This window comes from Acipenser ruthenus, chromosome 2 (assembly GCF_902713425.1).
Source record: "Acipenser ruthenus chromosome 2, fAciRut3.2 maternal haplotype, whole genome shotgun sequence".
In the NCBI taxonomy this organism is placed as follows: Eukaryota; Metazoa; Chordata; class Actinopteri; order Acipenseriformes; family Acipenseridae; genus Acipenser; species Acipenser ruthenus.
Genome location: NC_081190.1, coordinates 85,955,426 through 86,099,604, shown reverse-complemented (window position 1 = coordinate 86,099,604; position 144,179 = coordinate 85,955,426). Strand labels below are relative to the sequence as shown.

General features: G+C 39.7%; 5 protein-coding genes and 2 long non-coding RNA genes across 13 annotated transcripts; 3 read left to right on the top strand and 4 right to left on the bottom strand.

Annotated features, from left to right (window-relative positions):
- The first annotated feature begins 26,998 nt into the window (after positions 1-26,998).
- LOC117408641 (RE1-silencing transcription factor B-like) lies at positions 26,999-39,232 on the top strand. Of its 3 annotated transcripts, none has more exons than XM_059003102.1 (4): positions 26,999-27,184; positions 29,150-30,029; positions 32,615-32,698; positions 36,109-39,232. In XM_059003102.1, exons 2-4 carry the CDS (start codon positions 29,159-29,161, stop codon positions 38,061-38,063), a joined length of 2,910 nt encoding a protein of 969 aa, XP_058859085.1. In that variant the 5' UTR covers positions 26,999-27,184; positions 29,150-29,158; the 3' UTR covers positions 38,064-39,232. The 3 variants fall into 3 exon arrangements, with proteins under 3 accessions (XP_058859085.1, XP_033869713.1, XP_058859088.1); XM_034013822.3 differs by lacking the exon at positions 26,999-27,184 and adding an exon at positions 27,673-27,842; XM_059003105.1 differs by lacking the exon at positions 26,999-27,184 and adding an exon at positions 27,927-28,041.
- Positions 39,233-41,266: 2,034 nt separating this feature from the next.
- On the bottom strand, positions 41,267-51,706 carry noa1 (nitric oxide associated 1). Of its 2 annotated transcripts, none has more exons than XM_034013825.3 (7): positions 51,618-51,706; positions 48,475-48,639; positions 47,459-47,667; positions 46,301-46,432; positions 46,023-46,139; positions 44,082-44,199; positions 41,267-43,053 (listed from the first exon to the last, which is right to left on the bottom strand). In XM_034013825.3, exons 2-7 carry the CDS (start codon positions 48,584-48,586, stop codon positions 42,815-42,817), a joined length of 927 nt encoding a protein of 308 aa, XP_033869716.3. In that variant the 5' UTR covers positions 48,587-48,639; positions 51,618-51,706; the 3' UTR covers positions 41,267-42,814. The 2 variants fall into 2 exon arrangements, with proteins under 2 accessions (XP_033869716.3, XP_033869715.3); XM_034013824.3 differs by lacking the exon at positions 51,618-51,706 and adding an exon at positions 49,691-51,429.
- Positions 51,694-76,842, top strand: polr2b (RNA polymerase II subunit B). The gene is made up of 25 exons (XM_034013821.3): positions 51,694-52,093; positions 52,927-52,999; positions 53,225-53,375; positions 53,612-53,724; positions 55,237-55,456; positions 55,774-55,932; positions 56,400-56,564; positions 56,994-57,190; positions 57,554-57,673; positions 58,061-58,247; positions 58,799-58,942; positions 59,344-59,483; positions 60,769-60,880; positions 61,600-61,754; positions 62,688-62,886; positions 63,307-63,475; positions 64,997-65,093; positions 65,705-65,799; positions 70,038-70,288; positions 70,577-70,666; positions 71,494-71,601; positions 74,052-74,165; positions 75,026-75,186; positions 75,773-75,968; positions 76,461-76,842. Exons 1-25 carry the CDS (start codon positions 52,075-52,077, stop codon positions 76,548-76,550), a joined length of 3,525 nt encoding a protein of 1,174 aa, XP_033869712.1. The 5' UTR covers positions 51,694-52,074; the 3' UTR covers positions 76,551-76,842.
- A 409-nt stretch (positions 76,843-77,251) lies between these two features.
- On the bottom strand, positions 77,252-87,241 carry igfbp7 (insulin-like growth factor binding protein 7). Its single transcript, XM_034013827.3, has 5 exons — positions 86,736-87,241; positions 81,970-82,079; positions 79,323-79,439; positions 77,967-78,093; positions 77,252-77,729 (listed from the first exon to the last, which is right to left on the bottom strand). The coding sequence occupies exons 1-5, from the start codon at positions 87,148-87,150 to the stop codon at positions 77,710-77,712; spliced, it is 789 nt and encodes a 262-aa protein (XP_033869718.3). The 5' UTR covers positions 87,151-87,241; the 3' UTR covers positions 77,252-77,709.
- Positions 87,242-94,515: 7,274 nt separating this feature from the next.
- LOC131701973 (uncharacterized) lies at positions 94,516-97,119 on the top strand. Its single transcript, XR_009309208.1, has 4 exons — positions 94,516-94,649; positions 95,980-96,023; positions 96,561-96,800; positions 97,015-97,119. It is a non-coding gene; the product is annotated as an uncharacterized LOC131701973 (long non-coding RNA).
- Positions 97,120-97,456: 337 nt separating this feature from the next.
- LOC131701968 (TBC1 domain family member 2A-like) lies at positions 97,457-101,317 on the bottom strand. 4 transcript variants are annotated; one of them, XM_059003155.1, is made up of 3 exons: positions 101,058-101,317; positions 100,178-100,443; positions 97,457-97,660 (listed from the first exon to the last, which is right to left on the bottom strand). In XM_059003155.1, exons 1-3 carry the CDS (start codon positions 101,266-101,268, stop codon positions 97,457-97,459), a joined length of 681 nt encoding a protein of 226 aa, XP_058859138.1. In that variant the 5' UTR covers positions 101,269-101,317. The 4 variants fall into 4 exon arrangements, with proteins under 4 accessions (XP_058859138.1, XP_058859149.1, XP_058859135.1 ...); XM_059003166.1 differs by having other exon boundaries at positions 100,932-101,311; XM_059003152.1 differs by having other exon boundaries at positions 100,178-100,452; positions 101,058-101,310.
- Positions 101,318-122,106: 20,789 nt separating this feature from the next.
- Positions 122,107-123,924, bottom strand: LOC131701972 (uncharacterized). Its single transcript, XR_009309206.1, has 3 exons — positions 123,518-123,924; positions 123,320-123,416; positions 122,107-122,879 (listed from the first exon to the last, which is right to left on the bottom strand). It is a non-coding gene; the product is annotated as an uncharacterized LOC131701972 (long non-coding RNA).
- Between the last annotated feature and the right edge of the window lie 20,255 nt (positions 123,925-144,179).

Here is a 144,179-nt window from a genome sequence, read left to right as displayed (position 1 = left end):
TCCCCAGAAACAAATACAGGCACAATTCATATAGTTTAATGACACACATTTTGACTAGAAATCTATTTATTTTAGTATTTCTAAATGTAGCACTATTGAGTGTTTAATAGTTATGGCTAATCATTGAGATGGGTAAATTATGACTGGGAAAATTATTGTAAGTTTTTTTTACAGATGGGTCAAAAAATACAGCTTATTATATGTTGGAATTTGGGATTTCCATTACACGAGAGTAGATGTTAAAACTTCATGCTGAGTTGAACTCGGCTCTCGCCAAGATAAACACCAACTAAGACGTAGCTTTACAGTAAACTAATGTGATCCATATGTGTCTCCATCCATTTACGTTTCCTTCCATATGATGATGCAGATATCCTTCTGTCTGGTGTTAATGGCTGAAGTGTAATGCTGGCTCCAGGGATCAGCTTATTTTGCCTCCCTGGAGCATCAGCACACACAACGGCTGCGATGCTGGCTCCGGGGATCAACCAAAGTGCGGCCTCCCCAGCGCATCAGCATGACAACCGTCTGGATTGAGCTAAGTAGGGTACATCTGTGGGGTTTTCAAGTGGGCACCTTCCATCCTCAGTGTTTCGTCGACTAGCCCACGACACCTCAAGAGGGCTCGACAGTGATTCTGGCGTCCCAGCATCACCCCCCTCCGTCCCCCATTCAACTCAGCCCAGCTTACTTACCTGTACATCAGCGTTTCTTTCTTTCTATTGTGCTTGAGATCCCCAGCCAGAATCTTTCCGTCTCAACCACAGCCAGTTGCTGCTCCTCTCTGCTGCTTCAGATAAGTTCTTCACTGTGCGACGCAACTCTTGGCCACTGAATCCGACGTCTCTGAGAAACCGGGTTGTAGAGTGTGCCACAAATCCTCGACAACCCACTTCCACTGGGTAAACCCGAACTCTCCATCCTCGCTGTTCCGCTTCAGTGGCTAGTTGAGCATACCGCAGTTTCTTCCTCTCATACGCCTCATCTACAGCATCCTCCCATGGCACTGTTAACTCTACCAGGTGAACAAGGCGTGCTGATCCAGACCACAAGACAATATCTGGTCGAAGGTTAGTGGTGGCAATCTCAGGTGGAAAAATAAGCCGTTGACCAACATCTGGAAAGCATTTTTGTATTACAGATGATGTATCAATTATGACAGCAGAATTGATAGGGATTAATTATATAGGCATTGCAATGGATTATAGCTGTTAATGTGAACAGAGCAGTCATTTTTTTTAGATTCCTTATCAGGTTTACAGGCAATTAAAACTGGAGGGGGGGGGGAGTGATAGAAGAGATTTAGTGCAGGAAATAATGTATTTATTTTCGGGAATGCTGTTTTTTAGGTTTGTATGTAATTTTAGTATGGATTCTGGGTCATATAGGAATAGATGGGAATGAGAGGGTGGATATGTTGGCTAAAATATCACTGAAGAAAGAAGCAGTGGATATGGATGTGCAATATGGTTTAAATTAATATTAGAATATTATTAATAAATGGCAGAATATATGGGATAAAGAAAAAAAGGTATGAAGTTTTATAAGGCCTAAAGTAAGGTTAAAATTAAGGAATGGTGGTATGTGTGGAATAGGAGGCAGCATTACTAGAGCATTCAGCATTGAAATAACTCCTATATAGGATTGGAGCGCATGAGAGTGGGTTATATATGGAATGTAGTGTAAAGGAAACAGTGGAGCATCTGATGGTTGAATGTGTAGATATAGGGAGGTGAGAGAAGATATGTGGAAAGAAATTATAGATTTTCTTAAATGGTATAGGTGATGGAAGTAAAATTAGAACAAAAGTATTATTGGATGTATTGGAAAATATATTAGAAAAATCGGAAGATTCAAGAATATTTAACATATAGAGATTTAAAAGTTTTAATAGCCAAATCTGAACCCAGTAGGTGGTGACAATAAGTTTCGACATAACTAAATAGAAGGAAGGGAGAGGAGAGGTTGTGCGGTTGTGTGGGGGAATATGATAAACTGTTAGGTAGCAGCAGTGTGGAGTAGTGGTTAGGGCTCTAGGCTCTTGACCGGAGGGTCGTGGGTTCAATCCCAGGTGGGGGACACTGCTGCTGTACCCTTGAGCAAGGTACTTTACCTAGATTACTCCAGTAAAAACCCAACTGTATAAATGGATAATTGTAAGTAAAAATAATGTGATATCTTGTAACGATTGTAAGTCGCCCTGGATAAGGGTGTCTGTTAAGAAATAATAATAATAATAATAGGTAGTGCTCCGGGAGCTAGGATTTTGTTTGTTGTTGTTTTTCCTTTTTTTTGTTTCATTGTAAATAATAAAAGTGCGCAAACTGCGCTAAAATATATATACTGACTCTGAGACTTTTCTTGGCGCACCCATACAATAGAGGTGATAGAGCCCTGAGCCATCCTGACCAGAAATCTTAAAACAGAGGCAACATTTATAGCACTGCAACAAAGGGTACATTTTGTCCTTCAAAAGTTCAGAACCTACCATTTTCACATAGAAATGCAGCTACTGTGCCCTCTCAAACGTTTTAACGAGTGTGTAAAATACCCTTTCACACAGCATGAAATTGGGCAATCTATGCCGGTGTAATACCGTCATAACCCTTTCACACAGCCAATGAGATCGCGCGAGTACAACTTTCAAACCTGTCAATCAACAAATTGTTCTCATGGCAATGTCAGATTTGCATGTACTATTTTTATTTATATATATATACTCTAAGCACACTCTTAAACTCAGGGGAGACGTTCAGGAGGACATAAAGATGTTTCGGACTCCTGGATCGTTCATGCACTGGGCTTGCAATGTATCCAAATTGCTTTTAATAATCAAGAAGCTCACATAGGCTCATTCGATTTGAACTTTTAACGAATCAGTAGTATTAGTACCCCTTCGGTTTATTAAATGCTTAAAAATGGATTGAGTAGTTACAGACTACATCGAATCCCAGCTGACAGGCAATCTGGGAAGTTCAGTGCCTTAACAGGTATAATAGCATTAATACTTCTAATGGATCGATGCAGGCTAAATCCTAGAACATCCAATATATATATATCACTCTCTTAGACTAAAACATAAGTCACATACCTTATAGCAATGCATCAATATAAAGGAGATATAGATTCAAAATAGTTCTTACCTTCCAAAATATATATGGAAGTGTAGAATATAATGTAAGAACAGAAACTGTCTTCAAAGGCAAAGACTTCTAAATATGACACCTACAGCAATCAGCTCGATCAGAGATCTTCAGAGCATGACACTGAATGACTTGAATGACATTTGAATGACACTTGACTAAGATTTTACCTTGGTTTTTACAGAGTTTTTGCTTCGCTTTTTACGGCAGAAGTCATAATTAAATCTTAAACATTAATCAGCCTTAACCGCTCCTGTCCTTCAAGTTAATAACATTTTCAAATCCCCTGGTAACTCCTGCTATAAGATTAATTAGCTATCATTTATAGAAGAGTCTTCTGTAAGCATTTTCTCAGACGTATGGCATAACATGGTCCTATGCTATGGCTCTCCCTCACTTGTTTTTACCAGGTTTTCATTAATTTCTATGATTTAATTAAGCCATATATAGTTCACCACTGCCTCCCATTTCCTGTACCAGGAGGTATTTCTTATATGTAAAAGATCACTCATTATAGAAACCTTGGATTTCAAACCCCCCAAACATTAAAACTCGCATTAGTTGCCAAAAAGTTATTTCCTTCAATTACCCCCTGTCTGGTACTGCAAGCAAGCAAAGGTTAACAAGATTAATTACCTTCTCTTTGGCAAGCCTGCTATGCCTGACACAGACTGGTACTATTCTGCTTTGACTGAAGTTTTTACTTTAAGTTCATTTCTGCACTATATACTCTTAGTTTCAAACTTAACAGTTCTTCTATTAAAATAAAATATTTACACTTATATTATGTTTGAATTATTCTAGAATACCTGTGTTTAGCTTAAAGGCTACTTTCAGATGAAGACTTCAAATAAATTAAACTGTTTCTATCAAAGAGACATCTCTCTCTGCCGTATACACCTTTCACTCAAAAAAGGTGATCGCACCTTGAACAAGGGAAGACAGGTTTTAGATTCATTCGTGACAGCAACAACAGACTGTTCTCGTGCAATCTGATGCACACAGTGCTTAATTTGTAAAGAGGTGCCGGGGCGCAAGCAATGACAATAATACCGACCCTAAGAAGCACATATTCAAAATTATAGCATGTTTATTTGAAAGAGTATTGTATGTACTTCTGTTAGATGTTTACAATCACGTATTCTACATCATATACAAAGTAGTAGTGCGTGCAGAGAAATTAATTAAAGGTACCCCATGACAAATAATTAAAAATAAAAAAGCCTGTATACATGTTTTGTTATGGTTTTGCATTTAAATGGTTTAAAAAACAAACAAATTAAAAGGCATTCAGAGGTCTCCGGAAGGACGACATTGGTGAAAAAACGCACCCCGACAAGAACATTGGTTTGACCCACGGTTTGCACTATTATCAGCAATGTGTATGCAACAGAAGCCGCTGGTAGATTACAAAAACAATTAATTAAACTTAGTCTAGGTAGTTGTTAAGTTAGTATGTTTTTATTCATATTAATTAAATTATATTAATTGAAAAAGGTAAGAGAACCAGATCGTTATTTTTTATATTGTTTTGGTTTAATATAATACAGCAGGCTAATGTTCCTATTGAAGTAGGCTACAATATATATATTTTTCATTAAAAAGTTGCGGTTGTTCTTTGTTGAAATGAATGTTGAGCATTCATATTTTGTTGTATAATACTCATTTAATCAAAAAAAAAACACTTTATTTATGTACACGTAATTGATGCTGCTTGCAATATACTATACATAAGCTTGTATTAGAACAGCACCAACTGCAGCGGACTTAGGCCAAACAAAGCTTTATTCAGCTGTTACCTTTCCAAGCAGGTTATTAGTCACAGTGACATTTTACTAGTACTAATAATAATAATAATAATAATAATAATAATAATAATAATAATAATAATAATAATAATAATAATAATAGGAACTTACGCTTGTCAAGTGACCCAGGAGACTGGTTGTGCCTCCATGATGCATCAACAGTCGCTTTCACTATTTGCATTCAACTTTGTTTTTGGTTGTCTGATCATTTAACAAAAAAATCCCAAACAGCAGAGTGGTTTTGAGACATTTCTTTCAATGCAGCCTAAGCTATACAATGCTTTGCTGTTGAGATGGCGAATGAAGAAATTAAAGGTTTGCTACTGGATAGCACGAGCTGGCGGGAGGAGGGGCGAACGTTGCTCAGTCTTTGAAATTAAAATTATTAGTGTAAGCGTAAATTTTGTATGTTTCAAACATATTCTACCATAGCACTTCTCTTACCTTAGAGATCCAAAGTTTCTAAACCAGGCACTGAGAAGATCTCACTACATAATGCCAACAACTGAGGACGTCTTGTACAAGTTACCTAAAGCACAGGTGTATACTCTTGTTGATGCACATGATGCATTTCTGCAATGTAAGTTAGATGAAGACAGCAGCTACATGACAACCTTCTGGACCCCTTGGGGCAGGAAGAGATGGCTCAAACTACCGTTTGGTGTCTCCATAGCACCAGAGGTGTATCAGCGTAAGCAGCATGAGCTATTAGCTGGGCTCAGTGGCATTGAGCCAGTAGCAGATGACATCCTTATTGTTGGCTGTGGTAATAAAGCAGAGCGTGATCATGACAACAAGCTGCTGGCACTAATGGATCGATGCAGGCAAGTGAAGCTAAGGCTTAGTATGAAGAAGCTACAATTCCAGATGAAAGTCTTTTTCCATGGACACATCCTCAAAAGGCTTAAAAGTTGACCCAGATAAGATCCGAGCCATACTGGAGATGTCACAGCCTACCAATGTGAAATCAGTACAGTGCTTCATTGGGTTTGTGACCTACCCGGCTAAATTTATGCCATACTGTGGCAAAGTGCCCCCCTGTGTATGTTATATGTTACGTGTTGTGTGTAAATGTTGGTATATAGGCATTGGTACACGGGATATAAGCGGGTCTGTGTTTCACGTGTGTGTAAATTGTGTATTTGTATTTAGGCACGGGGATGGCACATCACATCACGTGCAAGTAAAAAGTAATAATATGTGAGCACGGGGAATTGCACTTTAATTAATTCACGTGCAGTTGTACCGAGATTCCAATTGAATGATTGACTAGCAATCGAGTCTCGGTACAACTGCATAAAAGCTGCATGTTTCACTCACTGGGGGTTGGGTGTTCGGTGAGTGGAGAACGAGTGTGGAGAAGGAGATGAAAAGAATAATAAGAAGAATAATAAGAAGTGTCTCACTCACCGTGTTTCGTTTGTCTGTCCGTCTGTTTACTGTTTAGTACGTTTTGTTTGTCTATTTTATTTTGGCGTAGAGTGCCGTGTCCTGTTTTTGTGTTTTTGTTACAACCGTTTATTTTCTGTCTGTTTATTCATTAAATGCTGAGCGAAAGCATTCGCTCAGCTCCACCAAACTCCACCTCTCTCTGTCATTTGTGTTCCTGTTTCTGCCGTGACGTCACCGCCCAGTCAACCTGTCACACGTGGTGTCCAGAAGAGGGATCAACAGCGCCTCCAGGACTCAGGCGAGAGCAGGAACCGCAATTTGTTGTTTAAATAAATAAATAAATAAATAAATAAATATATTAAAAAAAAAACAAATAAATAAAATAGAAGGCTGGAACTGGAGAGACGGCTGCAGTGAGCTGGAGGATCTCCTCGGGGGCCTGGAGGACCAAGGCTGGTGCCTTGCTTGTGGATTATACGGGCACATAGTGGTTGTCTGCCCTTTCCAAGAGGAGGAGAAACCAGCTCAAGGGAGGAAGGTAGGGAGAAGGAAGAGAACGGGGAAAGGAAAACTGCAACAGCAACCACAACACCAGCCGGAGGAACAGCAGCCCGGGTGTTACTGCTGCGCTGAGCCTGGGCATTCCAGCACCAACTGCCCCTGATACCCCCGCGGACAGCTACCCCAACTCTGCGGAGGTGAGCACTACGTGGCCCGCTGCCCTGTCCATCCGGAGAGGGAGGAGCAGGGGTCGCCTCAGTCTCCACCACCAGCAGGGGGAGGTAGACTGCTGCTCCCACCGCCCCAACCACAACTGCAACAGCGGCCAGAGGAGCCAGAGAACCTGTTCCCCTGGTGCACCTGGTGTGGAAAGGTGGATCACCGCTGGAGGGACTGCTCCGAGGTGCCACCGAGCTGGTGCGGGCGGTGTGAGGAAGGGGGACACGACTGGTCGGGATGCCCCTATGCCAGCTCGCCAGTACCTGAGCGGGAGGAGCCTGAGCGTCCACAGCCCAAGCGGGAGGAGCCTGAGCGTCCACAGCCCAAGCGGGAGGAGCCTGAGCGTCCACAGCCCAAGCGGGAGGAACCTGAGCGTCCACAGCCCAAGCGGGAGGAGCCTAAGCGTCCACAGCCCAAGCGGGAGGAGCCTGAGCGTCCACAGCCCAAGCGGGAGAAAGCTGAGTGTCCCCAGCCCAAGCGGGAGGAGCCTGAGTGTCCACAGTCCACTGCGGGAGGAGCCCGAACGTCCTACGCCTGAGTGGGAGGAGCCCGAACGTCCTACGCCTGAGTGGGAGGAGCCCGAACGTCCTACGCCTGAGTGGGAGGAGCCCGAACGTCCTACGCCTGAATGGGAGGAGTCGGTGCGTCCACAGCCCAAGAGGGAGGAGTCGGTGCGTCCACGGCCCAAAAGGGAGGAGTCGGTGCGTCCACATCCCAAGAGGGAGGAGTCGGTGCGTCCACGGCCCAAGAAGAGGAAGGTAGAGCGTCCACAGTCTCCACCAGCAGAGGGTGAATGCCTGCTGGGTCCCTGTCCACCAGCAGAGGGTGAATGCCTGCTGGGTCCCTGTCCACCAGCAGAGGGTGAATGCCTGCTGGGTCCCTGTCCACCAGCAGAGGGTGAATGCCTGCTGGGTCCCTGTCCACCAGCAGAGGGTGAAGGCCTGCTGGGTCCCCCACCAGCAGAGGATGAATGCCTGCTGGTCTCCCCTTCCGAGGCAGAGCCGCACCAGTCCCCTGCAAGAGAGGGAGGGCCGCACCAGTCCCCTGAAACAAGGGTAGACTACACGCCGCTCCCACCTCCGCCGCCAGGAGACTACACGCCGCTCCCACCTCCACTGGCAGGAGCAGAGCAGCAGGAGCTGCCTCTGCCTCCGCCAACCCCACCAGCAGAGGAGGAATGCCTGCTGGTATCACTTCCCCCACCAGCAGAGGATGAATGCCTGCTGGTAACACTTCCCCAACCAGCAGAGGATGAATGCCTGCTGGTATCACTTCCCCCACCGTCACGAGGAGAGGAGCAGGAGCTGCCTCTCCCTTCACCAGAAAAACCAGGACTAGATGCTGGAGGTCCTCAGCAGCCCTTGCATAGGCTGCTGAGGAAAGCATGGGGAAGAACCGCCCGGCCGCAGTGGCCGAGAAGAGGGCCAAAACCCGCACCCCAGCGTGTCCTGACTCCCTGCCTCGCTTCGCCCGAGGATGCCTGCCTCGCTTCGCCCAAGGATGCCTGCCTCGCTTCGCCCGGGGTTGCCAGTTGCTCCGCGTCGCCGGAGGTTGCCAGCCGCTCCTCATCGCCTGGGGTTGCCAGCCGCTCCGCATCGCCTGGGGTTGCCAGCCGCTCCGCATCGCCTGGGGTTGCCAGCCGCTCCGCATCGCCTGGGGCTGCCTTTTGCTCCACACAGGGTGCAGGGTGCGAGGGAGAAGTGGAGCTCCCACTGCCGCCTCTATGGCCAGGGGCTCCCCTCCCAAGTTCGCCTCCCGAGGGTCCGCTGCTGCTGCCGTCGCCTCCCGAGGGTCCGCTGCTGTCGCCTCCCGAGGGTCCGCTGCTGCTGCCGTCGCCTCCCGAGGGTCCGCTGCTGCTGCCGTCGCCTCCCAAGGGTCCGCTGCTGCTGCCGTCGCCTCCCGAGGGTCCGCTGCCGTCGCCAGGGGTCGCCAGGGATCCTGCTTCGCCTGGGGTCGTCGAGGGTCCTGCGTCGCCTGGGGTCGCCGGGGCCTCTGCTTTGCCTCGGGTCGCTACACTGTGGCCGGAGCTCCATGAAGGGGAGCTGCCGGCCATGAAGAAAGGGGGGGAGGTCAGGAGACCAGCTCTCCCAGCCGCATTTCCGTGGCAGGAAACACGGTGGCCGGAGCTCCACGGAGGGGAGCTGGCGGCCACAAAGAAGGGGGGGGAGGTCAGGAGACCAGCTCCCCCCGCAGCAGTTTCGCTGCCGGAAATTGGGTGGCCGGAGCCCCACGGAGGGGAACTGCTGGCCATGAAGAAGGGGGGGAGGTCAGGAGACCAACTCTCCCAGCTGCACTTTCGCGGCAGGAGATAGTGTGGCTGAAGCCCCGGAAGAGGGAGCTGCCAGCCACAAAGAATTGGGGGGTGCCAGACATTCCACCATGGCCACCCCCAGAAACAACTTGCTTCCCCCTCTTCCGGGACTTTGGGACTGAGGGGGGAGGTGGCCATTGAGGCCATGTGTGCGTTGCACAAGGGGGGGTATATGTGGCAAAGTGCCCCCCTGTGTATGTTATATGTTACGTGTTGTGTGTAAATGTTGGTGTATAGGCATTGGTACACGGGATATAAGCGGGTCTGTGTTTCACGTGTGTGTAAATTGTGTATTTGTATTTAGGCACGGGGATGGCACATCACATCACGTGCAAGTAAAAAGTAATAATATGTGAGCACGGGGAATTGCACTTTAATTAATTCACGTGCAGTTGTACCGAGATTCCAATTGAATGATTGACTAGCAATCGAGTCTCGGTACAACTGCATAAAAGCTGCATGTTTTCACTCACTGGGGGTTGGGTGTTCGGTGAGTGGAGAACGAGTGTGGAAAAGGAGGTAAAAAGAATAATAAGAAGAATAATAAGAAGTGTCTCACTCACCGTGTTTCGTTTGTCTGTCCGTCTGTTTACTGTTTAGTACGTTTTGTTTGTCTATTTTATTTTGGCGTAGAGTGCCGTGTCCTGTTTTTGTGTTTTTGTTACAACCGTTTATTTTCTGTCCGTTTATTCATTAAATGCTGAGCGAAAGCATTTGCTCAGCTCCACCAAACTCCACCTCTCTCTGTCGTTTGTGTTCCTGTTTCTGCCGTGACGTCACCGCCCAGTCAACCTGTCACACATACCTATCAGAGGTGTGTGAGCCCTTGAGAAGGCTTCTGGACAAGAATGCAGTTTGCCACTGGCTTCCTAAGCATGACAAGGCAGTGCAGGAAATAAAGTGTTTGGTCACAGCTACTCCTGTGTTGAAGTACTATGATGTTAAGCAGCCTGTTACTGTTCAGAGTGATTCAAGCAAAAATGGGCTTGGATGCTGCCTAATGCAAGAAGGTCAGCCAGTTCTTTTGCTTCTAGAGCACTGACCTGAACTGAGCAGAACTATGCACAGATCATAACAACATAAGAACATAAGAAAGTTTACAAACAAGAATAGGCCATTTGGCCCATCTTGCTCATTTGGTTATTAGTAGCTTATTGATCCCAGAATCTCATCAAGCAGCTTCTTGAAGGATCCCAGAGTGTCAGCTTCAACAACATTACTGGGGAGTTGGTTCCAGGCTCCCACAATTCTCTGTGTAAAAAAGTGCCTCTTTATCTAATCTCCATTTGTGACCCCTGGTTTCTTTTTTCAGGTCGAAAAAGTCCCCTGGGTCGACACTGTCAATACCTTTTAGAATTTGGAATGCTTCAATCAGATCACCGCGTAGTCTTCTTTGTTCAAGACTGAATAGATTCAATTCTTTTAGCCTGTCTGCATACGACATGCCTTTTAAACCTGGAATAATTCTGGTCACTCTTCTTTGCACTCTTTTCTAGAGCAGCAATATCCTTTTTGTAGCAAGGTGACCAGAACTGAACACAATATTCTAGATGAGGTCTTACTAATACATTGTAAAGTTTTAACATTACTTCCCTTGATTTAAATTCAACACTTTTCACTATATATCCAAGCATCTTGTTGACCTTTTTTATAGCTTCCTGTGACAGCCTAGCTGGCCAGAAAGAATCACACAAGCAGGCAGTACTCTGGTTGAAACTGAGACGCTGCGGCGCTCAGTATGTTTAATGAAACAAATAAAAGATTTAAACAAAAAACAGCACACAGCACGACGCCAAAATAAACAGACAGATAACCAAAACAAACAGACACTAACACACAGGGACGAACACTAAACAAACAAGTACCGTGCTGGTCCTCCAGCACAACGTAGCAATTGCTGCTTCTTCTTCTTATACTATTTTTATCTCCGCACTCTCTCCCGTTCCTTCGCCCTGAACACACAATCCCGAGTGAGTAAAACGTGCATCTCTACATACTGTTGTGCCGGGATTCAATTACTAATTAATTATTCACTTGAATCCCAGCACGTGAACCAATTTGTGCAACCCCGTGCTCACATACTATTAAATACTTTAAATGCACGTGAAGTGAAGTGCAATTCCCGTGCCTAAAGACAATTATACATTTTAAACACTTGTGCTCATTACCCGCATTATATCCCGTTTACCAACTACAATACACCAACATTAACACACCACACACAACATATAACACACAAATGCACACAGGGGCAGGGCACATTGCCACACTTCCCCACATTGTCTTCAATTTCAGTATCTCCCATATGGTATTTATAATGCATATTTGTATTGCCTGCGTGCAGTACCTTACAATTTTCTCTATTAAATGTAATTTGCTATGTGTCTGCCCAGTTCTGAATGCTGTCTAGATCATTTTGAATGACCATTGCTGCTGCAACGGTGTTTGCCACTCCTCCTATTTTTGTGTCGTCTGCAAATTTAACAAGTTTGCTTACTATACCAGAATCTAAATCATCAATGTAGATTAGGAATAGCAGAGGACCTAATACTGATCCCTGTGGTACTCCACTGGTTACCTCGCTCCATTTTGAGGTTTCTCCTCTAATCAGTTCTTTCTGTTTTCTACATGTTAACAACTCCCTAATCCATGTGCATGCATTTCCTTGAATCCCTAGTGCGTTCAGTTTGAAAATTAATCTTTTATGCAGGACTTTGTCAAAAGCTTTCTAAATAAAGGAATGCTTGAGCATAGTGTTCGCTTGCCGGCGTTTTCATCACTATCTCTACAGCAAAGAAAAGATCACAGCAGAAACTGATCATAAGCCACAGATAGCCATCTTCAAGAAGCCCCTCCTGAGCGCAGCCAAGCGACTCCAGAGCATGCTGCTTACATTACAGCATTACAGCCTCAATGTTGTCTACAAGCCAGGCCCTGAGATGTATATCAGCAACAGCAGCAGACAGGATGTCCAGTGCAGAGCATGAGCATCACACAGTTTGCAGTGTGCAGCAGGAGCAAAATGATATAGCGCAGATCAATCAAGCAGATTATTTCAATGTCACAGATCAGTGATTGCATCAGATTGTACAGCACACTGAGAGAGATTAATGTTTGTAAGCACTGAAGTCAGTAGTTCTGACTGGATGGCCAGATTTGAAGGAGGAAACGTCAATCATTGTGAGAAAATACTGGTCATTTAGAGATGAAATCAGCATACAGAATGGTATTCTGTACAAAGGGCTAAGGGTCATCATACCCAAATCATTGCGACCAGAGATGCTAGCACGCATCCATTCAAGCCACATTGGTGGAGGAGCATGCTACAGGCAGGCATGCGACACCCTGTACTGGCCTAACATGCAAGGGGAGATCAAAGACTTTGTCAGCAGTTGTTCTATCTGCAATGAATATGTACATGAGCAGCAGAAGGAAACCATGATGTCACATGAGATACCATCACAGCCTTGGCAGATTATCAGCATGGACTTATTCAACTATGCAGTGCAAGAATTCCGCCTGATAGTCGATCACTACTCAGACTTCTGGGAAATCGAGCTGTTCCCAGACTTGTCTGCTGAGACTACATCAAGCGTTGCAAAGCACAGTTTGTGCTTCATGGTCAACCAGATCGAGTGACCTCAGATAATGGACTCAATTTGCATGCGAGCAATTCAGACGATTTGCCACTGAATGGGAGTTTGAGCATGTCACCTCATCACCGCGTCACCCGCAAGCTAATGGCAAAGCTGAACCCAACAGAGGTGCCAAGCAGCCCAATTAGTGCAAGGACAAGCAGGGAGAGTGCAGTAACGATGAGAGCTGGGAGCAAGCAAGCACACCAGTCAGCACTTCAGTGCCAAGTACGCCAGCTTGGAGAGCTCATAGCAGCTCATCAACACCAGTGAGAGCTAAGCAGCTTCCTGCAGTAAAGAGCCCTGTTTACTCCCACAGTGGGAGACAGTGAAAGCCACCGGAAAGATTTTATCTGTAGGAACTGATCATACAGACGATGTGAAGAAAGACATTTGATTGAACTATTTCAAAATTTACAACTTATACGTAATTCAAGTTGCAGGTTTTTGTTTATTTAAAAAAAAGGATATGTTATGGATGTTAGACTGCAGGTCTGCGCCATCTTGTGGTTCATTGTGATACCACACTGTTACTTCCTGTACCTTTGACCCCCGTTGTTTTGGATGTGTTCAACATGGCTTTGATTCACTAACAGCTTGTAATTGTCTTTATTTCGACATCAGAAACAATATGCATTATCACGGTTTCTGTGAACAGAGAGAGAAAAAAAATTACAGTGCGTGGAGGACGGCTGATGAACCTTTGAAGGTTTAGGACTACCTTCAAATTCCTGGCAAGCAAACAAACCTTTGAACCTTCGAACACAGCCCTACATTTACAAAACATTAACACAAAACTGAGCAAAAACAAACACATCAGTATCTAGTAGCTTGGCCTGTTGCATCATGCAGGGCCTGAATCCATGCAGGCATGGAATCAATGAGATTCTGTATTACACTCTGGTCCAGATTTGGCCATAGTTCGATGAGTTTTTTTTTTTTTTTTTTTTTTAAATTTAGTCGTTGCCAATCAGTTTTTATTATTTTCTCCCCAATTTGAAATGCCCAATTATTTTTTAGGCTCAGCTCACCGCTACCACCCCTGCGCTGACTCGGGAGGGGCGAAGATGAACACACGCTGTCCTCCGAAGCGTGTGCCGTCAGCCGCCTGCTTCTTTACACTCTGCAGACTCACCGTGCAGCTGCCTCAGAGCTACAGCGTCGGAGGACAACGCAGCTCTGGGCAGCTTACAGGCAAGCCCGCAGGCGCCCGGCCAGACTACAGGGGTTGCTGGTGCGCGGTGAGCCGAGGACACCCTGGCCGACCTAACCCTCGCTCCCCCCGGACAACACTCGGCCAATAAAGCGCCGCCCCCTCGGAGCTCCCGTCCACGGTCGGCTGTGGAAATAGTTTGATGAGTTTTGACCGCAGTTCATTCACATTGGCAGGTAGTGGCTTAATTTTCCGCAGTTGTTTATCAAATTGTTCCCAGACATGTTCGATAGGGTTCATTTCGGGACATTGAGTAGTCCACGGACGAAGCTGCAGCACCTTTTGTCACTTCCAGGTAGTGGGGATTTGGATGTATGGTATGTAGCACCATCTTCCTGCAGATGGTGTGATGTAAACTTCAAAACCCCTTGGCGGAAGAATGGTATGAGATGGTTCTGAAGGATAGCAATGTAATGTAATGCCAAAGAGAGATCCCTCAAAACCAAATTTTCACAGAACCAAATCGCACCCCACACCATGACACTGCAGCCACCATGTTTTACCTTTAAGCAATCGGTCCACAATTCATCTCTGGTCCTCCTCTATACCCAAATGCGCCTATTCAAATTGAATTATTGGAAGTGGACCACTCTGAGATCAGAACGGTCCTCCAAAACTGTAGAAGTCTATCTAGCATCTGCTGGACCCAGTTCTTTCTGCACTGTACATTTGCATTGGTGAGCACAGGTTTCCGTCGAGACACTCACCCATTGTAGGCCTATGCAGAACCTGTTGTGCTGTATGTTCATGTTCATGTTTACGGCGCTGGCGATGTCCGCAAGCTTTGTTGTGGGTTAGAATGGAGTTGGTGAGCAAGTGCCTGTTGTGCACAGGTTGTGACTGTTGATGGACAGCCACACCGAGGTTGTGCAGCGGTCAAACTCTCCTGACAATACGTCACAATAATGCTATGCACACACCCATTCATCCAAGATCCAAGATTATTTTTGCCTCACACTTCGCCAACAGTCAGAACGCCTGATTACGCGTTAAAGGTCAAATATCACACGCACCTTACACTCCAAGGCATATCGTATACACCTGTGTTTCACAATGCAGACAGATTATATTTAGACCATGGATGTGGAGGTAGTGTGGGTATTTTGGATGATACCACTATTTTTGGGGTTGCTCATTTTAATATGGCAGAGCACTGTATACACTGTGTGTGTATATATATATATATATATATATATATATATATATATATATATATATATATATATATATATTATTAGCAGACGCCCCCTAATCCAGGGCGACTTACAAGTGTTACAAAACATAACAGTACAAAGTATTGCATTATAATTATTATTATTATTTATTTCTTAGCAGACGCCCTTATCCAGGGCGACTTACAGTCATAGACAAATAAAATATCACATTACAGAATATCATAATACAGGTAAGAGCAGTTATGAAAGTACAATAAGATCAAATTCAAGTAAGACCAAAATAAAGAATAAAGTAAGAGCAAGTTTGACTAAGAGCAGTTAAAACTTATAGTAAATATTTGCTTATATGAGTAAAGTCCAGTAAGATCACGTAGTAAGTATGATAAATGGATGAGAATGATTTCAAATAAGAGCAATTACAAAAAACCTGACTACGATTATATATAGTAAAATCAAATACAAGATACAGTAAGTAGTTATAGTTAGGAGCAGTAGTTGAGTGCGGCAAGGTATGGAGCAGTTCGGTGCAAGTACAAGCTGATGCAATTACTGGTACAATTGGGTGCCATATAGTCCAGTATGGTCGAGAGTTGTGATGTTTACAGATGCTGTCTGAACAGGTGTCTTGAGGAGGTGCCGGAAGGTGGTCAGAGACTGAGCAGTCCTGATATCTGTGGGTAAGTCGTACCACTGAGGGGCAAGGGTAGAGAAGGTGCGGGCTCTGGAGGCGGGGGAGGGGAGAGGGGGTTCAGCTAGTCTGCCGGAGGTGGAGGAGTGGAGGGAGCGAGAGGGGGTGTAGGGTGAAATGATAATTTGGAGATAGGAGGGAGCAGAAAGGTCAAGGCAGCGATAGGCAAGTACAAGAGTTTTGAATTGGATGTGAGCATCGATAGGGAGCCAGTGCAGAGAGCGGAGCAGCAGTGTAGTGTGGGAGAAACAAGGAAGGGATAAGACAAGGTGAGTTGGAGCGGACAGATGGCAGAGGCAGGAAGGCCGGCCAGGAAGGAGTTGCAGTAGTCAAGGCGGGACAGTACCAGGGCCTGAACTAGGAGCTGCGTGGAGTAGTTGGTGAGGAAGAGTTAGGGTTAGGGTTAGGGTTAGGGTTGTGAGGAAAAAGCGACAGGAGCATGCCAGATTAGAGATGTGCTGAGAGTAGGAGAGGGAGGGGTCAAAGGTGACACCAAGGTTCTTGGTGGATGTGGAAGGAGAGTGGTGGATTTAAGTGGAATAGAGATAGAGAGATCAGCGGTGGGGGCGGAAGAGGGGGAAGAAAAGGAGGCCTAATTTGGAGAGGTTGAGTTTGAGATGTTGAGAGTGCATCCAGGAGGAGATGGCTGAGAGACAGGCAGAGATACGGGACGAAATGTCAGGTCAGAGGTGGGAATATATATACTGTAGATGCAACCCAAATGTTATATGAAATACAGTAGATGCCACTTATTAGCAACCCCTTGGTTCCCAGTAAAAAGTTGTTATTAGCTGAACGTTGTTATTAAGCGAAAAGCCACATTTTCGAGTGTATATATATGGAAAAACAATGTATACTATAGTTGTAGAAACAGCACACTGAAATACACATCTTAGTTCATTACAGTGTTCAAAAATAAACACGAAAAACACCAAATATCAGAACAAACAACTGTTTACTAATACTAAACGGATGTGTAAAACAAAAAAGTACACACAGTACTGTATTGTACACATAGTACTACAACAACGTACTATCAATATCCTTAAAAACAGTAAACAAAGTTGGTATGCAGGACTTACATTTAATACAGAAGCATCATTTTAAAAGAAGTAGTTGTCGAATGTTATTTGTTTTTTTATGATTCGCCGCCAGCTGTAAATCACTCTCAATTTTGCGTGCAGCTTCGTAGGCAATTTCAAAATGCGGGATTCAACAGATTTTGAGACGCCAAACTTTTCTGCTACCCATACTTGTTTAGCATCGGGTTCACGTAGTGCCTCCAGAATCCGAACTTTATCGGCTATAGAAAGGTCTACACGTTTTGAAGCCATGATGACAGACGACAATCAGATCAATAAATGTACAGCTGCATTATTAAATATATACCACTATGGTATAAGTGCTAATATACATGATAATACACTGGGTGTTTTTGATAGCTTACCATGTTTGGCAGTGAATGGTCATCGTAAACAAAGGGCATGTTTTGTTTTTGTTTTTTTTCGTTCATAAAAACAGTATACAAAACAGAGCGTTTTGGACTTTCCGCACAGCAAGCATCTGAAGGTGCAAAAAGGTGAAGGTAAACGGGGCTATATGGACTTTTTAGTCCTAGTTCAGTTCTAGTTTCCTGTCTTATTTGAATAATTGTAATACGAACCACTCGCATGATTGCAAACATCATAAAACGATAAAGGAACAGTGACAATGACATTTGAAGCTACCACTTTTTTAACTTAATTTTTAATCCTGTTGGTGTTTCAATCTAGGGGTCATTTATTAACCCCCTCATTAAAGGAGTGTCAACCAGTACTTTAAAATCTTACCTCTTACTTGCACTTGCAACATTATCACCACCCTTTTCTACTATTTAAAAATGTTTGGTTCTTTCCCTATTATTATTTAAATGTCAGCTAGCTCAAGAACAGTAAAACATCTGATATTATAATTGAGTCGGGGGGTGTTTGGATAATTATAGCTGTGAAACTGTTTTCATCATTTTGCTAATCAAGACCTAAAAAGATTTAATTATTATTATTTTCTTAGCAGACGCCCTTATCCAGGGGGACTTACAATTCTTACAAGATATCACATTATTTTTACATACAATTACCCATTTATACAGATGGGTTTTTACTGGAGCAATCTAGGTATAGTACCTTGCTCAAGGGTACAGCAGCAGTGTCCCCTACCAGGGATTGAACCCACGACCCTCCGGTCAAGAGTCCCGAGCCCTAACCACTACTCCACACTGCTGGAGTAGAGGTCAGCCATTCTGTTATAGCTCAACAACTGAAAAGGTTACATTAATTAACGACACCCAACACTGATGAAAGCAACTCAGGAGTCTTTCAGTGGACTACAAAGATTATTTCAGACATACAGGCAAATAAACAAATAACTTTAAAAGGTTGTAGTATAAAAGTGATAATGGAATTGCTGTGGTGTGTTCCTTGATAATAATGAAACAGCAATGCCAATATCCCTTAAATATATAACATATCGTACTGAACTGTTCTGTATATACCAGACATTGAGTGCATTTTCTATGACAACAGAGCACAACAAAAGAGGTTATCGGGGGGCTGTTCAGATAACAACAGAGTTTGGATATTCAAGGTTTTACTGTACAGCTGTAGCTGAAAAGTTGCTGCTGGTCCCTGGTTCCTAATTGCTTCCTGTGCTGTTGTTTAAGATGCAGTGATCTACTGAACAGCTACCAAGATGCAGCAGTTTACTTAAGCTTTGTATTTGAAATATTTTCATATCCTGAATTAATGTTTAAAAAAAAAAAAAAAAAAAATCCCAGTTATTTCTGCAGCAATCATTGGGCTTACAAGTGTGGGGAAGCATTTCGTGTTATAGCCCATAAGTAAAGCATTGTGCACTGAAGCCTTTTTTTGATTTTAAGCATTTGTTATCATGTGGGTTGGAGAAGTGGAATCCTGTAAATTGGTGTTGCATTACATTGTTACCCTTAGAGGACACAAACACACAGAAATCACAAACAGCTGTGAAGTAAACAGAAGAAACAAAACATAATGACGTGTCTCCATGTAGAGGAGATAAAGCACAAAGCCCCTGCTGACCATTCACCCTTGAGCCTATCCACAAAGGGGTTGTGTGACACTTTTCACAAATCAGGGCCAGCTGGTACAGTATTTCGAACAATGCGCATGTGTTGCTCACTTTCTGTCAGCTACACATGAGATCTATGCATTCTAAGATTCACTTGTACTGTATTCCTACTACGCAATGGTGCATGTGACCTATATAGAGCAAGTGTCATTTTGAGTATAAAGAGCCTGGTAATGGGGGAGTATGGATCTGTATTCAAGGGGAGTTCAGATTTACAGGTTTCAACTAAAGTACCCTGTACAATTTTCGCTCACTGAATGGTACCACAGTTGCAATAAAAGGCAAAATAATATGGTTAACACATTTCTTTTCCCCCCTTTATTTAATATATAATTTTACACAAGTCTGGGACTGACAAATTGCTGAGACAGAAACCCAAATAGTAGGCTTCATTCTTAAAACTTAATTACATTTCTTTGGATGCAAAAAATTAAAAGGCAGTATTTAGGAATCTTTGTAAACACTCATATTCACTTTCTATTGGGCAAAGTCATTACAAATAATACAAAATAGTCTGCACTGTAAATGTTTATTACGTTAATACTGACTACCCACCTCAGCATAATTATGTGTGCCGTTTAAAATGTTTATTATTATTTAGCAGACGCCTTTATCCAAGGCGACTTATAGAGTAAAGGGTGTGTGAACTATGCATCAGCTGCAGAGCCACTAACAACTACGTCTTACCCGAAAGATGGAGCACAAGTGACTTGCTCAGGGTCACACAATAAATCAGTTGCTGAGCCGGGATTTGAACCGGGGACCTCTAACTTACAAGCCCATTTCTTTAACCACTGGACCACACAGCCTCCGATCGAAAACATTAACCTCAAGATAAAACTATAATTAATTAATTACAATAGTACACTATTATTATTATTATTATTATTATTATTATTATTATTATTATTATTATTATTATTATTATTATTATTATTAAAGCCAGCATAAAATGATCCAGAGAGACTCTGTATAACTTTATGTCGCTTTGCACTTTCAGACTCTTGTGTTTTCCTTCGGTTTTCTACTGCTTGTAAGAAATGTGCTTTGTTTCTTTTACTTTAGGTTCCTAGAGGGAACGATGGCTTGCACAACAGAAAAGCAGTTCACAAATGCATTGCTTTATTACATCTTTAGTTACGCACACGTGCATCACTTAGTAAGTTAATCAATAAACATATGTATTCTCAACTAAAAGAATATTTCTGTAAATGGATTTAAATCATACACATTGCTTACTTTACGGTATTGCTTGTAAGATCATGTAAGCATAAGTTGTCTGGTGCTGACTGACTGTACTGCCCTCTACTGGGGAAGCACCACAGGAAAGAGAATGTGGTTGATCTTGTACAACATATTTCTTTTCTACAGTATATTTGGGGTTTCTGTTTTTCAGGTTTTATTAATTGTATTTTTCTGTGCTTATTTTTAGTTATTTTCGAGTTTTATGTAAATCTTTTTTGGGGGGGCTTTCGTTTTTGATCTACTGTATGAAATGAATGTTTTCGGTTACTTTCCAAAATGCTTGAGCGTTTTTTTTTTCTGTCAAAATATGTAGTAACTCGACAGTACTTGCACACTTAAGTTGTACCTTCTTTCCATTGCTGTCTTCCAAAACGAAATCCCTATGGTCACGGGCACATTCTTCTGGGGCTTTGTGTGTACGCATTTATCTCGCAAGCAGAGTCTTCAATAGAAATGTAGGAATGTGCTGTCATTCAGTAGTTGGGTTGTTTTATTGGGTTTTATCGGATAAAACCGAAAATCAGAAGCCCTAAGTATATTTTTAAATCCCCTGAGGAAACATTACCGTAGTTTACCTTACTACATCCAGCCCTTGCCTTAAATTAAATGGGCTGAGATGCCAAGCCATTACACAAGTCAAAAATTACCATTTTGATACTTGTTCATACAGTTTAAAATCGTTTATGAAAGATGTCATGCATAAATGATATCTGAAAGAAATAGCACACATGTTATTGTACCGAGTACTGTTTCTCTCTTTTCTGTGATGGAGAATAAAGTAAAATAAATAGCAAATGGTAATATGGTACGAATTGTCCATACTAATTTGAAATTAAACTACAGTAGTTGGTTGTATTGTTAATTATCCACAAGTCAAAGCCAATAGGTTGTACTTTGATTTGGGATCCCAAAACTCAGGCGCATCACACAGGGTGAGGCAATCCACACACAGACGGAGGGTGGGCGCGAACCCGAGACCTCTCGCACTAAAACAGGTGTTCTCAATCTTGGTCCTGGGGACCCCCTGCCCTGCTGGTTTTTGTTCCAACAGCTCTCAGTTACTTAATTGAACCCTTAACTGAACTAACAATTTGCCTAATTAGAGCTTTTTAATTATTTTAAAGAGTTGGAGATTTCAAGTTATGTGTTACATTGTACAAGGAGCTTGAAATCTCCAACTTTTTATAAGTTAAACCATTTAAAAAGTCTAATTAAGCAAATTGTTAGTTCAGTTGAGTGTTCAATTAAGTAATTGAGAGCTCAATTGGAACAAAAACCAGCAGGGCAGTGGATTGAGAACCACTGCACTAAAACACAGCGCCAATACCGCTTTACAAAAGAACTGGCTCCTTTGCAAGGAGCGTATATTGGGCTTATGTCTTCCTGTGTGATTAGTGATTATGTCACCTACCAGCCATGCTGCCGCCTTCCGCCGTGCGCGCTACAATTATTTATATATATATATATATATAATTATATATATGAGATAACTAGGGACACAGAATCCACTCTGTTTGGTCAAAGGCTCTCAGCAAAGTCACTTTTGTGTCATGAAGATTCTGAAACCTGTGTGGAGGCTATGTGGATGGTTTGGCTGTAAACATACCTCCCCAGTTTGCATGCATAATGTTTTGCCTAGACATTTACTTCCATTTGGCTATTAATTTTGGAAAACAGTTTATACTCTTTGTAAGATAAGCCCTGACACAACGAAGAGTGTGTGAGAAATACACTCTCAACTTGATTAGAGGGAGCCACAAAACATTTAGAAACATGCATGTCAGTGATTTTTTTTCGTGAGAAAAAATGTTTAAGACTGATTGATGATAACTGGTATAAACTGCCGTGAGGAGTTAAAGTCAAGTTGTTTTGGCTAATGTTTCATAACAAAAACTGGCAAGTACCACCCCATTGCTCTTCCTATTCTAGCTGGGAACACATATCTCCTGATTTGAGTTATTTACTGGTTATCCAGCTGACCTCCCTTATGAAGGTTTACTGTAGTAAAACCATAGCATAGTATAATAAAGTATAATACAAGTATGGTAAAGTATATATAAGAACTGTTAAGCCCATATAGCTATGGTAAAACATAATAAAAAAATAGAAAACTAAATGCACAGTATAGCCAAGGTAGAAGCATGGGAAAACTGCAAGATTACTGTGCACATTTAACAGTATATAACAAAACAGCACACCAATCATTGAATGCACAAATAAATTCAATGAATAGTTTTACTGTTAATGGACATCACATTTCCTTTCTTTTTTTTTTTTTGTTCACCTAACATACCAGATCTCAAACCACATTAAAGTGTTCTGAAAAACAGCACAGCCAGCTCTGGCCTACTTAAAGAGCAGCCAGTCACAGTTATCTTAGTTAATGTATTGCTATTGTTGTTCAGAATTGCTTTGTATATCATTTTCTTTTTCAGTGACCTCCTGACTACCCATGTGGTCTCTACAGAGCTCTCAAACATGTCGTTTCTCTAAGTACAGTCTGTACACAAGAATGTATTCATTAAGCCCCTGTAACACTCTCATGTGATTTTTCTTACATCCACTGGATGCACAGGGGGATAGGTTAACTGTGATATGGCATTCCCATACCAGGTTCCATAAAACCAGTGCTGATTAACAGCCTTCTATCAAGGTAGTTACAAGAACAATGTCTTTAGTGTTCTCCTATTTAGTTTGTTTAATCAAGTGTGGAGGTTAGAATAGCAGGAGTCTAGACAATAAAAGTACACACATTGTATGTTGTTTGAACATCTTCATAGGGTGTAGCTCTTGGGGGTCTATTTTAATGATCCAGACAGAAGTGGATCTAAAAGCCTCAGTCCTTAACTGTTAACTTCTTAAAACAGGATGCAGTGCCTTTAGACTACATTCAAAATCATTCAAAATATACAAGGTATTGGGACTAATGAATACATGAAAAAGAGGTGGGCTTTTGTTGCCTGTTTTACCCTTCTCAGACACCTATTACTATCTAGGTATCCCTGAATAGTCAAATAGACGTTTTTTAATGAGAATAATACTTATGCAGAGAGTCTGGGTCATGCATTAGTTCTTCTGATGCCCCCAAACATGGGTTTCTGGGACAAGGGATCTCTGTTTTGAGGATGCAACATCGACAATGGATAATTGCAAAGCATACGACATGGTTTATTTAGATTTCCAGAAAGCTTTAGACAAAGTCCCGCATAAAAGACTGAACGCAGTAGGGATTCAAGGAAATGCATGCACATAGATTAGGGAGTGGTTAACATGTAGAAAACAGAAAGTACTGATTAGAGGAGAAACCTCAAAATGGAGCGCGGTAACCAGTGGAGTACCACGGGGATCAGTATTAGGTCCTCTGCTGTTCCTAATCTACATTAATGACTTAGATTAAGGTATAGTAAGCAAACTTGTTAAATTTGCAGACGACACATAAATACACCGTTGCAGTAGCAAAGGTCAATCAAAATGACGTAGACAGCATTCAGAACTGGGCCGACACATGGCAAATGACATTTAATAGAGAAAAGTGTAAGGTACTGCACACAGGCAATAAAAATGTGCATTATAAATATCATATGGGAGATACTTAAATTGAAGAAGGAATCTATGACAAAGACCTAGGAGTTTATGTTGACTCAGAAATGTCTTCATCTAGACAATGTGGGGAAGCTATAAAAAAGGCCAACAAGATGCTTAGATATATTGTGAAAAGTGTTTAATTTAAATCAAGGGAAGTAATGTTAAAACTTTACAATGTATTAGTAAGACCTCATCTAGAATATTGCGTTCAGTTTTGGTCTGGTTACAAAAAGGATATTGCTGCTCTAGAAAGAGTGCAAAGAAGAGCGACCAGAATTATCCCGGGTTTAAAAGGCATGTCGTATGCAGACAGGCTAAAAGAATTGAATCTATTCAGTCTTGAACAAAGAAGACTACGCGGCGATCTGATTCAAGCATTCAAAATTCTAAAAGGTTTTGACAATGTCGACCCAGGGGACTTTTTCGAGCTGAAAAAAGAAACAAGGACCAGGGGTCACAAATGGAGATTAGATAAAGGGGCATTCAGAACAGAAAATAGGAGGCACTTTTTTACACAGAGAATTGTGAGGGTCTGGAACCAACTCCCCAGTAATGTTGAAGCTGACACCCTGGGATCCTTCAAGAAGCTGTTTGATGAGATTCTGGGATCAATAAGCTACTAACAACCAAACGAGCAAGATGGGCCGAATGGCCTCCTCTCGTTTGTAAATGTTCTTATGTTCTTATGTATCTTTATCTCTATTCCACTTGAATCCACCACCCTCTCTCCCTCCTCATCCACCAAGAACCTTGGTATTACCCTTGACCCCTCCCTCTCAGCACATCTCGACTCTGTCACACTCCTATCGCTTCTTCCTCAGCAACATACGCAGAATTCACCCCTTCATCACAGAGTACTCCACGCAGCTCCTAATTCAGGCCCTGGTACTGTTCCGCCTTGACTACTGCAACTCCCTCCTGCCGGCCTTCCTGCCTCTGCTACCCGTCCGCTCCAGCTAATCCAAAACTCTGCTGCTCGCCTTGTCTTTTCCCTTCCTTGTTTCTCCCAAGCTACACCGCTGCTCCGGTCTCTGCACTGGCTCCCTATCACTGCTTGCATCCAATTCAATACTCGTCTATCGCTGCCTTGACCTTTCTGCTCCCTTCTATCTCCAGACTATCATTTCTCCCTACACCCCCTCTCGCCCCCTCTGCTCCTCCACCTCCGGCAGACTGGCGACTGGCTGTACCCCCCCTCCACTCCCCCGCCTCCAGAGCCCGCTCCTTCTCCACCCTTGCCCCTCAGTGGTGGAATGACCTACCTACTGATATCAGGACTGCTCTGTCCCTGATTACCTTCCGGCGCCTCCTCAAGACACACCTGTTCAGACAGCATCTGTAAACCTCAACTCTCAGCTATACTGGACTATATGGAACCCAACTGTACCAGTACTTGCACTGAACTGCTCCATACCTTGCCGCATTCAACTAGTGCTCATAACTATAACTGTATCTTGAATTTAATTTTACTCTTATAGGTAACCGTACTCATGTTTTTTTGTATTTGCTCTTATTTAGTACATGTTCTTACTGGACTTTACTCATATAAGCAAATATTTACTATAACTTATAAGTGCTCTTCGTCAAACTTGCTCTTATACCTTACTGTATTATTTATTTTGCTCTTACTTAAATTTGATCTTATTGTACTTTCATAACTGCTCTTATTTGTATTATGATTATGATGTTCTGTACTGTGATATTTTATAATGTGATAACTTGTAATGTGTTACTTTGTACTGTGATATTTTGTAACACTTGTAAGTCGCCGTGGATAAGGGCGTCTGCTAATAAATAATAATATAATAATATATGATTGTCTGTATGTCACACTTACACTACATCCAGAGAAGAACTTATTAAATTGTGACGGAATTTGGACGATTATTATATTAGATTTGCTGGTATTGCCTGTATTAAAAAACAAAGAAACAGCAACACGACCAAATACACCTCACTGAATTGCATTTCAGTGTGTTTCTAGCAATGACAAAGTGTGATAAACCTAATTTCACATGCCCTGATGAAGAGATAGCAGCAATTGTGTTGTCCAATTAGGAACAGCTGCATGGTGGTGCTTTCCTGTTCTTCTTCCAAAATGCACACAGACACAAATACCCTGCGAGAATACAAAATGCACACAGACACAAATACCCTGCGAGAATACAAAATGCACACAGACACAAATACCCTGCGAGAATACAAAATGCACACAGACACAAATACCCTGCAAGAATACAAAATGCACACAGATGCAGATACCCTGCGAGAATACAAAATGCACACAGACACAAATACCCTGCGAGAATACAAAATGCACACAGACACAAATACCCTGCGAGAATACAAAATGCACACAGACACAAATACCCTGCGAGAATACAAAATGCACACAGACACAAATACCCTGCGAGAATACAAAATGCACACAGACACAAATACCCTGCGAGAATACAAAATGCACACAGACACAAATACCCTGCAAGAATACAAAATGCACACAGATGCAGATACCCTGTGAGAATACAAAATGCACACAGACGCAAATACCCTGCAAGAATACAAAATGCACACAGACACAAATACCCTGCGAGAATACAGCCTGTTGCAGTGGTTTGGTGATGGTTTGGGAAGCACTGTAGATGCTGGGTTCACATAAGTCTAAGTCTGTGCATCTTGTTGCTTTTCCCTAAGTCCATTTTTAACTGCTCAGCACCGATACTATGGACAAAAAACTGGGAAATAAAGTTGCAGTATTTGATCCCTGTGGCAACTGTGTGTATAATAAAAGAGTCAATTTTGACAAGACACTGTTTTGGCTAAAACTCCCCCTCCCCACCAATAAACACTTTCCACCCCTGCCACCCCTGCACATTCATAAGCCTACACTTGGTTGGGCCCTAATTGCAACTTGATTAATAGTTGTTGGAGGCTGGGAGGGGGAGGGGGAACTTGTTACAGATCATTAAAAGTGCTACAGGGTTCAGACCTCACTTAGTAACAAGAGTACAGATGGCATGTAATGAAAAATATTCACAGCAAAATAACTTTTTAACCTTGTGAGAAAACGGCACACCAACTTCGAACTATTATCTATATATCATCAAACATCGTTTAAACTTTAAAATGTAAGTTCTGTGGTTGTCCCAGACTGTACTATTTCCTTTTATCATTTACAGTTTTTTCTGAGATTAATGGTCAAATGTAATTAAAACAGTTCCTTGTTTTTTAAAAACATTACTAACAAAACTGTAACTGTTTAGAGGTCATCCGAGAACGTTCAGTAAGGTTGCATAGCTTTTTGAAACACAAAAATACACTCAAATCCCCGGAAGCAACATTATTTATCAAGACGTGCTTTAAATTGCAGACCCTAATATAGTGTCAGATGTAAATAAATAAAAATAAAAGTTTAAAGTGTTTGTTATATAGTTATTTAACACAAAATATATGTAAATGTTAATGACAACATAGAACCGCAAGCATTCTCTTAAATCGCACTCATTCTCAATTTTATTTTGAAATAAGCGGTGGTTGAAGTTTTGCTACTTGATCATATTTTCAACATACATAACTTTGGCTTAATCAATGACCAACCATGCTTACTAAACCCAACTGTGTGGCGTGTCAATTGAGTAGGAGGCGAGCACGCACTGACGTCAGCGATCCCTATGAAGAGCCTTATGTGTTGGAATGTGGGGACTTGCAGCTAATGGAACTAACTTGCTTTGAAAAAGTAAAATAAATCTAGGTTAAAAGTCTCAGAAAAGAGAACCTAGGCCAACGGTAAGTACCAAACTTACCGTAAACGACGAAGGGGGGCTGGAACAGTCCGACGATTTCCAAGAGAAAACTTCTAAAAAGTGTTTAAAAATGGAGGGGTTGTTTGTGGAAAAGGGAGAGGCGCTGTCCAGGGCTGATTTAATTTTAAGCACACGAGATCGGGTTTCTCAGATCAGGACCACAGCTAACACAAAAAGCCGAGGTACAAATGTAAAAAATACGTTTTAAACTAGAACTTAACTTTATAAAACTTGATTTAAACACATTTTGCCTGAGCTGTTACTGAATTTAATTTGTTAGTGTCTGTCCAGTTTCCGGAAAGGGGATGTTTACTTTGACGAGTTTGGAGCAGTCAAGGAAAGGGCCCTGGCTGGAATGAAGTTGGACAGCGATTTTTTTCTGAACTCGAGAATGTATTTTTTCGATTGAATAACTATCTCTGGTGTGTTTCTGGAGGGGAGTGAGTCTTGCTAAATTTACATCTACATAATTGACCTTGTGTTGTGGTTGGAGGAATGAATGCCTCCAAACGAAAAAGGTTTTCAAACGAAAGGAATAAAGCCGTAGTTTATATAGGAACTTATGTGATCCGGCGTGGTTAACTTAGAAACCGAGTTGTATTTTTGTCTCAACATACCACGCAAAAATTGTAATAAAGTACTTATTTTTTAACGTAAAATAGAAAGCGACCAAAATATATGATCTTAATAAACAGTTATTACTAATTTGAATTTATTATTTTAATACCTTAACGCAATGTTTTGCCTGCTTGTTCTAAGTGTTTCATGTGCAGTGTCTGTACGGTCGTGTTCGTGCCGTTTGGAATGCTGTATAAAATGGCCGAAAGCACATTTCTGACATGCAAACGCAAAGGCCTAATTCCTGATAGTCCGAAAGTTTTTATTTGTGCTGTGTTTCACTTATGTGAGCACAAACTAACTCTGGTGTTTGCAGTTTAGCACAAGGGGGATTTAATACACGTTTGAAGTTAACGAATGCAGTTCTAAGAAAATACAAATACATAACAAAACAATGTCGGTGGTTAAAACTAGATAAAAACCCACAATGTTAAAGTGCTGCAGTGTGTAGTAAAGATTCTCTTCTCTTCCCCGAGAAAAAAAAAGCAGTATGCCAAATTATGTTTAGTAAGACTTAAACCACATAAGCAATTCGTTTGTTACTTAAAGATTCACATTTTAGTATTAGTTGGTGTTGCATCACAATTGTCAGCTATGTGCATCCTCTAAAAAGTGTTGTATATGTAAGTGTTCTTTGTTTTTTTTATTTTGTTTTTTTTATTGTATTTTCAGGACATTGGCATGGCTGCTCATATTGGACATTCCATTGGGGCCAGCATGTTTTCCTCAACAATTGGAATGCCATTAAGTGAAGACCTATATGGCTTGAACGACCTCCCCAAGACTGACCTTCCAGCGCCTCAGCTGGTTATGCTAGCAAATGTTGCTCTCACTGCTGAAGTTGGTGGCAGTGAATATCAGAATGAGGATAAGCAGATGGCAGAGCTGAAAACTGTGGGCAATAGCTTGTCTGACAGCGAGGTGGATGAGGAAGAAGATGATGATGATGATGATAATTATGAAGGAATGCCTGAAGATGAAAGTGAACCAGAAATGCCTGCAGAAATTCAGAAAACAGCAGGATCAGACAAGGACAGTCTTACCACATCTCCCAAATCTTGTTATTCAATGATAGACTTGCGAGGTAAAGAAATCTTTGGGTGCTTTGATGACAAAAGCAAAAGATCCAAGCCTTTCCGCTGCAAGCCTTGCCAGTTTGAAGCGGACAGCGAAGAGGAGTTTGTTCATCACATCACAGTCCATAGTGCCAAAAACTTAATTGTAAAAGAGAATGCTGGGAAGCCAGCACATTCCAAAGATCCAGAAGAGAATTCTGAAGATGGAGAAAACTGCAAAGGCCCAATTCGCTGTGATAGATGTGGGTACAATACCAATAGGTACGACCACTACTTGGCTCATCTGAGGCATCACAACAAAACCGGTGATGATCGAGTATTCAGGTGTACCATCTGCTCCTACACCACAGTCAGTGAGTACCATTGGAAGAAGCACCTGAGGAACCATTTCCCAAAGAAGGTGTATACCTGCTGCCAGTGTTCCTACTTCTCAGACAGAAAGAACAACTACATTCAGCACATACGGACTCACACAGGTATGATTACTGATAGATTTTAATTTGAGAATCATGTTTACAGACTCCTTTAACTAATGTCCAATCAGATTTCTGGGAGGATGTAAGAAATGTAATTGTTGTGTAATATGCAAGATGGCAACTCTCGCAGTGGGCTGGTTACCAATCCCAATTTGTGGTTACTGGGTTCCTTGTATTGAGGTTATTGCTTTGCCTATGTTACAGTGGCTTATCCAGATTAGGTAAACGTGAATGTGTTACCAATGTTCTTCAGTTATATTCACAATCTCACAATGATAATCCTTTAGTCTCGCATTGTAATCACAGCTCCTGAAAAAATAAATTACAAAGAATGAACTGGTTAGCAGTTTGTAATCAAGTCAGGAAAACGTGCTGTCATATAAATTTAAATTGATCCCCACTAATCTGTAAAGGGTAATTCCAGCGTAACTGACGTGGCATTTAGAGAAAACTTTACAAACGAGGACACAATTATCCTTTTAACAGTTTTTATTAATGCAAACTGCTCATAACATTTGACACATTTTACCAACAACGTTTTTCCGTAAGAGTAAGAACACTTTCAAATTTAAGATGGTAGAAAAAAAAAAAAAAAAATTCAACTTGTTTCCAAGGTAGACATTGCAAGGTCACGTAACTGACGTGGCACTTCAAAGTCATAATGCATGCTGACATCTTTTATAGTGATTCAAACTGCTGCTGTATCGCCTTGAGTTCTGGAACTTTGAAATCCTCACACCCTTCCTGTGTGACTGGCCCAGAGAAAATGTTTATTTGATGTACTTCATCAATGTCATCAGTTTTAGGCCAGGAGAAGTGAAGTTGTCCACCATGGGAAGTTTGTAGAAACTTCATTGAAAAGATACCTGGTTTCTTTCCTTGCCCGAGCACTCTTCCAATGTAAAAGCGATCAATGTAGTCAACTGTATAGTCGAGTTCAGGCTGTATTTCTTGCAACAAGGGATTTGACTCTTGCACCGGCTCAATGGACACATAGTGACTGATGCCTGGAATGTATCTAATGTACAGCATTGATGTGTTGGATTCATGGTCTCCAATAATGTTGTCAACAGGATCCCTCACAACAGTAATTGGCATCTTGAGCATTCTACTGATATATTCCACAGTAATGTGGTCTGCATATGTACCATCTTTGCGTAGATCAGCAAGACAGACGTGAAAGGATTTATCGGGCATGTAATGCTGTAGGGCATCTATTTCTTCTTTGGACAGATCTGACAGGTAATTGAAAATCATATTGCGAAGTTCGCTCGGCAACAGAGAAAACTGTCCATTTCTCTCAAGCTGGCTGCTCATAGCCCAAAAGAAACCGTTTTCATCACTGGGTGTGATTCCATAGAGTTTGTAAGTTTTTGAGGAAAGAAGTAAAGTGTAACGACTCATGTTTTCTGCAACCTCCTCTCTGTGAACTCTTACAGCACTTCTGTTGGCCTGATACACATTTTGAGGCTGTGGATCAGCATCACTTTGTTGCTGCTCTTCAGCGGAGGCTCTTTTCTTGTAGTCCTGAGTTTCATCCTGGCTGTTTTCCCTATTGGTGGTACTGGGATTTGGCTTGAACATAGAAACTGTCTTGGACTCTACAGCGCGTTCAAGAATGAATGTGCTTATTGCTTTGACTTGAAGATCTGTTGTTGAGTTTGAGACAAGACTGAAGAAGTGAAAGCTGCGTGTGTCTGGAATAGTTTTAGTTGTGTGATCAGACCAAAGGGTGGAAAGCTCTTTTCTGACTTCCTCAACTTCCTTTGAATCCTCTGGAGAATTCACCAACGCTTTTCCCTGCAGAACCCACCGCCAGACAGTGCGTTCCAGTGCTTTTGTGAATCTGTGAAGTAAATTGTTCCTACTCCACTTAAACACCTATTGAAAAACGAATCATCTGAAGTGAAGGTCAGTTGTCTGCTGAGACAACAGAAAGCCTGCCCAAAACAGCTTCATTTCATTCCCACTGTTTATTTAGCCACTTGTTATTTATGCTTTGTTTCTTGATTGGCTAAATGCGTCTCTGCACAAAGTTCAGCCATCCTTTCTCCCACTAGAATGTAAATGCTGTGATAGCCAGAATGCACTCAAAACAACAAAGACAGCAGGGCTGGCACAGCGTGAACCAGACTGCTCTTGAACAGCACCAGTACAGTGTGTGAAAATGTTCACCACAAGATAATGGTAATAGCAAGACCTGACTAGAAGATACATGTGTGGGACAAAATCTAAATACAGTTTTTATTTGTCATTTAAGATGTGTAAAGTAGAGAGACAGAGTGTCTGGTGTAATAGCAGGAAGTATTCAGGAGTCGAATATTCTCCATCACACAATGTCAAATATTGCCAGGGTATTGCTCAATTTAATTTTTTTTTTCAGTATTCATTTTTTGTTTGGTTTTGTTTGGGGAAATGTAATGTACTTTTTATGGCCTTTATGTAAAAAAAAAAAAAAAAAAAAGTGCCACTCTGACAATTTTTTTGTTTTTTTATTATTATTATTATTATTATTATTATTATTATTATTGTAAAACCTGGTTTAAATAAATTAACAATGGTATTTATTTTTATTACATTTTTAGGTGAACGTCCCTATCAGTGCATACACTGCCCATATTCAAGCTCCCAGAAAACTCACCTGACCAGACACATGCGAACACATTCAGGTTAGTATTAAGAACATGTACAGTGTCCTATTTATGTCTTCAAATGTGCTTTAAAGTAAAGCAGATGTGCTTAGTGATAATAATTGGTTTATGGTCCCAAAAACATGTTTGAATTTTTGAGAAATGTCCATTGAACTGAAGTTTTATATGCTTGCAATCAGTATTGAAACTGGATGATTTTCATGCTTATTCCACAGTGACTCCATAGCTGTGAGCGATAAATCAAATATTTTCTGTCTTTTTGTGTGTGTTAATTTGTCAAATTGACTAAACATTTGTATTAAAACCTTTTTCATATTATTCATGTATTTCAGAATTACTGTTGTGTTTTTCGTAATTAGTCTACTTGTGTGTTGGCTGCAATAAATACTAGGGATGGGGATTTTAAACATTTAAATATATAAACTCTATACAAGTATTTAAACATATAATAATATGCTAGACCAGTGGTGGCCAATACACCAAACACTGCGATCCATTTTGATGGATCTCAATGGGCTCCGTGATCCACCAGTAATCTATGACCAACAATTATTAGCAGGATTTAATGTAATAGTGTCCAATACGTAAGACAGTAATAATAAAACAAAACCACAACAACAACTTAACAAACGCGCAATCAAAGCATTTTTAATATTAAGCATAGATAGTTATAAAACAGAAACTTATCAGCATCAATCTTGAAACCTGGTGTAGGCAGGGCTCTACGCTAAGTTTTTTTTAGGCACTTGTGCACCTAAGTTAAATTTTGGCGCACAATGAAAAATTTAGGGGCATGCAAAAAAAAAAAAAAATACAATTTTGCTCAAATTTATTGTTGAATATCTACAAATCTTCCTTTCTTACATGTGTGCCGTTTTGAAGCACTGTGTTTTAATATAATTTCACCAGGGCCGGATTAAAGGACGTGGGGGCCCTACGGTAAACCCATATTTATTTATTTAAAATGTGCCGGCCGGGCTGGGGGGCCCCGGGCAAGGGCCAAGTCACCATCGCTTCTCGGCCTTTTGGCTAAGATCCAAGATGGGCCGAATGACCTCCTCTCATTTGTAAACTTTCTTATATTTTGGGGGCCCTATGCGTATTATGGTGTTTGGTGTTATTGGCATATTGGTTAATACGGCCCTGTGCTGGGGACAGAGAGTGTGAGCAGAGCGAGCCAATTGCATATGGAGCGGGGGAGAGGGGGAGGGTAGTAGCTAGAGCAGAGCGAATGTTTCCAGCTCGCTCTCTTACAGCACTGAGAAGAACTGAGCACAGTTTTATTTTTCTTAAATAGGACCTACATGTTCGGCTATGGAGTTTGCACAAAAAATAATACAAACAAGCTCAGTATAAAGCTAATTTGATATAAATCATATGCAAAGTTTGAAATATGTGAGTGTGCTGTACACAACATCGCATGAACCTGTTAAAAATCATAGCTGGGCATGAGGCTTGTTAAACTGTGTATGCCTTTTTATTGCCTTGTACCATACAACAGAAATCACATGCGAGTGATAATAATTAAATCTCACTGCTGTTAATGATCATTTTAATTAACATTCAAACATCCGTGGGAACATAGAACACAAAGTGATGCAATATGGATCACAGACATAACATTATATCCATGTGGTAAGAGATTTAATGACAAGTGGTTTTTCTGACGTTTGTTATATTTTTTTTAATTAAATGCCATTGCTAAACAAACAAACGAGGCAAAACCATGTTTTAGAAGTATTATGAGGAATCGGATGAGAGAACCGTGGTCTGTAAATCATTATGCCAGACAAAATTGCTGTACCACAAAAACACAAGTTCAATGAAAATTACTGTGGATGGAGCTACTGATGGCAGTAAAAAGCAAACATCCATAACAATGTTTGCTACAGAGTGGGCCGAACAGGACGTGATCACCTTATCCCCTATGAGGACAGTGTGTGTGAATCGTGAATGCAGCAGTTCATACAAAACTTTCAAAGGGAGAAAGTTATGATTTATAAAGTTATGATTTGCCACAGACTCGTGGACCCCATTCCCCAATCGTCTCATAAGTGGATAGCTCCTTTTTAGCTATATCAGTGCTACCGTATAACAAGCATCAATAGAAAATAACATGGCTATAAATGTCCCCGGTGAAAGTATTTCAGACTTTTTTTTCAATTGTAAGCACAACTCGCTTTCGCTTTCCTGTAGCCATTCTTGCATTAGCGCTGTACAGTAGGTGACGTTACTGAAGAGCTTTTATTTAAAACTTTTTTTTTTAAAACAACCGTATAATTTGTTACTCCTCCAAAAAAAAAAAAAAAAACACGGAATAGGTATGTTTTTTGTTTTTTTTTGTTAAACGGTCATTTAAGAAACAAACTATTCTGAAAACATTGTACTATCCAAAAATGTGTTGAATATGTATAAAGTTCTATTTCCTCTGACAACTTTAATTAAAACCATTGTTTGATTGAAGAGTACATTTAAATATATAAACATTTAAATCTATACTTTGAGTATGTGGTTTTTTATTTAATTTTTAACTTTGTAGTTAAGTCTTTGCGATGTTAAAACGTTATTTGCTTATTTAGGGTTTCTTTGCTTAGAAAATACTAACCAAGGCTGTCAGTATACATCAGAATGTAATATAAAGAGAGTGCGTGTATGTAGATATGGTTTAAACACTGACACTGCATAGCATTTAAACATTCTAAAAATGTTTATATAAATATATATATAAATATATATTCCAAGAATAAAGCGTGAATCATATACAAACTTTATTCACAACTGCACTATTTTCTGTCTTGGCAACAAACTTAACAATAGTGTGTGGTTTAAGTGTCTTCATAATAAGTGTGATGAAATGCCTGAGCAATGGAATACAGTAACATTGAATGAAAAGCAATGTTATTAAATAAGAGTTGCAGTATCTTGTACCATCATTTGTCCATCTTGTAGAATAAATGATACTGGTATATTCTTATTATGGACTTTTATACAATAAAATTTATAATGGAATTTGTGTGCATGGCTTCTGTTCATCACTATGTTAATTTGCATTTTTCTGTCGCATTCAATGCATTCAGTGGACCAGTTGATTATGGATTCCATTCACTTATTAAAACTGTAAGCTGGCAATTGTTGGTATGTATTTTTATACTTGGTGTCTGATACCTTTCTGTTTACCAGTAAACCTTCTGCCAAATACTGTATGAAAGTGATTATTCTAAAATAACTAATTGATAGCTTTGAAGTAATTTCTTGTTTTAAATCATTGACAAGGTATTTCCTCTTAATTACAAATTTGTGTTTGTGCTGTAAAAGGTGAATTAAGATTAAAGTATTATGAAAACATTGTAAGTTTAAATAGTTCATTTTGAATTGTAAAACCATTTTATTTACATATATATCTTTTTTTTTTTTTTTTTTTTAAACAGGTGAAAAACCATTCAAATGTGATCAGTGTAGTTATGTGGCCTCAAACCAGCATGAAGTCACCAGGCATGCCAGGCAAGTTCACAATGGACCCAAACCATTAACTTGTCCACACTGTGACTACAAAACAGCAGATCGCAGCAACTACAAAAAACACGTGGAGCTCCATGTTAATCCACGACAGTTCCTTTGCCCAGTCTGTGACTACGCAGCTTCGAAGAAGTGTAATCTGCAGTATCACATCAAGTCAAGGCACCACGGCTGCAATGATATTACGATGGATGTGTCAAAGGTGAGACTGCGGACCAAAAAGGCTGAAGCAGAGAATTTATTTGGAGGAGACCTTGAAGAGGCCAAAGATTGGCAAGCAAATTCTAAGGGAGATCAGGAAACACACATGAGTATGGAAACAGAAAAAGAAGTGAAAAAGGACGAGGTCCAAAGAGAGAATACAGCCAGTTCCAGTACCATGAATCAGATCACTACCCGAAGTCGTAAGTTAAGTAAGGAAAACCGTAAAGCAAGCAACAAAGGGCAAAATACATCGGAGAAGAAAGCAGAGAAATCTGAAAAGCTGGTGGTCAGATCTGAAAAGCTGGCAGGGAAATCTGAGGTGGTGGCGATCAAATCTGAAAAAATGGCAGCAAAATCTGATAAGCCAGCAGGCAAATCTGAAAAGATTGCTGTCAAATCTGAAAAGCCAGTGAAATCAGAAAAAATTGCAGAGACATCTAAAAGGCTGGCAAGGAAATCAGAAAAGCTGGTGGAGAAATCTGAAAAAATTGCAGAGAAATCTAAAAGGCTGGCAAGGAAATCTGAAAAGGTGGTAGAGAAATCTGAGCAACTGCCATGCAAATCTAGAAAGATGGCAGAGAAATTTGAAAAGACCAAAACTGGAAAAAGAAAGGCAGATGGAATGAATTCTGCTAAAATGAAAGAGGGTGCTAAATGTACATCCTCCATAGCAGAAAGAAAGAAAAGGAAAGTCACTTTTAAAGACATCAACCCCCAGAAAAGAAGTGATCGGAAGGTCAACCGTGAAAAGTTAAAGAAGCGTATTTCTGAACAAAAATCATCTAGTAAAAGAAAACCTCCAGAAAACAAACTAAGCAAGAGACCATCTTGCCCATCCAGTGTTAAATTAAAGAAGAGGAATACAAATATCAAGATGCAGTTGACGGGGAGGAATTCATCTGAAAGAAAAACAATTGAAAAGGCTGAAACAAATGAACGTATGGCTGATGATTCTCATGATCTTACACAAGTTCAAAACCAGTTGATTGCCGAAACTAAGCTGCCGATCATCCGTGAAGATGACAAGACTTCTGAAGGAGAAACGAGCGTGCTGGATGTGGAATTGAATGAAGTTCACGAATACAAAGTAATCGAAAATACCAGCGAACATAAAAATATTATAGAACCTGCCGAGGACCATCGGTGTGAAGAAGCCAAGACGGCAGAAGAGTCAGAGAATGAAACACATGAACCAATGGAAGCTGTTGAGAGCCAGTGCAGTCCTAAGCAAGATGAGTCCCACAAAGAGATAGCTGTTGAGCCAAACGGGGTGGCCATAGAAAGTGATTCAGAAACTGCTGATCCTTTAGAGATCCCCAAAGTTGCTCTGGAGCTTCCTTCTGTAACTGATAAAACCCCAGTTGAAACCATGGACGTGGAGGAGGACGAAGGCATTCACAGCCATGATGGGAGCGAGATCAGTGACAGTGTTTCTGAAGGGAGTGATGACTCTGGGTTAAACTCAGGAGTGGCCTCGGCTTCAGACGTGACCGGTACGGTGGCAAAAGCAAACCCAGAGGAGACCAGACAAGCACAGGAGAGTTATGTTTGCATTTTCTGTGATCGTATGTTCACTGTGGAAGGTGAATATAGGAGACATCTTAATCGCCACTTGGTAAATGTCTATTATCTTGAGACCGCAGCAGAGGAAGAGGACCATTAGGCAAACCTGTGGTCTGAGGGACATACACAAATATCTCAAACTCAGAATGGTGGTGGTGTTGCTGTTGCTTTTTTTCCAGGAACTATTGCTTATGATTTATTTTCTTTTTTTTTTTATTAAATAATGCTTATTTGTAGAATTATCAAGTCCAAGACGCCTGTATTTCAGTCTTGTAATGATCTTTTGGAAGTTGCTTACTTTAGCAGTTCAGTGCAGTTTCAGTTGCTACTGGATGTTTTGCAACTAAAGAAAACACATTCAGTATCTTGGTTAGTCTTGCAAATGACCATTTCACTGAACAGATTTTTGTTCGATTTCAAAACCAGTCATACAAAAACCAATTTAATTTTCTATATTATAAAAAAAAAATTTCTAGACAATGTTCAGTTCTTTAAAAACATTTCATCTTTTTTTTTCGTAAAATATGCAGTACAGTACGTTTTAATTGGTTGGTCCTTTAGGGAGCACTCAGATTCACACAACACATTGTCTATGCAGTGTAATCAAGGAAAAAAAGATGCGTTTTTTAAACTTAATTTTTCTGTTTAGTTTTTCACAGATTATGCTTGCTGGTTACCTCAAATGGTAAACCTCTGTATGTATGTATGTTTATTATGACTGGTCAATAGCAACTGTAAATGTATAATTTCACTGATGAAATTGTAAAAAAAAAGAGAGGGCTATGGGATCTTTTTATGGTTAAGTAGTTCTAAACTATGAACAGTACTATGTTCAATATTTCAATTGGTTTATTAAATAAGTCATTACCTGTTTAAATACCGTGGCCAGATCAATTCTACAGGGAACCAATTTCTTTTCACACATAGCCTGTTTTTTGGCCAAAAGAGAATTAAATGCAGCTATTTGATTTACAATTCATTGAAAGAAAATGTATATTTTGAATTTTCTAAAGCAAACATTGCAGTGTGTGTAAACTCTTAATACATATTCATTATTTTTCTTCTGTTTAAGTAATGTGCCAAGCACTTCTGTGAAACTTTCAGAGGTAGTTACTAACGTTCATCTGCTTTGTAACTAAACCCAGATTTGAAAAACACTACCTCAGTAGAGGTGTATATTCATCAGAACAAGTATTTTAAACCACCTCCTAAATATGAAAAAAAAAATAAATTAATGTATAGAAAACATCTTTTTTTTTTTTTTTTTTTTTTTACACCGATGTACAAAAACATTCTCTTTTTCTATGGATAGAGGAAAGTGGTTTTTCTCCTTTTGTGTGTTGAGAATGAGGCCCAAAGAATTTTGTTTTTGTATTTCTATTCCCCTTGTAATGTTTTGGTTTTGTATCGCATGACCATTGTAAATGGATATATAGCACCGGTAGTGTGATATTAAATAGAATTATTTTTGTGCCTTTGACAATCAGCATGTTTGTTTTTTATAAACCAATGGTTCCTTCAGCAAATTACATTACAACAGTATTGTTTTATTGCAGTAACTTTCAAAGTTAAAGATTAAATATTGCTACGCTGTATTTGTATTTAGAACATGCTTTGTACTACAAATATGTTTTCCCTTTTATTGACATTCATGTTTTTTCAGCTTTTTATTCACTGTTAAAGACACTGGTTGCCAACTCATTCTTCCAAGAGAGCTTGAATGAGGGACAAGACATGAGGGAATGCTAGAATGAGTGAGGCACATTATAAAGACACAGTCTGTAATGCTAGAATTAAAAATGTTTTGCCAAAATTAATCGCAGAAGCTTATGTGCAGTATATCATTCAAACAATAGAATGTCCTCAGAAGTTGATTCATTAAAAGTTGCCTTAATATACAAAGCAAAAACACCTACCCAAAGTAATATCAAGTATATTATTGTCTAAAAGTAGATTTGGGAATTCATTTTATAATTCACATCTAATGGAATTCTATGTTGTGAAATCTGTTTATTATCCTGTGATATGATCTTAATTTTTTATTCCTGTATCTGCACCTATGTATATTTGGCGTGTTTCAAAAAATCATCAACACTTGGAGATGTGCACGAGTAATTCCTTCCCCCCTGATACAATGAGTTTGTTAAAGATTTGCAAGGCGATAAATAGATGGAGATATAAAATTAAACTTCATGCAAATACAGAGGATGTAAAGGGTTCCTTTTAAATACTATATTATGAACACGAAAGAAAACTCCAGGTTAATACATATTGCCTTTTCAGTTTGGTTGATCATGTTGGACAACCTAGCTAAAGCGATATTGATTATTTAGCTAAGCCAGTGCAATATTGTTCAGAGTAATACCAAAGTAAATAACTGGGGAAAAATAAAAAAAATCTAATAGAGGAAAGAAAAGCATTAGAAGTATATCAACTGTTATGCATGCAAAGAGGCATTTATTTCTTGTGCTCTAGCATGGTTGGAAATGAGAATAATGGATGATTATTAACTATTTTATTAAGTATCCTAACATTAACCCTTCTGAGTGTATTTACTCATTATACATATGCTTCATCACTGTACATTTTGTTATTGTATCCCTATGTAGGTCATTGTAGCTTTTCTGAAGTTAAAAACACTACCTGTTTTTCATTTATGTATTGCATATTATGCTTGTATTCAAAAATATCTGTAACTTCCAGTTGCTGTCTTCCTGGTGTAAAATGAAACGGTATCCATTTTCTGTGGTGTAAGTAACAACAAATAAAATTACATTCACTAGATTACCGGTCTAGACTGCTAAATATGAGGTTGTAAAGTATGGAAAGTCATTTACAGCGTTTTGCACCAGTTGCCTGTATTTTACAGAAACATTGCATTATTACAGAAAATAAAAATGATCCAGTACCAATGCTAGCATACCAAAGGAGCATGTGACCATTCAGCAGGGGTAGTGCTCAGACCCTCTCCTAGTGAACTCAAAACCTCGCTGAAGGTTTAAAAGTTCAACTAGGCGAGTGCTTACTGAAACATTGGAAACAATTAGCATCAGGTATCCAAATTAGATCTTTAAAGACAGCATGCACATTTTATAGTATATCAAAATAGAATTGGATTTAAGATAAAGGTATGTAGTTATTACATTTAGTTAAATAAAGTACAAAATGGTGTAGATTTCTGTCTTTAGTTACTTTTTTATTATGAGGTTATTGACTTGCCAAAGGCACATGATCTAATGTTGGTTTCTAAAGGGCATGTTTTTCAAAGTGTGCTGTCTATTGCCCTCTGAATTTTTTATTGGATATTGGATCATTTCATAACATTGAGCTATCTGGTGTACAGAACTGTTCTTTGCTGTAGATATACACTGTATTTAGAATTTTTAAATAAACGCTGAAGTGGTGAATTGTGTTTTACAGGTTTTTGTTCCAATACCCATCACTTAACGTTACTGTAGTGCAGATGAAGTTAAAGAAAGTAATTCCTTGAATGAAAACCAACAATTTCCCAAACTTCCATGTGACCAGTATGTGTTTTCAATTTCATTTAAGAGCATATTATATTCTTATTCTAAATGAAAATCTACAGACGACATGTAACTCAATTTTAAATTGTATTAGACCTTTAAATATGTGGAGCCATCCCAGATTACATTTTTACATACAGGGTGATTAGAAAGTAAGTTTACCACATCAACGCACCATGCATATACAATCACCCTGTATATCCTTAAACCTGGTAAGTGCAGTAGCACAAGTCACTGAGAGGATCACAATCTGAGGATATATGGAGGCTCCGGTCTGGCTGCCCATTGGGATGTATGTCAATCTAATTTCTAATTGTCTCATACTGTTAAAGCAGGTAAAAAATAACCCCGCTCTCTTGGAGAAGAAGGTAGCATTAGACTAAATGTTTGTCTACTTGTTTATCAATAGCAAGAAACGATAATGGTAAATTGAGTTTTACATTTTGTATTACTATTTAAAAAAAAAAAAAAAAAAAAAAAACACATCTGATTAAATAGCACATATACACAATTCTGCAGATCAGTTTAAACACCATCTAAAGGTGTAATGAAAAAAACAACTTCACAAGTCCCTCCTATTGTTTTGCTTTGACTCAAGTGAAGTCCCTCTATTACAGGGAAAACAAAACTACACTTGTTTTCTTTAAACTTTGTGACCTGATGTAGGTTCATATTGCCATTAACACAGGAAGTAAAAGTAATACAAGGCTTAAGTGAAAAAGTTTGGAAAACAATAAGAGACTGGTAAGACTATTGCTATGCTAAGAACCTTATTTATTACTCGTTGAATACAAAATGCAAAGAAACTTATCTGATACAAGCTGGCAGTACTTTGGGTCCTTGTTACACACAGACATGCTGTCTCTCAAGGTCTTAAATTCAGAGGATACCAGTTACATACCTGGATATAACACAATATTGACAATTTTACATTCCTGTTAGACTGTCTAAGCATTTGCAATTTAGGGCTTTTAAACGACAGCCAGGAAATTAAACTACTATATTTTGTATGCTCAGCCAACCTGTTAGAATTGAACAGAAGATTAAGTGATGAGAGGCCAACATTCAGTGTATCTGTCCATAAAGCTTCTTTTAGAATCCAGAACAATCGCAGCATTGTTGTATTTTATTTATCCAATTCAACGCTGCAGTATTTACCCATTTAATATCAATGTAATCACCATCGCCCTGAATGGGTTTTCTAATGCCTTTATGTTAATTAATTATACTGGTGCTAATATAATTGCCTATTTCACTGTCTCCATTAGAACTTGTATTGCATTTGTTTGTAAAATGGTTTAAATGCTTTCCTTGGGAACCATGGTTATTTTTTTCCCTTCTTCAGCTTTGCTTTAACAGCCCTGTCTGAGAAGGAATATTTGTCAACCAGCAGAGGCTCTGGTTTTTTGGTTCTGTAGCCTGGTGTCTTTCTAATTCGTTCTCCTTTAATGTGCACAATGCGGGGCAGCAAAGGAGGGCTGCGCACTGTCGACCCAGTTCCTGCAGGAGTGTACACCCGGAACTGAAGCTCGTCGTCTAATTGAGCAGTTACAGCCACCCAGCCTAGAAGGAAAAAGAGAAGATCTGTGTTATCCAGTCCCTTACTGAGCAAAGCCTGTGCACTCCACAATCTGTTTCTTCATTCACATTTAACATGCAAATTTACTGTATGAATAAAAATTTCATAAACAGGTACACGTACAAAGAATGTCCAATTGTCATATGGGTAAGTGACGTGTTGATTTTGGAGTTAAATTATTTCTAGCAAATGACATTTACTGTAAGAAACAAAATTATTGATTTATATTCTGTTGTGCCATGGAAACAAACACTAAACTGCAAAATATACACTATATTATCTGAGAATTTTTATATTATCCCCCCTTTTGTTTTACCATCTCTAACGTCCTGTATGATCATTTCACTCAATATTGGTTTTGTCAGCAATATCACACCTAGTATAACTCTGTGGTCCAAGCATGCTGAGTCTGCCCAGCAACCCTTCCTTCAGTTTCTCCCACGCATACACTGGGTACCCGATAATCGAGGGGTTACATTTTTTATACTTCATTGAAAATATACATTATTTCAGTACTTTATGTATTTGAGAGGTCCCCACAGAACTACAAGGACATAAATACAGTATGTGGCGTAAATACTTCTTTCAGATACAGCAAAAGGGTAAAAAGCGTACTGACATCTCCTAAGCAGTGCTTGAAGACACCAGATCAAATATATTTGTGCTCAATATAAAGTAGGGGTACGATAGCTCATCTGGTGTACAAACGAATGACCTTAAAACTGACTTCACAATTGGAAATCATATTCATCTTCAGTAATTCTCGAGCACAGTCCTTCCCTCTATAGCTCTGATGCCCAACCAGGTTCTCTAAAACAAGGGATCATCTAGCTTTTACTTCCCATAAGATATATATGCTACCGTGAAAAAAATAAATAGGACAATTCAGTGAGCAAGGGTTCTGAACAGGACACCACCAATTCATATGCCCATCGGCCTAAGACTTTATGTATCAAATTCACTAAAATGCAACTTTACAAAACCAGTATGCCGGTTAATATTGTGTTCTTACCTGCAGATGAGAGTTTGATGTCAGCCACAGCCTGATCAGGTCCTACCCCCTTCAGATCAATATCTTTAGGAATAAGTGGTGGGAACTGTTTCATTCGCTCTTCTCCTCCAATGGGAACCTAACAACATTAAACTAGAAATTATGAAATTATCATAAACTACACAGCGTGGTACTGCATTTTTATTACTGCCTTGTTGTGAAGATGTTGCTTATATGGCTTTAAACTGCTGTTGTAAACAGACATGCAAAATAAAGAATTTCCTAACAGAAAACGTATAGAACAGAAGTCAGTATTTAACCACTCAGCACAAACTCTGCAGCAAAGGGGCAAAAGTAGAAGAGGTATAAAAAGGGTTTCCAGGAGAGCAGTCCAAAGAGACGTTTTTATTCTGACTGATGATTCGTGGATAGGCTGTCGCTGTATTTCTGGGACTACTTTATTGAATTAAAACTTGAAAGTTTCCTATACAAACCTAGACAGCCCCCTATTTTCTAGTACTGGGACAAATATTTTGAACAATCATACAGTTTGAAAAGTACTTTAGATGACAAAATGACTGCATCAAATTATATTCTTTTGAAATTCATAAATATATATATCTATATCAAATATATATATATATATATATATATATATATATATATATATATATATATATATATATATATATATATATATATATATATATATATAATATATATATATATATTATATATCACACACACACACAGTCTAAATTCATTATAACGAACCCCCCTGGGACCTGGAGGAATGTTTGTCATATCAGGTTGTTCACTATATAATAGGGTTGGCAATTTGCTGTATCAGACAAATGAAGAAATGCCCAAATTGAATTGAACAGCTTTATACAGTATACAGTAGTTATTTCAAGACAACTTCACATTCAGTGCGTTTACATGAGCATAAGAATTCCGATGTTTTTCGGAAAACTAAGTTTCCGGAAGACTAATTCCAATATCAAAAGTCATGTAGACACAGTGTAATAATAATAATCTGTAGTCAGTCTGCATGCATCCATTTGTCTAGTTAAGGATAAAGTAATATATTTGTTAAAGTCATATGTATTTGTTAATAGACCATACTGAAGCAGCAAATGTTTTCCAGCTTTAAAATGATGTGAGAATTTAAAATAATGTCTGCAAAAAAAAACTGGTAATATAGAACAGGCTGAGCTGTTGGAAAGACTGATTGCACATTTTGGTGAATCTGAATAGAGGTATAGGATAGTAATCTTTGAATTTAAGACCTGACACTTCGATAAAGCACTATATTGGATTGGTCTCCACTCTGTTGCAGAAATGTCCGGTCAGTTCAAATCGTACTTAGGCTACTTTGCATGCGAAAATATCCAGTGTTTTCCGAAAACTTCAATCCATTTATACAGTTGAATTCTAATTAGATTTTCTATCGTTAATCATGTAAACACACAAAAGTGACGTTTTAAGAAAATCTGTTTTTCTGATTCAGTTTTCCGAAAACATTAGTTGCGTGGTTGCAGTTTGTGTGAAAACGGTGGCATACCTCACACATGATTCGCACTACAATAGGTTATCTATGAATCAGCCTTATCTTCAAATTAGCCTACCAAGGTCTTTGTTTTCACTGAGGGAATAACACATTCACACTGGAGAAAGTTCAGTGTCAGTCACTACCAAGATAATTTTATCCAGGTAGATTTTGTAAAAGTGATCGTCTTAATAGGGCTAATTAACAATGAAAAAATGGTTCTTGATGCTTGGATCGTTAAAAAGGGGGGTTCGTTATAAAAAGGGTTCGTTATAGTGAAGTTAGACTGTATATTTAAACATGAAAAATCCATGCTTGTTTTTTTTTTTTAAAGTGCAGCGTATCTGTAGTAATTGTTTGTTCTTTGGTCATTTAGAAATTGTATATTTGAGGCATTCTATTTATTTACTTACCCCCAAAAGTGTTTTCCCAGCATGTTTGTTGTAGATGTCATCTGCTTTCTCTACACTGGTGATATGAACTGGAAGATGGTTCGAGGCAATGACAGAAAGCCAACAGGCTCGCTCTCCCTAAGGTTGGAAAATGAAATGATTCATTAGACTTCCTAGCTAGTATTTACTGAACTGAAAGACACTCATTGCCTACTTTCGTAATACACGTTCTAATGGAGATAGTACCATCACAAATGTTTAATTTCTATAAGAGATGAACTTTCTATCAATTCTCTTACCTTAAGAAAGTCAATGCGTCCCAAAGCACCTAAAAACAACACCATCCCTGGCTGAAGCACGAATGTTCTGGGTACAATGGAATGCGTTGGCACTACCATCTTGAGTTCCTGCTCGGTAAGCAAATTCAGAACCTGGAAAGGATCAGTTAAGGTTAGTATCTAAGATTTAGTATCTTACTGTACATAGCTATTTAAATTAAATATATCCATGGTTGGTTTCACAAAGCACTGCTTGCAGGCTTCTGCCTAGCAAGTATCTTCTTTCCACCTGTTTCATAAAAAAGGGCAGGGGGTGTTAAGCTTGAGTGAGGTGTTCTAAAAGAGCTGTACAGAAATGCTCTCATACATAAGAACATAAGAAAGTTTACAAATGAGAGAAGGCCATTCAGTCCATCTTGCTTGTTTGGTTGTTAGTAGCTTACTGATCCCAGAAACTCATCAAGCAGCTTCTTGAAGGATCCCAGGGTGTCAGCTTCAACAACATTACAGGGGAGTTGGTTCCAGACCCTCACAATTCTCTGTGTAAAAAAGTGCCCCCTACTTTCTGTTCTGAATTGCCCTTTATCTAATCTCCATTTGTGACCCCTGGTCCTTGTTTCTTTTTTCAGGTCAAAAAGTCCCCTGGGTCGACACTGTCAATACCTTTTAGAATTTTGAATGCTTGAATCAGATAGCTGTGTAGTCTTTTTTGTTCAAGACTCAATAGATTCAACATGAAGAGCTTAATCCTCACCTTTGATAGGAACTAAAGAAGTCAGTCTAGGTTTGAAGAAATCTGCCCAGCTGGTCTAAATGATTAAATGCTAAATGTTTTCCTTTCTTTCAATTTGTTTTCTTCTATATGAAAGTGCTCATTAAACTGGTTGGAGCGAGGTAGTACAGCATGCTAATTCACTAGCATCTCAGGTATTGGTTAGAATGTGTTTGGTGGTCTTAACCTAGCCTCCAGTAGCATTAGTCCACAAAATCACTGCACAATTTGGCACAATTAATAATCTCTGTTTGACACAAGGTCAAACCTGAAGGACAGGGTGTGTTCAGCACATGACATGCTCTAGCAGAGATGCTCTCACATCACCAGCTATTGAGTCTCATCTTTCATAGAAACTAAATATATCATTTAACAAAAAAAACAAAAAAAACCTGAGTGATACTCACACAATCTTCTTTTACAATTCCTGGGGTGTCATATAACCAGTGGGCATATTTTAGTTCATTATCAGTGAACTCCACTGGGTCAGAATGTTTGGAAACTCCATTGGATTCCTCCAGTTCCACACTGAGACTAAGCTCTTCATGTTCAAAGCGTAACATATCCCCATTTTCGTTGTCTGGTGTAGCTGACCGAAAGGTTCTTCCAACTCGCCCTGAGAAGCAAAGCAGACAAAAGCAAATGATTCCTTGAGCCCTATTCTCAAAGCTTGAAGGAATGAAGTCAGATATTCATGAAATTGTTCTAGAAACCAGCAAGTCTAGAGCAGATTCACCCTACATTTGCACCACAATTTTTCCCATGGTTATACTCACATTTACCATGGTTTTACAATGCCTTTTCTACTTTTATAAGGGCATTAATATCAGACACTATTTTAGCCTTAAAGAGACACTTTGGAAAACATTACTTCAGATTTATAAACAGATAACGGCAATATCTGTTTATTATCTGCTTTTTCCAGAATACCAACATTATGATTCTTTATGATCTATTAAATCAAACACAGTGTATCATATTGTTAAGAATATATAGAGGCAAAAAACAATCAAAGTTTCTATATCCCAATATAAACAAAACTATGGAAATTGTGAATGGGGGTAGCTCTCTGGATAATTATTAGTGACACTGCTGCTTAAAATGACATTCTTATGTTTTTGTTTCACCTGTTTGGAAGCACCTGAGTGGTTCTCAGGCTGTTCCTACACCTACTGATATTCCACTGCCTCCCCTTAGGGTAGTATAGTATACATCAGTACACCTAAAATAAACACAGGACGGACAAAAATGTAAACATGACAGGATGTTGTATCCCTCACATGACTTCCCTGAAATGCATAATATAAAAACGCTGCATTCTCCTGTTGCAAGTCAGTTTACAGTGGGCAAGACCGCAGAGCTCGGCTGGAGGTGCTAGTACTGATGATTTATAAGGTCTCACATTTCACACCAAAGTTCTTACCTACTAAATATCCCTGCCTCTTGAGTTGATTCACATGCCTGAGCTCCGTTTTACTGAGGTCGTTCTCAGTCTGGGAAGCATCATTTCTGAGTCTCTTCAATCTCTTAAACATCCGGTAAGGCGTCGGGTTTATGATTGGAAATTTTAAAAGGTTTAATGTGGTTCCTGAGAAAAATAAAAGGATACAGTGGAAACATTCTCCTTTTCTTTTTCAATATAAAGAAAAACTGTAATTAAAATACAATGGGCATGAAATGTCAAGTGTTAAATGTATTTTTCTTCTCGTTTCACTTTGCATTGTTTTCAGTTACTGTATTACATCCTGTATTAAAACCTTTTTAAAGCTAACACCCACAATGTAGCCATTAGTGGAGCCAACACCCCGCAACATTTCATGACCATACAAAATTGCTCTTTAAGGTCACATGAAATGTTAAAAACTATGAACAGTTGGTTCTTTGGCATAGTTCCACCTTTCTTCTATAATGGTCAAATACCAATTCTTTAGTTATTGGAGAGGACTGGATTGCATACTGCAGCATGTGTTGAGAGTTCTGACATTCAAAGAGCTCTGGGTCAAAACACAGGAGATGACTGCTCTGGTGTTGCACCTTCAGAGGGTATGTATTAGAAATAAAGAGTTTAACTGTACAATTAAAAGGGGATATAAAATAAGTTGAAGTTATAACTGTGGGTTACACATGTAGGGGTGGTTTCACAGGCCCTCATCTCTAACACCAATCTTTAAGGAATGTAGTAAATATATCATGCCTGTGTCCTACAAATACAAACAATGGCACACATATGTAAGACTTGAGGGAGCTCATATAGTATTTTAGCTTATCAAAAATGTTATTGATCTACTAGGGTTGGACAAAATATTAGAAACAAGTGGCAACACAATGTCAAAACGTGTCGGACCTGCATTGGCTGGCTTTAAAGGGTTAACTGTTTATAGTGTCCTGGATAATGGCCGTTCCACAATCATAAACACCTACAATTCCTTTAGGGAAGCTGGGTGTGGAAATAGTTTCAATTCTTCTGAAACTGTACAATGCAACGAAGCACCTGTCAACTAAGCGCTGACAGATCGGCTGCCCTTTTGTGACAGGAAATAAGCTAATTATGTGAGGGATGGCTCATTTAAACAAAGGTGTGGTAGGTACTACCGGTATTTCTAATGGTGTCCTTTAATAGTCTCATATACAATAATTACCTGGCCATGGGGAAATGGTTGCTTTACCAATAGCTTCTGGCGCTTTCGATTTACAATAATCAGATTCCAATAAGGTGTTGAACAGCGTTGATTTCCCTGCATTTGTGGTCCCGACCAAATAAACGTCCCCTTTATATTTCCAGGATTTCTGAAGACTTGATATTAGGTTCTCTATTCCATAGCCAGTTTTAGCACTTACAAGGTTAACATCCTTGATGTTATTTCCAGTGTAAATGCCTTCCTTAACACAGTACTCAAACAGTTGCTCTTTGATGCGTTTTAAATAGTTCTGTGAATCACCGGGCAGCAAGTCGACTTTGTTTCCTAACACCACTATGTTTTTTCTTTCTCCAACAAGGTCCAGCAAATCAGAAACAATAGAATTGGGTAAATCAAGCAAGTCCACGATTAGTAACACCAGTGCCTTTTCGGCACGTATCCCACTCACTATTTTCCTGTACTCTTCTTTGGAAACTTGAACATCTAATGCTTTTTGATGATGAATGAGCAAAAAGCAACGCTGACAAACAGCTTTTCCCAATTTTTTTTCTTCAGTCAACACCTTATATTTCTCACTGGGCATATACCCAGCTAACGTTGGGTCTGTGCAGTGCATCACAGCACCACATCCTGAACAGCAAGTGTCGCTAAACGGTACCTGCAAATCTGGACTACCATACAGTTTGTGCTGCTTCTGTGTTTTTTCCTTTTTCAGAACCGAGTCAGAAAGTGGATACCCTATGTCAATGAATTCAATGTCTGACTCTGCTTGTATTTTCGTGGTCACTTGTGGCTCCAAATAATTCGCTTTCTGTTCCAGAGATCTGTGACGTATTTGCGTTGTTATCGTTTTCCCTTTTCCTTTGTTCTTTGGTAAACAATCTTCTGCGATGGGTGCTTTGTAAACATCATCTTTTTCTGTTGTCTTCTCCCCAGCTTCGTAGTCGAGAAAAACAAATTCCTCTTCAGCAATGTTTGGCTCTACAGATGTATATTTTCGTGAATGCCTACCTTTCTTTTCAGTCTGACTTGTATACTTTTCTGTTTCAGTTACGGATAGATGCAGTTTATCTGTTAAGTATACTTGTTTCTTGCTGTGGGAAGTTTGTATACTTGTGAATAACTGCAGCCTGCTAGTAGTACACACTTTAGAAATTCCAATAGAATTGTTTCTGTACCTGTAAACAATCCTGGACAGGCTTCGGCTTCCAAAGCAATACAACGATTTTAAACGCTGCATTTTCAGATAATGTGGTAACATATTTTCAAAAATCCAGCACTAATCATAACTTCGTTGCTGCCTCCATTGACATTAGTACAGACACATGTGGGAACCCACCAGTGACCTTTTGTCTTTACACTTCCGTTTCCGAGTATTACAGGATGGGAATGCATGTATTATACAAGCTTCCTTGGGCAATTTTCTTTCTCGGCTGCATCTATACAACATGCATGGACAACATAAACATATTTTTAACTTTTGTCCTATAAAAATGTGTGTGTTTCATGATACTGTGTAACTGGAGAGGGGCTGGGCGGGGATTGACGTCATTTTTTTGCACGGTATTAGCAAAAGCGTTTTATAGTGTGGTTTTATTTCCATATCAAGAACTCTAAAATGAACGCTAGAAGAGAAAATATCCATTTAGATTTAAAACATTCCACTAGTGCATATTCTATTGGCATGATCTGGACACGATATAATTAAATGGTATCTGACCAAAACAAAATTTTACAAGGAAAAATAAAGCAGATTACACAAATACACTTAGGCTGTGTTCACACTGAGTCCGTTTAGAGGGTTTGGGTACGGTTCGGTATGATGTGTGAACAACAAAGTCCGCTTGGGAAACGAACCGAAACAGGTGGTCTCGGTGGGTTTCGCAAACGTACCGAGTCATACAGTCTCAGGACTGGGTTATTATACCTCCTCAATTCACCAGCTCTTCTCAACACAGTTCCCGGTTCTTCCTGGAGTCCGAGGACATGACATACATTCCCCAGCATGCATTGCAGTCCACCACTGCACTCCTGGTTGTTCATAGGGGTGTGCTGGCATGCATTATTATTTCATATATTTTTTTTTTTATGAAGGAGTATGTATCTCGTACATATTTTATCTCTTTAGTGCTTTACACATATCTAACAACGTGAACGTGTATGTGTGCCTGGCAGACGTTAATATCAAGGCTCCCCCGCGGTAATCGGTGTTGTTTTATACCGGAAATTACGAATTGACCATAGACATCCCAGAGTGTAGTTCACGGGCTGGCGTGGAAAGAAAGACATACATGTACTTAAGGTTCTCAACAAATTCAGTTTTTTTATACCGTTTGTTTAGTGCATAAATAAAACAAACAAACAAATAAAAAAATATATTGAAGATGTATGACCAAGACGAAGGTAAGCATTGTTGTTGCAATATGTGTTGTAATTGTTTCGTATGCGTTCAACATGGCGCCATCGGAAGTTTGCATTTCATTTTGATAGGATCGCTTGAAAAATGTGGCAGAAGTAATTCCTTTAAAAAAAAAAAAATAGTAAGATAATTAATATCTAGGGTGCTTAGTTTAACGGCAGTTGACTTTACAACGGGCGCAAAATAGCAAGAAGCAAAAAGTAACGTTTCTGTTGATAACATTTGGTTTAGATTGTTGTGTTTGCTTTTGTACTTCCATCTGGGATATCTACGCAGAACATTCTTTCCTACAAATTCATCCTCAAATGTCCTACTTAATTGCATATGCGATTTTATTTATTCTACTTACTACAGTTATGTACCATTCACATTTTTGTTTATGATGCTGAACACATTGCAGTATTTGAAACAGAATAAATCCAATTAAAAGCCTGTGCAACTAACTGCTTTTTTCGGATGCTGACGTTAAGCCATTTTTTAATGGTTAGTTTTTATATCAATCTCTTTGGTGGCCTGTCATGTTTTGTCTTTTACTTGTATATTAGTGGTTGTTAAAGCCCTGTGTGACTGTGTATAGTGAATGTATGTGTGTCTTTCAGGAAGAAAAGTTATCTGCTGAATGCATAGTACATTTTTAGTACAAAAGTACCACAAGGTACAGTACTTGCACAATCAATAGAATCTGAGATGATGTAGGTGAAATGGGACCATTGATCAATTTTGTGTGGAACTACCTAAAACCCCTATAGTAGTGCATCCACAAACCAACAAGTATTACATTTAAAAATGACATTAAACATATGCATTTTTGTTTTAGATATTCAGTATGATGAAGATGAGGATGAAATCACTCCAGATTTGTGGCAGGAAGCCTGTTGGATTGTTATTAGGTAAGTTTACCTCAAATTATTTTACATTTCTATGATCTGTTTTATTTTAGTTCTTACTTTCCCTTATTAATCTGCAACTGGTTTCACTGAAAAGCTTTGTGTGTTTGGATGTGCAGAATCCTAAATTGTATTTTTGTCCTTAATTTTGAATGCATTTCCTGTTTTTATTTTTATTTTTATTTTGTATTTTTTTTTTGTAATTTTTTTTTTTGTCCGTCCATCTAGCTCGTACTTTGATGAAAAGGGCTTGGTACGACAGCAGTTGGATTCATTTGATGAATTTATTCAGATGTCTGTGCAGAGAATAGTCGAGGATGCCCCTCCAATTGACTTGCAAGCTGAAGCTCAACACACCACTGGGGAGATTGAAGAACCGGTAAGTTTCTGGCCTCTGATACAACCAACTAATTTCACTGGTGAACGGGCAAAGTGCTTTCTTACAGTGATTTACCAAATGAGTTTAGACGGGCTGAATGGCCCATTCCCGTTTTGTAATTTGATAACTTTTAACAATGTGTAGCTATACCTTTGCAATCCAACTTTTCAGAGTTTCAGGAATATATACAGAATAACATGTACACAAAAATAAATGTTTTTTATTTTTCGTTTAAGCCTCGTTACTTGCTGAAGTTTGAACAGATTTACCTGTCTAAACCAACACATTGGGAGAGAGATGGTGCTCCTTCTCCTATGATGCCAAATGAAGCCAGGCTCCGTAATCTTACGTACGTGGTTTGAGAGTTTTCTGTTTCTGTTTTGGGTCCTGCTTTTATTGAGCAAAGCTGTGCTGCTGTTAAGTTTCACCTTAGTAGGTACTTGGTGTATATTTTGAGTATTTTTGTTATTCAGTACTGTATCCAGTATTACAGACTGTTCATGACAACCCACAAGTTATACACTACTCCCCTCGTCACAATAAAAATAAAAAATAAAACCTCATCACCTGTGTCAAATGAATTGAATCAGTTTTCAGTAATTTTTCAGTTTTTAGTAATTTAAATATGTGTCACTCAAATAAACTCTGATTAAACAAATTTCTAAGACCTAAGATTCCTATTCATGCAAATTATTTTGGACCTCCAGCCTCACCAGTGAGGAAAAGATTGAATACAATTATTTGTTCTAGTTTGAACAGCTGAATGTTAAGGATATTGGTAAATGTGTTAAGTTGCATACAAATTAGCGCCTCTACTGTATTTTTGTGCTGTTTTGGGACTACTGATCCTATGATGCATTTCGAGATGCTATAGTGCTCGTGCATCAATGCCGTTTCCATGAAGCATTGAAATGAGTGACCAGTGCAAAAAAATGTGCATTGTCCTTGCAGACAAAAGTGAAGGTGTTTAAAAGCAGTGGATAATGATGTTGCTGCAGATTTCAACATTGCTGTGACTACTTTCTCAACCATTCTGAAAAATTGGGATACAATAGTAAAGGTCTATGAACAGTTAACTGTGGATGCAAGTCTTCAGCATTTGAGATTTGCCAAATACCCAGAATGTGGTGGGACCACTGTAAGACACAAAGCTGATAAACTGATAAACAGCTGAGGCATGCAGATTTCAAATGCAGTTCAGAGTGGCTTGAAGGGTTAACATGCAATATATTGTAACTTACTGTTACCTTTGCAACTTTGTTTTTTTATAACTGTTTTTTGCAATGTGTACTTTTTAAAAAGTTCATTACGACTGGATTTTCAATAAAATGCATGCACAGTACTTTTAAATTTATAATACTTTTAATTGTACTGTAATTTTAAATTTGATTTGTGTTACTGTAACTTCAATCAAAACTCACAGTATGGGTTTGGCTTAGACTCCTGATAATTACTGATACAACACATTTTTTGCTGGTCCTTTGAAATTCTCATTAATGACTATTTTGTTTTTAGTATTCGGTGACTCTAACGCTTCCCTGTTCTCAATGTGGTGTATTATAGGGGGATGATGGAGCAGTAATGTTTGAGAACATCATTATTGTTTTTGGCACACAAGTTTATTTTAATGTAATGTTATACCTCACACTCATAATATTGCTGTTTGAAAGTTCAAGGTTTTATAATTCTGCGGCTACTATTTAAAAGCTTAGTGGAAGAGATGCATCTGCCTTTAAGAGAACAGAAGCCATCCTGTCTAGGCTCAAGAGAACGGCTCACCTAGCTCTTTAAAGCTTAAGTGGTCATTGACGCAGTTTCCAGGATTGTGTTTTCACTGCTTTGCCCTTGTCTTCATGTACAGGTACTCTGCGCCTCTTTATGTGGACATCACAAAAACCATAATTAGGGAGGGAGAGGACCAACTGCTGACACAGCACCAGAAAACCTTCATTGGAAAGATTCCAATCATGCTTCGCTCCACGTACTGCTTGTTGAGTGGCCTGACGGATCGTGATCTTTGTGAGTTGAATGAGTGTCCCCTGGATCCTGGTGGCTATTTTATTATCAATGGATCAGAAAAGGTGAGTCTGAATCTGGTCACCTAACCGACTGACAGTCACAATACACATTTTATGTGGGCTTATGTTGCAGTTAACCATCCACATACCATACTGAGCACCTTTACATAGTACTGGCACCTGTTTTGTTGAGCAATGGAGGGCTATACATTTCATACAGATGTAGTTCTTTAGTGCCTTTTTTTTTTACCCCGCTTACTACTTAATCCACATTGACTGATCTATTGGTATATCTTGAGATAATTGCTCTTCTTAATTGGATTAACTTGTCTTTGCTTTAAAGTTGCAGCCTACGTTAACATTGTGCTTTTTTGCTCTAGGTTCTGATTGCCCAGGAGAAGATGGCCACGAATACAGTTTATGTGTTTGCAAAGAAAGATTCTAAATATGCTTACACAGGCGAATGTCGATCCTGTTTGGAGAACTCTTCTCGCCCAACAAGTTCCATATGGGTCAGCATGATGGCGAGAGGTGGACAGGTGAGAACCCGTTACTTGACAACCATGAGAACAAGGCATAGAGAAGCAGGTCTTGGAAAATGTGTAATGCCCTCAGGGTCACAAAAACAAATGCTAAACAAAATGAAAGCTACGTGCCTGCTCTCTGTTAAAGAGCTTAATACTACATTGGCTGGTTTCACAGGTGGTGGTGGCGCTAATTTTGAACTACGTTTCTTAGTGGCATTGGGTATCGTAAGATTAGTGCAAGAATCCAGGATTTTAACATGCACAATTTCTGTCCATAGTCACCTTTTTCTCTTTACAGAAAGATTTACTTGTGTTGTCTTACAGAAAGTATCATCCTTGTTTTTCAATATAAAATTATTTTTGCTTCAGAATTTAATGTTCATGACGACCATTAATGGTTTAATTGTACACCACATGTGTTCTGATTTCAGTAAATTCAAATCCAGGTACTCATGCCCAAACCTTTTTTTGCTCAACAGGGAGTAAAGAAAAGTGCAATTGGTCAGAGAATCGTATCCACGTTGCCATATATTAGGCAAGAAGTCCCCATCATCATTGTGTTTCGTGCTCTGGGGTTTGTGTCTGACAGAGACATCTTGGAGCATATTATTTATGATTTTGATGATCCAGAAATGATGGAAATGGTAAGTTGTAGATAGTTATTTTAGGGGAAAAAAACAAGAAATGTATACACCCCAAAAAGGCTGCGTCACAGTATGAAGTTATTAAATTTACAGCGATTGTCTGAAATAAATTAAGCAAAATTGTACTCTTTTTTTTTTTTTTCATCACTTAAACAACCCAAAGTATTTCTGTTGCCAATGGAACAGAGAATTACCTGAAACTGACCTAACTTGCTTGTTTCGCATAATCAGTGTGTCTGTAGATGACAATAAACAAATACATGCTGGGAATTGAAGGGGAACGCATTCTGATTCTAGTAAAAACATATTTGGTTATAATTGATTAATTTGCTCAGAGTACAAGCTTGAAAACTTACCCAATTGCATATGGGCATCACAATTTGTAGGCAGCCACAAACTACTATTTTATCTTGTGATATTTCTTTTCAGGTCAAACCGTCACTGGATGAAGCTTTTGTTATTCAGGAACAGAACGTGGCTCTGAATTTCATCGGTTCGAGAGGTGCGAAACCTGGAGTAACGAAAGAGAAGAGAATTAAGTATGCCAAGGAGGTCTTGCAGAAAGAAGTGCTGCCACACGTGGGTGTCAGTGACTTCTGTGAAACAAAGAAGGCCTATTTCTTGGGGTAGGATGCTAAACATACATTTTAATCAAAATTAATATATTTATCAAAAAATAAATCTACAAATTCCAACAGAGTATGTCCAGTTGCTCCCAGGGCAGTTAAAATGATGGTCATGTACAATTTTCAACAAGAGTCATAAAAGAAACACAATCAAACTCTTGTAGCTTTTATGTCAATAAGATTTTGTGGTTTGTTTATAAGGTTTAAACCTTTTTTAATACATGCAGTACACCTGTATGATACTCATTAGGTGCACAGCAGTATATTTTAAAAGGTTTTTTAACCCTTTTCAGTGCTACTTGTGTAGGAAATGAAAGTTGAGCTGTAAAAAAGCAATAAAAAGTAATTATGTTTCTTTTTTAGGTACATGGTTCATAGGCTGTTGCTGGCTGCTTTAGGTAGGCGAGAGCTGGATGACAGAGATCACTATGGAAACAAAAGACTGGATCTAGCTGGACCCTTACTTGCTTTTCTATTTAGAGGGTACGACCAATTACTTGTATTTTGTAATTTGCTTTGAACAATACCTTCAGACACAGTGAAGTATTTCTTGTTTATAACTACACTTAATTAAGGCTTAGAAGTTTTGAATTAAAATGTCAAATCGAATTGCATGTTGTGCATAGTTACGGTTTTCTACAATGGTGACTTTGCAGCTAGGATATATATAATATTGTAATCCTCCAAATGAAGTTCCCTTTATAAGAATTAATACTTAACTGATATATAGAGGGCTTGTTTCAGAAGTCACAGCAGCTTGACTAATTTAAAGTAGTAAAGTTTCTAAACTCAGGGGGGGGGGGGGGGGGTCATGGTTCAATAACTAAGACAGGCCCTAAACGTTAAATATCTACTGCCAATTCTTTCCAGAATGTTTAAGAACCTGTTGAAAGAAATCAGAATGTATGCACAGAAATTCATAGACAGAGGGAAAGATTTCAATTTGGAGTTGGCTATCAAAACCCGAATAATCTCAGACGGATTGAAGTATTCTCTGGCTACGGGAAATTGGGGCGACGTGAAGAAGGCCCATCAAGCAAGAGCTGGAGTGTCTCAGGTAATTATCAAGAAGATGAAACAGACCCGAAAACGTACACAGCATCAGCAGAGACATTTTCTCATGTTAGGATTACTGCCAGATAGCACCTCCACTAACCCTAAGAACACCCATTGTTATGGGTGCATCAACCAGTATTGATGAAAACGCTATATGTACTGGTTTACATGATTATGAAAAAATAATTGCTGCTATTCCTGCCCCACAGAATCTTCTGGTGGTATGTCATGTGTGGTAGTGTCTCAAATAATTTTGGTTCATATACTGCGACTTGATAATACCTGGCTAGTTTGTAATTGGGTGGAGTCATTTCCTTGTCCAGTTCAGCTACCTTTCTTGTAGTAGAAAACAGAATCAGCGGTTTGTTATAATGCTCGTTGAGTGCTATTTCACATTCATACCAGCACATTCACACACTACACTACACTGGCCCAATGGTTTTTTTTGGAGGGGGGGAGGACTGGACAATGAAGAAGTCACTGTAGGTTTTTGTGTGTATGAACAGATACCTATCTACTGCACTTTGAGTTCTCTAAATATTTCTTTTGTAGGTGTTGAATCGTCTGACTTTTGCTTCAACTTTGTCTCACCTGAGGCGTCTGAACTCTCCAATTGGTAGAGATGGGAAACTGGCTAAACCCAGGCAGCTGCATAATACACTGTGGGGAATGATTTGTCCTGCTGAGACTCCAGAGGTAAGACCATCAATGTACATCTTGTTAAAAGTAGTTTCTTACATTTTAGTGCTTCCCAGTACCAACGCTGCCTTTCTATGACTGACAAGTTTTTAATGTTGACTGTGATCCTTCATACAACATATTGAAGTTGACTAGAAGAAAATCAAATTCACCTTTTACCATAATGTGTGTGTGTTTCATATCGGAATATGTTAGATCTCCAAAATGATGGCAGTACATACTGGGTAGGGTTTTATCTTGTTATCTCTGTTATTAAGCCTATATTTCACATAAATGGTCTTGGAGCACTTTTTTGTTTAACACTATTCCTAAGCAGTAATGTATTGGTGTGTTTTAGATGAGGTTGCAATACTATTTTCACCAGTGAGACCATATGCTATTTTATTGATGTCTTTTAGGGTCATGCTGTAGGGCTTGTAAAGAACCTGGCTCTCATGGCCTACATCTCTGTGGGCTCTCAGCCTTCCCCAATCTTGGAGTTCTTGGAGGAGTGGAGTATGGAAAACCTGGAGGAGATTTCTCCTGCTGCTATTGCTGAGTAAGTTCAACTGTTTGCTTTTACACAGAGGTCAAAATATTGCATTTAAGATTTAAAGCTTATTATAGTGTGCATAGTCAGTCATACACTGGAGCGCAGGCTCACGTTCTGGCTGTGCAAAGTTGATCATCTCTTCTGGAGATTCCACTGGGAGCCTCTCATTTTCTATGGTGCGCCTGCAGGTTAGGAAGGAAAAATCAGAAGAGACTATAGCAGTCCCTACTGGCTGGCCAACTTGTGAGCTCAAGCAGACACTTGCAGGGCTGGTCTTTGTCCTGCAGGGGCTGGTAGATCTCCCAGCATTTGCTGTGAAGCTCCTGTGTCTAAAGAGATTGGCTTGGCAGAGGCATCGGAGGATGCCCAGTGACCTGGAGTTCTTCAAAGCCGTTAGGAGGAACTACAGCAGTTAGGAAGCTTTCATGTTTTAAGTTCAAGGGACATCAAACACTTGGTTGCAACAATCATTGTAGCACACAATGTGTACTCAAATTAAGCAGACGGGGTTAAATTCATTTTACATCCCAAGGTAAAATATTTCATAAACTGTGGACAGGATATGCTAATGAACAAGTACCAACATTGATTTACATCTAGAAACAATGGACAATCGTCTGATCTTAGTAAATATGCGTTGGACCTTGCAATCATACACCAGGAAACAGAGTGACTTCTTAAACTTTTTGAAAACTAAGAATTACCACTATCTAGAAATGCCAGGTAGAGTACAGATGTGTGAGCGGCACTGTCACAATATTCAGTAGAAATCCACAAAATACAATTTAAATGTTGGAATGATGGCACTGGAGTTGGCCCCTAGTCTTTTGAATTTGGCACAATCAAAATGAAGTGTCAAAAGACAACCTGTGATAGATTTTATATATATATATATATATAATAATTTTTTTTTTTATTTGAACGTCTGTTCACAAGGTCAGACCACCAGAACTTTTACATTGGCCTTCAATAGCCACAACAATGATACGACTTTCTAACACTATTAGTGTCTATTGCTAATTCATCTCAACTCAGCCACTGACGCACTGTGTGACCCTGAACAAGTCACTTAACCTCCCTGTGCTCTCTGTCCTTTGGATGAGACATAAAAACAAGGTCCTATTGTAAGAGATTCTGCAGGAGCAGTTGTGATGCATAGTTCACCGCCTAGTCTCGAAGTCGCTTTGGATAAAAGCACCTGCTAAATGATTAATTCGTAGTAATAATTTACTGAGCCATGCTGCTCCTTAGAGATGTGTGTTTAGATTTGATATGAAATGTTACTTTACAGTGCTACCAAGATCTTTGTCAATGGCTGCTGGGTGGGAATACACAAGGATCCTGAACAGCTAATGAATACACTGAGAAAACTGCGTCGCCAAATGGACATCATAGTGTCTGAGGTAAGGTTTTCATTCAGCTAGCAGAAACTGCAATTACTGAAAGATATATTTTTCAAACATCTATCAAAATGTCTTGCAGGTTACTGCATTAAAACGTACAACTGATTTTTAAAATTTTTTTTTTTTTTTTACTTGCTAAAAGTTTAAACTAAATGCAGAGGCACTGGTCAATAATTCTGGCTATTACACATTTGTATACTTCAAATACATCATTTGCATATGTATTCAAATGCAAATTATAAATTATTCACCTAGACCTAGCAGTTGAGGGTTGAGTAACCACTAACCACTACTCCAGCAGTGTGGAGTAGTGGTTAGGGCTCTGGACTCTTGACCAGAGGGTTGTGGGTTCAATCCCCAGTGGGGGACACTGCTGTTGTACCCTTGAGCAAGGTACTTTACCTAGATTGCTCCAGTAAAAACCCAACTGTGTAAATGGGTAATTGTATGTAAAATAATGTCATATCTGTATAATGTGAAATAATGTATAATGTGATATCTTGTAACAATTGTAAGTCGCCCTGGATAAGGGCGTCTGCTAAGAAATAAATAATAATAATAATAATAATAATATATATCAAAACCAACAACAATAAATATTTCAGCAAAATACAGCAAGTGAACTACATCCTGTCAGTAATAACAATAATCTTTCCCTGCTTAACTGGAAAGACAGTGTTTATATCCATATTGCAGCAGTCCTCTCTTGTGTGCCACAGGTCTCTATGATCCGAGATATCAGAGAGCGTGAGATTCGTATTTACACGGATGCTGGAAGAATCTGTAGACCTCTTCTGATTGTGGAGAAACAGAAGCTGCTGCTGAAGAGGCGACATATCGACCAGCTGAAAGAGAGAGAGTACAATAATTACAGGTAAATACTATCCACTAATCACGCTATTAAATTGAGTTAGGTACAGTAATGTTGAGTTATTTAGGGCAAACATTTCTTTATCTTTATCTTCAACTGCTACAACCTCCATAAAATAAGCAAATGGAGTATTGCAGACACATGTAAGAATAATAAATAAACCAAAACATATCTTTTGGATCATGTGCCTGCCACAGTACTGCATGAGCTGATTAGAGTAAAATAGACTAATACTACTTATGATGAATCCATATGGTTGGATAATAAATAAGCGAAACATAACAACTAAATTGCTGCACTGAATTTATACACGAGCAGCAGCCAAATTCAGGACAAATACATTTTGTTCTCAATATTTTTAAAAAGGAAACGAATTGATTTTTTTTACATGTGCATACACAGTGGATTTTCAAATATTTGATAGCCCTGTTTCTTTGATAGCTCTGGTGGGGGACGAATGATACCGATATGCATTTTCTTTGTGAATACATGTTTTGCATTTGTTCTAGTTTTGCATGAATTGCCTACTGTCTTAATAAATGTGCATTGTCATTAAACCTGCTGATAAGCGAGGGGCGATTGTTGTGCAAGATGTTCAATATTATCGGAATGAAATTCAAAATATAAAGATCTTCAAAAGTGCTAGTTGAATGTGATTTAAGGTTGTTGTCATTATATTAAGGAAATTGTTTTCACTAGATACACTAACAGCTTACTTGGTATTGCATTTTCACGCTTTTTTAAAAAAAAGAACCTGTTTGTCGTTAAGTCTATGCTCATTATGTGTATGCACTGATGAAGGCTTGTTTGCTACAACGTGTTTGCTGTGTTTCTGCCATTATTTTTCTTTTAAATAAAGTTATTCTGTAAGGAGTGTTGGCTTCTTTCTGTTTTTTTACTTTATTAATGGAAAATGTGCCTGTTCAATTTTTGCAGTTGGCAGGATCTCGTGGCGAGTGGTGTTGTTGAGTATATAGATACCCTGGAAGAGGAGACTGTGATGCTTGCAATGACTCCAGATGACTTGCAGGAGAAAGGAGTTGCCTATTGCTCAACTTACACCCACTGTGAGATTCATCCGTCCATGATCCTAGGAGTCTGTGCTTCCATTATCCCTTTCCCAGATCATAACCAGGTACTTGTTTTTTTAAGCAGTCTTCTGCTCCTCATCCTAGAGAAGTCAAACTAGAAATCTGGGCTTTTTTTCCATGATGTCAAACTGTCTAGTCTTTAATTTACTCTTTTTTTAAATTAACTAATAATTCAAGCTCTCCTAAGCACTCAATTTTTAAATAATGTAATTAAGGCAGATGCAACACATCTCAAAGAGGTTATGCTTTTCTATAAAATCTGGTATACCCATTCAAAAAGATGCATGTAATAAAGCTATACATAAAATAACTTGGAAACCAATTTTATTTTATTTCCTGCCTCTACCTGGGGTTGCAAGAACATAGATGTACTGAATTACATCTAACTTGTTCATTTTAAAATGTTAAAAAAAAAAAAAAAAAAAAAAAAAACTTAAGGATTTATTTTTCTTCTTTTGTTGTAGTCCCCAAGAAACACATACCAGTCTGCTATGGGTAAGCAAGCCATGGGTGTTTATATTACAAACTTCCATGTGCGTATGGACACCCTGGCGCATGTGCTGTATTACCCGCAGAAACCCTTGGTGACGACACGTTCTATGGAGTACCTACGATTCAGAGAACTTCCAGCAGGTATGTGTCAAAGCAGAGTTTTATTCTGAGAGCAGTCGATTAATCACATAACTTAGGTCTCATGTGATAAGGAATTGTTGTAATCCAGTGGTTCTCAGTCTGTTGTCCGCGGACCACGTGAAAAGGCTACGTAATTACAGAAAGGAAGCTGCAGTATAGTTTATAAATCCTATCGGAAAAGCCAAAATATGAGACCTTAAATACTGAGCTACAGAAGCAGGAAGAAAATGCTACATAGAGAATATCTCCAAGTTAAAAAAAGGTTTAAACACAACACACAAGCCCTGGAGTGTTATCCCGCTCATAAAACAGATACAAAAAAGGGGGTTGTTATTCAAAAAAACAAGCAATTTTATTATATATCCTGCTTTGGACAAAAAAGAATCCCTCAAACAAGATTCTGTTTGTTGTAAACATTAAACTGGAGGTTTTCAACGTTTCCATTTATTGTAATTAATTAAAATGAATGAAGCTTCTGTGCTGGTCTCAATCGCTTCATAAACAGAGCTGACATAACCCGCAATGTTACAGAAAAGGAGGCAGCAGTGTGGAGTAGTGGTTAGGGCTCTGGACTCTTGACTGGAGGGTCGTGGGTTCAATCCCAAGTGTGGGACACTGTGTTGCTGTACCCTTGAGCAAGGTACTTTACCTAGATTGCTCCAGTAAACACCTAACTGTATAAATGGGTAATTCTATGGAAAAATAATGTGTGAAAAATAATTTAATTATATGGAAAAATAATGTGATATCTTGTAACAATTGTAAGTCGCCCTGGATAAGGGTGTCTGCTAAGAAAATAATAATAATAATAATAATAATAATAATAGACAAAGTTCAATATCTACACATTACTGTTTATTGTGTGGTCTGCTGAGATTAAAAACAAAACAAAAAATAAAATCAGGTGATCTGTGAAAAAGTTTGAGAACCACTGTTGTAGTCTATTCTACCCAAAGCATTTTACTTAAGGAATACTAGAAAAGAGAAGGGTGTTTTTAGTAAATTTAGTTTCACATTTACCTTTTTAATGTCAATTTGAAGGTAATTAAAAATAAATAAATAAAACAGTTTTCCACATTCATAATCCAATGCAAGAACCAAAACCTTGGAAAATATTTTGTGCACTACACCCATATAAGGGCAATAATCTTAGCTACCCCAGATTTATTTATTTTAAGAGGTAATCTAACCCAAATTTGTGTTTCCTCAAATGACTAATTTTTTCATTTTTTTGTTTTCTTCTGTTGAGTTCCCCATTTGTGTAAAGCAGACTTCTTTTGCTTTTTGTGTAATTTGAATATTAATATTTGTGTTACTACCACTGAAAAGTTAACAGTAGAGACTAAAGCTGCTATGTCCACACTAAGTATATCCTTGCAGTCTGTATACTGCAGTCTCCTTATGTTTAGATTTCTGTGTTCTTTATTAGAATGCAATCCTTGCTGACAGTCTAAATTGTTTACATTCCTCGAAGGCGGCTTGTATAGGGACACAAATACTGTATATGTTTTCTTCCTTCAGGCATCAACTCGATAGTGGCAATTGCGTCATACACAGGATACAATCAAGAAGATTCTGTTATTATGAATCGCTCTGCTGTTGACAGAGGCTTCTTCAGGTTTGTATACAGATCTTATGATTATCTGGCACTGCTTTTCTGTTTGTGAGGTTGTCACAGGCATATGTGGAGTTAGGGACAGAATTGAAGCCATTAGTTAGGGCTAGAAAAACTGTATGGATATGCGTGGATACATACAACACCACCACTTTTATATAAAAGTATACAAATGTTCCATACTTTAACATGGATGCTGTATAAGAATTTGTTTGAATACTTGGTGATGTGTTGCCAATATGCTTTCCTAGCTCACTTAAACACAATAATCCATCTGTCCAAAAGCATTTTCCCTGAAATTGTTAATAAATAAAGCAAACATGAATCTAAGTAGAATACAATTTATACAGAAAACACAATAGGATATTAAACGGGAAATAAATTAAATTTTAGGAAAACATAAATGTAAAGAATCCCCTTTGTGTTTCAACAGAGGGCAGCACTTTACAGTAAGTTACAGTATGTTTTGGGATGCATAAATGTTACATTTAAACAGTTAAAAAAAATAATGAAATCAGTCCACCAGATAAGTACCCCATTGGCATTTTGATAAAGCAGAATATATATATATATATATATAAAATATAATATTTTGTTTTTATTTATTTTACTAGGTCTGTATTCTACCGTTCTTACAAAGAACAGGAATCTAAGAAAGGCTTTGACCAAGAGGAAATTTTTGAAAAACCAACACGCGAAACCTGTCAAGGTAAGGGAAATATTAATATTGTATTTTGAAACCTTTCTACTAGTAAAAACAATGTTTGATGGAAAAATATTGTACACTGACAGCAAGTCAGTTGTCAATCAGTTTTTTTTGCTAAGCAGTCAGCATCTTCAGGGGATTCTCATGAAGATCACCCATCTGCATTTCTGCCATCTACTTCTGACTGTACGAATACTACAGTGACTGAAGCAGTGGCAATGCAGAAAAACTAAAACGAAAAATATATTCTTATTATTTTGAATGGGAGATTAAGTATCCATGGCTTGTTTATCGAGACGGTAAGATGTACTGTAGTGTGTGTGTGAAAAAGCTGCTGGGCTAAAAAGAAAGAACAAAAAAAGCATATACACGCAGATGTACAAATTTAAGAATCTTCTTTTAAGACACAGACATGGCGATGCTGTTATTGGCATGCAGAAAAATATGAAGACACGTAGATGAAAGCAACAAACATTGCTTAGAATCCCGTCCTTGTTGTCTGTGTTCATATGTATACTATACACAGACCGAGATTGTTTAAATTACTAATGTGGCATGGAGTTTAAACGTTCATAAAAATGTACCTAAATGCACATCCCTGGAGTTTATTAGCCTTTGTGTTAACAATAGTTTAGTATTTGATGGATGGGACACCAAATTTTGTGCATGTGCGTTTCAGGAACGCATGAACAGAAAAGCTAGCGCGACCTGTGTGTGTGTGTCATATATATATATATATATATATATATATATATATATATATATATATATATATATATATATATATATATATATATATATACAGTACTGTGCAAAAGTTTTAGGCAGGTGTGAAAAAATGCTGTAAAGTAAGAATGCTTTCAAAAATAGACATGTTAATAGATTATATTTATCAATTAACTAAATGCAAAGTGAGTGAACAGAAGACAAATCTAAATCAAATCCATATTTGGTGTGACCACCCTTTGCCTTCAAAACAGCATCAATTCTTCTAGGTACACTTGCACAAAGTCAGGGATTTTGTAGGCATATAGTCAGGTGTATGATTAAACAATTGTACCAAACAGGTGCTAATGATCATCAATTCAATATGTAGGTTGAAACACAATCATTAACTGAAACAGAAACAGCTGTGTAGGAGGAATAAAACTGGGTGAGGAACAGCCAAACTCAGCTAACAAGGTGAGGTTGCTGAAGACAGTTTACTGTCAAAAGTCATACACCGTGGCAAGACTGAGCACAGCAACAAGATGCAAGGTAGTTATGCTGCATCAGCAAGGTCTCTCCCAGGCAGAAATTTCAAGGCAGACAGGGGTTTCCAGATGTGCTGTCCAAGCTCTTTTGAAGAAGCACAAAGAAACGGGCAACGTTGAGGACCGTAGACGGAGTGGTCGGCCAAGGAAACTTACTGCAGCAGATGAGACACATCATGCTTAGTTCCCTTTGCAATCGGAAGATGTCCAGCAGTGCCATCAGCTCAGAATTGGCAGAAAACAGTGGGACCCTGGTACACCCATCTACTGTCCGGAGAAGTCTGGTCAGAAGTGGCCTTCATGGAAGACTTGCGGCCAAAAAGCCATACCTCCGATGTGGAAACAAGGCCAAGTGATCCAACTATGCACGAAAACACAGGAACTGGGGTGCAGAAAAATGGCAGCAGGTGCTCTGGACTGATTAATCAAAATTTGAAATATTTGGCTGTAGCAGAAGGCAGTTTGTTCGCCGAAGGGCTGGAGAGCGGTACACGAATGAGTGTCTGCAGGCAACAGTGAAGCATGGTGGAGGTTCCTTGCAAGTTTGGGGCTGCATTTCTGCAAATGGAGTTGGGGATTTGGTCAGAATTAAAGGTCTCCTCAATGCTGAGAAGTACAGGCAGATACTTCTCCATCATGCAATACCATCAGGGAGGCATCTGATTGGCCCCAAATTTATTCTGCAGCATGACAACGACCCCAAACATACAGCGAAAGTCATTAAGAACTATCTTCAGCGTAAAGAAGAACAAGGAGTCCTGGAAGTGATGGTATGGCCCCCACAGAGCCCTGATCTCAACATCATCGAGTCTGTCTGCGATTACATGAAGAGAGAGAAGCAACTGAGGCTGCCTAAATCCACAGAAGAACTGTGGTTAGTTCTCCAAGATGTTTGGGCCAACCTACCTGCCGAGTTCCTTCAAAAACTGTGTGCAAGTGTACCTAGAAGAATTGATGCTGTTTTGAAGGCAAAGGGTGGTCACACCAAATATTGATTTGATGTAGATTTTTCTTCTGTTCACTCACTTTGCATTTTGTTAATTGATAAATATAAACTATTAACATGTCTATTTTTGAAAGCATTCTTACTTTACAGCATTTTTTCACACCTGCCTAAAACTTTTGCACAGTACTCTGTGTGTATGTGTGTATATATATATATATATATATATATATATATATATATATATATATATATATATATATATATATATATATATATATATATATAATAAATTAGTGCTGGGACGAATATTCAAATGGATATTTTTTGACATGTATCTGGATACAAAAATCAGATGTTTGTCTTTGCTTCAAATGACAAAAATACCTTGCACTTATTTACCTCCTTGCCAGAATTTGTGGGACAGTTTAAAAAATGGCAAATGAAAGAGCTGTGAGATTTAATAAAAAATAAAAAAAACACAGGATCAACACAGCAGCTCAAGCCTCTATTTAAAAGTTTTAGACAGCAAAAAGTAAACAAACCCAAATTATGATCTCTATCGTTGTGCTGCCTTAGTGTCAGAATCTCATAGGACAGACAAAAGGCAAGCACGTGATTCTGAAATGCCTCGCTTAAACAGTAACCAGTTTGCTGGAAATGTTGTGCAGTGATTTTTATATAGATTGTATATATTTTTTATTTTTATTTTTATATATTTTTTTGTTGCTACTTTTATGTGGAATGTAATAAACGAGAACCGAAACAGTGAGTCTTTTCCCCTTCATTTTACAACAGCATTTCCACATTTTGTTTTGTTCGAAGTGTTTAAAGTTAAGTTTCAGTTTGTTTTGCTTGTTCAACTACAAAAATGCACAAGTAAACCTGTGTCTGGCCACTGTTTACTGTGAGGAAACGGCAGTGGCAAGGAATGAAAAAGTGTATGAATGTTCTTCCCCGCATATTTCACATCATTTTTTTTGTCTCTTGACAAAACACATTGTCATCCCAATTTAAAATATGTGCTCCATTTCAGGATGCGCTCTATAGCCTGGACGTCGCGAGTTCGAGTCCAGGCTATTCCACAGCCGACCGTGGATGGGAGCTTCCAGGGGGCGGTGCTCAATTGGCCGAGCGTCGTCCGGGGGAGGGAGGGTTAGGTCGGCCAGGGTGTCCTCGGCTCATCGCGCACCAGCGACCCCTGTAGTCTGGCCGGGCGCCTGCGGGCTTGCCTGTAAGCTGCCCAGAGCTGCGTTGTCCTCCGACGCTGTAGCTCAGAGGCGGCTGCACGGTGAGTTCGCAGTGTGTAAAGAAGCGGGCGGCTGACGGCACACGCTTTGGAGGACAGCGTGTCTTCACCTTCGCCCCTCCCGAGTCAGCGCAGGGGTGGTAGCGGTGAGCTGAGCCTAAAAAATAATTGGGCATTTCAAATTGGGAAGAAAATAATAATAATAATAATTAAAAAAAAAAAAAACTAATTGGCAACGACTAAATTTATAAAAAAAATAAAATAAAAAAAATATGTGCGCCATTTTAAAATGGCGCATCCCTGACCTGTGTCTTCTGCACCTGTCACTTGGAGACATACAGGGCATGGGGCTTGGTTATTTATGTGCCTTTGCCAGCTTTGGTCCTCGATTATTATTATTATTATTATTATTATTATTATTATTATTATTATTTATTTCTTAGCAGACGCCCTTATCCAGGGCGACTTACAATCGCAAGCAAATACAAATACATTCAAGTGTTACAATATAAGTCATACAATAAGAACAAGAAATACAATAATTCTCAAGTGTGACAAACCACAATTCAATTTTTATGGTTATGGAGCCTTCTCCAAATGTATGTCGTAACTTTTAACTAACTCAAATGAAAGTCCTAAAGATATCTTTTGAAGTCCTAAATAAAGCATTAAAACAGTCATGTGTTTTATCCTACCCCCCTCCCCCCAAAAAGTATGCTTTTTGCAGTTTTGTATAAAAATGTAATTTCAGGCTGAAGCAGCACATATTTTAATGATTTTGTTTTAAACATTTCAGGTATGAGGCATGCCATCTATGACAAGCTGGATGATGATGGGTTGATAGCACCTGGAGTTCGTGTCTCTGGGGAGGACGTCATTATCGGTAAAACTGTGACTCTGCCCGAGAACGACGATGAGCTGGAAAGCACAAACAGGAGATACACGAAGCGAGACTGTAGCACTTTCCTCCGCACCAGTGAAACTGGTATTGTGGATCAAGTAATGGTGACGCTCAATCAGGAAGGTTACAAGTTCTGCAAAATTAGGGTGAGTCCAGCTGTCGGTGACATGGATCAGAGAATACAGTTAGACATAGGACAGAGGGAAGGAGACATTACTTCAGAGTGGTGACGGTATAGAATGGACTACCTAGTCATTTTGAGGCAGAATCATTTGGATCCTTTAAGGTACCAATTTGACAGTTTTGGAATCTGTCCATTTATGAGGAACCAGATGAGCCTTGATGGGCATCTTGTTTGAAAATGTCAGTTCTCATGATGTTTCAGTTCAAACACTTGTTTCCTTACCATTTTTTTTCTCTCTCTCTCTCCAAAGGTGCGTTCAGTAAGAATTCCACAGATTGGAGACAAGTTTGCCAGTAGGCATGGGCAAAAGGGTACTTGTGGTATCCAGTATAGACAAGAGGTAAGAGTTTATCACACGCATGCCTTTATATGTATTTTTTGTTTTGTTTTTTTCTTTTATGTTGGCTAAATGTACTTTTCACATTAGTTATTTTACAGATCATTTTTTAATCGCATGTAATTTTTTAATCATCATGGAATTGTTGGCAGTATCAGTAATGAGGCCATTATAAGGTGCTTCTCTGTGGTGGTTTCAGACCACCCTCCTTGCACTTCCTGTGATGAGCCCTTGATATAAACAAGTACATGTAGAATGTAGCCAATCTTTTAAAGTTAGACCCGTAATTCCTGTTGAATGTAGGAACTTTTTAAAACAAAGATTGCATGTGAATAGTGATGCGTGGCCTTGTTTGGCCTAGTCTCCGATTTTTTATTTATTTATTTACCTACCTGTATCTGAACTGGCCAGTGGAAATTATAAGGGTATATATTAAATGTATTAAAAATAGTGATGGATCTAAATAATGCCACAGCTTTAAAAATTAGGTGAGGGCCCAACCTACTTTTTTACCATACAAAAATTAACATAAGCGACTCGCATACATTGTTGAAGTTGGTTTTCTAAGTCCCCCTTTGTGTAATTTTAAAACATTGCAATATATAGATCCACCTCTGCTTTAGATCAATTGAATAATCCCCACATAGTCGTGACCTCTGCTTTATTAAACCATCTTTCAGTGTTAAATGACAGAAATAAATCAGACCTATCAGAACTCTAAAGCAGCTATGAATTGTGCAGAACATTGCATGCTATACTATTTTAATGCTTTGTTGTCAGTCAAATTATGATCTGGATATTGTTTTTTTTTAAATGTGTGCTTTTGTTAGGACATGCCCTTTACCTGTGAAGGTATAACACCTGATATCATCATCAACCCTCACGCCATCCCCTCTCGAATGACAGTTGGCCATTTGATTGAATGTCTTCAGGGCAAGGTATGTTTGTTGTGTGTGTGTGTTTTTTATTATACACCAATCATAATGCTAGTGTTGACTAAATGGGGGGGGGGGGGGAATACTATTCTTAGTGTACAAGACTTTTGCATTGTTTTACTTGAACTATATAAAAACTCCAGCACAATAAACTATTGGATCTGTATTAAAAGTAGGGATGTGCACGACAAATATTTTGACTATCGATAATTCCACAGCTGTTGAGGTCGACTAATCGAATAGTCGCCCCCCCCCCCCTCCGCCTCCCATTCAAAATGAGACGTACATTAAATGCGAAATAATGCAAAGCGACAATTATTGCAATTGCAATAAATTCTGAACTTTATTTTAAAATACTTAGCTAACACAACAACTTTAACAACTTTGTTAAATAAACATTAGGCTATGTAAAAAAACACCTTCCTATTAGGAAACATACAGAAATGCCATAGTAACAGCAGCAATAACATAAGCATACCTGTCAACTCTCGTGTGAGACTCTCGTATTTTGCAAGCAAGTGTTATTTTTTTTACCGATATTGTCACAAGCTTTTAGCTTTTCCGTTAATTACAATTTCAAATGAACTATAAAGGTTGTGACAATTAAAAAAAAAAAAAAAAAGGAACGCTTGCTTATAAAATATGGGCGTCTCCTGTATAATTTTTATTCAATTATTAATTTAATTTTCATTCAATAATAGTTTAGCAATGTGAGCTGCGAGGCAAATGCCTTAACATTAGCATCCTTGTGGCAATAATGTTTTCCGGTCATAACAGCGAAATACAAAATGCATTAGACTATCTAGCTAGCTAATTTATACAATCCACTTAACTAAACGATTTACTTTTCCCACGTTTTCAAACCACACACAACATGCAGACTACCGGTCTACGTTAAATCAAATCGGCAACATACCTGTGCGTTCGAGTTCCAGTGAATAAAAAATAAATAGCCTGTAGGCAATAGCTTGCTATGTATGTAGCTAGCTTAATAATATTAATACATAAATGAATGAACAAAAAGGCCTGAGTGGCATTAACGCACTAGCCTTCCATGGAAGCAAATCCTAACAAAAACTTTAGGAATAGTTAGGCTAGCAATGTCCATTATTATTATCATCATGTTCACTTATTCTTGTTTAAAAAAATCAGCATGTCCATCAGGTCCGGCAATACTGCAGCAGACGGTGCTCAGGCAGAGTTTGTTGTTTTTGTTTCAACTTCAGAGCCTGAGTAGCTATTGCACTGTGATAAAAATGTGACACAAAACGGCTGGCCGCACCGACTACATTATGTATGGCACCAAGTTTAAAGCCATCGTTGAAGGCGAGCTGCAGAGTGTGTGCAAAGCACAAATTCGAGTCCCATTCAACAAACTCCGAAGATGATGTTGCTGGCATTGTCGTGAACACAGGCAGTGATTTCCCCCCTTAAACCCGAATGGTCTACAGCGGTGTTCAACACATTTGCGAGATTCTCTGCTGTATGCCTCTCTGGCGTGGCGCGAGTCTGTAGAACTACGTTTTTCATTTCCCAATCCTCAATGAAATGACAGGTTATTATGACGTACGACTCGGTATTCGGTGCAGTCCACGCATTTGTAGTAATCACCACCTCCTCAGCCTTTGACAAGTTTCTGCGGACAGACGCTGCTGAATCGGCATGCATTTTTTTCGAGTCGAGTGGTAATTATTTTAGTGCAGGGTTTTTCCTGCATGGACTGTGTATTCAGGTTCCACAAATTTCATCAACTCCCGAAATCCCTCACCTTCAACAAAACTTATGGGAAGCATATCCTTTGCCACCATATTAGCAATAAGGGCTGATGTTTTTCAGCACGTACGACGTTGTCACACTGACGAGGCCTCACCGCAAAGGATGCAATGGCGGTTTGTTGCAGTCCTCTTTCCTTTTCTGTCGTTGCTAGCGTCACAGAAGGGTGTTTGGCTTTTAGGTGGGTTAACATACCAGTTGTAGATTTCTGGTAGTTTAATTCCACTGCACATATTTTACACTTAACAGTGTTTTCATTTACTTTGTCAAAGTATTTCCATGCAGAACATTTCTGTGAGGAAGCCATCGTTAGCCGAGGTACGTTCTAGTTTAGCCAATCACAGACAAGAAATAACAAATCCCACCCTCCAGTCAATCTTCATTACCGCTACATACAGAGCCAATCAGCAGTACAGGCTTTAAAATAAAATCAATATATGCATTTTTTTTTTTTTAGCTTTCGAATGTTGGATTCACTTGTCGATAGGTGCCATCGTTATCGAATAGTCGAATGTTCGACTATTCGGTCTCACCCCTAATTAAAAGGCTGCTGAAGTTTAGAATCTTGTGCACAATTAACTGTTTTTATTCTGCCCCCCATTTTTGCGATGTCAATCTTGTACCTGCTTATCAATAAAAGTATACCTGATCATTGTTTTCTTATTTGTATTCCTGAACAGGTGTCAGCAAACAAGGGGGAGATTGGCGACGCCACACCTTTCAATGATGCTGTGAATGTGCAAAAGATTTCCAATCTGTTATCTGAATATGGTTATCATCTGAGAGGAAATGAGGTATGCTTTTAACACTTGTAATTCCAATTAATTTATTATCCATTTTTCTGAATTTGGGTGTTTGGATTATGGTGGTCATGAACAGTGATTGACTCAGATTGAAGCTCCTTCTCTGCATTCACAGTGCAGGAATAGCAAATGGCATATGAGTTTCCCCACATTGCCCAGCAAACTTGTCTCATGGCTGCCCTGGAGGTACCACCTCCTAAGGGGGTGAGGCTGCAGTTGTGTATCCATGTCCACTCATTGTGTGGTCTTGCTTTTTAATACTGCTTGCATGAACCCATTAACCCTTTGCGGTCCATTTATTCAGCGCTTGTCGGGCGAGTCGGGTCCAATTTATTTTCACACTGTTTAAAAGTAATTTTATTCATAGTAAAACAGGTTTAACAGGCACTGCGTATCAACAGGACACTCAGTACTGCATCTCCAGACCTGCCCCACTCCTTGTTCGCTGCATTTATCACATATCTCTTCATAGTAGTGCATACTGATAAATCATCTCCTGATCACTCATTTTATCACCAAACTCCTCAACAATGCTGTCCAAGTCATTATTTTATTACTATAACATCTCAAAAAGCTTGGAAAATGTCTGTGATATTCTTTGAGCGCTGGATGCGGAAGCAGCTATCTTGTTTGTTTGTCCGTGTTATGTCTGTGGTGAAGGGACTATGCGTATTGCTCAGATCCGCCTCTTTTTTTTTCTTCTGCTTCTATTGGACCCTCTCGGCCACGGAAAGCTTTTCTCAGCTTTTTCCGGAGAAAAAATGACTAGAGACCTGTGCTTGACGTCTTTTTTTTTTATCAGAAAGGAAAAATTGTAATGTCGGACTAACTAAATGAATGTTATTTTGCAGGTGTTATACAATGGTTTTACAGGTCGCAAACTGACTTCCCAGATTTTCATTGGCCCCACATACTACCAGCGGTTAAAGCACATGGTGGATGACAAGATTCACTCGCGTGCTCGTGGACCTGTTCAGATCCTGAACAGGCAGCCTATGGAGGGTAGATCGCGGTGAGTGCATTGATGATAAAGTCAAATGGTCGAAAAATTGTGTTTTGCTGAATTGTGCTTATTATTTTTTTTTAAATTTCTTATATTTACTTTTCTGTTAATTATCTGAAATACATCCCCAAGAACATGGCTTGCTTGTGGGACTAGGCCGTTTTACTCCATGTGCATTTAAAATTATTTAATCTATCTGGTATTCATTTAACAGTAATTTAGTAATGGTAGTTTTTCTTAATGCCATGTCTAATTGCATACTCTGGTTTTACACAATAAAGACTGATCTCTACTACCACAAATGTTTTTTTTTTTTTTTTAGGTTTCACATGATTTCACTGTAAATGCATTAAATTTACAGTAGTTGTTCTTTTAGCATATTAAATTAATAGTAACATTTGAATCTCATTTCTCTAATTGGAGCATTCTATGATTTAGGTAGAACTTTAGCCTTGTAAATGTAAGAAATAAAGAGGTCCAAGAGATTGTGACTTCACCTCCTTGTCAGTTCTATCCACAGGTGGACAACATGGGTATGAAAGTAGCTACCTTAGAAGTGCATTGAAATGGATATGCTGTTTTTTCTATTTTTCAGGGATGGAGGGCTGCGTTTCGGTGAAATGGAACGAGATTGTCAGATTGCTCACGGAGCTGCGCAGTTCTTGAGGGAAAGGCTGTTTGAAGCTTCTGATCCATACCAAGTCCATGTGTGTAATCTCTGTGGACTGATGGCAATTGCAAATACAAGGACACACACATACGAGTGTCGTGGGTGTAGAAATAAAACACAGGTAAGCTTTTATAAAACCTACATTGGTGTCCAACTGCTGCAGATTAAAAAGAAAAAAAAAACATACAAGGCTGCATTTCATATCTTCAGTGAGAAACACCTGAGCAAAATGTAATGGTACCTTTCACCATAATTATATATATATATATATATATATATATATATATATATATATATATATATATATATGGCTGCTGTATTGTGGTCATCCTTTGAGATACTGCCTTCATATTTGGTACACATCTATATTCTATGATTGTGTTGGTTAAGTTTGATTGTGCAAGAAGTAAACCTTTTTTGGCAGTAGTTTTACAAAGCTGACACACAAATTTTGCAAATTTAAATGACATTGACCTCTGACCCAATATGGCTACCATTCCTCTTGCATTATTCTTCCAAGAATGCTTTGCTCACCAACACCCACTTCAAGCTGTTGTGTTTAACCAGAGTCTAGTGTGTGGTATCATATATTAACTTTGTCTCTTTCTTTCAGATTTCGTTGGTTCGAATGCCATATGCCTGCAAACTTCTCTTCCAAGAGTTGATGTCCATGAGTATTGCTCCCCGTATGATGTCTAGTTAAAGACCACAACTGGAGAGTAACTGTTCGGGTTTTTATATTGGCAAGATGTGATAGTCAATTGAGAGATTTTTAAACTGCCACAGTGCGCTCTTCGTGGCACTTAAAAGCGGATCAAGAAATAGAAATCTACAATAGTTTAGCTTGGCTATCGGAGACAAGTGTGTTTACTTTTGGCAATAGAAGTATTTTGATTGTTGTAATATCAGTGTTTTTCAGCATAAGCAACATCTGCTAGTGTTTTTGTTTCTTATTTTGTTATAAAAGTAAATAAAAGCTTGATTTAAAAACAAAATCGAATTCTGTCTTGACTGAATTATTCATACATGGTTTGATTGTAAAGTAAGGTGAACCTTCTAATCAAAAAACTTTTTTTTTAACTGCTGCTTTTTTGGACATTTCACAGTAAAACAAACAAACAAAAATACTTGTCAAATATGTACACTACAAAGTAACATAAAAGCTTTTGTCTCAGGGTTGCATGTCTTTGCCCGTCTACAGTAATCTTAGGAAGGCGTTGGCTTGTACAGTATTAGGGCTTCAAGGGAAAGCAACTGTGGCGCTGGCGAACCATTCCACTCCGGTTAATAGCTATAATCAGATCGTCCTATAACTAATACTTCAGAATGAAGTGAGAAATGAAACAGCAATTTGCCTGTGTGTGTTTTGGTGTACTTGGTTTTGTCAATATTACCCAATTTAAATAGGATTCAAAGAATATAGTTTATTAGTGTACATTTTTTATATAAACACTGTAAAGGTTAAATATTTAAACCTTATAACAAAAGCATGTAATATGTATTATCATTGTGACTACACTATAGTGTTTTCTAAATTGGTTTCAGCTTAAATCTGAAAGTATAACAATTATAACTTCCTTAGTAGTAACTTTAAACACAATCATAAATTCGTAGGTAAAACATGCGTCAAAATGAAATGTTTGTCCCTTTTAACATTCTCATTGATAGATGGGTTTGTTTTTTTAAAGCATACATAATATTTTAATAGAAAATACAAGCTTTAAGATTCTAGCTTTAAGTGCTGTGAAGATTTTCAGCAGCTGCATCTTGACAAGATCGCTATGCTGGACAGATGTGAAGAGTAGCAGGCTTTTATTTATTCCTGATCCTGTCTGGTGCTACTTGTGAGAACCTACTTCACTTTAAAGTTCTTCCACAGGACCTATATGGGAAACGTAATAATTAAACAAAGTTAAAACTTAATGAGTGAACAACAACTGTTGAAACCACTTGATTGAAATTCACTTAAATCACTTTTTTTTTTTTTTTTTTTTTATAAATAGCTATATTTTTATATCTAACATGAAAATGTCCTGAATTGGCAGAAATGTATATACATGTAATGAGCCGTTTCTATATATACATACAAAAGTGAGTTATTAATAGTAAGTTTACTTGCTTTTGCTAGATGGAATCTCATCAAGTGAATCCACAACATTAATACGTCCAGAAGCCATTGCCACCCCTTTGGAATTCAAAGCATGGCATTCATATCCACCAGCCTCATTCTTGGTGAGTGGAGAGATCTGGGGGGAAAAAAACAAACCCGTTACTTTTTTAAAAAGTAAGCTGATTTCTTATTTTTGTAACCGAGAAAGATAATTTGAGCTGTTTTGGAATTGACAGTTCAGATCCAAGGTGCAGGAAGTTGGCTTCTCTATTCCAGTAAGAGACAGTCTCCAGAGCAACTTGTAGATACATCTAGTATTACTCAAATAAAATTGGGAGAGGCTACTGTTTGCTGTACAGACAGTCTCACTTACTATACTTACGGATGGAACTTACAATCTCTATATATATAACCCTTTACTGCCCTGGGTATGTTTCAATATCTAGTTAATGTCTATCTTCTCAATTGCAAATATTTTGGACACGGCAGGAAAGGGTTAAAATGCAGTCCTAACTAAAAAACTAAATGGTAGCGTGTGTGTATATATTATGGCGCTCACTGAGAAAAAATGAAAATAAAGAATATATGTCTAGATCCTGAGATTTGTCTCATGAACCTGACTGGTTTGATTTATCTCAATATAACACATTTCTATTTTTTTCCCACTGTCCCAAATGAACGACCGTAATATATAGTAATCCTAAAAAACTGTTAATATCATACCCTTTGCCCTAGACACCAAAAGGTTTACTGAAGATTCTTAAATATTCCACTGTTTGAACTTTCTGCTGTGCTGTACATGCTCAACATTAATCTCCATGCCATTCTGTGCAGCTGCATCCCCAGAATGAAACTTGTTTAAAGGGCTTGTTTACAGAATTTCATTCCATGCACTTGAACTCATTCCAGAGATAAAGGGGGCCAGTTTTCCAGTCATTAATGGAGCTAAACATTTCCTGTCACGTTCTGGGGGATGCATATCAACTCGGCAACAAGGAGCTTTTCACATGATGCTAATTAAATCATTCAGAATTATGTTCAAAGTCTTTGTTCTTTATGAAAGTCTCACGTTTTGGGTTTAGTGTGATGTGTTGGGCTATATCATTTGCTTTAATGTAAAAGCAGAACAAGCAGAGTCTATTTTAATATCTTAATACTGCGATCCTTTAAAGTGGATTTACATCATTAAAGTAGATCTCTGCTTCTGTTATTTATCACAATGCCAGATACACAATCTGGAAAAAAAAACAGCTTCACACTCGAGGTACATAACCTTGACTGGCCCAGCACAGATGTTTTTTTTTTTTTTTTCTTCAAATACTTTTCTACTGTAAGTACCATCTGTAGATTGAAAGCAATACTCACCAATACCCAGCCAGTAACTTCATGTTTTTGAGGTCCACCGCGGGTCTGTATCGCAAGGTTGTCACGATCACCAGGCAGCAACTCCATCTTCTCTATGCCTTTTTTGGTTTCCACAACCTGTTTGATACAACAACAGTCTGACTTGTGTAAGAGGTTTGATTTCTTCTTAAAAATAATTCAATCTTCTTCAGGTAAAGTTACTCAAAAATAGTTTATTCAGGAATCAAAATGCAAGCAGTAACAAAGCAAATCAGGTGATACATCAGTGATCTCACATACAAGTCTCGGTTGATGGTGTTCTGAGCTGGCATCAGTGTAGATGTTATTTACTTCTGAGCTGAGCTGAGCTTTCATGGCATCAGTGATGTTAGTTTCTGATCCGCCATCAGTGTAGATGTGAGCTGAGCTGACCCAAAGAAATTACTTTGTACAGAACAGATATACAGCTAGCTTATGTAATTTCCTTGACCAAATTTGGTATTATTTCCCTAGCATGATACAAAGCACATTCAAAGTTACATTTGAGTTTCTTTTCCACTTTACCAATGTCAGCAGAAATCTAGATAACAAGAAGTTACATTTGAGAACAATGCTATGAGTTTTGCTCAATTCTCACAGGCAGTATAGTGCTATACCCACGCATCACAAGGTCAAACAACAAGACTGGTGATTGCAAACTGCTGATGTGCACCAGCTTTGTACAGCTTAATTTTAAGAGTTCATTAACCCTGCGTTGAGTCAGATATTACATTAAACACAGACAGTTTCAATGATTTCTCACTTTTCACCATTTAACTGGAAAGCATAAGTACACTGCCCCACACAAGGTGTGTGTTTATCAGAAACAACCTACGTGTTCCAATAGTGTGTTTCAATTGGTTTGATTATGGTTTGCTCAAAACGGCTTATTAAGCAGAAACAATTTATGCAAAAACAAGTGCTAGCCAGTCACTCCTTACAAGGCCAGGGCAACATGAATTTAAATCAAGGGAGGTACAGAAGTTCAGAACAGAAAATAGGAGGCACTTTTTTACACAGAGAATTGTGAGGGTCTGGAACCAACTCCCCAGTAATGTTGTTGAAGCTGACACCCTGGGATCCTTCAAGAAGCTGCTTGATGAGATTCTGGTATCAATAAGCTACTAACAACCAAACAAGCAAGATGGGCCGAATGGCCTCCTCTCGTTTGTAAACTTTCTTATGTTTTTATGTTCACAGGCAAAAATTCTTACACTTGTTTGGCAAATAACATCAGGGCATACTCCAGTACTATGTCTTGTTATAGGTTTTTTCCAAATTCTTTAATGCATATCGTAAGTGGCCATGAACACTTACAGGTGTCTGCCTTATCTCACCGGGAGCCTTTCCAGTATTGTCTGCTATAGTGCAGTGAGGAGAAACAATCCCTGTCAATTTTGCCTCCCTAACCAGGCCAATGCAACGCTCCCTGTGGAACCGGCAACTTGCCACAGCTGGATGTGTGACTCACCCTGCACAAAACCACAACTTCACCATGTGAGCTACCTGGGGACTCCTTTTCCAGAAATTCTTAATATCTTTGTATTTGAACAAATTATTAATGTTGTATCACCTAAATAAGGTTTAAACTAATAAGAAGATAGAAGTCTAGAAATCTGCATATGGGTATAGCATGATTAACTGGACACTCAGCATATCTGAGACAGGCAGTGATGGACGATATTAACAAATGATCACCAAGGCATATGAACTAACACACACTAGTGATTCATTGCAGTACAATACCATGGTACAATGTCAATACTAGTGTCATTTGAACTCCAATCTTGTGTTGTCTGCTAATGGCAATGCTATTATCCACAATTAAGTTGAAAAAATGTTGTTCAAAGGGTAAATGTTTTTTTTTAAATTAGTGAGTTTTGGTGATTTTCCTTAAATTTAGGCAAATGCTTTAATTCTAATGGATCTTAATACTTACAGTAGGGAAACCAATTTAGAAAAATATAGGTTCTGCAATATTCATCGTCAGTTGTCAGGTCCCCACTGTTCTAGATGTCTTTATGTTATGTACTAGCTTGCAAGAACACCTGCCAGCACCGTCTAAGAATGTTCAGTCTTTGTAATTGAGTGTGCATGATAACATGCTGCTAGGTTTTGAGGCAGCTGCAGCACCTCTGTTAGACAGCACCACAGGCAGTCACACTTAGAGTATGCCTTCAAACTAGGGTGTGCAAATGATTGTAGCAGACTCACTCAAAGGTTGTTTTTTAGTAGGTAGATCATTCAGCATTATGTTCTTGGAAATATTTGTGTGTCGCTGGTTTTCATAGTTTTCTTTTTCTGGTGCTAGATTTTCTATCCTTGTTTACCTCTGATATTCACTCTGGGTTATATCACTTGCAATAAGCAGGATGTGGAAATAATAGCACTGTCAGACCGGGTAACACTGTGACTGTTAAAGAAAGCCAAACTCAAACAGTTTTCATAGTTCTTGATTTGGTTCGCTAACGGCAGAAAACACAGTTTACCCATCAAAGAATAAAAGGGTGCAATAGTACATTTGATGTTATTTGAACATTAACATTGCTTTCATAAAGATCTATGTTATGAGGTAAAAATCAAGACTAACTTTCTAAACTGTTTGACCTTGTGTGATTGAGTTACTAACCTTCTTCCAGGTAAGAACTGGAGTGGGGATTCCAATAACTTCACAACTCAGATAAACTTGAGCTCCTGTCACATTCCAGATTTCCTTTGGAGGAGTTACAACAGAGGGCGCTGTCAAACATAAACCATGCTTTTAGTACAGTTGCTTTGATTGAATGAATATATATATATATATTCAGACCCCTGACCAATTCTCTCATATTACTGAATTACAAATGGTACATTGAAATTTCGTTCTGGTTGATATTTTATTTTAAAACACTGAAACTCAAAATCAATTATTGTAAGGTGACATTGGTTTTATGTTGGGAAATATTTAAGAAAAATAAAAAACATAAGTATGTTGCTTGCATAAGTATTCAACCCCCACACATTAATATTTGGTAGAGCCACCTTTCGCTGGAATAACAGCTTTAAGTCTTTTGGGGTAAGCATGTACCAGCTTTGCACACAGTGTCGGAGTAATTTTGGCCCATTCTTCTTGGCAGATTTGCTCCAGGTTTGTTGGACGGCGCTTGTGGACTGCAATTTGAGCGCTGAGTTTTGAGGGACGGCCTTTTCTTGGCAGTGCCTGGGTGGTGTGATGCAGCTTCCACTTCCTGATTATTGATCCAACTGTGCTCACTGGGATATCCAAACACTTGGATATTATTTTGTACCCTTTCCCTAATCTATGCATTTGTATTACTTTATCTCTAACTTCTGTAGAATGCTCTTTGGTCTTCATTTTCCTTCAGATTCACAGCCTGACCAATGATCCTTCAACAGTGGGGTTTTTATCCAGAAAATGTGACAGCAACTTTAATGGTTCACAGGTGGAAGCCAATGGTAAGGTAATTGTGTCCTCGTTAAGGCAATTTCTTTCATCGGTGTAAACTGGGAGCTTCCACAGCACAGGGGTTGAATACTTATGCAAGCAAGATATTTCAGTTTTTTATTTTTCTTAAAAATATTTCCCAACATAAAATCAATGTCACCTTACAATAATTGATTTTGAGTTTCAGTGTTTTAAAATAAAATATCAACCAGAACGAAATTTCAATGTACCATTTGTAATTCAGTAATATGAGAGAATTGGTCAGGGGTCTGAAAACTTTTGCAAGGCACTGTATATATATATATATATATATATATATATATATATATATATATATATATATATATATGTAGACCATGGTTAAAATGTATTTTTACACACTAGACTCTAGTTGTTAGCTAACGCACGAGTAAACAAAAACTACCTCTCATCTAATCTGATCAATGATTTGCTCTATTCATTTCAAAGGAGAGCTTTGATAAATTAATGGATGATTCATTGGCAAGCTAGAAACTGCTTAGAAAACGTGCTCCCATTTTAAGTTCTATCTCTAGCATATGTTGTAGAACCTATTTTCTGTCAAAAGCTGTTTTCTTACTATCACTGATTAACTAAAAGTCACATACCTGCATACCAATGGTCCCCCTATTAAAACCTTTATGTAGTCTTGCTCCACAGCTCAGTGCTGCTGGTCCATTGTGAGTTCATTGAATGAATTCTGGTATGTGTTTAGCATGTCATACATGTTTACACTCCACGCACTATTACCTGCCTCCTACAGGGAGGGGAGGCATCCCTAATGAAGCATAGTACATTGCAGGGTATTTATGTATTTGTTTATTTAATGTATATGGTGTTTTAGTGCTCTGGAAACAGTTTGGAATGTTGTGGTGGTTTTCTGATGTGGACAGAATAATGTTTAACAGGGACACAGGACTCCAGAGGTGAAAGCTGCAAAAGGCTAGTATTGTGGCCTTAATATTAGGTGATTTTTCACTGTCATCAATATTAGCAAAAAAGGCTTTAATTAATTGTGAGGCTGCCTTTCCTTTATAAAAGCTTCCCACATTAACGTGATGAAGCATACACAAGCACTGTAAATCCTAGAGAGGTACGGCAAACCATGATAGACTATGGTAAATGCATAGTATAACAATAGGAAAGGCATGGGAAAACTGCAAAATCACCATGCAAAATGAATTAATAAACTTTGCTGAGGGTTTTACTTGCTTTAAAGTGAGATTTTACTTTATTGTAATGTTTCAATTATTGCCAACGTTGTAATCATATTCTGCCTTCAGTACCATATTAAAGCCTGCCAGCAAATTAAAATGGTTTGTACCAGGCTGTGCTCTGCTGAGCTTTTTGCTTACAGGGCTACTTTCTGATTAACAAAATCCAGAGGCTAATCCATGTTTGGCATGTTGCTAGAATTAGTCGTGTCCACAAAGCCAATTTCATTATGGTTCACAGAACTAAACACGCAAGCTTTGGCTTACAACAACAGTCTAAATTATGTCTTTGTAAGTGCTCCAGAACTATTTAAATCAACAAGCATGTCCTTCAGTTTTTGAAATGCCTGAAGGCTGAATTTGTCAGACTGCATGTCTGTTCAGACAATAGGAATGTGTTTTTTGGAATTATTAAATGAAGCAAATCAGTTTCTAGCTTGCCAATGAACCATCTATTAATTTATAAAAACTCTCCTTTAAAATGGCGAGTTTAAACAGTACACAAGATCAAGAATGAAGTCCATCTATCCCAAGATAAGATATGACAAGTTGTATACCCTAAAGTAATGGAATTGGTGATAACATTAACCTAAATGAAAATAAATAAATAAAACATAAAATACATTTTTAAAACTAAGTAACTGTCTGAATAGTACGTTTAACCAGACTGAACTAAGACAGTTTCAATATGTTTGTTCTCATTAAGCATGGGTCATGTTTAAACCTTGTTCTTCTTCTTCTACCAAAGACTACCAATTACGCTTACAGTCTTTTCAAACCCACAGAGACTCGAATGGGATCCCATACTGTGGAGCTCAATGAGCCAGTCATTGGACATCCCTGTATAAAGTATAGACATGAGAGACGAATTAAACCGTTTACATATAATGTGAGTACAAATGGTGTGGGGGTGCAAGATATTGCTTACCAAGATATCACAACAGCGGGGGGGGGGGGGCATTATTAAAATCTCTATTCAATATAAATATTTATGAATATGTATATTTCAGTGAACAAATGAAGAGCAGGAAATGGGACATTTTACCCCACACAAAAACCTCCAACTATATATTTTTGAATTCCTGAAGGTTGTCCCAGTCTAATTTGTATTTATTTGATAATGGGTCAATTGTCTAATCATGGATACGAAGATACTTAGTGAGCAACAGGTCTGAGTAGAGCAAAATGCGGAATAAATGCCTTGCCCCAGGTCCATTCCGACTGAAACATCTGAGATACCACTGCATCTGTGGAGGCAAACTAATTCAAACCTTTTGATGAATGCCCAAAGTAGTACTTGTTGTAACACATTGTAATGATTCTGCGGTAGCAGGAGTCGCACCTTTTTGAATGACTGTATGAAGTCTAGTGTAATAGTGGTGAGCCCACGCAACCCTAGAGACGAACTCTGCAAGTGGGAACTTTTTCTGATGTGTGAAGGAATTAAGTACTGATATGATAATGTATTATTCTAACAGGAACCTGCTTTACCCTGCACGCTCAACTTAAAAATGCTGTAGTTGTGCTCCGGATGATGTTTTTCGTCCACTAACTGCCCTATTTAGCTTGCTAGCTGGCCTGCTCAAGGACCCCCAGACCAAGGGGAGAATTTCACTACAAAATATTCCTTAAAAAATAATACAATCTTTTTTTTTCTTTTTTTTAAACAGAGAAGTTAAGTAGAATCAGTACAATTCTTAAGGCCAAAACTAAAGTCACTTACATTCCAGATTACACAGTGTTTATGTTGGCTATTTAGATAGTGAAAAACATTCTGCACATACTGTCCCCCAAAAAAAATAATAAAGAAAACCACTAACACTGTTCTCTCTTATTTGTATATATCCTCCCCAAAAAGTTTTGTAGTTTCCCAAACTAATACTTTGCATTTCCGATATATATATATATATATATATATATATATATATATATATATATATATATATATATATATATATATATATATATATATATATATATATATATATATATATTATACCATACCATGTTTTGCAATACTTCTTTTTGTTTTCTTTGCTTTTCTGTATTACACTTTGCTCTACCTTCACCATGACGAAAACTGTACAAAACGAAGCCTGGGATTCCATTTGAATTATAACTCTGCTGTCCTTGGTGACTTTTAAAACCCATATATGTGTGCAACACTGCAAATACCAATACATTATTAACAAAAATCACTTTATGTTGGACACACTTAAAAACGTTCCTCTGGAAAGTAGAACACAGAATTGCCTCCTCCACCCCCACACTTGGTGTGTTTTTTTTGTTTGTTTGTTTGGTCGTATTTAGTGTTACTTCTTCTTACAACTTTTAAGACAGTTAAGGCGTGTATGCCTCACTCTAAATGAACATACATAACATAAGTCATGGGACTCCAAAATCTATTTATTTATTTATTTTGGCAAATGTTTCTTTCCTCATAACATTCTTAAAAAATGGTATTGTTTCAAGGTATATAATGTATCCATTTGAAACATAAAATATGTTTGGACACGTTGTGTTGAAATGTTGTTAATATTAAAAAAGATTGCATTTCATTCTGCTGTAAATTGTTCAAGGTTGGAGGGTACTCAATGCTGTCGTTATCTCAAGTTCTGATTAAGGCGTGTATGCGTATAAATGTGGAATTTGTTTAAAGCAGGCGTGATTAAATGTTGTTTAGAGTAGCTAATAAAAAAATTAAAAAGTACATTTTACCTCGTTCACAAAGTCCTTTATGTAGCTGAGTTATTTCAGCCTGCTTCGTATTTTTAGCTTGTATACTTGCAGCTCTCAGCTCACAGTCGTTGGTGTAGGTGACCCCATCACTGCCGCACACTTCGTAAGCATTCTTGCAAGCACAAACACCGGCTTTTCGCTTGTTTGATTTACCGACCTTCACACACTCCATCCCGGCAGCACAGCGACCCGCGCCTCCTCGCCCCCCGCAGGGCTCTCCCTGCCCGGCTGCACAAACCGAACAGCAGTCGCAAGAATCCAGGACCGAGCCCGCTGGACAGCCTTCAGCCGGGAGAGAGGCACAGAGCGAAGGTTGGCACGGAGCACAACCCAGAGAACCCTGGCCAGGTATCACATAGGAGAGCGCAAAGAGCAAAGCGAAAAGTGCCAACATGTTTTCTTTTTTTTTTTGGTTTTATTATTTCTTTTTATAGATCTCGGACCCTTTGTGTCCTGCCCTTCGTGCTGCAGCACTGTAATAAAGTCAATCTTACAGTTGTTTTTTTTTTTAATGAAGTGTTTGACCCCGCCCACGAAAACGTAGCATATTACTGTGCTGTCCAAGTTTTGCTTGCGAGTCAGAACAATACAGCGCGACTCTCTCTCTCTCTCTCTCTCTCTCTCTCTCTCTCTCTCTCTCTCTCTCTCTCTCTCTCTCTCTCTCTCTCTCTCTCTCTCTCTCTCTCTCTCTCTCTCTCTCTCTCTCTCTCTCTATACACACACACACCATGCAAACGAACATTTCACTGCAGCTTTGGCCAAAGTGGTTAAACATATAAAACGTATATACAAATTTATTTGTGGCATATAAACAAACCCCAACATTCATTGGGACAGATAAATTAAAGCAGAATTATAGGGGTGGGTCATTTGTTGCCCGTTTTACCCCACTCGTACCCTTATGCTCCCTAAATATTGTACAGCAATGATACCCATGTTGCTGAACTACTGGTGGCCGGGCGTTTATTGCCTAGTTTAACCCCACTTAAGAGTGCCTGCTCATGATCACAGCACTAAATATATCATTATATATTTAGATTGATCTTTAGCCAGTCCATAGCTCGAAAATTCTGCACATTATTTATGCAATGGGATTTCATGGGCACTGCGATATCATCTGGGGTATGTTCTGCAAAGCATTGAAAATAGAATAGATATGCTGGTAATTCCAATCAGCAATTGTGACAGATCCAATATCAAGCTCTGGGAAAATATAAGAACGCAAAAGCAGATATATATTTATTAGTTTTGTTTTTAAAAAGGGTGTTGTGGTTTACAGCATGTTGTTCTTAGTAGAGGTCATTTAACATAGACATGATATGTTTGGGACTGCAGTTGCTCCAATATTTTTGGTGATGTTACACTGCGGTCTACAGAAGCATATTTGGACTAAAGAGGAGGAAGGTTTTACTGTACAAAAAGTGAAACAAGAAACAATCAAATTGCTTGTCTTGTCTGCTCATAAACACAGTCTGACTTCTATCACTTGCTGGAAACACTTTAAATAAAATCCGGAGTCATTCAAGGGAGACCAGTGTGAGACCCAGTGCTAACACATTTATCATGCTGATGAGCAAGGAAACGCAAACCCTATCTGTAGCAGGAAAAAAGACAGCACATTCCTATTAAGGCAATCTCTATGCTGAACTGTCACCTAATTGAGTTTTTCTGAAGGTGGACCTGGAACTGATACAGTACCTTAGAAAGGAGGTGTATTCTTGACAGGTCATCCAGGAAAGGGGGCTGTTTATTAACCCTTTAAGGAGGGGTACAGCTGCTGTTGGTTGCTCCAGGGGGAGTGGGTGCTGGAGGTTATACAGTCAGCACTCGGATACCCATTACTCAGATACACGATATATATATATATATATATATATATATATATATATATATATATATATATATATATATATATATATATATATACATATATACAGTACTGTGCAAAAGTTTTAGGCAGGTGTGAAAAAATGCTGTAAAGTAAGAATGCTTTCAAAAATAGATATGTTAATAGTTTATATTTATCAATTAACAAAATGCAAAGTGAGTGAACAGAAGAAAAATCTACATCAAATCAATATTTGGTGTGACCACCCTTTGCCTTCAAAACAGCATCAATTCTTCTAGGTACACTTGCACACAGTTTTTGAAGGAACTCGGCAGGTAGGTTGGCCCAAACATCTTGGAGAACTAACCACAGTTCTTCTGTGGATTTAGGCAGCCTCAGTTGCTTCTCTCTCTTCATGTAATCCCAGACAGACTCGATGATGTTGAGATCAGGGCTCTGTGGGGGCCATACCATCACTTCCAGGACTCCTTGTTCTTCTTTATGCTGAAGATAGTTCTTAATGACTTTCGCTGTATGTTTGGGGTCGTTGTCATGCTGCAGAATAAATTTGGGGCCAATCAGATGCCTCCTTGGTGGTATTGCATGATGGATAAGTATCTGCCTGTACTTCTCAGCATTAAGGAGACCATTAATTCTGACCAAATCCCCAACTCCATTTGCAGAAATGCAGCCCCAAACTTGCAAGGAACCTCCACCATGCTTCACTGTTGCCTGCAGACACTCATTCATGTACCGCTCTCCAGCCCTTCGGCGAACAAACTGCCTTCTGCTACAGCCAAATATTTCAAATTTTGACTCATCAGTCCAGAGCACCTGCTGCCATTTTTCTGCACCCCAGTTCCTGTGTTTTCGTGCATAGTTGAGTCGCTTGGCCTTGTTTCCACGTCGGAGGTATGGCTTTTTGGCCGCAAGTCTTCCATGAAGGCCACTTCTGACCAGACTTCTCCGGACAGTAGATGGGTGTACCAGGGTCCCACTGTTTTCTGCCAATTCTGAGCTGATGGCACTGCTGGACATCTTCCGATTGCAAAGGGAACTAAGCATGATGTGTCTTTCATCTGCTGCAGTAAGTTTCCTTGGCCGACCACTCCGTCTACGGTCCTCAACGTTGCCCGTTTCTTTGTGCTTCTTCAAAAGAGCTTGGACAGCACATCTGGAAACCCCTGTCTGCCTTGAAATTTCTGCCTGGGAGAGACCTTGCTGATGCAGTATAACTACCTTGTGTCTTTTTACTGTGCTCAGTCTTGCCACGGTGTATGACTTTTGACAGTAAACTGTCTTCAGCAACCTCACCTTGTTAGCTGAGTTTGGCTGTTCCTCATCCAGTTTTATTCCTCCTACACAGCTGTTTCTGTTTCAGTTAATGATTGTGTTTCAACCTACATATTGAATTGATGATCATTAGCACCTGTTTGGTGTAATTGTTTAATCATACACCTGACTATATGCCTACAAAATCCCTGACTTTGTGCAAGTGTACCTAGAAGAATTGATGCTGTTTTGAAGGCAAAGGGTGGTCAAACCAAATATGGATTTGATTTAGATTTTTCTTCTGTTCACTCACTTTGCATTTAGTTAATTGATAAATATAAACTATTAACATGTCTATTTTTGAAAGCATTCTTACTTTACAGCATTTTTTCACACCTGCCTAAAACTTTTGCACAGTACTGTATATATATATATATATATATATATATATATATATATATATATATATATATATATATATATAAGTAAAGGTTTAAAAGATTTAAAAAAAATCTGTCTATCTCTCTCTCTACACACACACACACACACACACACACACGCATAGGGTATTTGGAATTTTTAAATAACTAATAGCAGACATTTTAGTATCAGAAAACAGAATTTATATTAAAGAAAGAAATTATATATCAATTATGTAACTTAGGAGACTAAGAAATGACCATTATAAGAGGCAGAGACAGTTTTCCACAACATGTCAGTAGTGTCAGGTCTTTAAGGGCTGCATCACAATGAATGCTTTTCTAATTCTTTTGAATAGGTTTGAGGTCATTCTTTTTAAAAACATTCATTTAAAAACCTCCACTCATTGAAGTATTTACTGTAGTATTATCTTTCCTTTTGTTTTATCTGTCAGGTAAGTACCTGTATGTCCCTGAGAAGAACGGAGAGTGTCTACGTAGGGTTGTGACCGATGAAGAGGAGAAGACTGCCATTCTCAATGAAGTTCACGTAGGACACTTCGGCTCATGGGTGTGTGGACAAGCCCCAGAATTAGGAGTTATTTGTTTTATTCTGTTGGGACAACACATGTGGCTGGGTGATAAGGTGATGGACCACAGCCAACCTCTGCTATGTAGACAGTACCCACAGGTGGGAGGTTTGTATGCTGTCACCAGCCTGACACAGCTGACTTCCTTCAGCTCACCGGCTCAGGGATTTGTACAGATTCTCAATGTGTCTGGCAATCACTGGGTCACGGTAAGTAACATAGGCTGTGAGGAAGGTACTTTAAATGTGTTTGACTCTTTGGGAATTAATAATAACCATTATTTCCGTTCCCAGGTCGTATCACTGCTGCAGTACAGAGGAAAGACAGTTTGGATCGGGTGGCCACATGTACAGCAGCAGGGGTGGAGTGACTGTGGACTGTTTACCATCGCAAACTGCCTCACACTCTGCATGGGTGGTGATCGAGGCAAGTTATGTTATGATCAAAAGCAAATGCGTGATCATCTTTTTTCTTGTTTTGTAGATGGATCTCTTCCTCCTTTCCCGAGCTGTGAGAGAACCCCCCTCCCAGAGGTACATTTTATGTGATGTGGCGACCATACAGGATTGCACTGGAGCTGATGGTGGAATGCGGGAGGTGTGGCGAATGGTTCCATGGCCAGTGCCAAGATCTACAGCCAGATGACCTCATAAGTATGGAGGTGTATGTGTGCTCCATTTGCAGTTACACACATGGGTAATTATGGTAAGTAAAGGTGTAACAGATTTATTTTGTTTTTTACTGTATATGTTTTTCTGTACATTTTATACTAAGCATTCTAGCTTAGAAATATTATACTAACACTCCAATGTGGTAATGCCTGTCAAGCAACATTACCATAATTTACCATGTATTGTTAATAAGACTCATTGTCTTCAGTTTTTATTTTTCATGAGCGCACAAACTGCTTATTTTGAAGAATTTATTTTTTTCAGCAGACATTTTTAATTGGTGTGGTAGTCTTAGTTTCTGAGCTACTGAATTATTGCCTGACTTGAGTATTTCCAGGGCAGAGATATCAAAAGTAAATTGGATGTCAGTTCTAACACCCACCTTGTTTAATGTAGTTATATTGAACCAGCTGGGGTGGTGCTGATTCACTGTATTTAAGTGAAATTGTGCCAAATAAGGTGTGTGTAACATAATATAAAAGTACAGTAGATGTAATTCTGAAGTAATAAACAACTTCACATTTTACATGTACATGTCTGAGACATTAATGCTTCAATTTCAAATTTGATTTCCATTCCTATTAACTGATGTTAGACAATTACATACTATAAAAGTTAAGAGTATGAAATGTCCATATGATTTACTGGTAACACATGTCTCAATAAATTGGTAATGTCATTTTTAGACAGGCAGCCTCTTTAAAGTCCTTCTTTTTTTGTGGGTTATGTGAGAAGGCATTTTAAAGTTCTGTTAAACCTGCTCCTAACACCCCACTCCATAGGTCAGGACCTTGATGTGGTGAGGGGGCTTTTTACCAAAGATGACCTGCAGTATAGTTTACTTTTCCCTAATGCTTACGAATTAAGTCCTGGGTAGCACATTACAATAGAAATATGCAATCTGATCATGTACTTGTTTTATTGTGAAGAATACAGAAAATAAAGTTTGTTACATTTTTCAACATGTTGTGCCTTTTTTGAGAATGTCTTTCTGGTTCTGACTAGTACACCTGATACACAACTCACTAAATGATTGAGTTCAGATTTCTGCTCGCCATGCAGTGCTCTGTTAAGGGTTCACCAGCACTAAGACTGGACAACTCGGATCTAGATTGACTTCTACTCTAGCATTTACACAAATCTGACATCCTGTATGCTTCATTATACACACTAAAGTCAGGGACAATATGTAGTGGTTAACAATCACATTGCTTCTAGTTCCAAATTTGTACTTTTGAGTGTTCGAAGTTATGGAAGAAACATTCTTATTTTATAGCATATGATATAATTTGGCTTCATACATATTTAACAAATGCATATACAGTATTACTGATAAAGGAACAACAACCAATCTGCAGACCTGCTTTAAGAAATTCCAGGATGATGCCAATGATCTGACAAACACTGTAGGAAGTGGCAACATATACAATGAGGGTGTATTACTTCATTTTTTTATGACAAGTTATATGGTTAAACTAAGATAAATTTGTTTGCAGATTTAGTACAAGACCATGCATGAATAATGCTAAAGATTAAATCTTTTGACCTGTTCATTCCTTTCATTTTTGACAGTCCCTAAATATTTCTCACAATATACACTGAAGCTACTGTATAACCTATATTAAATCATACTGCCTTATTGGAGTAAATAATATTTGTTGATCACAAACTTATTGGCACATTTTTAATTAAAGTATGTGTAAGTTAAGGTTAGTCTTAATTGAGCTAGTCACTATTAACACTATTCATCAATTAGAAACCTCTACTTATCAATTTAGCAATATCATTAAAAAAAAAACATTAGCTGTAAAACACGCACAGAAACTGAAGCAAAGTAGTTTGTGCACTTAGCAAAGCAGTCAAAACAAAGGAGTTGGATCTAGATGTGAGAAAAGCACTTGTTACAGTAACAGCTACAGCAGCAGGGGAATCGATAAAGGCGTTGTGGGGAAAAATAACTAATACAAAAATCCACAATAATCAAGAAGTATTTGAAGACTAATTCAACTGAAAGGATGGAAAGAAGTGGACGTCCCAGGAAAATTACGATGGTAACCACATTTGACAACAATTCAAATAAAAAAAAAAAGCGTCTTGAATGATCTTTAGTTAAGGGTGTCAATAATTTTGTCTGCAACTGTATGTGTAATCATGACAACTCCCCGATTGTGATCCATAAGTATAGCAATACTATAAACATCAACATGACTACCCACAAATGTGTAGAAATTATTACAAGACTATACTTCTAACTTATTGTTTGTTATAAACTTTTTTATTTGAAAAGTTACAATTTTAATATAACGTTTGCGTTACAGTTGTGATCATTTAAGTTGTTCTACTTTATTATTATTTATTTTAGCATATATGTATATATATGTAATAAAACAATATTTAATGTATTTTATATTTACTGCAAAAGCATATGTAATCACGTGAAGAGGAATCAAATAAAATACAACCATTTATGATGCAAAAACATTGTTAAATTAAAAATAAATATAATAATAATACGAATAAATGTCGAAAAAAACACGCAAACGTAATTTTTAGTAAGTAAAACAAGAGCAATCAAAAGAAATACAACCATTTATGATTCAAAAAAACATTGATAAATAAAAAAAATAATATAATACGAATAAATGCGAATAAAAAAGCAAACGTAACTTTCAGTAAGTAAAATGCCGAGATGTTTTACCCTATCCTCTCTTCGCATCGCGAAACTTAATCGTCACGTGACTCGTACGCTAATATGTCACATGACTGGGGGGGGGGGGGGGCGGACGAAATTTGCCATGACACCTGTCGAAACTTCCTGGTTGTCATACTCGATGAGGCGTTGCCGTGGTAACTATGGTGCGCGAGGCGCCGGTGGAAGAGAGTTGCAGTACTGCAGTGGCACAGGAGAGAAGTTTGGCCCGAACTTCGACTGGCAGGCAGGTGTGCCTATTAGGCAGATAATAAAACACCTCTCTGCGAAAACCCGCCTCCTCAGTTACATCACAAGGAAACATGCCTTCTAAGGGCAAAAGCTGCCTGTTTCCACGCCCTAACATTCAAACTGAAAACTGCGCGCCAAGGTTTTGCAGCAGAACAGATTTGTAATGAAAAAGGTAGTATGTTTTATTCATCTTCTCAAAATACACCGTTTTTAGCAGAACGTATGCACACAAAGGCATTAAAAAATGTTGAGTTACGCCTTAAATATGAATATGAATATCTTCATCTGTTAAGTTGTATTATATAACGTTTTTTTTTTAAAGTGTAGCTATCATTTCAAATTTTATTGATGCTTAATCTCTACCTTTGTCTCGTTTTGTTGTTCAAACGTATATTTTAATTATTCACTTTATGTGCAGCATAGTATTTATGCTGTACTGTGTGTGCAAGTTGTTCACAGTGATCCACAACATTCAGTTACACATAATGTATAATTGATTTGCTGTTAAAAATGATAATACAAAATATAATAAACTTACCAGGCATGTCAGCTGAAGTTATGCTAATGTCCTATGTCTTAAGCAAATATTGGTAACAGAATAACAAGGTTGGTTACTCTAAACTAAATTATTAATTTACCAGCTGGTAAGACTACTGTAGTTATTATTATTTCTTAGCAGACGCCCTTATCCAGGGCGACTTACAATTGTTACAAGATATCACATTATTTTTACATACAATTACCCATTTATATAGTTGTTTTTGTTTTTTTTACTGGAGCAATCTAGGTAAAGTACCTTGCTCAAGGGTACAACAGCAGTGTTCCCCACTGGGGATTGAACCCACAACCCTCCGGTCAAGAGTCCAGAGCCCTAACCACTACTCCACACTGCTGCCCCTAGTTAAAACACAGAGGCCTGGAAGGCAGGTTTACATTGGGTGTTTATAATGGGCACATGCCTGGCAGGCTGGTTTATAATGGGCACATGCCTGGCAGGCTGGTTTATATTGGGCACATGCCTGGAAGGATGGTTTATATTGGGCACATGCCTGGAAGGCTGGTTTATAATGGGCACGTGTCTGGCAGGCTGGTTTATAATGGGCACGTGCCTGGCAGGCTGGTTTATAATGGGCACGTGCCTGGCAGGCTGGTTTATAATGGGCACGTGCCTGGCAGGCTGGTTTATAATGGGTACGTGCCTGTCAGGCTGGTTTATAATGGGTACGTGCCTGGCAGGCTGGTTTATAATGTGCACGTGCCTGGCAGGCTGGTTTATAATGTGCACGTGCCTGGCAGGCTGGTTTATAATGTGGACATGCCTGGCAGGCTGGTTTATAATGGGCATATGCCTGGCAGGCTGGTTTATAATGGGCACATGCCTGGCAGGCTGGTTTATAAGGGGCACATGCCTGGCAGGCTGATTAAAAAAAATTGTGATTGAAAAACAAAAATATGCTGTAGCTTGCCATTATCATAATTTTATTCTGATATTTTTTTCTCAGAGAAATGCCTCCCAGAAAGCGTAGGAAGTGTACTTCGGTCACTGGTAAGTATGAATTATTGTTTGTGAATAAATAATTATATTTTATCAAATTACTGAATAGTTTATGTATAGAGCCACTATCGTAGTTTGTAGAAAATGTTATATGGCCTAATGTGTATGACTATCAGTAAAGTATCTGATTTTTTTTTTTTTTCTAACAACTTATAACACTTTAAAATGTACACTCCACAATAATGTCTTCAGGATTGCTGCTCATGGACAGCACTTTGGCGCATACATTTTAAAGTGTTATAAGTTGTTAGAAAGGATGTTAACAATGAAAGTGAAAATATCAGATACTTTATTGAGAGTCATACCAACACATTAGGATCTGTGTCAGGATGTTAACAATGAAAGAGAAAAAATCAGATACTTTACTGATGCAGTTGGACTAACACATTAGGCCATATACCAACACATGAGACCATATAACAACACATTAGACCATATACCAACATTTTCTACAACCTACGATAGTTGCTCTTAAAACAAGTAATGTAGTGTTATTTACAAGTAAGGTGGTGTATTTTTTTCCTTCAGTGAAAAATCATGCAGAAAAAGCTCAGCAACCCCTGCTGCTTGTTCAGAAAGCGACACTGCTTCCCCACTGCCACAGGCATGCCCTCCTTCCTCCAGCACAGTCGCTGTGTCACTTCAGCATCCACCTGTATCACTGGCTGTGGCTTGCCCAGCTGTAATACCCGACAGCATGGCTACACCACAAGTATTTGCTGAAGTCGAGAGCCTTCTCCCTCTTTCTTTCAACAAGAGAAAGAAAAGGTAATATAACATAAATAAACAGATTAATGTGACATTGGAGCATTCCATAATTTAAGTATTCTCAAGTTCATTCCAAAGGCTTAATGCAGAATTAAATTAATTCTGAATTAAGTAAATACCTTTTTTATGGTTTAATTAAATTTACATTTGTGTATCAATTTTGCAATGTTGGCCATATTTTGTATCTTATTATTCTTATACCTTTCCCCCAAAGATACAGTGTGACAGCAGAGGAGATCAGGAAAAGGATAGGTCCACCTGAGAATGTGTCAGCCAATTCCCTGGTTGCATATCTAAGGGTAAATAAAAATAAAAAGAGTGAGCTTAAAAAGAAGATTGAAGAGACAGTTGGCATTAGTCCTGGCCCAACAACCACTGTAACTCCCTGTGTTCCAAACTGACTGAGGGTACATTAGTAAATGTCCAGTGCAATGTCAACACACTAAAACATATTAATTAGTAGTATAACACATGGTACAATATACAGACCACTGCATTCAACAGCTTCAAAATACCTTATCTTAACAGTGTAGTGTGGGTAGCCTTGTTTTTAAAACCTAACAATCTAATTATATGTTTCCATTCTAAGTTGTCTTGCATTCAGGCACCAGCTTAAGTCAAATGTAACATGCAAACAGTAAACATTATATTTATCATTAAATAAATCCATTATTTGTGAATATATAAAATGTAATGTCAGTCTTATTGTACGTCATGTCAGTCTTATTGTACGTCAGTCTTATTGTACGCCGCACCAGCTCCAGCCGCTCCTGCTCCCCTGCTGCTGCCAGGAACTGTTTGCTGGTCCTCTTCTCCTGCTGTGCTGCCTCCAGGGCCTTGTGAAGGAGTCGCACCAGCTCCTGATTTCAAAACAAAAACACTATGGTCATTTACTCTTAAAGGTGAAGCTTCTTGAGCTGTGTTGGAGGTTCCTGTAAATAAATTATACTGTAGGTGGTCCCTGAATAATGCACCTGTACTTTCTTTGTAATCTGAACCAGGTGGGATCAGACCTGTTCAGATTAGTGATTTGTTTGGAGTACTGATAATAAACTGTACCATACTAAAAATGCCTGGTATAGTATTTGTTTTAGGTTTTTGATTCTTGCATTTCCTGAAAAATCTGTAATATCCCTTTGAATAAAAAAATACTGTTTTACTTATCATATAAGAACAGCTGTTAACATTATGCATTTAATTACAGTTATGGCTACAGGTAAATTCAAATAGTCTACTGTACAATGCAATAGTCTACTGTACAATGCAATTTTCCCTAAAAACAGCCTGTTTCAGTATTTATTAGTAGTGCATATGAGAGAAGGTTCTGAAGCTATATTATCTGCCCTATATTATACGTCAATGGCCTTAAAACCAATTATCAGACATTATTATTACTATTTTGTTTATTTTGCAGACACCTTTATCCAAGACGACTTACAGAGACTAGGGTGTGTAAACTATACATCAGCTGAAGAGTCACTTACAACAAGGTCCCACCTGAAAGACGGAGCATAAGGAGGTTAAGTGACTTGCTCAGGGTCACACAGTGAGTCAGTGGCTGAACTGGAATCTGAGCCGGGGACCTCCTGATTACAAGCCCTTTTCTTTAACCACTGGACCACACAGCCTACTATTTCAATAACAATGTCCTTTTTTTTTAACCAATTATAAAAGATGAATTCAGTGAAGTGTTTTTAGAAAAGACCAGCAAAATGACTGAAAATTCTGCACACTGCCTGCTGGTGGTCATTTTTCAAACCATTCAGGAGATCAGCTTAACTTGTGTGTTTTTAACAGGCTCAAAAAAGACCTTGTTTTTGCAGCTCTGTTCTTTGTACTCTGAATGAAGAAAACAATGATAATGCAATAAAAGTACCAAACACTGGAAATACTGTCCCAGTATTACAATAATAATGAGGAATGGTTTCATAAGGTCCAGGATAACCGTGTCTTTAATCAAGACACAAAAACTAATGATAAAATAAGTCAAAATGCACATGCACAATAAATTCTGTGCACAAATAAAGATTGTGTCTGTTGGTCTAATTTTAGATCAAATATACAATTAGCTACAAACTCTTGCATGTTGCAGATCAGGTGCATTTGAGCACCGCGTTAAAAGTTGTATGGGTTACTAACAGGAAACAAGGCGGCGATGCAAGATTAAAGTTTATGTTTGGGAAGCAATAAAATATGCTTATTGAAGCTCATAAAAATGTAAAAGGAAGTTTTGTGACCATACAGGCAAAAATGTAAGCTCTCTTTTTATCATCATAAGATACAGAGGAGTAATGAGCGAAAACCCAGAATTGCATTCAGGAGCTCTATTGTGACTGTTTAGATCTAGCCCTGCAGAAACAGTCCCTGCACAGGGCACAAAATTACCCTTGACTTCCTGACTCACCCTGCACACCATGCACTCATGCCTTTACCAGCTGAGCCCCTCGGGGGCCCCAGAGATTTTGTATTTTAATACACTCGTACTGTATGTGTTGATGACAAAATAATAAAAAAAAATTCTACAGTGTAACCTTTATGGATTCATAGGAACAGTAGTACAGCACAAGAGTTTCAGTTACAGACAATGAAGCAACAACAGACTCTCTTCACTGTTTCAGAAGTGCCCTTCAACCCTATTTTACATACACAGCTACTATAGAACATCATACCACCATGTTTATAACAATTTGGATTATCAGCAATACAGTTATCACACTTTTAAAAAGCTCTCCTGTTAGGTAATGCATGAGTTATTCTGCTAAATGCGTTTGCCTTCACACCCAGTGACACCTTAGCCAAAGAGGAAAGAAAATGCACAGTAAAGCAACCAATTTGTGGTCAGCATGCAGGTTTCTGACTTGCATAGAAAAAGAGTTAAGACATCACACAGTCAATACAGTAGATCAGTACTTTAATCAGTTTAGGCAAAATTATTGCTGGTCTTGGATTTGAGTTTGTATTACTTCATGTAACTGCTTGACTTAATCCACTGTTTCTGTCTTATGATCGTTCATACCATGCTTATTATAGATACAACATCATATTTAAATACTATCATACAACTTTATAAAGGTTTACCACTGTGTTTTTGCACAGTATTTTTTACAGTTTTCCCATGCTTTCCCTGTGATTAGACTGTTATTTTCCCACAGTGTACCCTGGCTTTCCATGTTTATTAATATGCTTTACCATACCTAGCTGGTCTTTACAATGCTGACCTATGCTGTACCACTATGCTTTATGATTTTACTATGGGAAACATTTATAAGGTTCAATCATTCATTGTACAAGTGCCTCACAAGACATATTATTTAATAACTCAGTTATCAGTTGTTATGTGCTTAAATATACTTCAGTCACCCAAACCAAACATATACCTTTTGTGACTTGAGCCCCTCAGTGAGCGTGAACACCTCGTGCTGGAGTCTGGATAGTTTGTCCACGGGGCTCCCCTCCTTTCCTATCACCTTCTCCCCAGAAGGCTGAAGAGAACTGGTCATTTTCTTCTCCCTCTTGTTCATGCTGCTTGATGGAGAACTCTTTCCTCCAGTCTTTGCTTCCTGCGCAGACTCGTTTGTAACTGAAGAAACTGAAGGAGCTGAAAGGACTGTAGGTGCTGGGGGTGTCAGAGGTACAGGCGGTGCTGGAGGTGCTAGGAAAGAGAGCAAGCAAAGAAAGCATTTGAAATGCATGAATATTTATTTAATATATATATATATATATATTTTTTTTTTCTTAAACTTGCTGGTTCTTTATTTTATTCTGGAGCCACCTACCTGACAATATACCCTTCATAATCATTAAACAAAAAAAAGAAAATAATGATTATTTCTGGAATTCAAATTTGTTATACACACAAAAATCATCATAGAACCCATAGTACCGATGTTAATTCTAGGGTGCCTAGCCAAAACTACAATTTGCTGCAAAAGAAAATAGTTGTTAAAAAGAGCTGTTGTTTTCAATGAAAGGTGAAATTGTGAGCTATCTAGTGAGTTTTCTAGAAATTTCTTTAAAAAAGGCTTTATTGACACTCATTCTTTATCTTATTAACAAGCTTTACTCCTGCATGGTTCACCTTTTAGGAACAGGAAACCTCTGCACATTTATAACAGCAGAAAGAGTTCTTACCCTGCATGAGAAGAATGTAATAGTTTCAGAGCCACTGTGGTGGTCCCCGCATTGAACTGATCCAGACATGAACTAAGCAGAGACACAGACTTTGCAGGGCAGTTTCCTGTCAACTGAAGGACGCACCTGTTGTTTCCCCCAGTATCTGTGTCACAGGATCCTCACAGGGACAGTCTTCCGACTGCTGAATCTTGTCAAAGTTGAACACACTCCGCCTCAGCTCCTGAGCTGGCTTGTTTCCACAGATATTGAGGACTGTGTTCCTGTAAGGGCAAGGCAGAGGAAACACAAACTGACTTCTGAAGGCAAAGTACAGAGAAAACGAAACTAAATGCATAGAAACAAACACACACACACAAACTAAAGTAGTACACAACAAATAACAAAATCCAAAGCTCAACTGGTTGCTTCTCTTGCTTACAGGCAGCTGCCTGGATAGGGCTGACTAGTTTACATAACAGGTTAAAGGGCAGAACATGAAAAAATATGTGGTGGTTACAAGAGTATAGCAACACTTTGTAAGCGTTTAGAATAAATAATTTAAATTGGGTTATTCCGGTTCAGCTGTTTTGTTTTGCATGCACACAACACCTACCCTGGAACCCTTTTCTCCATCAGATCACAAACTGAAGAACCCCACCCCACACACAATTTGGTCGACTTGAGCTAGAATTAAAACTGGGCTGTCAGTGAGCTTACCTTCCCAAGGTGCAGAAGGCAGCTGGCAGAGCTGTGTGGAGGTAGTGGAGGGCTCTGCAGGTATTTTCACCAGGCTGGTATTGTGCTGCCACCGTTTTATTTGCAGCTGCTGCAACCAATACAGCATGGTTTGGCTGTTTAATGCCTGTAAAACAAAAACAAAACAAACTAGATGGTAACTTTACAAGTTGTGGGGCTTGCTTTATTGGGAAAGTGGTCAAAGTAGCTGATTTGTGTCAAAAGTCACATTGTTTATTAATTGTCTCATGCTTAGAATGTGCTAGAATTTGATATTTCTCAAAGTTCTATGACAGTTAATTCAACAGTGGGAAGTAGCCTACTGAAAGAAGTTGACGCGGTTACTAAAACAGCTGTACCTCTTGAATGGTAGACGCCATTCCTGTTTTGATTTCATATTTGAATAGCTGAGAAGTAGAGGAAGATTTCATTTGCTCTAAGTAGTTGTCTAACTTGTTGGGAAAGTGGTCAAAATGGCAGTTTATAAAAAGTTAGAGAAAATTTTAGTTGATGAGGTTACTAAAACAACTGTATCTCTTGATTGTTAAAAGTTATTTCTGTTTTGATTTCAGATTTGAATAGCAGAGAAGTAGAGGAAGATTCCATATGCTCTAGTCACGGATTGGAGGAGACGTGATTGGCCGCGCCACCGAAAGAGGGCATGACGGAGGGTTTTAAGGGGAAGTGGCCCCAGTGATCTGTTCCTTAGTTTTGATGGTTAAACTATAAGGACCGTATGCACAGGAGAATTAAAAGTACTGTGAGTGTTTTGTGTTTTGTTTGTTTGTCAGCTAACTGTCATTGTTTGTTTGGCTAGACAGCTAACACGAACCGGGAGCTGTCGCTGCACGCCAGCACCAAACCCCGGACTACACTGACCTACTGTTACCTCTGTGTTTGTCTTTCACCATTCACTTGCACTAGAGCACCCACTGTCAGGAGACATGTCTGTGTCTGTGTATTGTGTGTTTAAAAAGTGTTTTTATTATTTCGGGACTGTAACCCTCCTTTTGCATGGCACAATACACATTGATGTGTAGAGCCCATGCTTATTATTTAAAGTGTTGTTGGCACGCAACCCAGCTGAAAATAAAGAGCTGTTAATTGTGAACTGTCTTGTGTGTGTTTGTTCTGGAGCACTGCATCATCACTACACCTGCACACTGCAAACCATTCCTTCACAGTAATCCATTTTTATCATTGCAAAAATTTTAGATGTAGGTAAACCTGCTTGGGGGATGCTATTGTGTATTATCAAAGCAGCATCTGAAAAGGATCCCCTTTGTTATACTGACAACCTTTTTACAGCAAACACTTACAGAGCTGCTATTTTATAGCTTTATAAGAAAAAAAAAGATTAAAATGATAGCCTTGCTCTGTTCGCTTAACTCAAACTATAAAGGAAGGCTGTGGATTTTAAAGTGGTCACAATGCAGTCAAATACCAAATTCAATATACTTTGAAGTTTAATCTTTTACCTTCAACTTACTAAACCCTCAATACACCATACACTAGGTTTTTGTCTTTTCTTTGGATACATTCCTCCCCCACATTATCATACAACAATCAGAGCCTTTTCTTGCACAACTGGCTGGATGATGCTCATTTAAGATTACAAGTGAAAAGTTAGTAAGAACACCTTCTTTCATAGCCAATGAACAATTTCTAACTTGTTAGCTGGACAGTTTATTCTGAGTTCAGGCCATGGGAAGAATGGTGTGGAGTACTGCAACGTAACTTATAAGTGACTATATACTGGGATATTAGAACGGAACATATATTATATATAAAATTGCTACTGCTTCAAATTAATTCAACAATCTCTTTCATAATTGATCAAGCTTAACCGTAGATCATTATTACGCACAGTGTTAAGCATGTTAGCTGCAAGCTGTTAGATTGTTAATATACATTTTAAAGACTGAGAACAACAAAGCTAGAACAGTAATGCTTATTTTTGTGTTCACAACCAAGAGCATTTGACAAGAGCATTTGATGAAATGTATGCCAGTAGATACAGGGAATACATTTCTATACCAGTTTAGGATGAATGTATTTATTTTAGGTAAAGCATAACATGAGACCATACAATGGATAATTTAATGGAATTGTATGTGTGTATAAATTACATTTATATACAGACGTGCTCAAATTGGTTGGTACCCCTCCACAAAAAACGAAGAATGCACAATTTTCTCTGAAATAACTTGAAACTGACAAAAGTAATTGGCATCCACTATTGTTTATTCCATATTTAATAGAAATCAGACTTTGCTTTTGATTTTTTATTCAACATAATATTGTAAATAATAAAACAAATGAAAATGGCATGGACAAAAATGATGGGACCGCTAACCTAATATTTTGTTGCACAACCTTTAGAGGCAATCACTGCAATCAAATGTTTTCTGTAGCTCTCAATGAGACTTCTGCACCTGTTAACAGGTAGTTTGGCCCACTCTTCCTGAGCAAACTGCTCCAGCTGTCTCAGGTTTGATGGGTGCCTTCTCCAGACTGCAAGTTTCAACTCTTTCCATTGATGTTCGATAGGATTCAGATCAGGACTCATAGAAGGCCACTTCAGAATAGTCCAATGTTTTGTTCTTATCCATTCTTGGGTGCTTTTAGCTGTGTGTTTTAGGTCATTATCCTGTTAGAGGACCCATGATCTGCGACTGAGACAGAGCTTTCTGACACTGGGCAGTACATTTCGCTCCAGAATGACTTGATAGTCTTGAGATTTCATTGTGCCCTGCACAGATTCATGGCACCCTGTGCCAGGCGCAGCAAAGCAGCCCCAAAACATAACCGAGCCTCCTCCATGTTTCACTGTAGGTACAGTGTTCTTTTCTTTGAAAGCTTCATTTTTTCATCTGTGAACATAGAGCTGATGTGACTTGCCAAAAAGCTCCAGTTTTAACTCATCTGTCCAAAGGACATTCTCCCAGAAGGATTGTGGCTTGTCAATATGCATTTTAGCAAATTCCAGTCTGGCTTTTTTATGTTTTTCTTTCAAAAGTGGAGTCCTCCTGGGTGTTCTTCCATGGAGCCCACTATCGCTCAAAAGCGACGGATGGTGCGATCACAAACTGACGTACCTTCACCTTGGAGTTCAGCTTGTATCTCTTTGGCAGTTATCCTTGGTTCTTTTTCTACCATTCGCACTATCCTTCTGTTCAATCTGGGGTCGATTTTCCTCTTGCGGCCGCGCCCAGGGAGGTTGGCTACAGTTCCATGGACCTTAAACTTCTTAATAATATTTGCAACTGTTGTCACAGGAACATCAAGCTGCTTGGAGATGATCTTGTAGCCTTTACCTTTACAATGCTTGTCTATTATTTTTTTTCTGAATCTCCTCAGGCAACTCTCTCCTTTGCTTTCTCTGGTCCATGTTCAGTGTGGTGCACACAATGATACCAAACAGCACAGTGACTACTTTTCTCCATTTAAATAGGCTGAATGACTGATTACAAGATTGGAGACATGTGTGACACTAATTAAATAAACTAATTAGTTTGAAATATCACTATAATCCAATTATTTATTATCTTTTCTAAGGGGTACCAACAAATGTGTCCAGGCCATTTTAGAATATCTTTGTAGAATAGGCAATAATTCATCTCTTTTCACAACTTCTTTGCTTCTATGACACACCAAAGTCATGCAAGTATACATGATAAAATAGCTTTTAATTTCATCACTTTTCAGGAGGAATGAAGCATTATTTCAAAGAGCTGTAAGGGTACCAACAGATTTGAGCACGTCTGTATATATACCTTTAACATGTCTGAAGGGGACACTGTATTACTTAAAACGTGAATTAACGTCTTCAAACATGTTAAGAGTGAGCAGTTACCTTAGGATTACACACCAGGTTCAGACGCATTGATTGGTCTAATGTATCCGCAGACGACCTAAGACTCACCGTTTCAACGGTGTCAGTAGTGCTCAACAGAAAAGAATGCATACAGAAAAATATTGTATACTGGCCATGGGCTTTGGTTTTGCCCAGAGCCGTAACTAAGCATTTAGCTACCGGGGCATGCAAATATATATATATATATATATATATATATATATATATATATATATATATATATATATATATATATATATATATATATATATATATAAATAATTTATATATATATATATATATATATAAATTGCATGCACCTCCGGTTGAAGCAACCGGAGGTGGATGGAAAGACTCCATATCGCAGCTACCGGGGCATGAAAGACTCCATATCGCAGCTACCGAGGCATAAAATGTTATTTTTTTTTTCTTTTTTTCTTTTTTTGGGATATTAGGAGTTAGGATGGTATTTACTCGCGCATAGTTTTGAATGTTATTTCCGAATCTCTCCTTTAACATGTCTGAAGGGGACACTGTATTACATAAAACGTGAATTAACGTCTTCATACGTATTAACAGTGAGCCGTTACCTTGGTATTACACACCAGGTTCAGACGCATTGATTGGAATAATGTATTCTCAGGCGACCGAAGACTCACCGTTTCAACGGTGTCAGTAGTGCTCAACAGAAAAGAATGCATACAGAAAAATATTGTATACTGGCCATGGGCTTTGGTTTTGCCCAGAGCCGTAACTAAGCATTTAGCTACCGGGGCATGCGTGGATGGAAAGACTCCATATCTCAGCTACAGGGGCATGCAAGACTCCATATCGCAGCTACAGGGAAATGAAATGTTATTTTTTTTTCTTTTTTTCTTTTTTTTTTTGGATGTTAGGAGTTAGGATGGTATTTACCCGCGCATAGTTTTGAATGTTATTTCCGAATCTCTCCTTTAACAAGTCTGTGAATTAACGTCTGTGAAGACGTGAATTAACGTCTTCAAACCTGGTAACAGTGAGCAGTTACCTTGGGATTACACCCCACGTTCAGACGCATTGATTGGACTAATGTATCCGCAGGCGACCTAAGACTCACCGTTTCAACGGTGTCAGTAGTGCTCAACAGAAAAGAATGCATACAGAAAAATATTGTATACTGGCCATGGGCTTTGGTTTTGCCCAGAGCCGCAACTAAGCATTTAGCTACCAGAGCCGTAACTAAGCATTTAGCTACCGGGTCATGCAAATACATATATATATATATATATATATATATATATATATATATATATATATATATATAAATTGCATGCGCCTCCGGTTGAAGCAAACGGAGGTGGATGGAAAGACTCCAAATCGCAGCTACCGGGGCATAAAATGTTTTTTTTTTCTTTTTTTGGGATATTAGGAGTTAGGATGGTTTAGCCCAGAGCCGTAACTAAGCATTTAGCTACCGGGGCATGCACATATATATATATATATATATATATATATATATATATATATATATATATATATATATATATATATATATATATATATATATATATAAATTGCATGCACCTCCGGTTGAAGCAAGCGGAGGTGGAAGGAAAGACTCCATATCGCAGCTACCGGGGCATGCAAGACTCCATATCGCAGCTACCGGGGCATAAAATGTTATTTTTTTTTTCTTTTTTTGGGGATATTAGGAGTTAGGATGGTATTTACTCGCGCATAGTTTTGAAAGTTATTTCCGAATCTCTCCTTTAACATGTCTGAAGGGGCCACTGTATTACTAAAACGTGAATTAACGTCTTCAAACCTGTTAAGAGTGAGCACTTACCTTGGGATTACACCCCAGGTTCAGACGCATTGATTGGACTAATGTATCCGCAGGCGACCTAAGACTCACCGTTTCAACGGTGTCAGTAGTGCTCAACAGAAAAGAATGCATACAGAAAAATATTGTATACTGGCCATGGGCTTTGGTTTTGCCCAGAGCCGTAACTAAGCATTTAGCTACCGGGGCATGCAAATATATATATATATATATATATATATATATATATATATATATATATATATATATATATATATATATATATATATAAATTGCATGCGCCTCCGGTTGAAGCAAACGGAGGTGGATGGAAAGAAACCATATAGCAGCTACAGGGGCATGCAAGACTCCATATCGCAGCTACAGGGAAATGAAATGTTATTTTTTTTTTTCTTTTTTTCTTTTTTTTTTTTGGATGTTAGGAGTTAGGATGGTATTTACTCGCGCATAGTTTTGAATGTTATTTCCGAATCTCTCCTTTAACAAGTCTGAAGGGGACACTGTATTAATAAAAACGTGAATTAACGTCTTCAAACCTGTTAAGAGTGAGCACTTACCTTGGGATTACACCCCAGGTTCAGACGCATTGATTGGACTAATGTATCCGCAGGCGACCTAAGACTCACCGTTTCAACGGTGTCAGTAGTGCTCAACAGAAAAGAATGCATACAGAAAAATATTGTATACTGGCCATGGGCTTTGGTTTTGCCCAGAGCCGTAACTAAGCATTTAGCTACCGGGGCATGCAAATATATATATATATATATATATATATATATATATATATATATATATATATATATATATATATATATATATATATATATATATATATAAATTGCATGCGCCTCCGGTTGAAGCAAACGGAGGTGGATGGAAAGACTCCATATCGCAGCTACAGGGGCATGCAAGACTCCATATCGCAGCTACAGGGAAATGAAATGTTATTTTTTTTTCTTTTTTTCTTTTTTTTTTTTGGATGTTAGGAGTTAGGATGGTATTTACTCGCGCATAGTTTTGAATGTTATTTCCGAATCTCTCCTTTAACAAGTCTGAAGGGGACACTGTATTAATAAAAACGTGAATTAACGTCTTCAAACCTGTTAAGAGTGATCACTTACCTTGGGATTACACCCCAGGTTCAGACGCATTGATTGGACTAATGTATCCGCAGGCGACCTAAGACTCACCGTTTCAACGGTGTCAGTAGTGCTCAACAGAAAAGAATGCATACAGAAAAATATTGTATACTGGCCATGGGCTTTGGTTTTGCCCAGAGCCGTAACTAAGCATTTAGCTACCAGAGCCGTAACTAAGCATTTAGCTACCGGGTCATGCAAATACATACATATATATATATATATATATATATATATATATATATATATATATATATATATATATATATATATATATATATATATATATATATATATATATATATATATAAATTGCTATATATATATAAATTGCTATATATATATAAATTGCATGCGCCTCCGGTTGAAGCAAACGGAGGTGGATGGAAAGACTCCAAATCGCTGCTACCGGGGCATAAAATGTTATTTTTTTTTTTTTTTTTTGGGATATTAGGAGTTAGGATGGTTTAGCCCAGAGCCGTAACTAAGCATTTATCTACCGGGGCATGCACATATATATATATATATATATATATATATATATATATATATTGCATGCACCTCTGGTTGAAGCAACCGGAGGTGGATTGAAAGACACAATATCGCAGCTACCGGGGCATAAAATGTTATTTTTTTTTCTTTTTTTTTTTTTTTGGATGTTAGGATTTAGGATGGTATTTACTCGCGCATAGTTTTGAATGTTATTTCCGAATCTCTCCTTTAACAAGTCTGAAGGGGACACTGTATTAATAAAAACGTGAATTAACGTCTTCAAACCTGATAACAGTGAGCAGTTACCTTGGGATTACACCCCAGGTTCAGACGCATTGATTGGACTAATGTATCCGCAGGCGACCTAAGACTCACCGTTTCAAAGGTGTCAGTAGTGCTCAACAGAAAAGAATGCATACAGAAAAATATTGTATACTGGCCATGGGCTTTGGTTTTGCCCTGAGCCGTAACTAAGCATTTAGCTACCGGGACATGCAAATATATATATATATATATATATATATATATATATATATATATATATATAAATTGCATGCACCTCCGGTTGAAGCAAACGGAGGTGGAAGGAAAGACTCCATATCGCAGCTACCGGGGCATGCAAGACTCCATATCGCAGCTACCGGGGCATAAAATGTTATTTTTTTTTCTGTTTTTGGGGATATTAGAAGTTAGGATGGTATTTACTCGCGCATAGTTTTGAATGTTATTTCCGAATCTCTCCTTTAACATGTCTGAAGGGGCCACTGTATTACTAAAACGTGAATTAACGTCTTCAAACCTGTTAAGAGTGAGCACTTACCTTGGGATTACACCCCAGGTTCAGACGCATTGATTGGACTAATGTATCCGCAGGCGACCTAAGACTCACCGTTTCAACGGTGTCAGTAGTGCTCCACAGAAAAGAATGCATACAGAAAAATATTGTATACTGGCCATGGGCTTTGGTTATGCCCAGAGCCGTAACTAAGCATTTAGCTACCGGGGCATGCAAATATATATATATATATATATATATATATATATATATATATATATATAAAAATTGCATGCGCCTCCGGTTGAAGCAAACGGAGGTGGATGGAAAGACTCCATATCGCAGCTACAGGGGCATGCAAGACTCCATATCGCAGCTACAGGGAAATGAAATGTTATTTTTTTTTCTTTTTTTTTTTGGATGTTAGGAGTTAGGATGGTATTTACTCGCGCATAGTTTTGAATGTTATTTCCGAATCTCTCCTTTAACATGTCTGAAGGGGCCACTGTATTACTAAAACGTGAATTAACGTCTTCAAACCTGTTAAGAGTGAGCACTTACCTTGGGATTACACCCCAGGTTCAGACGCATTGATTGGTCTAATGTATCCGCAGGCGACCTAAGACTCACCGTTTCAACGGTGTCAGTAGTGCTCAACAGAAAAGAATGCATACAGAAAAATATTGTATACTGGCCATGGGCTTTGGTTTTGCCCAGAGCCGTAACTAAGCATTTAGCTACCAGAGCCGTAACTAAGCATTTAGCTACCGGGTCATGCAAATACATATATATATATATATATATATATATATATATATATATATATATATATATATATATATAAATTGCATGCGCCTCCGGTTGAAGCAAACGGAGGTGGATGGAAAGACTCCATATCGCAGCTACAGGGGCATGCAAGACTCCATATCGCAGCTACAGGGAAATGAAATGTTATTTTTTTTTTCTTTTTTTCTTTTTTTTTTTGGATGTTAGGAGTTAGGATGGTATTTACTAGCGCATAGTTTTGAATGTTATTTCCGAATCTCTCCTTTAACAAGTCTGAAGGGGACACTGTATTAATAAAAACGTGAATTAACGTCCTCAAACCTGTTAACAGTGAGCAGTTACCTTGGGATTACACCCCAGGTTCAGACGCATTGATTGGACTAATGTATCCGCAGGCGACCTAAGACTCACCGTTTCAACGGTGTCAGTAGTGCTCAACAGAAAAGAATGCATATAGAAAAATATTGTATACTGGCCATGGGCTTTGGTTTTGCCCAGAGCCTTGACTAAGCATTTAGCTACCGGGGCATGCAAATATATATATATATATATATATATATATATATATATATATATATATATATATATATATATAAATTGCATGCGCCTCCGGTTGAAGCAAACGGAGGTGGATGGAAAGACTCCATATCGCAGCTACAGGGGCATGCAAGACTCCATATCGCAGCTACAGGGAAATGAAATGTTTTTTTTTTTTCTTTTTTTCTTTTTTTTTTTGGATGTTAGGAGTTAGGATGGTATTTACTCGCGCATAGTTTTGAATGTTATTTCCGAATCTCTCCTTTAACATGTCTGAAGGGGCCACTGTATTCCTAAAACGTGAATTAACGTCTTCAAACCTGTTAAGAGTGTGCACTTACCTTGGGATTACACCCCAGGTTCAGACGCATTGATTGGACTAATGTATCCGCAGGCGACCTAAGACTCACCGTTTCAACGGTGTCAGTAGTGCTCAACAGAAAAGAATGCATACAGAAAAATATTGTATACTGGCCATGGGCTTTGGTTTTGCCCAGAGCCGTAACTAAGCATTTAGCTACCAGAGCCGTAACTAAGCATTTAGCTACCGGGGCATGCATGCATATATATATATATATATATATATATATATATATATATATATATATATATATATATATATATATATATATATATATATATATATATATATATATATATATATATATATATATATATATATATATATATATATATATATATATTGCATGCACCTCTGGTTGAAGCAACCGGAGGTGGATTGAAAGACACAATATCGCAGCTACCGGGGCATAAAATGTTATTTTTTTTTCTTTTTTTTTTTTTGGATGTTAGGATTTAGGATGGTATTTACTCGCGCATAGTTTTGAATGTTATTTCCGAATCTCTCCTTTAACATGTCTGAAGGGACACTGTATTACTTAAAACGTGAATTAACATCTTCAAACGTGTTAACAGTGAGCAGTTACTTTGGGATTACACACCAGGTTCAACGCATTGATTGGACTAATGTATCCGCAGGCGACCTAAGACTCACCGTTTCAACGGTGTCAGTAGTGCTCAACAGAAAAGAATGCATACAGAAAAATATTTTTATACTGGCCATGGGCTTTGGTTTTGCCCTGAGCCGTAACTAAGCATTTAGCTACCGGGGCATGCAAATATATATATATATATATATATATATATATATATATATATATATATATATATATATATATATATATATAAATTGCATGCACCTCCGGTTGAAGCAAACGGAGGTGGAAGGAAAGACTCCATATCGCAGCTACCGGGGCATAAAATGTTTTTTTTTTCTTTTTTTGGGGATATTAGGAGTTAGGATGGTATTTACTCGCGCATAGTTTTGAATGTTATTTCCGAATCTCTCCTTTAACATGTCTGAAGGGGACACTGTATTACTTAAAACGTGAGTTAACGTCTTCAAACCTGTTAACAGTGAGCAGTTACCTTGGGATTACACCCCAGGTTCAGACGCATTGATTGGACTAATGTATCCGCAGGCGACCTAAGACTCACCGTTTCAACGGTGTCAGTAGTGCTCAACAGAAAATAATGTATACAGAAAAATATTGTATACTGGCCATGGGCTTTGGTTTTGCCCAGAGCCGTAACTAAGCATTTAGCTACCGGGGCATGCAAAATTTATATATATATATAAATTGCATGCACCTCTGGTTGAAGCAACCGGAGGTGGATGGAAAGACTCAGCCAAATTTGTCCCCCCCCTGAGTCATGTGACATATTAGCGTACGAGTCACGTGACGATTAAGTTTCGCGATGCGAAGGGAGGATAGGGTAAAACATCTCGGCATTTTACTTACTGAAAGTTACGTTTGCTTTTTATTGGCATTTATTCGTATTATATTTATTTTTTTATATTTATCAATGTTTTTTGTATCATAAATGGTTGTATTTAATTTGATTGCTTTTGTTTTACTTACTGAAAATTACGTTTGCGTGTTTTTTTTTTTACATTTATTCGTATTATTATTATAATTATTTTTAATATTTAACAATGTTTTTGTATCATAAATGGTTGTATTTTATTTGATTGCTCTTCACGTGATTACATAAGAGCTTTTACAGTAAATATAACATACATTAAATATTGTTTAATTACATATATATATGCTAATAAATAATAATAATAAAGTAGAGCAGCTTAAATGATCACAACTGTAACGCAAACGTTATATTAAAATTGTAACTTTTCAAATAAAATGTTTATAACAAACAATAAGTTAGAAGTATAGACTGGTAATAATTTCTACACATTAGTGGGTAGTCATGTTGATGTTTAGTCTTGCTATACTTATGGATCACAATCAGGGAGTTGTCATGATTACATACAGTTGCAGACAAAATTATTGACACCCTTAACTAAAGATCATTCAAGAAGCTTTTTATTTTTTTATTTTTTTTATTTGAATTGTTGTCAAATGTGGTTACCATTAAGGTCGCGTATAAGCCTTTTGTGTTTAGATGACTTTGTATAGTTATTTCATACACTGCTATACCAGATGTTTCTTTAAATCCTTGGCTGTTAATGGTGGATTTTTGCGAGCTGCTCGAACAATTCTTTATGCTATAGTCGTAATTTTCCTGGGACGTCCACTTCTTTCCATCGTTTCAGTTGAATTAGTCTTCAAATAATTCTTGATTATTGTGGATTTTTATATTACGATTTTTTTTATCCACAACGCTCTTTATCGATTCCCCTTCTGCTGTAGTAGTTACTGTAACAAGTGCTTTTCTCACATCTAGATCCAGCTCCTTTGTTTTGACCATGCTGTGCTAAGTGCACAAACTATTTTGCTTCAGTTTCTGTGCGTGTTTTACAGCTAATGTTTTTTTTTTTTTTTTTAATAATATTGCTAAATTGATAAGTAGTGGTTTCTAATTGATGCATTGTGTTAATAGTGACTAACTCAATTAAGACTAACCTTAACTTACATACTTTAATTGAAAATGTGCCAATAAGTTTGTGATCAACAAATATTGTTATTTACTCCAATAAGGCAGTATGATTAATATAGGTTATACAGTAGCTTCAGTGTATATTGTGAGATATATTTAGGGGATGTTAAAAATTAAAGGAATTAACAGGTCAAAAGGTTTAATATTTAGCATTATTCATGCATGGTCTTGCACTAAATCTGCAAACAAATTTCTCTTAGTTTAACCATATAACTTGTCATAAAAAAATGAAGTAATACACCCTCATTGTATGTGTTGCCACTTCCTACAGTGTTTGTCAGATCATTGGCATCATCCTGGAATGGAGCCTATCATTTCTCAAAGCAGGTCTGCAGATTGGTTGTTGTTCCTTTGTTATGAGTAATACTGTATATGCATTTGTTAAATATGTATGAAGCCAAATTATATCATATGCTATAAAATAAGAATGTTTCTTCCATAACTTCGAACACTCAAAAGTACAAATTTGGAACTAGAAGCAATGTGATTGTTAACCACTACATATTGTCCCTGACTTTAGTGTCTATAATTCAGGCTCTTAACTAATGAAGCATAGAGGATGTCAGATTTGTGTAAATGCTAGAGTAGAAGTCAATCTAGATCCGAGTTGTCCAGTCTTAGTGCTGGTGAACCCTTAACAGAGCACTGCATGGCGAGCAGAAATCTGAACTCAATCATTTAGTGAGTTGTGTATCAGTTGTAGTAGTCAGAACCAGAAAGACATTCACAAAAAAAGGCACAACATGTTGAAAAATGTAACAAACTTTATTTTCTGTATTCTTCACAATAAAACATGATCAGTACATGATCAGATTGCATATTTCCATTGTAAAGTGCTATCCAGGACTTAATGCGTAAGCAGTGGTGAAAAAAAAAAAAAAAAAAGCTATACTGTAGGTCAGCTTTGGTAAAAAGCCCACTCACCACTTCAAGGTCCTGACCTATGGAGTGGGGTGTTAGGAGCAGGTTTAACAGAACTTTAAAATGCCTTCTCACATAATACACAAAAAAAGAAGGACTTTAAAGAGGCTGTCTGTCTAAAAATGATATTTCATACTGTTAACTTGTATAGTATGTAATTGTCTAATATCATTTAATAGGAATGGAAATTGAATTTGAAATTGAAGCATTACATGTACTGTCTGAAACATGTACATGTAAAATGTGAAATTGTTTATTACTTCAGAATTACATTTACTGTACTTTTATATCATGTTACACCCACCTTATTTGGCACAATTTCACTTCAATACAGTGAATCAACCCCTCCCCAGCTAGTTCACAATAACTACATTAAACAAGGTGGGTGTTAGAACTGACATCCAGTTTACTTTGGATATCTCTGCCCTGGAAATACTCAAGTCAGGCAATAATTCAGTAGCTCAGAAACGATAGGTTGCGGATGCAACCCCGGTTCCCTGAAAGAGAAAATAACCATCAAGGTATGGGACATTGCCGTCAGGCAGTAGGGATTGGCTGAGCTTTATGTCAAAGCTGCCGATAGGCCTCCGCGCAAGCTGCCGTGTAAGCCCGCCCCCTTGGGAGCTTACTATACGCAGCGCGCGGAGAGTCACTTCCTCTTTTGCCCTTCAGGCCGTGAAGGCCTCCAGAGCGACCTCACGGCTTGATGGTTATTTTCTCTTTCAGGGAACCGGGGTTGCATCCGCAACCTATCGTTCCCTTTCAAGTCGAAAATAACCATCAAGGTATGGGAACAGTGTACCCAAGCCGTCGCGAGGGAGGATTCTCGGCAGTAGGACAGACTTACGTCATAACGCAACTGCGTAGGCAGTACATCTACACATATGCGGAGCTGCGCCTCAGCGTCTATGCTCGCAATGACACCTGTCCCAAGGTGGAATAGTCACACCATATTGTACCTACTCTAGACGTCCGCAACCTGAGGCGTCATAGAGTGCAACACAGATGCTCCAAATGACGGAGCAGAGGATTCCAGCACATTTAGCCTGTAAAACCTCATGAAAGTATGCGGCGTAGCCCAACTGGCTGCCGCGCAAATATCAGACACCGGCACCCCTCGAAAGAGGGCCCAGGATGTCGCCATACCCCTGGTAGAATGCGCCTTCAACTGCCCTGGTGGAGGAAGGCCTGCAGATTCATACGCTAATTTAATAGCATCCACTATCCAGTGGGAAAGGCGCTGTTTAGACAGCGGCTGACCCAAAGATCTAGAACCATGGCATATGAACAACTGTTCTGTCTGCCTCACAGTCCTTGTGCGGTCAATATAACACCTCAATGCCCTCACAGGGCAGAGCATGTGTAACCGCTCTTCCTCTGGGGAAGAAAAAGGAGGAGGATGGAACGCCATCAACTCGACTGACTGGTTCATGTGGAACGGGGATATAACCTTTGGTAAAAAGGCCGGATTAGGGCGCATGGAGACCTTAGAACCGTCTCCTGCAAAACGAGTACAAGAAGGATGCACTGACAGTGCATGTAACTCGCTCACGCGTTTTGCTGATACCACAGCCAGCAAAAACGCAGTCTTAATAGATATGAGCTTCATATCCACGCTGTGGAGAGGCTCAAACGGCGCCTTGGCAAGGGCTTCCAGCACCACATCAAGGCTCCACGACGGTAAACTGGTCGTTCTTGGAGGCCGCAAGCGTCTTGCGCCTTTCAGAAACTGAGATGCCAAAAAATGGCAACCAGGTGATAACCCGTCAATGCGTACGTGGCAAGCCGAAATAGCGGCCAAATACACTTTAAGTGTAGAGGGAGACTTACCCTCGTCTAACAGCTTCTGCAGAAACTGTAATATCACTGCCATAGGGCAGGAGACCGGGTCATGGCCCTCAGCCAGACACCAACTCTGAAATAATTGCCACTTATACGTATATTGCGACCGAGTGGAGGGCGCCCTCGCACTTTGAATGGTCGATATAACCGCCGTCGAAAGCCCTAAGGCTGACAGGCGCTCCCGCTCAGGGGCCAAGCCCATAGCTGCATGAGCTTGGGGTTCGGATGCCATAGCCCTCCTTGGGCTTGGGACAACAGGTCCGCTCGCAGAGGGAGCTCCCTCGGGCGACCGTGCAACAACTGCACCAGACTCGGGAACCAAATCCTCCGAGGCCACAGAGGAGCGATCAGAATCACTGTCGCTTGCTCTACCCTGACCTTCTCCAAGAAGGCGGGGAGCATCGAAATCGGTGGAAATGCGTACAGGAGCCCTGGCGGCCATTCGTGAGCCAGTGCATCGACTCCTAGGGGGCTGTCGAGGTCCTTCACCGAGAACCATAGGGGGCAGTGCGTGGTCTCTCGCGAAGCGAAGAGATCGACTTGCGCTGTGCCGAACCAGTCCCAAATGCGCTCTACCACCCGAGGGTGAAGACGCCATTCGCCCGCAAGAGGACCTCCTCTGGACAGGAGATCCGCTGCGTAATTGACTCTGCCCGGCAGATGAACTGCACACAGAGAGGCTAACCGCGGTTGAGCCCAGAGCAACAGCCGCGTTACCATCCGGTGAAGACCTGGGGACCGCAATCCGCCCTGGCGATTGATATACGCCACTACTGTGGTGTTGTCTGACCGCACTAACACGTGCTTGTCTAGAAGCACTGGCAAGAAGTGCCGAAGGGCGAGGTCCACTGCTCTGAGTTCCAGAGCGTTGATGTGGGCTGACCTCCAGGGTCCTGACCACACTCCACGGGTCCCTGTCCCGTTCCAGACTGCTCCCCAACCTTGGTTGGAAGCGTCGGTTGTGATAACTTCCCTTCGGAAGATGGGACCCAAGCGCACACCCTGGCGGATGTTCGACTGAACTCTCCACCAGCGTAATGCTTCCCAGCAGGTTCGGGATACCCTCAGCCTGCGGTGCTTGTCTCTCCGCGGGTGCAACGCGAAGGCATTGAACCAGGCCTGCAGAGGTCTCTGGTGTAGTAAGCCCAAAGGAAGGGCTTGCGAGGCGGCAGCCATCAACCCCAGCATGCGCTGACAGAGCTCCATGCTGACTGTTTCTCTCAACCTGAATAGGGAGAGACACCGCTCTAATGAGGCAACTCTTTGTGTCGATAGGGTCGCTTCCATGGACACTGAGTCCAGATGCAGACCCAAAAACTCGGTCTGTTGGCTGGGCACGAGGCGGCTCTTGTCTGGATTGACCTTCAGACCTAGCCGCTGAAGATGGTCTGTAACCATCACTGTGTGCTGTGCCAACTGCTCCTTTGACTGCGCGCAGACGAGCCAGTCGCAGTCGAACGCCTTGAACCCGCAAGGGGGCTAAAATGGCGTCCATACACTTCGAAAAGGTTCGAGGAGCTAGAGACAGGCCGAATGGCAGGACACAAAACTCGTAGACCCTGCTCTGAAATGCGAAACGTAGGTACTTCCTGTGACCCGGACAGATGGGAACGTGAAAGTACGCATCTGTGAGGTCTACGGTGGTAAACCAGTCGCCCTGCCGGACAGACTGGACAATGTGCCTGTGCGTAAGCATCTTGAACGACAACACCCGTAGGTATTTGTTCAGTACACGCAGGTCTAGAATAGGGCGGAGCCCGCCGTCCTTCTTTGGCACAAGGAAGTATTTGGAGTAGAACCCCTGGTCGGTCAGAGCAGGGTCTACTAGTTGAATGGCACGCTTCTTGAGCAATGCCTGTATTTCTGCATTTAGAGCTGAGGACTGAACCGAGTCCTTCACTGCAGTTACCACCACTCCCCTGAAGGGGGGGGGGTTTAACCGGAATTGAAGGGTGTACCCGGTGATTATAGTTTTGCGCACCCAGATGTCGTTGGTGCATTGTTGCCAGAACAGGAGCTGTGGAACAGTGTAGGGGTGGGTTAACGGCTGCCGGGGTTTCTCAGGGCTGCTTAGGCTGCGCTCGCTCACGAGGGGCCTGAGCAGAGCCACGAGGACGTGGTCTGCTACCTCCTCTGGGGCGCCACCCTCCGCGCTGCGGTCTCGCAAATGCGGGTTGGCTGCGTGCTGCAACCCCCGAGGGGGCGGTTTTACTGCCCTGTGGGTGCGCCTGTGGGTGCGCCTGCTGCTGCGGCGGCGCCCTGCGCCATTGGCGCTCCTGCGGCCGCCTTGGCTGGAAAGGCTTGCTTGGCCACATCTTAGCCAACTGCTGCGACGCCTCACGCGCCTTGACGGAGCGTTGCAGCATCTCCTCCACCGCTGGGCCAAACGTGTGCCCCGGGGATATAGGAGCATCTAACAACGGGGCCTTATCAGGCTCCTGTACCCTGGCCTGTGAGAGCCATAGCTGCCTCCTTGCTACTACTAGGGAAGCAATGCTCCTGCCCTGTGCTCGCGCATTTAGCTGAGCCAGCCTGACCAAAAGCTGTGCAACTGCACCCAGCTCGGTCCTGAGCCCGACGGGTGGGGACTCAGGCAGGTCGCGAATCAGCGCTGCCTGGTAGACTGTCAGGAGGCTGGCCACGTTGGACAGTCTAACTGCCTCTGTAGCCGCGGCATAACCCTTTTTTAGGTGGGCCTCCGTAATCCTACACTGCCTGTTAGGGCAGGAAGGGTCCTTAGCCAGCCCCGAAAGTGTCGGCGTCTTTACTAGTGCGGCGAACGCGGCGCCCACTGGCAGAAACAACGCCAGCCCAGCTTCGCTCGCCCCGTGCATGGTGAAGGCCGAAGCCTTGCGAGAAGTCGCAGGGGCGGAGGCCGGTGCTCCCCAGGTGGACTGCACCTCCTTAATAAAATCCTTGAATGCCGGGAGCATCCTGGACTGAAGGGGCGGAGCCGATGGCAATTCAAACAGAGAGCGACGTGTTGGCTCTGATGCGGGCCAGTCCACGCCTAGATGGCGGGCTGCCCTCTCCACCACTGACCAGATAGGGTCATTAGTATCCAGCACTTCGGGGTCGTCCTGCCCAGAGTGCTGGGATGCCACCTCAGGCTCTGTGTCTTCAAAGAGCGGGTCTGCATCAGATGCGTCCCTTGAGACAGCATCGGCGTCCCACTCTACTTCCTGGGGAACTGGTGGAGGAACCATCGGCTGACTAGCGCTGGGTCCGGTAACCATCTCTGGGGCCCGAGGCACCACGTTCGCTAGAGTCATGAGGAGGGATTGTTGTCCCATCATGAGCTCCATGAACTGCGACATCTTGGAGGTGAGCTCAGCCACCCCAGATGTGTCTTGATGCCGTCTACCCCTTCGAGGGGAGCGGGAGTGTCTTCTCCGGCGAGGCGATCGAGATCTGGATCGCGACTCTCGACGGGGGCGAGCCCCGCGAGAGGAGGGGCTGCGGGAACGTTCCCGAGCACGCCTAATTGGAGACCTTTGACCAGCTGTAAGCTGGGAAGATGGGCTCATAGGCTGAGACGTCGCCGGCAGCGACACGATAGACGATGGTGGGGCCGAGACGGTGTGGGACGAGCCCGAAGATGGGGAACGACCTCCCACCGCCTTCCTAGCTCTCTGGCGTAGGGTGCGTGTTTGAAACCCCGCACATAGCTGGCAGTATGCCCTGTCTGCCAGGGCAGATGCTGCATGGTCCGGCCCTAAACATGCGACACAGTCCTCATGAGGGTCGCTGGCAGGCAACTTGGCCTGACAGGTCACACAACGGTGGAACCCAGACATATTGACGTCAAAGACGAGAGCGAGGTGCGCGTCGTCGAGCGCCGAAGCGCTGGGCACCAAGCGTCAAGCACCTGATGTGCGTGCGTCGAGCGCCGCCGCATCGAGTGCCGAGGCGTCGAGGGTGCGTGCGTCGAGCACCGAGCGCCGAAGCGTCAAGCACCGAGGTGCGTGCGTCGACGTCAAGGGTGCGCGCGTTGAGGCGTCGAGCGCCGAAGCGTCGAGCACCGAGCGTCGAGCGCCGAAGCGTCGAGCGTCGAGCGTCGAGCGTCGAGCGCCGAAGCGTCGAGCGTCGAGCGTCGAAGCGTCGAGCGTCGAGCACCGAGCACCGAGTGTCGAGGGTGCGTGCACCGAGCGTCGAGCGCCGAGCGTCGAGGCGCGTGCGTCGAGTGTCGAGGGTGCGTGCGTCGAGGCGCCAAGCGCCGAGCACCGAGCGTCGAGCGCCGAAGCGTCGAGCGTCGAGCACCGAGCGTCGAGCACCGACGTTGATGGAAACGTGCACCGAGCGTCGAGCACCGAGCGCCGAAGCGTCGAGCACTGAGCCCCAAGTGCAGAAGCACTAAGCACCAAGCGCAGAAGCGCTGCACAAAGCGCCGAAGCGCTGCACCAAGCGCACAAGCGCTGACACCAAAAGCGCCGGAGCGCGAGCGCCGAAGCGCGAGTACCGAGCGTGGAACGCAAGCACAGACGCCTAAGCGTCAGCTGACCCGCCAAGCGGAGACGCAAAGTGCTGGTACAGTGTCTGGTGCTGTGCAATACCTACCTGAAGGTGCTGGGGATTTTGCACGTTGGTGGTTGTCTTCCTTTGTATAGTGAAGGGAAAAACTTTTTTTTTTTTTTTTTTTTTTTTCTTGTGGACGCTGCAAAGGGAAAGGGAGTGTAGTGCAATACCACGTGGCGGGAACGCGCCGCGGGGGGGGGGGGGGGGGACGACTGCAGAGCAGACTACCCGCACACACACACGGTATAGCCTAAGCTTGACCGAGGATGCAATTGCGCGTGGCCAAGGCCAACGCAACACGCGTCCGACACACAATGTAATATATAATAAATATATAATTACACAATAATACAATATATATAGAATATATATATAAAAAAAAACCACACAGTAAATAATAAAAGAACAGAGGAAAGACGGGGAGACCACGAAGAACGCAATGCCGAAGCAAAGCGAAAAGGAATATATAATGTAAACACAAAATATATCCTAAAATAATACAAATACACAATAATAACAATAATAACTGAAATAAACTCGGAGAAGGGGATAAACCAGCTTCTCAAGCCTAAGCTTAGTGAGTACAATCAGTTAAATTAGCTCTAAGTCCTACCGCTACTGATGCTGAAGGCAAAAGAGGAAGTGACTCTCCGCGCGCTGCGTATAGTAAGCTCCCAAGGGGGCGGGCTTACACGGCAGCTTGCGCGGAGGCCTATCGGCAGCTTTGACATAAAGCTCAGCCAATCCCTACTGCCTGACGGCAATGTCCCATACCTTGATGGTTATTTTCGACTTGAAAGGGAACTAAGACTACCATACCAATTAAAAATGAAAGTGCAAAAGCATCTGCAATATTTCTCCAAATAAAAACGTCTCAATATAGAATCAAGGTCTCCTGAAAAAAAAAAGTCTTCAAAATAAGTAGTTGTGTGCTCATGAAAAATAAACACTGAAGACAATGAGCCTTATTAACAATGCCCTACTGTACATATGTAAATAGCTATAAATTATGACAGGCATTACCAAATTTTAGTGTTAGTATAATATACTAAGCTGGAATGCTTAGTATAAAATGTTCAAAAAAACATATAGTAAAAAACAAAATAATAAATCTGTTTCACCTTTACTTACCATGCTTACCCATGTGTGTAACTCTGCAAATGGAGCACATATACTCCTCCATACTGATGAGGTCATCTCGCTGTAGATCTTCACACTGGCCATGGAACCATTCGCCACACCTCCCGCATTCCACCAGCAGCTCCAGTCCAATCCTGTATGGTCTCCTGCATGTGCAGTAGACCTCCACATCACAGAAATGTACCTCTGGGAGGGGAGTTCTCTCACAGCTCGGGAAAGGAGTAAGAGATCCAGCTACAAAACAAGAAAAAAGATGATCACGAATTTGCTTTTGATCATAACATAACTTACCTGGCTCTTCACCCATGCAGAGTGCGAGGCTGTTTGCGATGGTAAACAGTCCACAGTCACTACATCCCTGCTGCTGCTGTACATGTGGCCACACGATCCAAACTGTCTTTCCACTGTACTGCAGCAGTGATACAACCTGGGAACAGAAATCATGGTTATTATTAATTCCCAAAGAGTCAAACACATTTAAATGGGGCACCCTTTTTTTTTGGGGGGGGGGGGGCAGTCATTGTTGTCAATGGGTGTTGCATCTTTTTGTACTGGAAATTGTCCTGATGCACCTATCTGTACAAAACATAGCAGATTTCCACCCCCTGTGGATGACACATTAATCACATTACAGATGGATGTCATGTGACAATGTGACACTAGCTCTAATTAGTCTGTAAACTGCAACCTGTTGTCAAATGATGTTTTGAGAGCACGTGCTTACAATCTGTTTAACTGGCTATCAAGAAAGTTTGTTACCAGACTAAGCTCTTAGTTTTCTACATATTACAGACTGTGTTTAAATTCTGTTTGTTCTTCCATTCTTTGTCTGACCTCACTATAAAAGTTTAATGATGTAATACTCACCGATCATGTACCATGGAGAAACAACTTTGATTGGCTTCAGTTCTGGGGCAACAGTCTTCACCCTCTCAAATCTCTGGCATGCTTCACAATTCAGGATCTTAAGGGAAACAGTAATGATGAAACAAGTAATACTTAAATCATGAATGGAAAAGCGACAAAAAGCAAAAAAAATAAGGTTTTTAAAAAATAAAAAAGTACCCATTGCTCCACGTCCTTTACAATCCCTTTCCAGTAAAATCGTTGAATGATTTTCCCCATCATTCTCTTCATCCCAAAGTGTCCTGTGTGAACTTCATTGCGAATGGCAGTCTTCTCCTCTTCATCGGTCACAACCCTACGGAAACACTCTCCATTCTTCTCAGGGACATACAGGTACTTACCTGACAGATAAAACAAAAGTAAAGATAATACTACAATAAATACTTCAATGAGTGGAGGTTTTTAAATGAATGTTTTTAAAAAGAATGAGCTAAAACCTATTCAAAAGAATCAGAACCACTGACAATACTGACATGTGGAAAACTGTCTCTGCCCTTTATAATGGTCATTTCTTAGACTCTTAAGTTACATATATATATATATTCTTATTTAATGCAAATTCTGTTTTCTGGTACTCACATTTCTGCTATTAGTTATATAGAGAGATGTTTTAATCTTTTAAACCTTTTTCTTTCATATATATATATATATATATATATATATATATATATAATGTTACACACACACGTTTATCATTTATTTAAATGTCTATGTACATCTTCAAAAATACAGGACGGCTTCAATAACTTATAATGTATTAATATTAATTTTCGATATTTATTTCTTTTTTTTTACCTTTCAAAAACGAATGTAATGGCTTTCTTTCTGATACCCCTCTTCTCTTCTTTGGTGGCTTTTTCAGGATACTCACCTGTGCTGAGGTAGCGATATACCGCTCTCAAGTTATCCATATCGATTGATAAATGTAGTTTTCTGAGGGGGAAAAAACACAGTATTACAAATTTGTACTGTAAAAAGAAAAATGATTTGATTACAATTGTATGATGGCGCCAACGAACTCCAACTGTCAGTGTCAAGATCTGTGGAGCAAAAGCAGTTTTTTTTATTTTTTGGGGGATATTAGGAGTTAGGATGGTATTTACTCGCGCATAGTTTTGAATGTTATTTCCGAATCTCTCCTTTAACATGTATGAAGGGGACACTATTACTTAAAACGTGAGTTAACGTCTTCAAACCTGTTAACAGTGAGCAGTTACCTTGGGATTACACCCCAGGTTTAGACGCACTGATTGGACTAATGTATCCGCAGGCGACCTGACTCACCGTTTCAACGGTGTCAGTAGTGCTCAACAGAAAATAATGTATACAGAAAAATATTGTATACTGGCCATGGGCTTTGGTTTTGCCCAGAGCCATAACTAAGCATTTAGCTAACGGGGCATGCAAATATAGATATATATATATATATATAAATTGCATGCACCTCTGGTTGAAGCAACCGGAGGTGGATGGAAAGACTCCATATCGCAGCTACCGGGGCATGTGTCGCGCCCCCGAAATAAATATAGCCAGACTACGCCACCTTATGTTTAAAGAAAATAAGGAATTCTGTTCTATTATAAATTACCTTCTACTTTCATTGACACAGGTTCGAATTATCAACAAAGGGGGACAGCAACTAGCCCACATCAAAGAACACAGAGAAGTAGCAATATGCAATTCTTTATTAAAAACAGGAAATAGTCAAAACTTGGCATTAATATAGCACACCTCGTCACCAACAAGAAAAGTCAAAGTAATACAGTAAAATGTGCATGACCAGTCCTTATTCAATATTGCACTTGCCCTGGCTGGATTGTCGGTAGGGGACGTGGTTCCAATCTCCTGCCACCCCAAATTTCAAAACTGCTCAATTATCCCTTTCCCAACAGGGGGCGCCACTCCACCACCGAGTCCAAGCCAACAGACTAATAGCACCAAGCCTTCCCCAGAATCAATTGAATGGAGAAAGAACGTTTCAATCTGCAACCGAGCAAGGCCTCCAGTCTCGATCTAAAAGATATTGCACACGACACAGGTTTCCTAATAAAAATAAAGCAAAAGATCAGTGCACTTCAAGACATTCCAATTCATCTACTGCTTTATCCAACAAATTAAAATAGTATAATAAAACCAGAGAGGTTACTATTAAACAAATTACTAGTTAAAATTAATCACAAACACATATCTATAACCATATGCCAATACACAGATATCTAGATCTATATATAAATGCACAGTATAATCTAGCAACAGATATAACCTAATAGCATATACAACCTAGCAGCTTTATGTAGTTTAGCAACAGATACAGTCCTGAAACGTTATATATTTTTAGCAGCAGATACAATTTAGCAGCATTGTCTAGTGTAGCAGCCAAGTATAATCTACCAGCATTTGTAGCAGTAAAATACAGCCCTGCATCAGTTTAATTCTGGCTGTAATGTAAAGCAGGGAACAGGGAAAAGACTCCGCTGATAAGTTATAATAAAAAGTAACAATAACTCAATGAGAAGGTGTGTAACTACTATAGTTCAAGCATAATGCACCACAACAAAACACTTAGCTGATGGATGACGACCCACAACTCCCAATCCAGCGTCTCGGGCAGCTCTCTCTCTCTCAAAATGCTCGTGCTTTTCACTTCTCTCCAACCAACGCCGCTCAGCTGGTCGTCTTCAACTCCTCACGTCCCGATTTCTCTTCAGTCTCGTTCCCAGTACCAGTGGCGACGCATAGGGGGGGCACGCCTGGTCACGTGCCCCCCCAGATTTCTGCCAGGCAGTGGCTTAGCCACTGTGTTAGGATCGTTCACACTGAAACATGTGTAAGAAATTCCAATATTGTTATATTTTTCGCTTCCCATTATAGCGGGGCGGACGTGGCATGGGCGGCGCTGATTTTTCTTTTCGCTCACGGAAAGAACTTTTTTATTTACCGCGTTGCTATCAACCAATGAGAATACATAAGCAAGCTGTACTTGCTCAACCCCAAACACAGATGCATGAAACATATATGCTATCATTACTGTATATGCTATGTAGCCTAGCTACTACACACATAGATGTGGTAGAGGACATCTACTATGTAATGAGTAGCCTATGTATTTACATAGAATGCACTCGCCTCATGACATATCTTATTGCCAGCTGACCTCTCCAGCAGCCAGCCTACTAATAAGATTATTATTTTTCACGGATTGTGCAGCCAGCTTCATCAAGGGACGGTAACCAAGTCCATCCAGGTCTTGGAGATGGAGTGGTAAATGTACAACCTGTTATTAATTGAATAACTAAAGAAATAAATCAGAATGAAAACAGTTCTGGACGCTGCTGAGAGAAAACCGGCAAAACTGTTTCAATTCCTGAGTTCGATTACCTACTTGTTTTCATTCTGATTATTTGTTTAGGCTACAACGTGTCCGTCAGCGAATGTCAGTGCAGTGTGATACCAAAAAAAAATGAGTGGTTGGATTTGCTGTCAATCAACCAAGTTTTTTGTTGGATCAGCTGTTTGTACATGTTTTTGTGTTTAAAGGCGCTGTAGTTATACAATGTAGTTAATGCAACTGTGTACACAAGTCCCTCCTCCCCCGAACCTCCAGAAGATTAGGTACCATCGGCAGTCCTGCGTCAGTCAAAGAGTAATTACATTAGTCAGGATTTGTGAAATTAAATAAAATGGGTTGCTTTGCTTTGAACACCAAATGTGAAATAAACAACCATAAGTACGAATGAAATTATATATAGTTACTTATTATCAAAATGTGAAATTGAAATCTGATGCGCATGTTAAAAGTTCAAGTCCTTTGCTTCGTATTTCCTTTTTTGTTTTTAAACGGAAGTGTTCTGAACTGAATCTCTCTTTTTAACTATTTTGCACAACAGTGTATTTGGTTATTGGATCTTCTTTTTTTTAAAAAAAAGTTCTTTAGTTTTCGACAATAAAACGTCAATGCACTAATAAGAAATCAGGTTGCCAATTTCACCACTGTGACTATTCACCTTAAAAAAGTTACCATTGCCACCCTCTCCCGAAAAAAAATCCTGGCTACGCCACTGTTGCCAGGGTTTATTATTTAAAAATGCGCAGTTTATTTCAAACTTTCAAAACATAATAACATAACAAAGAGTGTCTAAGACCCTTCACCGTTATATTTGTTCTCGTGTGAGACTTTCACTTTTTCAGTCAGCGAAAATATGTGCTAAAACGGAGTGAATTTGAGCCCTGTTAAAATGGCAAAAAGACAGCTACGTTTGGAGTTTTTCTACAACAAAAAAGCTAAACCTCCAACGCCAGAGACATCAACAGAAACCGAACCTGACTCTTCTGTAGTTCAGAATGTTACGAACAACACATATATGTATTTGCATGCCCCGGTAGCTAAATGCTTAGTTACGGCTCTGGGCAAAACCAAAGCCCATGGCCAGTATACAATATTTTTCTGTATGCATTATTTTCTGTTGAGCACTACTGACACCGTTGAAACGGTGAGTCTTAGGTCGCCTGCGGATACATTAATCCAATCAATGCGTCTGAACCTAGTGTGTAATCCCAAGGTAACTGCTCACTGTTAACACGTTTTAAGACGTTAATTCACGTTTTTATTAATACAGTGTCCCCTTCAGAGATGTTAAAGGAGAGATTCGGAAATAACATTCAAAACTATGTGCGAGTAAATACAATCCTAACTCTTAACATCAAAAAAAAAAAAGAAAAAAGAAAAAAAATAACAATACTATATATATATATATAATTGCATGCCCCGGTATCTACGATATGGAGTCTTGCATGCCCCGGTAGCTACAATATGGAGTCTTTCCATCCACCTCCGGTTGCTTCATTCCGGAGGTGCATGCAATTTATATATATATATATATATATATATATATATATATATATATATATATATATATATATATATATATATATATATTTGGATGCCCCGGTAGCTAAATGCTTAGTTACGGCGCTGGGCAAAACCAAAGCCCATGGCCAGTATACAATATTTTTCTGTATGCATTATTTTCTGTTGAGCACTACTGACACCGTTGAAACGGTGAGTCTTAGGTCGCCTGCGGATACCATTAGTCCAATCAATGCGTCTGAACCTGGTGTGTAATCCCAAGGTAACTGCTCACTGTTAACACGTTTTAATACGTTAATTCACGTTTAAGTAATACAGTGTCCCCTTCAGACATGTTAATGGAGAGATTCGGAAATAACATTCAAAACTACACTCTAAAAAGTAAGGGTTCTTTGAGGGTTCCTCAGGGAACCTTAGGGTTCTATTGCAAGTTTTTTTTCACAGTAAGGGTTCGTTTGGGAACCTCTGGTTGCTGTGTCTAATATAATATTGCAAAGGGTTAATCTTAGAACTCTTTATATCAATACATTGTAAATTGTGCTCTACAATATTGATGTGCAAATCGCAATTTTTAATACACAATACATGATGAGAGAAAAAGTCTGTCATAAAAAGGTAAACACCATAAATGGTTATAATTGTGTACACGGTATTGAGAGGAAATCAAAGGGCAGATAATATTTTGCCAAATATTTAAATAGAATTTATAATAGTATATGTATGTATAACATGTGTATTGTAGTTTAATGTTAGCCTTTAGGCGTAATTCGGGGGATGTCGTAGAGGGCGCTCTCCCGCTTTGCGCTCCTTTTTTCTTCTTATCCTATTTCCTTTTCTTTAGCCTATCTTACCTTCCCTCCGTGGCATCCTGCCCGGTAGCGTCCGCGATCTCTTCCGGGTGGAAGCTGATCCCAGTTCAGCCTCATTTAGTATTTCCAGCCAATCGCACAATGCAGCGCTCGCCTCGTCAATTATTAGGGCATGGCCAGCACTGCTCCACATATGTGTTATTGGCTGCCCCTCCTGTCTATCTCGCTCTCTTTTTCTACTTTAACCCAGCACTATTTCCGCTTCCTTGTCTGTGTTTGTTTTTTGTTCCTCCTCCTCCCCACCTCTGCTCCTTTCCATATCGCACTGTCCGTACAGGACTCCCTCAGGGGGGGAAGTGAGTCTCACTCCCCCGGCTGTCCGGGTCGGCCTCTCGTCTCAACCACTGCCGCCCGGCTGTTCCTCGCCGGCCTGAGGGGACCCCCGGCCACATCCTATTCTTCTGCTGCTTATGCGCTAAGCCTTCCAGGCCTCAACCTTGCTGTCCCATCTCCTCTCTTCTATTTCAGGTCCAGGACCATTTCAGCCCCCTCATGCAGTAGGCCGTGCCTCCACCTGCCGAGCGGGCCCCGACCGAGGGGGGGGGGGGGTTCTCTGTTTTCGTCTCTCCTAAACGGACCCGAGACACTTTTTCCTAAGCTCTCCACGCCGCCCAGCTGCCAGCTTAGCTGCCTGAGGATGCTGCACTGAGTTGCGAAGGATCTGTCCTTTTGTCCTGTTCGTCCCCTTCCTGTCTCTTGCTCCACTAAACGCCCAGCAGCCAGAGGATGCTGCCTGACCCGTCGGGAGCGAGAGTCAGTTTGTTGTATGTTATATGTCTAAACTTTGCTCTCTCTCTCACTTTTACGTCACCCAGCAGTCGGAGGATGCTGTCTGACCCGGCGGAAAGTGTTTATATCTAATCCTTTGCTCTTCTCATGTCTCCCTCTCTACGTTGCCCAGCAGCCAGAGGATGCTGCCTGACCCGACGAGAAGGGAAAACTCCCCTGCACAACACAATACAACATAAATAAATAAATACATAAATACATAAATACATTATAAATACTGTACCTCTAATCAATCTGATCACTTTAGAGGAGGGGCAGTTTCAGTTGCCAACAAACAGCATATATCTTAAAGTGCAAAGGAAAAAAGTGAGTGATCCACAAATGTTTTCGGGAGTAGTGTAAGCTTCAGGAAAAACTAAACACAATTTCAAGCCGTCCTTTTAACTAACAGACAAATATTCTTTCATGAAAAAAAGGTTTTCTTTCAAAAACTATTTTACATAACTTTCTACTGTCAATTCAACTGCTGTAGAGAAACATATATATATATATATATATATATATATATATATATATATATATATATATATATATATATATATATATATATTAATTGGCTCACATAGCAGACTTTATTGACCATGTTGTTTGGTCAAGATGCATTATGCTGTATGATATTAAACAGCTGATCCTTTTGCTTGACTGGGCAAGGTGAGTATGGGCACATGTTCATACAATCCTTTGGCTCTAAGTCTGGGCAAGGTGGGGCTTGTTTTATCATGTCAAGCATGTGATCATTTTGCCTAGACATGGTCCATCTTACCAGTTTAATGTTACCAGGGGCTTAGCTAGGAATAGATTTTTACTGAGGCAAAAATCAAATTTTTGTCTAAAAAAAAAAACAAAACCCTGTGCATATCCTGTTCATGTTACGAAGGTGAAATTTATCATATTTTAAAGCCTGGAGACTATTAATGCAAACTGCAAAGCGATACAACAAATTCCTAAAATTACCCTATTCACACTGTTAGAAATATGTGATATTAAAAGGACAAGAAGAATAGAAGTTATAGATATGAACACGTAGATGGGTTTATACCTTCATTGAGAGACATGCGTTTGGTTCACTGCTATTGAAGTTAATGCTGACACTGATGACACTGATGCTACAACTGGAGCTGGTAAGACTGGTGCTGCTACTTCTGGAACTGATGCTGACACTGCTGGGACTGGCAGGACTGGTGCTGCTACTGCTGGAACTGGTAAGACTGGTGCTCCTACTGCTGGAACTGGTAAGACTGGTGCTGCTACTGCTGGAACTGGTAAGACAGGTGCTGCTACTGCTGGAACTGGTAAGACTGGTGCTGCTGGGACTGGTAAGTGGTTCTGCTACTGCTGGGACTGGTAAGACTGGTGCTGCTACTGCTGAAACTGGTAAGACTGGTGCTGCTGGGACTGGTAAGACTGGTGCTGCTACTGCTGGGACTGGTAAGAGTGGTGCTTCTACTGCTGGAACTGGTAAGACTGGTGCTGCCACTGCTGGGACTGGTAAGACTGGTGCTGCCACTGCTGGGACTGGTGCTGCTACTGCTGGGACTGGTAAGACTGGTGCTGAAACTGGTAAGACCGGTGCTGACACTGCTGGGACTGGTAAGATTGCTGATACTAATGCTAAGACTGATCGGACTGCTGAGACTGTATGATGCCACAATTAAAAACTGATTTAGAAGACTTTACTTTAAATCAGGGTTTGCTAATCCTCCTATGGCCTGATCTATCGAAACGCTGTAACACTTCCTCCTGGGACATGTCCGCACATATTAGCAGGGCAAGGCCATTCAGTCTATTTTTACCCATACTGCTGCGAGACCAATCAAACATATCGAAACAATGCACTCAGTTAAACTCTTTGTCATCATGAACAGAGACCGTAAGAATCTGTTTGCTGCGGAAAACACGTACTGTCTATATGCTGTCAGAGAATATTTGTTTTTACACTTGGGGCGGGGCAAAAAACATGCAAGGATTTTTTTGTTTGTTTGTTTGAGAACCAAACTAATACACTTATCATATATCATCATGAACAAAGACAATGTTGCTTTAAATGTACATAAATCTACTTTAAACTGCTTCTGGTGTACAGAGGTCAAGGTTGAACGTGGCGCACTGTCCGTGTCTCATTCATGCTGGAACGTAGCTGCAGTTTACTTCAGTATCCAGTGCGTGGTTACCACTGAACAAGCTGTTTAAAGATGCTGAAAATGATTAATAAATAAATAAATAAGTAAATAAATAAATCACCTGTATTAAAAACTTTGGATTTTTGTCTCTAACGAAAACATTCGGAATATATATATATATATATTTTTTGAACTGCTGTTGCCAAACAGTGAATTTATAAATAGAATTACCTCCAATTCTTCTAGCCCATGGCATCAAATACAATACATGAAAAGTATTAAAAACTAACAGCTATAAATTATTACATCAGGGGAGAGGGATGGTGTTGAAATTGAAGAATTAAGGGAATGGGAATATGCAAATAAAGATGATCACAATATAACGTAAGATGCTGCGTCAGCATTTTATTTTTAAAATACAGTGTAAGTGATTTATTTTTCTGTTTTTTATTTTTTTATTTTTTATTTTTTAAGGACCCTACAACTCCCACACCTGTCATTATCTGGGGAAACCCCTTCCATCTTGATACAAAAATTGGTCTGAGAATGAATGGACAACATTTACTTGCTGAGGAGGCTGTGTGGTCCAGTGGTTAAAGAAAGTGTAAATGGCTGAAGTGTAATGCTGGCTCCAGGGATCATCTTATTTTGCCTCCCTGGCGCATCAGCACACACGACGGCTGCGATGCTGGCTCCGGGGATCAACCAAAGTGCGGCCTCCCCAGCGCATCAGCATGACAACCGTCTGGATTGAGCTAAGTAGGGTACATCTCTGGGGTTATCAAGTGGGCACCTTCCATCCTCAGTGTTTCGCCGACTAGCCCACGACACTTCAAGAGGGCTCGACGGTGAGTCTGGCGTCCCAGCATGACCCCCCTCCGTCCCCCACTCAACTCAGCCCAGCTTACTTACCTGTACATCAGCATTTCTTTCTTTCTATTGTGCTTGGGATCCCCAGCCAGAATCTTTCCGTCTCAACCACAGCCAGTTGCTGCTCCTCTCTGCTGCTTCAGATAAGTTCTTCACTGTGCGACGCAACTCTTTGCCGCTGAATCCGACGTCTCTGAGAAACCGGGTTGTAGAGTGTGCCACAAATATATATATTTGCATGCCCCGGTAGCTAAATGCTTAGTTACGGCGGTGGGCAAAACCAAAGCCCATGGCCAGTATACAATATTTTTCTGTATGCATTATTTTCTGTTGAGCACTACGGACACCGTTGAAACGGTGAGTCTTAGGTCGCCTGCGGATATATTAGTCCAATCAATGCGTCTGAACCTGGTGTGTAATCCCAAGGTAACTGCTCACAGTTAACACGTTTTAATACGTTAATTCACGTTTTAAGTAATACAGTGTCCCCTTCAGACATGTTAAAGGAGAAATTCGGAAATAACATACAAAACTATGCGCGAGTAAATACCATCCTAACTCCTAACATCCAAAAAAAAAAAAAAGAAAAAAAAATAACAATTATATATATAGCTACCTAGATTGTATTGAATTAACAAAACAAATAATAATAATTAACTGAGAGGTATTGGAGGAAAAAATACACCTATTTTGTTTATAACTTTTAGAATGTTTGTATGCTGTAGCTGCAATATTGAGTCTTTCCATCCACCTCCGGTTGCTTCATTCCGGAGATGCATGCAATTTATATATATATATATATATATAAATTGCATGGATCTCCGGAATGAAGCAACCGGAGGTGGATGGAAAGACTCAATATTGCAGCTACAGCATACAAACATTGCTGTAGCTGCAATATTGAGTCTTTCCATCCACCTCCGGTTGCTTCATTCCGGAGATGCATGCAATTTATATATATTATATATATATATATATATATATATAAATTGCATGGATCTCCGGAATGAAGCAACCGGAGGTGGATGGAAAGACTCAATATTGCAGCTACAGCATACAAACATTCTAAAAGTTATAAACAAAATAGGTGTATTTTTTCTTCCAATACCTCTCAGTTAATTATTATTATTTGTTTTGTTAATTCAATACAATCTAGGTAGCTATATATATAATTGTTCTTTTTTTTTTTCTTTTTTTTTTTTTTTTGGATGTTAGGAGTTAGGATGGTATTTACTCGCGCATAGTTTTGTATGTTATTTCCGAATTTCTCCTTTAACATGTCTGAAGGGGACACTGCATTACTTAAAACGTGAATTAACGTATTAAAACGTGTTAACTGTGAGCAGTTACTTTGGGATTACACACCAGGTTCAGACGCATTGATTGGACTAATGTATCTGCAGGCGACCTAAGACTCACCGTTTCAACGGTGTCAGTAGTGCTCAACAGAAAATAATGCATACAGAAAAATATTGTATACTGGCCATGGGCTTTGGTTTTGCCCAGCGCCGTAACTAAGCATTTAGCTACCGGGGCATGCAAATATATATATATATATATATATATATATATATATATATATATATATATATATATATATATATATATATATATATATATCTGTCTATTAAAACGCGTTAACTGTGAGCAGTTACCTTGGGATTACACACCAGGTTCAGACGCATTGATTGGACTAATGTATCCGCAGGCGACCTAAGACTGTCCTATATATAAATTGCATGGACAGATGCCTTGACCAGTCTGCACCCAGCTACCTCCAGACCCTCATCTCTCCCTACACCCCCACTCGACCTCTCCGCTCCGCCTGCACTAGAAGACTAGCTCTACCACCGCTACGCTCCCCTGCCTCCAAAGCCCGCTCCTTCTCCACCCTTGCTCCGCAGTGGTGGAATGACCTTCCTACAGATGTCAGGACTGCCCAGTCCCTGACCACATTCCGGCGCCTCCTTAAGACTCAACCCCTTCAAAGAGCACCTGTAGAACTCCTCTGTTTGTATCCTGGGACACTATCACCCTTCATGTAAATGTGCTTTATTTTGCTCTTATCAGCCCCTATTTTACTGCATTTAATCCTGTACTTCAGAATACTGTAATCTGCCAAGTTTTTAACCTGTAGTACTTTGTATTTACTCACATCCTGATGTAACTATCACTATTACCTGCTGTATTATTGAATTGTGGTTTGTCAAACTTGTACTTTACTTGAACAAAAGTTATTGTATTGCTTGCTCTTATTGTTTTACTTGTATTGTAACGCTTGAAATGTTTTTGCTTACGATTGTAAGTCGCCCTGGATAAGGGCGTCTGCTAAGAAATAAATAATAATAATAATAATGGACCTCCGGCACCGGCGTAGATTTAGCTAGGGATGGTAGGGACATGTCCCTACCAATGTCAAGGGACCGTTGAATTGTCCCTACCAATAATTTTGATAAATCTTAAACGTCTTTTGTCAAGTCATTTTATCTGCTCCACAAAGGGTTAACTCTCTCAAGCCCCCCGCCCCTCCCCCTCGTTAGTCCTCCCTCCTCCAAAAAAAACAAAACAAAAAAAAAACGCTAATTTGATTGACTTTGGCCCTTCCATACTGCATCACTGTAACACGGACTCAGTGCGTGGCTGACGTCAGGGACCAGCAGAGTGTGTTGTTTTCATTGAAGTGCGAAAGTGCACAAGGACTCGGGAGTGAAAGGTAAATCTCCGGGTTTAAAATAATAAAAAAAAATTCTAGTCATTCTTAAACGGTGTACATTGTGCCACAATTTTCACATTTATTTTAAAAAATAAGAATAAATATAATCAGTTTAATTCGATGTTTGTGTTTGTTGGTTAATGCGTTGTCATATTATTTCAATCCTCCTTCCTCCCTTTGTAACTAACTTACTCCTTGCTTGATATTTTTGTATCGTGTGTGTAAAAAGCGAACACGAACATATGTATTTGATTGAATGGACAGTGTGACTATCCAGGCGGCTAAATAAATGCACTATATTATATAGGCAGTAATAAAAAATATATAAAAAGTCAAATTAATGGTGGGGGGGGGGGGGGGGGGGGGGGGACGACGACAGATATACAAATAAATGTCAGTGCGGCGTGAGTAAAAAAAGGTTGAGAACCGCTGGTTTAGGCTGGACTCTGGAAAGACGCTCATCTGAAGTTGCCGCTTGCCGGTCAGGCTGATGAGTGTGAGCCACTGACTGAATGAAAGCCAGGTGCCGCGGCTGAAGGTATTGTCAGCTCGTCAGCAACATAGTTTGAGAGAATAAAGCTACCTACCTACCTACCTATTACGTTAGCGACCCATTGCTAGCTGCTAACCCAACGTCCTTGGTGGCTAGCTAGCTTGTTTCACAGCTAAATCATTATGTGTGTGTGTGTGTGTGTGTGTGTGTGTGAGAGAGAGAGAGAGAGAGAGAGAGAGAGAGAGACTTTTGACTTTTAACAATCCTTTATTAAATAATATAACAGTACTACATTTTCGTTAGAATGCTAAAGGAAAAAGAAAGTCTAAAAAACTATTAAAAAGCAGACTATGATTAAAAAATAAATAAATAATAAATAAATTATTTGTTTTTATAAAATCACAATGAGCTCTCCCTCCTCACTGAGCGAGCAGACAGCCTCTCCCACACACCACCTCTCCTGGAAGCTCTGTAGGTCATTAAAAAGTTTAAAATAGGCAAAATCAACCTTTAACCTGCTAACCACTAGTACTCTGAAGAGTCTGACCACATCTGTCTGCCCTATGCCTGTCCGCTTATTCCTTCTGGATATTAAAATGGCCAACTTTGCCAAACCTAAAAGGAAATTTATCAGCACACAAGTATGCTTGTGTTTTTGCCTATAGGGGACCCCAAAAATAAAAAGTGTCAGAGTAAAAACTGCTCCCAGCTGTTGCAGTCTCTCTTGCAGGAGGCTGAAGAGGGGCTTCAGTCTCCTACACTCGCTGTACATATGGAAAATTGTGTCTTCCTGCTGACAGAAGTCACAGACCGAGCTGATTTCATAGTTGATTCTGTGCAGAAACCGGCCTGTGGCCAGGATACCATGCAGGAGCCTCCACTGGAGATCTCCTGCTCTCTTGTCTAAGGGGGGTTTGTACAGCACCCTCCATTCTGGGGTCCCCTCATCTCCCAGAGACAGATGAATCCTCCATTTGGTATCAACCATCCCTCTCAGTTTGCTGCAATGGGTTGCCTTAATACACAGTTTATACATCTCTTTACTATTTAAATTTACAAAATCTATATTTAAGTTTTTGTAGTTTTAAGAGCTTTCCTTTCTCTTCCTCCTCCCCCTCATCTTCTTTAATCTCTACTGGAGTTACCAATAACACAGGAAAAGCAGCACCCTGTCTCTGATCCCCCTGTTCTTGAGCCATCTCCTCTCTCAGAGCCTCACTGATCTCCGGGGAGAGACAGCTCCTAACCTGACTCACCATCCTTTCCACCTGCCTCTCGCTGCGCCAGCCCAGCCTGGCAGCCAGCTCAGCCGCACTGAGCCAGCGAGAGAGTTCAGGGGTCATCAGGTGAGCCAGCCTGACTATTCCAGCCCTCACAAAGCTGGTCTGCAGAGCCTGTGAATGAAGGCACTGCACTGAGAAGAGGGGATTGAAAAGAATGGGCTCCTCTAGCAGCCTCTGGGCTGTCATTGAAGCTTCCTCTCTTCCCACCCTCACTGTTCTCCAAGTCTGTAAAACACTTTGATAAAAAGACGGCAGGTCAGAACTGTCCAGAGCACCGTGGTCAATTAAAAACAGGTCATATTTAAACCCCAGCCCTCCTACTTTACTTAAAAAAAACAGGCAAGCTGCTTCCAGTGAGCCCCCTCCCCAGTGTACAAGAGTCTCTGTACTGTTAATAAACGAAAAGCTGCCACCCTGTCTGCGATACTGACCAACCCCTGCCCCCCCTCATCCCGGGGGAGATAGAGCACAGCCGGCTTCAGCCAGTGATTCCCACCCCAGAAAAACTCTACAAGGAGCCTCTGCAGACTGGTCACCAAGTCTCTAGGAGGATCCAGACAAACCAACCTATGCCATAGCATTGAGGCCACAAGATTGTTAATGACCAGGACCCTCCCTCTATAGGACAGCTGAGCCAGCAGCCCCCGCCACTGACCCAGTCGGCCTTTCACCTTCTCAATCAACCCCTCCCAATTCCGCTCCATGTAAGTATCAGTACCAAGGAACACGCCCAGCACCTTCATCCCTGTCCTACCCCACCTCAAAACCTGGGGCAAAACAGGAGGGCCACCCTCCTGCCAGCTCCCTGACAGGAAGGTGTCACTCTTGGCCCAGTTAATTCTTGCGGATGATGCTCTCTGAAACACACTTAAACTCTGATGCAGTTCCTGGACGTCTCTTTTATTACTAATAAAAACAGTGATATCATCAGCATATGCTGACACCCTCACTATAGCAGGAGGGGCTGAGAAAGGCACCGTCCAGCCCGCCAGCTTGCTTCTCAACAGAGCCAGCAGGGGCTCAATGGAGATGGAGTACAGCATCCCAGACAGGGGGCAGCCCTGCCTGATTCCCCTGCACACTGAGAAGGGTTGACTCAGCCCACCGTTTATTTTTAAAACGCTAAAAACATTACTATATAAAAGTTTAATAAATTTAATAAACTGAGGGCCGAACCCAAAGGCTTCCAGGGTCTCAAAAAGGTAGTGGTGGTCGACGCGATCAAAAGCTTTCTCTTGATCCAAAGAGACCAGTCCCACATTAAAATCACCCTTCTTAGCTATCGATAAAAAATCCCGGATTAAAAAAATATTATCGAATATTGTTCTCCCAGGTACACAATAAGTCTGATCAGGGTGAATTATTTTATCCAAACAGTTCCTCAGTCTCATCGCTAAACTTCTAGAAAATATTTTTAAATCGGTACATAACATTGAGACAGGTCTCCAGTTTTTAAGCACGCACAAGTCCCCTTTCTTGGGCAGCAGTGTGATGACGGCCCTGCAGCAGCTTAGAGGCAGCTCCCCCGCCTCCAGGCTCTCTTGCAGCACCAACAGCAGGTCTGGCCCCAGCTCCTTCCAGAAGTGCTGATAAAACTCCACTGACAGTCCATCGATCCCTGGTGCTTTACCTCTGGCCAGCTGCTTGACAGCAGTGGTCAGCTCTTGAAGAGACAGTCCCATTTCCAGACTCTGCTGCTCCTCCAAGCTCAGACTGGGCAGTCCCTCCAGTAATGTATTGATATCAGTCTGGTTACATGACTCACTGCAATACAGGTCAGTGTAGAATTGCACCGCCGCATCATTAATCTCCTCCTGACTAGTCAACTCTCTACCGCAGGGCAGCCGAACACAGGACAACCGCTTCCTATTTGCTCTCTTCTTCTCTAAACCAAAGAAGAAGCTTGTAGGAGCATCCATATCTCTCAGCTCAATAAATCGAGATCGCACTTGTGCCCCCCGCACCTTCTCCTCCAGCATGCTACCCAAAGCTTGTCTCCGCTCCACCAGGGTCTCCTTTGCAGCTGTGCTCTGCTCAGTCTCTAACTGTAGGATCTCTCTCTCTAGCTCTCTTATGACTGAGTTCAGTGACTTGGTTATATCTAAAGTGTACTGCTGACAAAATAATTTAATTTGTGTTTTTCCTATATCCCACCACTGCCTCAGATTCTTAAATTGGCTTTTTTGCTCTTGCCATTTTAACCAAAAATCCTTAAACTGTTTTGTAAAATTAGTATTTTGCAATAATTTGGTGTTAAAATACCACTGAGATGCCCTGTGTATTTCTTTACCTGTAATTGCTGTGATCAGAGTGCAATGATGGTCAGACAAGCTGTTCGGTATTATTGTTGCTTGTGTGAATTTATTGAGGTGGTGTTTGAGTGCATATATCCTATCCAATCTTGCTCTAACTGTATACTGAGAAAGGCGGTGTGACCAGGTATACTGGCGAGTGGTGGGATGCAGACACCTCCAAACATCAACCAAGCCACTGAACTTTAAAATAGCAGCCAATTCTCTCGCTGAAGGAGGATGAGGTTCAATACTATTCCTATCCTTATTAAAATCTACTGTACAGTTAAAATCCCCTCCCACTATTAATATATCATCATCATGTACTGTTAAAAGAGTCTGCTTTAAAACATTCAGGAATGCAATTCTATCCCTTCCTATATTCGGAGCATAAACATTAATAAAATCATAAACTATCTGTCCTATCTTAGTCCTCACTTTTACAAGCCTCCCTCTAATTATCTCTTTAAAATCTAAAATGTCAACTTCTAACCCTGGTTGAAAAAGCACAGCCACCCCTGTGCTGTTATTTGTTCCGTGGCTCAGCACACACTGCCCTCTCCATTCAGCAAGCCATCCTGCCTCATTCTCTCTGTCTGTGTGTGTCTCCTGTAAAAAAGCCACTCCCACCCTCTTCTGTTCTAAAAATTCAAATAACTGTGCTCTCTTAAAATCCTGCCTACAACCATTGACATTAAAAGAGATAAAATTAATTATATCCATGATGACTAAAAAGTTTAAAAAGACTAAGAAAAAGCAAACAGTAAAAGATGTAAAATTCCTGTAAAACCTATCCATTTTTCAATAAATAAATAAATAAATAAATAAATAAATATTTATACTTTGGTTTTCTGATGTAACGTTTTCCTAACTGTTTGCATGAATTTTTTCAGTCTATACCGTTTTGGTTGATCTAATTCCTGTGCTGTGGCTTTCTTAAGGGCTATATGTGCAGAATTCAAAAACAATTTCAGATCTGGAAACGACTGTTTTATATCTACGCCTCTCCTACCTTTTGTTAGATCCAAAAACTCTCTTATTTTGTTGACGGAATACAGTTTTTTCCTGGTAGTTTGGCTGTCAGTAATGTCGGAGAACAGCGAAGAGTCCGAAACCTCGCCGCCGTCTACACCTCCCATCTCCCCCTCCTCATACTCCTCATCGCTGTCATTGACCGCCGCCGCTGATGTTTTCAGCTGCTCCTCTCCCTTTAACTCAGCTACTACCTGTTGCGAGTCAGACAGAGATGGATTCACAGCAGCGCCAAGTAGAGACTCAGCGCTGCGCTCCTCTCCCTCTGAACAGGGAGGCACGGCAGCTCCAGGTAGAGACCCAGAGCCACCGTCACTCCTCCCCGGGTTCAAGTCAGGAGCCCCCGCGGCACGAGATTCCACTCCCGCAGCGCCGTGGCTCCCAGACTCGAACCTCAGTCTCTTATCAGACCTGAGCCCAATCCCCTCACCATCCGCTCCTTCAGAGCTGACGGGCTGAGAGAGCCCCTGGTCCAATGAGACCGCTCCAGAGCTCCGCTCCGACACACTTTCATTTTCCTTAGGGTCTGTAGCTAATGTTTTTATACTTTTTTTCCTTTTTCTTTCCACCACAGTGAATTCATAATTTCCAGCGGTCTCAGCTGTCTGTTCTATTAGCTCAGTTGGTTCTCCTGGCCCTGCCAGTGGCTCTGGCTGGCTCGGATCTTCCTCCCGCTCTCCCCGATCATCCCTGACTTCCTCCCCACCAGTTTCACCCTGTTCTTCCTCAGGCACCAGTCTCGGACAGTTTTTGCGCTGATGCCCCTGCGCTCCACATTTAAAACAGCGCATTGTGTTAGTGCTAGCAAAGACAACACATTTGCTTCCTTCCACAGTAAACGTCCAAGCTACATCAATATCTACATTAGGATTATTTAATAAAATGAATACCTGTCTTCTAAATGACATGACATGCTTTAGTTTGGGATCTTTGCATCCTAACGGTATTGATCTAATCGGGGATGTTAATTTTCCATACCTTGAAAGCTCCCTTTCCAGCAACTCATTTTTAAGGAAAGGTGGCACATTTGACAGAATCACCTTAGTTACAGGTGTAGCTAGCGGAGACACCATCACCAAACTTCCTTTGACCACAAAACCTTCCTGCACCAGCACATCTACAGCTTGTGTTTCACTGAAAAAAATAACTAACCCTTTATTCATACGTGACGCTGATTTAATTTGACCTTCTCCTACCACCTCACTGATAGCGAGCAGGCATTCCTCCACCGACACTGCGCTGTCAGGATCACAACGACAGCCGTGCCGGCGAGTCAAACCTGCCGTCGCCATAGCTGAGTCTGAGCTGACCCAAAGTCAGCACAAACACAGCTATGGACAAAAAACAAAACAAAACAAACAAAACAAACAAACAAACAAACAAACAAACAAATAAATAAATAGACTATTTACTATAAAACTAAAACAGTAAAATTATAAATAATCCACAAACGCACTCCTACCCCAAACGCTTCCTCCAGAACCTCCCGTAATCCCACAATCCTCCGCGAGAGAGAGAGAGAGAGAGAGAGAGAGAGAGAGAGAGAGACTTTTGACTTTTAAGATCCTTTATTTAACATTCCAAATAAAATCCATTAAAACTCAATAAAGGTAAAACATAACAAAATTAAGAATTAGCAATATTAAAAAATCCTAAAATACATCATGTTCTCCTTAAAAATAGATTTTATCAAAATAAAAGGATCATAAAAAATCAATTAAAAAAACCACAGTGTTTTCTTTCTGTTAAAAACAGATTAAAGCCAAAATTAATAAAAACACTGTAAAACAATAAAAAATAAAATTAAAACTAGAACAAAAACTGGAGCTCCCCCTCCTCACTCACAGCACACAAGGCGTCTCCCACACACCACCTCTCCTGGAAGTCCTCCGGGTTATTATTTAGTTTAAAAAATTCAAAATCCACTCTTATCCGGCTGACCACCAAAACCCTGAACTGCAACACAACATCAGTCAGCCCGGCGCCAGAGATACTGTTCTTTCTGGATTTTAAAATGGCCAATTTTGCCTGACCCATTATAAAATTAATTAAAACACACCTGTTTCTCTTTTTAAAACTGTAGGGAACCCCAAAGATAAAAAGCTCTTTTGTGAACTCCTCGCCTAGGCCCTGCAGGAGCTCCTGTAGGAGATGGAAGAGTGGTCCTAGCCTGACACACTCACTATACATGTGAAACACTGTTTCCTCTGCAGAGCAGAAACAGCACTCTGAGCTAATGCTAGCATCATCTCTATGGAGAAACCTGCCGGTGGACACAATACAGTGCAGGATCCTCCACTGCAGGTCCCCCGCTCTCTTGGTGAGGGGCAGTTTATACAGAACCCTCCATACTGGCCTGCACCCCTCCTTTACCTCCAGACATGCCCTCCACCTTGAATCCACCAACCCCCTCAACTGGTGGGAATGTGATGCCTTCACACAAATTTGGTAGATCTTCTTACTCTCTGCTGTATGAAGAGTTAGATCTTTAACTGTGTCTAGGTTTAATAACATTCCCTCGTTTCCTACACCCTCCTCTCCTTCACCTACTGCTGGACACACTAGCAGCCCTGGAAAGATGAAGTCTTGTCTCTGCCCTGTGCCGCTGGACATCTCCTCTCTCACAGCCTCCCTGAGCTTGGGGGAAAGACAACTTCTCAGTTCACTGACCATTTTCTCTGCCAGTCTCTCAGAGTGCCAGCCCAGCCGCCCAGCCAGCTGTGTAGCAGTCAGCCAGCAGGAGAGCTCAAAGTTGATAAGATGTCTCAGCCTGGTCACTCCTGCCCTCACAAAGCTGGCACAGAGCGTCATTGACTGAAAGAAACGTACAGGGAAGAGCGGATTGAAAAATAGGGGCTCCTCCAACAGGACCCTGCCTGTCAGGGACCCCTCATCTCTCGCCACCCTCACTGCCCTCCAGGCATCTAAAGCACTCAAGTAAAAAGAAGAGAGACCTACTTTAGCTAGTCTGGCACTCTCAATTAAAAACAGGTGTTTGTCTATCCCCAGCCCCCCTACTCTGCTGAGGAAAAAACAAGCTAGCCTCTTCCAATGAGCCTCCTCCCCAGCGTACAGGAGCCTCTGAACCGCCTGCAGTCTGAAGGCTGCCACCCTGCTGGCAATGCAGACCAACCCCTGCCCCCCTTCATCAGTGGGGAGATACAGGACCGCTGGCCTCAGCCAATGTCTCCCGCTCCAGAAAAACTCCAGCAGTATTCTTTGGATCTCCTGCACCATGCCCCGGGGAGGGTCCAGACACACCAGCCTGTGCCACAGCATGGAGGCCACCAGATTATTAATCACCAGGACCCTTCCCCTAAAGGACAGCTGGGCCAGCAGTCCCCTCCATCTCTGCAGCCGCCCCCTCACCCTGTCCACTAGGCCCTCCCAATTTTTCTGCATGTATATCTCCACTCCAAAAAACACCCCCAGCACTTTTATACCTGTCCTGTCCCATCTCAGCGCCTCAGGCAGGACAGGGGGGGTGCAATCAT

Coding starts and splice junctions, on each gene's coding strand:
- LOC117408641 (XM_059003102.1), top strand. CDS start 29,159: ATGGCTGCTCATATTGGACATTCCATTGGGGCCAGCATGTTTTCCTCA. Junction 30,030..32,614: donor GCACATACGGACTCACACAG/GTATGATTACTG, acceptor TTACATTTTTAG/GTGAACGTCCCTATCAGTGC. Junction 32,699..36,108: donor ACACATGCGAACACATTCAG/GTTAGTATTAAG, acceptor TTTTTTAAACAG/GTGAAAAACCATTCAAATGT.
- noa1 (XM_034013824.3), bottom strand. CDS start 50,951: ATGTTACCACATTATCTGAAAATGCAGCGTTTAAAATCGTTGTATTGC. Junction 47,668..48,474: donor GAGGCAGGGATATTTAGTAG/GTAAGAACTTTG, acceptor TTTGCTTCTCAG/GGCGAGTTGGAAGAACCTTT. Junction 43,054..44,081: donor CATCAAACTCTCATCTGCAG/GTAAGAACACAA, acceptor TTTTCCTTCTAG/GCTGGGTGGCTGTAACTGCT.
- polr2b (XM_034013821.3), top strand. Junction 55,457..55,773: donor TTATCAATGGATCAGAAAAG/GTGAGTCTGAAT, acceptor TTTTTGCTCTAG/GTTCTGATTGCCCAGGAGAA. Junction 60,881..61,599: donor TGGACATCATAGTGTCTGAG/GTAAGGTTTTCA, acceptor TGTGTGCCACAG/GTCTCTATGATCCGAGATAT.
- igfbp7 (XM_034013827.3), bottom strand. CDS start 87,150: ATGTTGGCACTTTTCGCTTTGCTCTTTGCGCTCTCCTATGTGATACCT. Junction 82,080..86,735: donor TAAAGGACTTTGTGAACGAG/GTAAAATGTACT, acceptor TATGTTTGACAG/CGCCCTCTGTTGTAACTCCT. Junction 77,730..77,966: donor TGAGATTCCATCTAGCAAAA/GCAAGTAAACTT, acceptor TTTCCCATATAG/GTCCTGTGGAAGAACTTTAA.
- LOC131701968 (XM_059003152.1), bottom strand. CDS start 101,268: ATGCATTTAGTTTCGTTTTCTCTGTACTTTGCCTTCAGAAGTCAGTTT. Junction 100,453..101,057: donor GATACTGGGGGAAACAACAG/GTGCGTCCTTCA, acceptor TCTCTTTCCTAG/CACCTCCAGCACCGCCTGTA. Junction 97,661..100,177: donor AGGGGCTCAAGTCACAAAAG/GTATATGTTTGG, acceptor TTTTGAAATCAG/GAGCTGGTGCGACTCCTTCA.